Source organism: Pangasianodon hypophthalmus, chromosome 8 (genome assembly GCF_027358585.1).
Source record: "Pangasianodon hypophthalmus isolate fPanHyp1 chromosome 8, fPanHyp1.pri, whole genome shotgun sequence".
Taxonomy (NCBI): domain Eukaryota; kingdom Metazoa; phylum Chordata; class Actinopteri; order Siluriformes; family Pangasiidae; genus Pangasianodon; species Pangasianodon hypophthalmus.
In genome coordinates this window covers 16,476,098-16,582,419 of record NC_069717.1, presented here as the reverse complement: position 1 = coordinate 16,582,419, position 106,322 = coordinate 16,476,098, and the positions used below count along the sequence as shown (strand labels likewise).

The window sequence follows — 106,322 nt, the reverse complement described above, 5'->3', positions numbered from 1 at the left end:
TATGACGTGTGTGTCTGTGTGAAACAATTGACCAGATGTGTGTCGCAACATACTCACAGTTTCTGCAGGAACTGCGCTATTTAGTTAAATTTACCCTTTCTTCAACAATAACAATAACCCTTTCTTCAACTCATTAGCATTATTATCAATCACCTGGGCCCCCATAACAGCCACTTAGCAACACCTTATCAACCAGACATGTTTCCTTAGCAACCAACTAGATACAATCTTTCAACCAACTGGCATCATATTGAAACCTTCTAGTTACAAAACAGCAACCAGCTGGAACCCCATAACAGCATCTAGCAACATCCTAGCAACCAGCTGAGTTTCTTTAGCAACTGACTAGGAATAACCTTGCAACCAATTGGGATCATATTGAAATCTCCTAGTTACAAAACAGCAACCAGCTGGAACCCCATAACAGCACCTAGCAACATCCTAGCAACCAGCTGAGTTTCTTTAGCAACTGACTAGGAATAACCTTGCAACCAATTGGGATCATATTGAAATCTCCTAGTTACAACATAGCAACCACCTAGGACCCCACAACAGCCATCTATCAACACCCTATCAACCAGCTGAGTTTGTTTAGCAACTGACTAGCTACAAGCTTGCAACCAACTGGAATCAGCCACCTAGTAATGCCATAGCAACCAGCTGGGATAGCATAGCAACCACTTAGCCACACTCCAACCAAAATGCTTAGCATAGCAAGGACCTAGCAGCACCCTAGCCACCCACCGGGACAGCCTAGCAACAACCTAGCAATACCCAAGCAACCAACAGGTTTTGCATAGGAAACATCTAGCAACACTCTAGCAACTAACTGGGTTAGGTTATCGACCAACTATCAACATTAATATGTTAACATACCCTTTAGCTTTTTAAGCTTTACATGCTTAACTGTTCAGAGCAATTACTTAGCAACAACCTAGCATTCAAAATGGCTAATATAGGAGTGACCTAGCACCACCCTAGCAACCAACCACATGGAATATGATAGTAACCACCTAGCAACCAACTTGAATAGGCTAGCAACATTTATATTTTAGCACTTTAATAAAACTTTGAGCCTTTTAACCTTTACATGCTTAAGTGTTCATAAAAACCAAGTAGCAACATCCTAGTAAACAATAGCATAGCAGCATTTTAGCATATTAACACTATAACCTTTAAACATTTAAACACTTTTAACATTTTGAAATCATTATGTTGGCTTGAAAGAGCCAGCATTCTGTTCTTTTTAATATTCTCTTCATATCTTCACAAGTCATAATTTTTGATGTAGAGCCACAAAATTCACCAGGATCGTAGATCCTATAGGAGAATAGTGTGCTTGGGGAAGGATCAGAATTATGGTTGCTGCGTAGCAAGTCAAGTCAAGTGGCTTTATTGTCATTTCAACCATATACAGCTAGTTAGTACACAGTGAAACGAAACAACGTTCCTCCAGGACCATAGTGCTACATAAAACAACACAGAACTACAAAAGACTACGCATTACTACATAAAGTGAACGTGCAGACATGTGCAAACAGCACAAGGCAGTACATTAACTACTAAACCAGTACAATAACTAAGACAGTACAATAACTACCAAAACAGGATAATAGGCACAGTAAGAGACAGTGCAGCCCTGACTAGTACACAGTTCTAATGTGGATAAGTGTCAGATATAACAGCAGTGCAAAAGAATAACAATATAATAAATTGCTCTGAATGTAAACATGACATACTATGACATAGTATTCAGTACATTTTGCCAGATGGCAGGACGGTGTAGAATTTGTTTTGCAAACAGCATATTTTTTCCCTATATGGATACACTGAAAAATTTTTTAAACTGCTTCCTCAAATTCGTTCAAATCTCAAGCTACAGCCACCAAACCACATGGTCAAACCTGAGTACACCAGGACCAGTCATTACAGACGGATTGCACTCATCCAGACTGCACAAATTACAGACAGATTGCACTCATCCTTCTCTTTCTATCCATCCTTCTTTCTTCACCCATTCATTTTAATGGGGAAAAGCTAGAGTGGGTGATGTCATCACCACTGTAACTTTTTACTTTAAAAAAAATCCATTTAGCTTTAAATTGTTGACTTACTCCCGCTTTTAAAGACAGTATATTTAAAATATATTTTTCAGGTTATAAGCATTTGTTTGGCATTAGTAGGAAGTAGGAAGTAGGAATTTCAAGTTGAGAGGGTGTTTTTTGTCTTTTCCTGACAAAGAAGGTTGTGAATTAAAAGTTGGGACTTGAGTCACCAGCTTGCCTTCTTCCCATAGTGCATCCTGGTGCCATCTCTTCCCCAGGTAAGCGACATACACGCACCCAGATGTCCACATGAAGGAAACGTGATTCATCAGACCAGTCCACCTTCCATTGCTCCATGGTCCAGTTCTGATGCTCATGTGCCCATTGTAGGCACTTTCGGCGGTGGATAGGAGTCAGCATGGATACTCTGACCGGTCTGCGGTTACGTAGCCCCATGCGCAGCAAGCTCCGATGCACTGCGTGTTCAGACACCTTTCTATCATTGCCAGCATTAATTTTTTCCATTTCAATTTGTGCTACAGTAGCTCTTCTGTGGGATTGGACCAGACGGCCCAGCCTTCACTCCTCATGCGCATCAATGAGCCTTGTCGCAGGTTCACCGGTTGTTCTTCCTTGGACAACTTTTGGTAAGTACTAACCACTGCATACTGGGAACACGCCACAAGGCCTGCTGTTTTGGAGATGCTCTGATCCAGTTGTCTAGCCATCACAATTTGGCACTTGTCAAAGTTGTTCAGATCGTTATGCTTGCCCATTTTTCCGGCTTCCAACACATCAACTTCGAGAACTGACTGTTCATTTGCTGCCTAATATCCCATCCTTGACAAGTGCCATTATAAGGAGATAATCAATGTTATTCACTTCACCTGTCATTGGTTTTAATATTATGGCTGATCGGTGTATACATAAAAAGGTTTTTTACGTATTCAAAAAGTCGTGTATACTGAACTCCGAGCCGCTAGAGGGCTGTTCTTTTCTTCTGAGCCTTCCAGGTTTAAGACGAAGTAGAAGGAAGCAGATTTTGAGGCGTGAGTGCTACGCGAATAGGTTACAGTAACTCAACAAATAAGACATGGATTACTAATAGCAGTGATATCACTGATAAAGTAACAATACATTAGGTTGTGTAATTTAAAATCCTCAGCTGCTTTGTACCTGAAGTTTCGCGTTTTCAGCTTAGGTAAGCCTGCTCTGCTGTAAACGAGCTGTTCGTAAAGGAGCATTTATGGGGTATTTGCTGATAACCTTTTCACAGACGCGAGGCTGTAATTTGCTTGGTAAATATTTCGAGTTGCGGTTGCTTCCTTAAACACAAACGAACAATTACACCATTTTGTGATTTGGATAATGAGTTAGCTAGCTACATATACTTAAATCGCTGTCTATCCCGTGTCTAAAGCAGCCAGTTTTTTGGGTTTAGTTCTAGTTTTAAGGTTAGCTTCAGCTTTGATCATTATGCCCATCCAGTGTAGCAGTTGTGCAAAAAAACGAGCAGTTCTCAGGCGGCCGAAGACCGGCCATTCGTTATGTAAATCCTGCTTCTTCTGGGCTTTTGAAGAAGAGATTCACCAAACCATCGTGTCAGCCCAGCTATTTAATCGTGGAGAGACAGTTGGGATCGGAGCATCAGGAGGAAAGGACTCTACTGTACTGGCTCATGTTCTGAAAGTGCTGAATGAGCGTTATGATTACGGCCTCAAGCTGCTGCTGCTCTCCGTGGACGAGGGCATCACGGGATACCGCGACGACTCTCTGGAAACGGTGAAGAGAAACCAACAGCAGTACGATCTACCTCTCACCATCGTGTCCTATGAAGAACTCTATGGCTGGACCATGGACGCCATCGTCAAACAAGTGGGCCTGAAGAACAACTGTACCTTTTGCGGCGTGTTTCGGAGGCAGGCGCTTGATCGGGGAGCCATGATGTTGAACGTGGACAAGATATGTACAGGTAATTTTAATCAGATAGCATTTTTAGATGATTGTTCACAGAATACAGTTGAGAGCAAATGTTCGCATTCTCTATGGTTTTTGGTGTACCTATATTTTACTTACAAACAGAAAAAGCTTGAAAACAATCATAGAGTTTGAAGAAGGTAGAGGATGAGGTGGTTACAACAGGTGTGGCTGAAGGAAGGAGTGAGTATTATATCTGAGAGTATTCTCTTCAAAGGCTGTGCAGTAAGATTGAAGGAAATTATAAAGGTAATGGGTGGCCATACAAGTTATTAACTTATGTGTTAAAGGAAAGATTCACACTGAATCACACAGAAACACAATGAACATGATGACATGGAAATATTTGTGGTATGCCTAGTGATTCTGGTGCTAATTTGTTTCCTGGTGCTGTATTTTCGTAATTCCCATGGGACTTTTGTGGTTGTGAGTTGTGCGAACGTCACTGGGGATATTGCTAGTGCTTCTACAGTGGCCTTTAATGGGAAAGAAAATTTCACTGCACCATAATGATAATGTCAAATATGAGAAATCCAATCCAGCTTGTACAGTGCAACACAGCTATATATAAAATGCCACCAACTTGGCTTGGCTAGTGAGCAATATAGGAGATGTCAAGCACTTCACTGATGCACTATCAGCAAGGAGTCAAATGACATAGGAAATAAGTTTAAACCAAAGTCTGTGTATTTGTGTGTGTTATAGTGGTATGGATTCCACAAGATGTTGGAAACATTCCTTTGGATTCTGGTCCATGTTGACATGATTGCATCAAGCAGTTCCTATAGATTTTTCAGGTGCACTTTCATGCCATGAATCTCCTTCTCATGAAGGGATGCACATGGTCACCAACAATAATCAAATAGGCTGTGGCATTCAAGTGATGATTGATTGGTATTAAATCAACGTGTGCCAAAAAACATTCCCCACATCATTACATCACCTCCACTAGCCTGGACTGTTGACACAAGGCTGGGCGGGGTCCATGGATTTATGTCGTTGGTACCGAATTCTGACCCTACAATCTGTGTGCCTCAGCAGAAATTTTGTTAAAAGGTGTTAATTTCCCCTATGTATGGAGATTTGTGGGGCACCCTGTATACACGTACATAGACACTCACCGAACTCTTTATTAGGAACGCCTGTACACCTATGCATTCATGCAATTATCTAATTAGCCAATCGGGTGGCAGCAGTGCAGTGCAACCATCAGAATAGGGAAAAAACATCAACCATCAGAATGGTGAAAAATTGTGACGTCAGTGATTTTGACTGTGGCATTGTTGGTGCCAGACCTAGCTGGTTTGAGTATTTCTATAACTGTTGATCCCCTGGGATTTTCATGCAGAATAGTCTCAAGTTGATGTGTAATAGTCTCAAGAATTGTGTAATAAAGAAAAACCATCCAGTTTGCAGCAGTTGTGCAGACGGAAACGCCTTGTTGATGAGAGAGGTCAGCACAGAATGGCCAGACTGGTATGAGCTGATAGAAAGGCTACAGTAACTGAGATAACCACTCTGTACAATTGTTGTGAGCAGAAAAGCATCTCAGAATGCGCAACACGTCGAACCTTGAGGCCGATGGGCTACAACAGCAGAAGACCATTTTGGGTTGCACTTCTGTCAGCCAAGAACAGAAAGCTAAGGCTGTAGTGGGCACAGACTCACCAAAACTAGACAGTAGAACACTGGAAAACATAGCCTGAGCTGATGAATCTTGATTTCTGCTGAGGTACACAGATGGTAGGGTCAGAATTTGTTGCCAACAGCATGAATCCATGGACCCAACCTGCCCTTGAGTCAACAGTCCAGGCTGGTGGAGGTGGTGTAATGGTGAATGTTTTTTTGGCACACTTTGGGCCCATTAATACCAATCAATTATCGCTTGAATTATCACTATTTGAGTATTGTTGCTGACCATGTGCATCCCTTAATGGCCATCTTCTAATAGCTACTTCCAGCATGAAAATGCACCATGTCACAAAGCAAACGTCGTCTCAAACTGAACATGACAATGAGTTCAGTGTTCTTCAGTGGCCTTCCCAGTCACCAGATCTGAATCCAGTAAAACACCTTTGGGATGTGGTAGAATGGGAGATTTGCAGCTTGAAAGTGCCCCTGAAAAATCTGCAGGAATTGCTTGATGTAATCATGTCAAATTTGACCAGAATCTCATAGGAATATTTCCAACATCTTTTGGAATCCATGCCACGAAGAATTGAGGTTGTTTTGAGAGCAAAGGGAGGCCTACCCAGTATTAGTATAGTGTTCCTAATAAAGAATTTGGTGAGTGTGTAGTGTGTCGAGTGTAAAAGTTGACTGTTGTTTACTGGTATATTTTCAGTTGGTACATTACCTTATCTACTTACACATGCATTAGTTTGATTAACATTATGGATTAGCTAATGTCAGCTAGCTAGCAAATGGTAACTCAGTCAGTCATGGTTCAAAACTCTAAAATCTTTTCCTGGCAACAGTAAAACCAATATACTTGCATAAGTTATGTGACTGCAATTTAGCAACATGTTTTACTTATTAATTAATAATGCTGCACTTACCACTTCGAGCTAGTGTTGTCAGTGCGTCATCTTGAATTTTTGAGCACTGTGCGTGCTCGGCAGCATGAAGAAGGGGCATGTCCAGGAGCAACATGGGCACTGTCCCATCGGCTGTACCTACAACACATGCTCTGGATCCAAAGTCTGTACTGCGCAGTCTCTGGCTTCAGTTTTCACTTACTGTGTGCAAACTCAGTCAAGATGGTGACTTCAAATATGACCAAAAGAGCCTTCAAAACTTCAAATACAGTCATGGGTTTAACCCAAAAAACTCAACACAGAATTTCAAAATAAAATTTTGGATGCCATTGAATATAATTAAAAGGAAATGTCAATTCATGGTTGACATTTCCTTTTAATTATATTCAGAAATGGATATGCACATTTTTTTCTGCTGATATTTTAATTTTTCACTGTCAGTAGTCTATTATGATACACTGTTTAATAGGGGTGATGCACAAAATTCAAATTCGATATGATATAGTGATGTCTTGATATGATCCATTTGTAATACAGCAAGAATAAGCATTGTCTCAACTTGCAATTGCAATTAATTAAAACATTTAACTATATTTAATTATAAAAGTACAATAATTGAAAATTATTACACAGTTTGCATGATCCATTCAGACTCTTAGCAGCAATTAAACAAAAACTGTGCATTAGAATGTAACAATTAAATATGGTTAATTAAACATTAGTTAATTTGTGCTGTTGTGCAGGGTCGCCAGGAAATTTCCACCTCAAAACATCTTAAAAATGGCACAAAAAAACCTGAAACTAAAAGGGAGTTTTAGAAAAGAAGTTCACATTGGTGTACATTTCTGACTGTTGTTTCAAAAGTACACTAAGTTGGTGGAAATACAGCAATCCTGCTGCTGTGACTCTCAACGGGCCATGTCTGATAGACAGGGTGCTTTATTTCACATTCAGCTGTTGGCTTGTTGTGCTGTGGAAGTCATGCGGCTCTCTTTAGCTCACAAGTGTTTTTGAAGCTTGCGTTCTCCACTTTCCATACATTAACTGTCCAGTCGCTGTGGTGATATTTTTAACCCGGCTTGATTCAGCAGGAAAAAGCTGTCTTAAAGCAGAGAGAGAGAATTTTCTTTTTTATTTCTGTATCCTCTCCTGATTCAAGATGAGAAGAAGCTACTTTCTCAAAGGAGGGAGTGTGGTCTTGATTAAGTTTAAATATTTATTGTACCTCGTGTAACATAAGTGGTATTTTAAGACAAATACCCTAGTTTATGTATTGTTTGATACACAGATCGAATCAGGGCATTGTGTCAAAAGATAAAATATGCCGTATCTTTGTAGCCCTAATATTTAACTGTTTTCTACTTTTGATAATTAAGGGGGATCTGAGAAACCTAACACGCTAAACATCTTAGTAAGAGTTAAATATTTTTGTGATAAGGGTATGCAAACTTTTACACCGAATAGTATTTATTGCATTGCGGGTTACTGTATTGCAAATATCATTCATATTGCCTCTCTTGTGTTACATTTCAAGGTCACAACGCAGACGATGTGGCGGAGACGGTGCTGATGAATGTGCTGCGTGGTGATATTGCTCGTCTGCATCGCTGCACAGCAATCAGCACAGCCAGTGATGGGGAAGGAGCAATACCGCGCTGCAAACCACTCAAATATGCCTATGAAAAAGAAATTGTCCTCTACGCCTACTTCAAGAAGCTTGACTACTTCTCTACTGAGTGTGTGTACTCACCCAATGCTTACCGTGGCCATGCACGTACTTTCCTCAAAGACCTCGAGGCAGTCAGGCCTAGTGCCATCATGGACATCATCCACTCAGGTGAGAACCTGTCTGTAAAGGAAGGAGTGAAGATGCCTGTGCAAGGAACATGCTCACGCTGTGGTTACATCTCCAGCCAGGCACTGTGCAAGTCCTGTGTGCTGCTGGAGGGCCTGAACCGAGGCCTGCCCAAACTTGGGATAGGCAAACACCACCGACTCCATGACAAGATCTTGACCCAGCAGGCTTTAACACAACAGGAGGAGAAGAAGCTAAAGGCAATGGACTTTTAATGAGGTGTTTCTGCATGTGGCATATATATTACATAGGAGCAGGGAGTGTGACCAATTGTACTATTGTTTTTTAGCCTTTGGTTTTGCAATAATTTGTTGTTCTTTGGTATTCTAGAATAAACCAGACTACTGCATTTAATTACTTTGACTTGTGTGTTTATATGATAAACACGGATATTGCAAAACACTGTGATGTGATGTATGTGCTTGCATTTGCAAACCTGAGACTAATTTGTTCAGTAATGCCTGCATGAAGTTGTGCTACACTCATATGCATATATTTCATTACAAAGTATTACATAACAGTAAAGTAACACCCCATGCATCAGTGTGTCCTTTAAAACAGCCGTTCCCAAAATGTGGCCCATCAAGCACAGCCAGGAAGTCCACAATTTTATTTTGTTACAGTTGTGGAAATTACAACTCATCACTGTCATAGTAATTACACTGATCAGCCATAACTTTAAAACCACTGACAGGTGAAGTGAATAACATTGATTATCTCATTACAGTGGTACCTGCCAAGGGGTGGGATATTAGGCAGCAAGTGAACAGTCAGTTCTTGAAGTTGATGTGTTGGAAGCCGGAAAAATGGGCAAGTGAAAGGATCTGAACAACTTTGATAAAGGCCAGATTGCGATGGCTAGATGACTGGGTCAGAGCATCTCCAAAATGGCAGGTCTTGTGGGGTGTTCCCGGTATGCAGTGGTTAGTACCTACCAAAAGTTGTCCAAGAAAGGACACCCGGTGAACTGGCGACAGGGTTATGGGCACCCGAGGCTCACTGATGCGCGTGGGGACTGAAGGCTAGCCCGTGTGGTCCAATCCCACAGAAGAGCTACTGTAGCACAAATTGCTGAAAAGTTAATGTTGGCTATGATAGAAAGGTGTCAGAGCACACAGTGTGTCACAGCTTGCTGCATATGGGGCTATGTAGCCACAGACCGGTCAGAGTACCCATGCTGACCCGTGTCCACTGCCGAAAGTGCATACATTGGGCACGTGAACATTAGAACTGGAACATGGAGCAATGGAAGAAGGCGGCCTGGTCTGATGAATTACATTTTCTTTTACATCATTTGGACGCTTACCTGGGGAAGAGATGGCACCAGGATGCACTATGGGAAGAAAGCAAGCCAGCAGAGACAATGTGATGCTCTGGGCAATATTCTGCTGGGAAACCTTGGGTCCTGGCATTCATGTGGAGGTTATTTGATACGTACCATCTACCTAAACATTGTTGCAGACCAAGTACACCCCTTTGTGGCAGCGGCATTCCCTAATGGCAGTGGCCTCTTTCAGGCGGATAATGCGCCCTGACACACTGTAAAAAATTGTTCAGGAAAGGTTTGAGGAGCATGACAAAGAGTTCAGGGTGTTGACTTGGCCTCCAAATTCCCCAGATCTCAATCCGATCGCGCATCTGTGGGATGTGCTGGACAACCGAGTCTGATCCATAGAGGCCCCACCTCGCAACTTACAGGACTTAAAGGATCTGCTGCTTTTTGCCAGATACCACAGCACACCTTCAGAGGTCTTGTGGAGTCCATGTCTTGACGGGTTAGAACTGTTTTTGCGGCACAAGGGGGCACGATATTAGGCAGGTGGTTTTAATGTTATGGCTGATTGTTGTATATTTGGTATTGAATTCTTATAGTTTGTATAGTCAATTTGTCTGGTTACTTGAATTAAATGGGTTTAATCTCAACCTCAGTAACTCAGAAAATACAAGTAGACCTATAAATAATGTCAGTTTGGACAATATGTTGTGTTGGTGAAAGGTCCAGGAATAAAAAGCTATAATAATCCAGAGTATTAGTTTACACATTTGGATAAGGAATGAATAATACTCCTAATATTTTAATAGATGGATTATGCTAATTAAGTAATTCTGTACTAAGGGGGTTTTGTGTAATTTAATTTTCAAGTAGAGCAGTCCCTAGCTGCAAATATTTAGAGAACCTCTGGTTTAGAAAACCCATAATACTTGATAGCAAGTACATGAGCAAGAGGAACTGACTGTACAGGAATATCTTCAATTAGATTATTCCTACCTGATTCACCCTTCTCCATGATCAATTATGAGTGCTTTTAAACATGTTGGATATTAAGACCTGATTTAAAGATAGTGTGTTATAAATGAAATCACCTTGTACTTTTACAGTAGTCACTGCTCCACGGAGTACAGCATGATAATCTCCGTGAAGACGCATTGGCCTACACAAATGTAGCAGGCTTAGCAGAGGATATGCATTGTGTATTAATTTTTATGTGTTCCGTGTGTTTCAGGCTGGTCTTAGAAAGTGCGCGTGTGCACTAGAGGGCGCGCGTGCTGAGTGAGTTCCCCTCTTTGATGTCGCCGGACTCTGCTCACTCAGACCTGCGTGTTTGAGGAACCATACAACTTCGGGAGAACTTGTTTTAGAAAAGAGAGAGAGAAAAAAAGTCAAGGCTACGGGTCGCCGCATTCTTCTAGCGACGTGGACGCGAACAAGCGAAGAATTTAGCTCAGCATGGACGATTTAGGTAAGACAATTTTCCTTCTCCATACCTTTATCTTTCCTGTCGGGTGGGGGAAAAACAACATAGCGGAAAATGGGTATGGGTGGAATGGGAAGTGCTAACATGCTACTTCGTGTGTAGCTAACTAACAATGAATAGTTTTAAAATGAACTAGCTATTTTCGCCAGTGTGTGAATCTGTCTTCACTGTATGACCAAAGTGGTGAAATCTTCTCTTTGAGCTGTTCTGATAGCAGAAACTCGTATTTGATTACCACTCAGTTGGCTAGCTTAGCTAACAAGTTTGGGAATGCCAGAGCGTCCGACTCCTTGTCTAAGAAACGTTTAAAAATATAGTTATTCAGATACGAATACAATCGCTTCTTCGTCGGGTTAGAGGGATTTGGACTTTCACATGGACAAAAGAAACAATCTTTTGATTCCTATGTTAGTATCCTGTTTCTTGCTCCCAGAGTTTTCGAACGCAAGTCCCGGCGTTCTTCCTATTTGTTATCTTAATCTGAGTAATTAGCTTTGAATGACAAAAATCAGCAGTTCAACACCAGTAACAAGCTCATATTTAAGGAAAAATGTAGAACCTCAACGGAGTTTTGCTACATTTTAGGTATGTTTTAAATAAATACTTACGTTAAGTACATGTCTTTCATGTGTAGATATTCAGTTTCCTTTGGTGATAATCTCTAGCTTCTTATCTATGATACCTAAGTTTTGTATTTAAAAAATACATTACATGAAATATATTCAATCCACTAAAAATGTGTAAATTTTTTGTCACTTGTCAATTTTTCATGGTTATAGTTAGAATACTTTTTCTGAGCTCAGGTTTGGTCAAAATAAGGAACCTTAGAGATAACAGCACGGATTTTAATGCGAGAAATACTCTCCACCCAGACAGCCTCGAGTAGACACTGTCATTTGTTCACAATAACAATAATATGAATGTTAAATGTTGTATAACTGATACATGCCTTCGTGTATACATTAAACATTTTCACGTTAGCATTATAATATTACCAATGAGGAACCCTAAACAAGTTTTCTTTATTAACAAATTACATTTATATTAAAAATTACGTTTGGCTGGTTGAGGCATTACTGCTGGTTAGTGTGTTGTTCTTGTCTGTCTTTATGCCTCTTAATGTCTCTCTCTCTCTCTCTCTCTCACACACACACACACACACACACACACACACACACACACACACACACACACACACACACACTGTCACATGCACATTATTTTTTTCCATGACTGATCCTGGTTTGACAGTAGCTGTATTACCTGTGTTTCCCTCTAAGAAACCACCAGATAAATCAAGACACCATACAAAAATTTATATTTTAAACATTATGAAATATAAATTATGTAATCTGTAATTATAGTGTTCTTCATTGAAAAGAACTCTATTAGATATTTAACAATGTAGAGCATTTATTGTTAATGCCTATATCAAGACACTGCATTAGTAGTCAACACCTCTGACAAAACTGACAAACTTCCATATATACATGCATGCAAAATAAAAAAAAAAAATGATTTGTTGTTTAATGTTTTTGTTGTAATTCAAGCTAATAACCATAATTTCTAATAATTTCTAATAATGTGTCTTGTGTGTGAATCCCTGTCTATATAGTTGCCTTGTGGGTGTAGTTTTACAAATTTGCCAAGTTACAGTTGCTAATTCCTTACACGATTACCTTTTTCTTGTTCCTTCGATTGATCTTTTGATTGCTTCTAAAATTTGGGAAATTCCGGTCTAAAATATTCAGGGCTTAACTGTTGATTCATTTTAATGATGTCCTTGTATGATTATCTTTGAGAACATTTCTTTTGTTTTCAGAAACTTAACCAGATAAACAGACACTATGAATTGTGTATTTAGGTTAATTTATATGTCGTGTGTATACGTTACCAGTCCTAACAGGCCGAAGTCCAGTGTATTTTGTTGATTTTCCTGCTCAAAGACACTCAATTCAACAGTTAATCACTAGTTAATTACAAGCAGGAACATCACTAAAATATGCTAGACTCCAGCATCTTTTACTGAACCTCAGCGATTGTTGCTGTTGGCCAAATATTTTTGAGTGTTTATCTGCACATGCCTTCACACTTTGCCTTGGGCGAGTGCATGTTTAAGCTTGAGTGTTTTTGAACACCAAGTAATTCCAACCCCCCCATTCTCCCTCACACAAGGGAAACATGAAAACAGTAACTGAGGAGTAACTGCTAGTACTTCTCAACGACTTTATTGTCTATACTAAAAAGTTTAAACAGGCATTGAAATGTCCAATCAGTAACCAGTCACTTGTCTGTATGCTTTTTTTGACATGTTCTGCAGAGTGCTAATGGCATCATTGACTTTGTGGGTTATGGCCTTCTTCCTGCTCATGATTTTTTTCACATTTATTGAAATCTCTCACTGCAGTGTTGCCACAGCTTATCAGACAGTTCCAAAGGAAGGCAAAATATCATAAGTAGAGTATAATACCATAATAAGGAAATCTGAAATAGTTATGCTACCAACATTTTTTTCTTCTTCTTAATCATGTAGACTCCTGAGTGGCGCAACAGAAAAGTGTTTGCCCTATCGTCAGATAGCAAGCATGAACCCCAACAATGCAATGGCAAGAAAGCCAAACCTCTGGGTAAGAGGGATGCTATTTCTCTCTCTCCATTGTCAGTCACAGTGACAGTAGCTAATTTTAGGCATCTGTGAGCTCATGTATGTGGAAGAGAGCTGATAGTGCTTTGCACTGTGTTGTGCTGCCCTGTGACACAGGATGAGCAGCAGTTTGAACAAATGTGGTTGGCTGGCTTCACGTGTCTCAAAGAAAGCACATGTTGGCCTTCACCCTCATTGGTTGGTAGCTGTCATACAATGGGGCCTGGTGGCTGGGAATAAGCAGGAGACTAGACTGGGGAGAAAATGGGAAAAGTTATTTTTTGTTGTATATAGATTAATGAAACCCATACCTCTGTAGTAAAAATTATGATATAGAAAATTTATGTATTACATTGTGTCAGAAGAGTTTTTTTTTTATGTCAAAGCTGGCTTTTCCTCTGCAGGTAATTTTGTAAGTGGTGCTGTACTTCTTTTTTGTTTAATTTTTTTTTTAACAAGGACATTTACAGGATAAACCTTGATTATATGATTGTATATGGTATATAAAATCTGTATATAGGATAGCAGTTTTCTCATTTAACTCCTTGTGCTGTTTAAAAGACATCTATGAAGAATGAAAAAATATGTCTGTGTCCTATGATGTGTTTCATTTCCCCCATTGGGAAGAACAGGTGATTTTTTTTGGTTGTCAGTGTGAGGCAGGGTGTTATGTGATGGCAGATCCAGCATTCTACTGGTAAAAGCTATGCAATGGGTCTGTGTGAGCACGAATTTATTGGGATGCTCACAATATTGTGTGTTATGGTCGTTAGACTGGACTTTACTGTTACGGGTGTGAGGGAATGTAGTGGTGCAGTGAACAGATTACATTAGCTACACAGAATGACTTGTATAGCACTAAACATTAAGGCCCTGTCTGCTACAGAGTGTGCACAGTATGCTAGGCAGTATAAAGCACAGTGAGTGGCACTTTAATCCTGATACAGCCAGCACACCATCACATTCTATATTTAAACTTAAAAATAGAACATAACAATTTTGCTTTTGTCATTCTGTACCAGGCCCCTGAACCCAAGCAAAACTGTAAATCCTCTATTCTTTGCTGGAGGCAGTGTTTTTGCATAAGCAGTGGGAGAACAGTGCTCTCGCACAGCTGAGCACACACAGGTTGGCTGTGTTTCTGAAAATCCATTATAATAATTTCAAACAGGTGTACCATGGAAACATGTTCAAACCTTGTCTACTTTTCATGACAGTCTTAATGTTTTTATAGCAGCTATGAACAATGATAGTTCAGGGGTGAACAAATAATAAATTCATTAACTGTCCCATTGGGCAATTAAAAGCTCCAGTGTGCTCCCCAGTCCCATATTTTTATTGCCTGCAAACAGACTAGGCTATAGACCCCTGAGTGAGGCACGTAGCAGCCGTACGCCTCCTATTTGCAAAAACACAGCAGGAGCCTATGGTGATTTTTATAGCAAGTCAGATGTTGTTTTCTGAAATGTTATGCTGTTGGGCTATGAGATTTCAGAGGCTCATAATCTTAAATATTTGTTCTGCATACTATTTAATTAGACACCTTTCTAAGCCTATTGAAGATGGTTGTGGTTTCAGGCAATTAGGAGGGATAACGGGTTTGAGAGCTCCATCTTTGCAGTGCCCATTTCTTCTCAGCTACGTAGCTAACTATCATATCAGTATAGTTGTCATGCTAACTAAGAATTTAACAGGCTTAGCTTGCAAGTTAGCTAACTATATTGCTTTAACAAAACTATGTAAGTCACCTAAAATCTACATCAAGAAACTAGGTAGCCAATGCTAGATAGGTAGGTCATGTTCTTACTGATGAGTTGCCTGTAATGGACAGGTTTAGCTAGCTATTTTTGTTCAGGTAGCAAATGAGTTAATGGCATCTGGTTGGGTCGGCTTTCAGTGCCACAGCGTCCTCAGTGCTGCAATCATGAAAATCTTGAACATTTTAAGACAAGTTCTAAGCATCAAAAGACTTCTTTCTCTCTAGTGTAAACACTCAGTGTTTCTAAAAGATATGTATACATGTCTGGCCATTGCAGGCTAATCCACCGCTTAGGATCATTTAGCCACTGACAGGACGCTAAGGTAGAAGGATCTTCTAGGGTTACACCATTTCAAAGTTAGTTTAGCAAAATAGCACTCCCTATATTTTAGTGGTAATCCAAAATAAGTGGATAACATTGTAGCTAAAGTCAATCCAATTCATAAATAAAATTTTTGATAGTTTCCTCAGTCAGATTATAACCTTGTAGTGTCAAGTTGAGAGGCTACTCAGGTCTTTTTTTCCAACCAGGTTATGCGAGGATCCCTCTTGGTTTACAACCACCAAAGCAGTCAATGACATATGGCTAGTTAATGAAGTGTATTGATACAAACTAAAGGAAATGAATGAGTTTATGATCATTGTCCTTTTATAACAAAATTTCTAATGTAGCATGTCTTGTCTGCCCCACGACAGAAAGTCAGCAAATTTCAGATATGAGATGTGGTGTTCTATCCTCACATTGCCTCTAAAAGATATTGTTTGAGGTGACTCTGTATTGTAGTAGCCAGAGAGTTATATGAAAGCTTTATATCTGACTTTATTTAGCTTGATTTTGTCAGTGTTTCCACTTACCTAGGTGTTTCTTTCTTTAGAAAAGATCGTCTGTAAATAGGGCTTCGGGGTGTGTGTGTGTGTGTGTGTGTGTAAATCAGCAGGTGGTGGGATTCAAAAGCGTGTGCTCTAGTTACAGCATCGAGGTGTGTCGCACCACCACAAATGCGCATTAAGTTTGAACACACATACCAACTTTTGTTTTTTGAAACTCAATAATACAGTCTGGTCCATAAGAATTTGGACAGTGACACAATTTTTTATAATTTTGCCTTGTACACCACCACAATGGATTTGTGATTGAAGTGTAGAATTTCAGTTTTAATTCAAAGAGTTTAACAAATATATTGCATAAACTATTTAGGAATTACAGACATTTTTACATAGTCACTATGTAAAAGGCTTCCTATTTTTACAGGCTCAAAAGCAATTGGATAATTGACTGATAAGCAGTTTCATGGCCAGTTGTGGTCTGTTTCCTCATTATTTCATGACATATTAAGGTGATAAAAGATCTGGAGTTGATTCCATGTGTTGAATTAGCATTTGGTAGCTGTTCATGGGAACTCTCAATATGCGGTCCAAAGAGTGAAAGAGGAAATCATTAGGCTGGAAAAAAAAAACAAAAAACTGTTCTATCAGAGAGATAGCAGAAAGTTGGAAGTGCCAAATCAACAATTTGGTACATTCTTAAAAAGAAGAAATTCACTGGCGAGCTCAGCAACACCAAAAGGCCTGGAAGACCATGGAAGACAGCTAAAGTGGATAATCGCAGTATTCTTTCCTTGGTGAAAGAAAAACGCTTTCACAACATCTAGCCAAGTCAAGAACGCTCTGGAGGAGGTAGTTAAAGGTATCATTGTTAAGGTTTACAAACAAGTGTCACCTTCATGAGTGTAAATAGAGAGGGTTTACCAAAATTCTTTGGACAGATGAAACCTTGTACCAGATTTAGAATTGTTGATTTAGAATGATAGGAAGGAAAAGGAAGGGCTCATGATCCTAAGCATTCCACATCCTCTGTAGCAGGATGAATTCTGATGTGTATAAATTTATACTTTCTGCTAAGATTCAGTCAAATGCTGCAAAACTGATAAGACAGTGCTTCACAGTACAGATGTGTAATGACCCAAAACATACTGTGAAAGCAACCCTAGAGCTTCTTAAGGCGAAGAATTGGAATTTTCTTAAATGACCAAGTCAGTCACCTGACCTCAGCCCAATTGAGCATGCTTTTCACTTACTTAGGACAAAGCTGAAGGCAGAAAGACCCACAAACAAGCAGCAACTGAAGGTGGCTGCAGTAAAGGCCTGGGAAAGCATCTCAAGGAAGGAAACTCAACATTTGGTGATGCCCATGGGTTCCAGACTTCAGGAAGTCATTGACTGCTAAGGATTTGCATCCAAGTATTAAAAATAATCCTTATATTTATAATTATGCTAGCTTGTCCAATTATGTCTGAGCCTGTGAAAATGGAGGGACTATGTTTAAAAAAATAAAATAAATAAAAAATTTCCTTAATGGTTAATGCAGTATGTTTTGTTAAACCCCTTAATTAAAGCAGAAGGCAGTCACATCTTGACTGTTTTATTTCAAATCTATTGTAGCAGTGTACAGAGGCAAAATTACAAAAATTGTGTTACTGTACAAATACTTCTTGACTCTTGAACCTGCTAGCCCAGACAAAATCCAGGGTGCAGGGTGTCCGGGCTACTGATTAGTCCCCCCCCCAGTAGTTTAAGTGATGCTTAAGCATGTGTTTATCTGACTGAACTGTATACACTGCAACCACAGCTAAATGGCTTCTGGTTTACTGCCCCCTCACACCCTGTCCGGAGTGTAGCCCAGCTCTCACCGACACTTCCTCAGGAAACTGCAGAAAGAGGAAGTAGCCTTTTCTCACTACAATGACCACAAAGCTTTTCAGCAGGCAGACACTAATACTGACTCTAACAATCTACAATAGGGCATTTTAATATGCTAAGAAATGGAACTTTTCTGTGTTGCACATCATTTTTACTGCTTTCCCATACAACTGTTATGTTGCCAGGCTTTTAAAAACTGTCGTCATCCTTAGTGCTGGAGGATGGATATTCATCAAGTGTTTACATGGGTGCTATTAAGAAATATCTTGAATCACCTTCAGCTGATTTTTTTATTTTTTTATTTTTTATTTTTTTTTATTTAAAGGACTTGATGGCTAAGAAATTTTGGGAATTTGATGGCAGTGATCTATCCTCCTTTTTGCTCAGCCCAATTTAGCATCATCTAATTCTTGCAATACCAGCATAAAAGATATGTATGTTCAGTTTATCAAACTACTTTAAATTACAAATATGGAACATGGTTTATGTGCAGTGATCAAAGTAGGCAGTGATGTAGAATCTACATTGTAGTCTACTCTCTCTCTTCCCTTGCTGTCTTCTCCCAGGTCCTTTCTAAACACACTCTCCCTCTCTTCTTGGCCATGTGTCTTGGCTAGCACACAGTGCTGATTGTTTTCCTGATGGCTACGGATGTTCCAGCATTAGACTCAGAGTTTGAAATGAATTCTTGCCACATGACTGAAACAAGAAGACCCCCCACCCCAAAGCATTATGTGTGTCAAATGTTCCATTGGGTTCATGTAGTCATACTAAGAGCTGTGTGCAAGTTCAACTGAAAAGGCCAGATATAACAAAGTTTGTGGCGTCAGCTTGGATCACATCCAGATTTAACTCATTGAACTCTACCCATGTTTCAGCCAACACTTAGTTAAAGTAGATATTGGTTTGTTGTGTGTGTCTGGAATAGCCCTCCCTCCTCCTCTCTGTGTGCTTGTCCTAAACGTCCATGGGGAAGAGCTTTTATTTTAGGCTCTGTCCTCTTCAGGGAAGTGTTGACTTTCTGCTGGGCTTGTAGAAGACATGAGGCATGGATCATGTCAGTCTTTCTACTGGTCTCCTTCCAGCACAAATCTTTTGCCATTTTCCTAAACTCTCTATTTCCTCAGATACTCCATGTCTCCACCCCCATCTCTTTCCACCCCCATCTCTTTCATGCCTGACCCTCAGCCCCTGAGTTACTTCCTTCATGCCTTGCCTCCCCTTTCCCCATAGAGATGCATATCATTAACTGACTGTTCTGTTGATGGCTCTGTTGTGAGCTGTCAGTTGTGATCTCGAATTTTCTGTCATTCTCTTGTTCTCTTGCTCTCACTGGTATAAATAGAGGCGGTATAGTATTTCTCTTGCAGGGAGTTCTGGTCTTCACCAGTAAACAGGGCAGTCATCACTGACTTGTAGCTACATGTCCACTGCACATGATTGGAAGAACTCTACTGGTTCAAAGAAATATGCTTGTTCCATGCAGTTTCAAAGATATGCAGCAGTTAGCAAACAGGGTTTCGGCATCCAGGCACCCCCCCCAAAACATTTCTTTGCAAAAGTCATCAGTAAGGTTGCCTGCCCTGAGGTTTTTCTCTATAAATTTATATTAATTGCAGGGCTACAACACATAATCAAGTAATCAAACACTGATGGTAAAACTCTGTCAGTGACTCTTAGATTAGTTAACATGAACTGTCACTTCATTAATTGAGGGAAAGAGGGTAGAGGCTATCGAACCTGTAAAGAGAAGTTTTTTATGCTGCAACCTAATATATGTACATGCTGTAAATCGTATATACATTTAAAATGCATATTTTAAACTGAAGAACATTTTGTGCAAAGTGATAAACTACAGAGCAATACTCAGAATTTTCTTAAAACTCTTTTTACTCAGTGCAGTTAACATTTTAATAATAAGTTGAAATAGTGTAGTTGCAGTCCCAATAAAATACAAGATTCAAATATTCAGTGAGGCTTCATAATTACATATATGCAATGCATACAAAGCATTTCTGAATGAATTACATTACAAGCCACTTCTGAAACAAGCAGGCTTTGCTGTAGAAGGTTGCAGTCAATGTGTTGACTGTTTTTCTATAATTAGGTGGGCGGAAGTCATGGTTGCAAACTGACACAAATGAAGTGTCTGTTGTAAGACTGAATTTGTAATACAGCCTAGCCCACAGCTCTCTACCTTTCTCCACTGTAGCTCCTTTCTTTGGTGGTTCTGCAATGGAATGTATGGAATTCATTTTTATTAAAGTACTTGATTGTGATTTTGCAGTGTTTTTTTTAAATATGTGTCTCTTTTGCACAGCAGTATTCCTGCAAGTACTTTGATCAGCCAGATTGTAGCAGGTCCAACAGAGTTTTTGAGATGTAACATCCTTTTTTTAAGTGGAAAGTTCATTATGATCTTACACTGTATGGTAGATGTGAGCAAGCAAAGTGTGCCTATCCTTCTTTCCTTCTCATGATAACTCATTCCTTGATATTAGGAATTAACACTTGGTTCTGTTTGCATTCATAATCATACTAACAACCACACCATTTTGTTCTCCATAAAGTTCTCCGTTTTGCATTTCTCACCTCCTTTTACATTAATTTGAAACATACTACTGCCTCCTTCTGTTATATCCTAGGTACAACACAGTAAAGCCTTTAGTTGAGTTTTTTACTGTTCTTCTTAAGCAGCACTGTCTCAGAATACACACTGTTGTGGCTTATTAAATCTGTCTTTTACTTTCTTAAGTAATATACAAACTTCATTGATCTTCATGTTGTTAATGTCAATAGCACATTAATGTAATGTCAATATCACGTCACTAGCAGGAAAAGTATGAGCTAGACAGGATGTCCTGTGTACATTTATGGTGGTATTGTGTTTGATGTGGAGACTACAATATGGGAAATCAGCAGCATGCCTTATACTCTAGGCTTTACCTTTTTTTTGTCTTATCTCAACACAGTGTACTTCTAAAATCTGGCAGCCTAAAGGAAACACTGAACTCTACACTGTACTAAAAGTAACACTGCTCATATGGACTGTATAATTCAGACTTACTTTAGCTTGTTAGAAAAAGTTAATTATTATTCTTGCTGTTTGTCATTCTCATTTAACTTACAATGAAAGTATGGCCTTAATGCGATGTCCATATTTGAAAATTTCCTGCTCCGTCACTCATGATTGGGTGTGAGCTTTATCTGTATTCAGTCACTATGGAGACTTTGTTGAACCATATTATTATTAATCACCCCCTCAGGGCAGCAAAATAAAGGAAAGAAAGTATCTGAGAGAAGGAGTGAAACCAGTACCTCTCTAGGCTTTTTACCGCTGTTTAGTTTCAGCATGTTTATATTGACATCTATGTTAATAACCAAGGTATATGCCCCCATGTTGTTCTATGGCAAGGGTTAAACAAAGCTAGCCTTGGAGCATATGTATGTTATTATTCTTACATACCTACTGTCTAATATCTAAAAATATGTTTTTAAATGGTCTTTATTTTCCACAGAAGTAACTAGTTTGCCTGTAAAATTGCCTTTTTGCCTTTTTTCATTTTGAGTATATGAAAACCTGTTTAATATGTTGAAATTGTCTATTACCATGTTATATTAATTACTAAAAGGAAAAAAACATAAAAAGAAACAAGTATATAAGTTGACAGGTTTTGGTCAAGAATGGGTTAATGTCCCCTGGCTCACTGTCCCTCCCACTGCATTGCATTCTCTCTCATACACACACACACACACACACACACACACACACACACACACCATTCTCTTTTACACTCCTATTACTGGCTTTGACACACTTGCTAGAACACACAGGTGTGGATAAAAAGATTGGAATACTTTTGAGACATACTTGCACAAAGTAATGTGAGTACAATTATGGGCTCTTTTGAAGTTATAGTGGATGTTATTGTGATATAGCTCATATGTTTTCTCATTTGTGTGTATGACATGTCTCGCTTATTGGGCTGCTACTAGACAAGGTTACTAACAGTTCTCAGCTGTTGACTGCTTTTCAAGGAAAGAAAGACATAGCCCCTTCCTGATTACGATATTCCCCTTGAATAAACTTCTGTGTAGGAGATATTAACTATCACTAAGTCGTATATAACCTCTATTTTTAACTGCTATTTTGACCTCTCTAATAAAAGCTCAGCCTGTACTGCTGATCTAAACAGGCACTTTATCTGTGCTGTTTTATGAATAGCACAGTTTCAAAGTGCAACCCTGCCCTCAGCTTATTTGTACTTTCATGTGATGACTTGCTCTTACTCATCAGTAATATCTGCCACCACACCTCCAGATATGGCCTGGGATTTCATATCTGGTCCTTTGGTATTTGCACTCATAAACTTTGAGTAACAGTGGCGCAGGCTCAGATGTCTGAGGCCCAGGTTTAGCATATAGCTGTCAAATAAACCTTCACTGTTGCAGTCTTTACCCACCCGTGTTGTCAGTCTTTTGACAAGTGTGAATTTTTTTCTTCCCCCAGTATGGTATGTCAGAGCTAAAAGCTATTATTGACTACCAGTGGCAGGGTCGATGGTGGGACACATGGAAAAGGATGGAGTGAGACAAGCTTTGTTTCTCTCTTGCTCTCTCTCCCTTTCTCTCTCTCTCTCTTCCCCTCCCCTCTCCCTACCTTTCTCCTTCTGTCTGTCTTTCTCTCAGCATGACAGGCTGAAACATGCTATCAGTGTCACAGAATTCACAACTGTCCAGGTTTATGTCTCCCCTCCTATCGTCTGTTATATTCAGCACCTCTAACACAGTTGTTGCTTTGTTTTACACTATCTAGTCCAACCCTCTATACACACGTTATCAGCACTGCACATTTATTTACTGACTGATCAAATATTTCACAGGACAAACCAGGTTCTTTTTATGTGTTTTGCTGATGGGCACTTCTATTCTAAGGGTATTAGGCTATGTGACAATGACATTTAGCTCCATAGCACTAACATGCATACCAAAACTGGCATATTTACTTTCTCCCTGGTTTCCAGTATAATAAATTGCTATTTTGTTTAATGTAATAATGCAGTTACTCTTGATATTTTATTACATAACATAGAAAGGAAGTATGAGTTAACGTTGCATGTTATCCTATATGTAAGCTAGTTTGAATATATCATGATGTTTCACTTTCTAAACACCTTCTACTAAAATTGTTGAAGTTACATAATTATGCCATAAGCTGACGCAAATAAGATATTTCTGCTTAAAGGTAGAACATTTTTAGATGTCTGGCAGACTTGATTAGAAAGAGTTTATTCATAGGTAAAGTATTTTGAAGGATGCATCTCCTATATCTAGAGATTATATGGTGACTGCAGTATCTTGTATGCTGTCCCAAATCTATCCTTTGTGATGCGTGTTTTTATTTCTAAGTGGTCTGCCACATTGTAAAGTTGAAATGTAGTGCATTGTCACTTGCAGACAGGCTTGCTTTTTTTGTTGCAGACAACAAAAAAGCAGCATACAATAGTTCTCTTAGACAGGAGTTTATTACAGGTGGTTTGTGGTAATAACAGTGCTTTGCATAAGGATTCACTTTTCCCCATTTGTAGTTTTACAACCTGGACTTAATTGTGATAAGTATTCATCCCATTTTGTGAAACTCCTAAATTAGTTTGTCATCAGAAGTCACATAATTAGTTGACTGTGTGTAATTAATGTAAAAATGTTTTAGTTTGTTAAAGAATATACCCAAGCATACAGCATAATAAATAGCAAATAGCTATCAAAACGTGTCCAGAAAAGGTCTAGAAAAACTTTTAAGCTTTGGTTATAATAAAAGTCCCAAACACTTTAGGCCCTGCAGAGATCCATTAAATCATTATTAAAAATAGAAATAGTATGACACAACAACTTTAACTGTTTGATTAAAATTGAGCAGATTAGATCAGAAAGCCTCAAACTTAAAGCTTAATAATAGGAGAAGAATAAAAACTGCGTTTTGTTTGCTCCCAGGTACATTTTCCATGAGTACTGTACTTTTACTACGTCATTATACACTACTAGCTCACATGACAACTCATTTTAATTAAAAAAAAAAAATCATATAAAACACTTTTACATGCCAAATAATGGGTGTGGGATGTCATGTACAGTTGATGTGCTTTTACTTACAGTCGATTTAGCAGCATGAGTAAAGAGAGTTAGGCTGGTTGGAAAGAGGCATGCTGACACTGGAGCTATTGAGAGAGACATAAACTCGACAGGAGAGAGAGAAATAACACGTTGTTTCCATTTAATTGTTTTATGCTCTGTTCATCTGCTTGTGGTTATTTTAAGCACTGGTCATAAGGATTGATTTCATGTTTTTAAATAGGCTGTTTTCTAAAATGTTCTAAAATGTTATGTTTCTTATCTGGATTTGGCCACAACTACACCTCTCCATCCCAATATAGTTATGAAGACAGGAATGTCATTTAACTGTGATTAGTATGGATTTATGTGAGAGTGAGTCAGATGAAAAATTGTAATATTTTTTTTAAATTTTGCTTTGTTTATTGCAAACAGCTGTCACAGAACTGTACAAAATATAATTTTTCTACATAATCTCCACTTTGTTCAATGCAAGTGTTCTAGCGCTTATTGAGTGTCCGGATTCCTCTAGAAAATATTTGATTCAATTCTAAATGCACTTTTAAGGTTTTCATTTGTGTCATCCTAGTTTTTGGATTTTAATTTTAACGTCAAAGTTATTTATGCATAAGTCAAGAGGTGTGAAAATTGAGCTGATAAAGGAATACTGACTACTGAACAAAATATTTTATTATTTTTTAATTTTTTAATTATTTTTTAATTAAATAATAAGCTTAATTATCAATTAGAGCTGAAGAGTCAGTGGAACTATGTATAAGCTTATCAGTATGTAGTGTTTTCTCTTTTTCCCCCACCTGTATCAGACTCCTGTACTTTGATTGAAGTTGTTTACATCATGTTGGAAAAACATGAGAATTTTTCTAACACACTGCTTGTTATTTTTGTCCTGTTTTCATTCTGCTAAATACCTTGTTCTCAACAGTTGGTGAATTAAATTTCGCTCAACTGTTGTATTCTGTGTTTTATTCTGTTTTGCCTATTCTTGTAAATGTTTGTTCAATTTTTCTGAAAGAAATAATTTCTTCTCCTATATGAGAATATTTTTTTAAAAATGTGACAATACTGAGCTCAGGTGACTGTGTAGAGCTTTTCATGTTTCCTTGTGTCCATGTGCATTTTCTCTGGGCTCCCCAATTTCCTCACACTTCCCGAAAACATTGTTATGCTAAAATCTGCAAGGTGTGAATGAGTATGCAGGCTCTGGATTTACTGTGACCCATGATAAATGCAGTTACTGAAGATGAATGAATGAGTTTATAGGTTTTACCATATAAAACTACACAGTGTAAGATTTTGGAATTTTGTTCTTCTCTGGTAGAAAAATACTATTGTGAACCTTGTTCTGAACCAAGAACATTGTGTAATTAATGTGGTGTGTCCTCCTCCACTGTGGGGATTAATGTAAAGGCTGCAAGCGGCAAGTAACATAAAGAGAATTTAGTGTCTGCGTCCCAAACCACCTTCTGTGCTCCAAATAAGATGAGTAACGGCTTAGACACTGACAATGATATAATATCTATATGTGTTTGTTGAAAGATACTTCCATTCTAAGGGAATTAGGTTATGTGACAAGAACATTTGGCTTCACAGCACTAACGCACATATCACCACTGGCATACTGACTTTCTCTCTGGTTTATATGTCTGGTATAATAATTTGCTATTTTGTTTCAGGTAATAATGCAGTTTCTCTTGGTATTTCATTAGATAACATACAAAGCAAGTATGAGTTAAGTTAAATGAATCCTTGCAGTACCGTTGTCCCAGTTAATTGTTCTGCAATGCCTGTAAACACACAAAAGAATTCCTCACTGCAGGGATAATTCTGAAAGCTGAGAAGCATGTAATACATATTAAAAGAAAGAAAAGTGGCATGGCCTCAAGTGCGGTCCTAAAAAATCCTAATAGTATGCATTCTTATAGTGTTGTGCATCAACCAGCTAGGCAAGCACTGATTGGTTGAGATGGGGAGGTGTGTCCAGTTGCGTACCCAGAAACGTAATGACAGCGCATTGTGACCCTTCTTCACTGTGTTTTATTGAGGATTTCAGAGTAATATTGTCACAAATACATTCATGTTTAAACAATATAAAAAACTGTAAATAATATAATTTTTCCTTTATAACATCCAGTACTTTCTATCTTTCATAGGCTAGGATGTCATCCACTGCCTTTCCTTAATGGGCTCTATAGAAATGTATCTACTTGATTCATTATATAAGGTCGGCCATTCAAACAGTTCAATGTGGCAGCAGATAGCATTGCCAACTCGCAGCTCCCCCGGTTAGTTACCCTGAGCTCTGGTTACTGTCTGTGCAGAGTTTCTGTGCATGTTCTCCCCATTTCTGCGTATGTTTTCTTCAGGTTCTGTGGTTTCCTCCCACCTCCCAAAAACACGCCAGTGGATTGGCTAAGATAAATTGACCCTAGGAGTGGTTGTACATTTGTGTTTGTATGTGGTGCCCTGCGATGAACTGGCCCCATCCAGGGTGTAGTGCCACCTTACACTCAGTGTTGAACTATGTTTATGCATGAATTAGCATGCCCTTGGCTGTCCATTGCTGAAACCTGCATCTGTACACTGTGTGCTAATGTTCTGTGGTTTCAGTTACAGTGACTTTTCACAATTTGTGTTTTCATTTAAATTTAGCAAATGATCAGATTCAAAAATCTTTTTTCATGCAGACGCGTTGCTGGCGGACCTGGAGTCATCCACTGCTCATATCTCAAAGTGTCCAGTGTTTCTCCCAGACGAGACACCCTACTCTTTTCCCAGTAGTGGAAGCCTGCTCCAGGATGACACTTCCCCTCCTCCCGTGCCCCCTCCTCCATCTTCAGAGGCTTTGAACGGGTCACTTCAAAAACAGGCTGACTCCCAACACTCCTCACAACAGGTTAGGTGTATAGAAAGAAAACATGAATGTATTTGCTCACCACCTGTTTTATTAAACACCCAGAATGGGGGTACTGGTTGCAAAATACATAGCTGTATTTAGCTCTCCAGGGTAACCAACTTTCGTCCATCCCCCAAGAAAGTGCTTTACAAATTTGCCAGCACCCCTTACATTATAACATGAAAATGTTTTTGTTAGCGCTCTAGAGTAGCGCAATAGAAAAGCGTTCATCCTGTTATGAGATTGCAATGCCACACCCATCCATGGCCAGGCATCCAAGAGCGCATAATTGGAGTGTTGATTACAGTGGCACTGTACGATCATGAGTGCCAGTATGCTTATGTATACAGAATAAGGCAGTTACCACTTTCGTCAGTGTACTTGGCTGCCCTGTGTGATATATCATGATCAGTAGTTCGAAAAGATGCAGTGGCGGAATTGCACGTGTCTTGCAGGAAGCGTGTGTTAGCCCTCACCTTCAATTCAGGATGTAAAACGTCTGTCAGGATGTAAAACTTTCTGTTAAGAAATAAGGCTCAGGAATGCATAGTCTTGGCATGTCTTTCACCACTGAGGGCAGAGCTACCTTCCTCAGAGGTAGAACTAGTCTTTCAATTAATGAAAGTTTTGTGTAACTAGTCTCCACTGAACTGTTTTCTTTTATGAACAATTTAATTTCATAGTCTAAATCAGGGGTCTTCAATCTTATCCACAAAGCTTGTTTGGCTGGAATGGAAGCCTGCAGGCACACCAGCCCTTTGTGGATAAGATTGAAGATCCCTGGTCTAAACGGTCTAAATTAGATAAAAACCTGTCTTTCTTCTGTTTGTACACAAGTATCTTTTTTGCATTACTGCCCTCATACCTTTCACATATTTTGTGGAAATGAGAAAATGCTCCATCAGTCTTCAAGACCATACATGCAGAGGCATGAAGCATACCTCTTAATTCTTTATCTTAGCACTTTTTCAAAATCACTCAGTTAAATGAGTGCTTACATTTGTAGAATAACAGAAAGCACAACAAAAGTTTAAAACCCATTTATCACAGATTTCTGCAGCATAATATGCCTTCTGTTGACCATCTAGAGAATCATTCTACGAGACTCTAAATTTTGATCATCACCACCAATGATACTATTAAGTTTAGCATATTAATATTATGTTAGACTTTCACAGTGCTATTAAAGATCATTAATTACATGACTTCTGGTTTGGCATGTTCAAGATTAAGGTACAGTCTTTTGAGTATATAGGCTCAACATTTATTTTGATTCAGTTGAAGTGAATTTTTCCTTGTCCTCTTCTCAGTCTCTTGGCTCAGCACAAAAAAGTACATTGTCTCGAGACAGCAGTAGTCCCCCACTACCTCATACAGAAGAGGACCACGTCTACAGGTCAGTTACATGACCACAGAAACTGTATTATCAGTTTCTATACAGTGCTGAAGCTTCATCTTCTCCAACTGTTATTCTAGTTTCCCCAACAAGCAAAAGACACCATCAGACTCCTCAGCAGCAGCCATGAGCTCAGCACTGGGCAGCAATTTGTCTGAGCTGGACCGCCTGCTACTGGAACTCAATGCTGTTCAGCAGAACACACCATCTTATACCAGTACAGGTACCTACACCCATACATGTACCACACCACAGTACCCGGAATCACACAGATGCAAAGATAAATCTCACCAAAGCCTAAGATTAGCTTGCTTTTTTCTCTGGTATGTTGTTGTACATATTGTCTTAGAATAATGTTCTCACAAACACAAACATGCTAATGATGATGCATTGTAATTTGTTGATCTGTAGAAGATGCAGCTCCCCCACTTCCTCCCTCCAGTTCTGCACGCTATATCCAGGAAAATGGAGCCCACTCAGGCATTACTCCTGCTGCCAAGGAAAAACCCCAGAGAAATGGAACCAAAGGGCCAGAAGAAGGACGTCCCACTGTGGAGAGCCTACTGAATGAACTGGAGAGCTCTATACCGGCCCCAATGTAAGATCCTGCCAGTCTTATGCTTCTGTATTTTATGAATACTGAAATATGACTATAATTGCTGATTAATGTTAACATATAACTTGTGTAAACAGGCCTACCCCCTCTGGACTTCAAACAGAGGGGCACTTGGATGTACCCTCTGAGCAACAGGGTCGAATGTCAGCCACCTCAGCCACACGAGAGCTGGATGAACTCATGGCCTGCTTATCTGATTTCAAGGTGCAGAGCAATGTGAGTGCATATTTGTGTGCCCTAAAAATTACATGTGACACTACTGAACTGTATGCAGGTTCCTTTGTGTAAGGGCAGGGTATTAAATGTGTACGGAAGAAAATTCCTTGCAGTTCCTATTTTCAAGACAGCCACCCCTTTGACAAAGGTCAAATACTCCTAGCTCAGATGATTTACTTTTATTTGTCAGCTAGTCTGTTCAACCACGTTCCAGGCTGTTTTTAAATTTCTTTTACATTCTTTTTTAATTTGTCTTTTTTTCTTTCCTGCTTTCTTTCCTCCCTATTTTTATCCTCCAGCCAAGCTCTTTGGGCTCCCTGAACTCTGAGCCACTATTTGATCAGTCCAACAGCTTCTCTAACGTTGCAGAAATTCATTCTTCTTCTGCCATGATAGTCCCTACTGCAGTTTCCCCAGCACCAAATCTCCCTTCTAAATCAAACTGCTACACTCCACTGCCCTCCCCTCCAGTTCCCTTAGAGTTACACATAGTGGAAGATTCCAATGACACTGTTCTGCGGTCCAGTGCTCTAAAACCTGCCCCTTCTCCCCTCCACTCTACCACTTCCGTTTCAGCCCTTTCCAGTCCTCCATTCTCCCCTTCAAATCCACATCCAGACCCGGTTATCAATGATTCTGTCTCAATGCTGAGCACTGAGCTGGAGTCGCTTGTGGGTTTGTCCCAGACCATCACTACTACCACCACCACTAAAGTGTCTACCATCAGCCATGGCAATCAACAGCATCTCCCTGCCAATCCTCAGAGTCTACTTTCCAGCAGCACGACTAAATCAACTCTAGTGTTTTCTGTGCCTGTTGCTAAATTTCAAAGCCCAGTGAGTCAACCTGGAAATGCGAAGACCTCACATAAAGACAATTCTTTAATAATTCAAGCTTCTAATGATGTCTGTCTTGAGACCAGTCCAGAGCTTAAATCTGCTGCTACATCTCCCATCTCTACATCTGTACCTGTTAGTGAATCACCCATCGTACATTCCCCATCACCTCCTAAACCTGCTTCTCCTTACATCACCACAACTCCCATCTCTTCTGTAGCAGTGCCAAAGACCTCAAGTCTTTCAGCAGTGCTGCCTGAGCCAGTTGCTGTTACCACAAAACCACTTTCCCCTATGAGGCCTGAGGCTCCAGCTCTGGAGCCTTCTCTTGATGATGCTTTGGATAATCTCCTCACCATGAACTTCAGCAAGCCTGAGGCTGAGTCCCAAAATGTGGCTACATCAGTTTGTAAGATGAATTCAACAGAACACCCAGAAGTGTTTGAGGGGACGCTTGTTGCAGTGGACCGTATGGTGGTGCAGCCGGACATGCACACAGAGAGTGATGCAGGAGATGGGCTTCTTGAGGACCAGTCTGACTGCAGGAGTGAACTTCTGGACTGGGCTGACATGGAGCTGAAACTGTCATACGATGGAGCCGATGGCTCCATGACTCCCATGACAGAGGCTAGCTGGATGGATGACTCCCTTACACCTTCCTCCTGCCCTGGAACACCAGAAGCTCAGATGGACCTGCCCACATTACATCCTGTTAGCACCATGGATAGGATTTCAGCATCTGGACATGTATGGAAGAAATGTTTCAGTACAGCCATGGAAAATAGTTTCATAGATTGTTACTGTTAATTAAAGGCTGTGTGCCAGTGCACTGTGTTTCAAGGTCTGGAGTGCTGGCATGTGAATGAAGCATGACGAACATTAGCATGAGTATCACGGCTCTATCTAGCATTAGTACCCAATAGTTTCATGCTCTGCATTCAGCATTATGAAAATAATCCTAGTTTAACATAATTGTACCATACAATTATTGGCCTAACTACAGAATTATCAGCCTAAAGCTTTTGCTGTGTGTTTTTGTGGTGATAACAGTTGCCTGAAGTTGCCTGAAGGTCCTCTCTCATCCACAACAGCATCTAATCTCAAGTGGGTGAACCCAGTTCTGTTGACCACTGACTGTTGCATGTTTTGTCATTTGAGTATGAATCATCTGACAGGGTCTCTACCCCTGGCTCAGATCAAGTCCGTGATCAGACGTACCAAGGAGACACACAACGTCCATCCCATGTACCGGGATGGCATTATTCGCAGGAAGATGGGCCCAGTAATCTTCCACAAAAGCAACTCTCAGGATCGCCTGATAGAAGAGCTCCAAGGCAAGCTGGGAATTGCTCGCAAGGAACGCCCCAAGAAACAACCAGATGATTGGCTGACCGAGGGGGTCATTGTCATGTCGAATCCTAAACGCGTGCGAGATGACCACAGCAGGGAGGTGGATAAGGTAGATGTCCGAAACGACGGGCCATTCAGAGTACACACATTTTCATACTTTTTGAATACTCTACATTGACCTCTCTATTGACCTGTCACTGCTTTTTCATCAGTCTTTCTCTATTGACCTTCTGTCTTTTCCCTCCTGTATTCTTTCTTTGTCTGTCTCTATTTAGATTATTATTCCCCCTGAGTCTCCTATTCCTCAGAGAAAAGTGATACCAGCTCCCCAGTCCAGCACCCCAGCCCCTCGCCTTCCACCCCAAGCCATGCAACCAAAGCCCAGGCCTACAGTAAAAGCTGTACCAGTTCCACCTCCCCCTCCTCCCACCCACTCTCCACCTATTTCTGCCCCCACTCAACTTTGTAGGGAATCCACACCTCCTCCCCAACTCCCTGTACAATGTGATCCTCCTCCAGTCCCAGTAAAGGTCCCTACTTCTGAGCCAGTAGAGCCTCTTCCACTCCCGGCAAAGCCTGCACCAACTCCACCTCAGTCACCCCTACCTGTCCCTGATATCCCTCCCAAAGTGCTGGTGTCTGTGGGCTGTCAGACGGAGTACGATCCTTTCTTCCCTCCGATGCAGGTGCAGGCATGGAGCTCCCACTACAAGGACGTGGGAAGTGGGGGTGCTGAGGGTGCACCCCCAACTTTCAGTATTCCTTTAACTGAAAATAGAGCTGCAACTGTTAAAAAAATAATAGATAAACACAAAGAAACAGGCTAAACACAATATAAGATTTAGTATTTTGAGTAGTTTTTGAGTTCGTATGTCAGATATACTGCTTATTCCTCATATACTGCAGTGATTTGCCATCAGTGACGATTTTTCAATAATTTATGAACAATACATGTGGGTGGGTTTTTTTTTTTTTTTTTTAAATTGTTTATAGTTATATTTAATGTCAGGATTGTCTCTGACATTCAAATCTTCAGGACAGAGGAGTTTGCACTTTTCGGGTTTCTCTCTAACAATGACGGGGGGGGGGGGGGAGAGAGGCTATTGAGGGCACAGTTGTACATAGCTGCTATAATGTAAGTGATAACAAAATAATGCCAGTGTTGGGAATCTTACTAACCTTAACATACGAACGATAAACCTAACAGAAAGCAATTATAGTTCAATCATAAATATTCAGATCTGTGCTGTTATAGAAGATTAAACAGCACCTGATTTGAGAAGTCAACTGCACTGTGGTAAAATTATTGAAATGAACCCAGAATATCTGTTAAAAGAAAATTATTTGACTATCATTCGGGTGTGACATCATAGCTCACACCACATGTATGCTGCTTAAAACAGCACTCCATTGTACTTCCCTTGTCCCTGCTGTTCTCATGAAGGCAGAGGTCAGCTTCTCTGTTTTGTATAAGCTCTGACATGTACCAGTAGTTGCTAGACTTTCATTTTTCATTTTATTCTTGTACTATATAAATGCAGCCATTTTACCACCAAGGGCTGGGGAAAGATGTGCGAGGATGACCAGCTTAAAACAGACTTCAGTCTTCCAGTGTGTGGTGCTATAGATTGATTTGTGGAAATGTGCATCCTAGGGAGCAGTTAATTGAAAGCGTATTTAATATGTACCCAGCTGCAGGATGAGTTATAGATTATTTTGACTATTTCCTGTAAAAACTAATTTAAAAATGGCAAATTTATAATTAAAAAAAATGTCAAAAATGTGTATACACTGGTATATGGTTGTCCACATTTCAGATGCATATAAAAGATCAGCTACACGAGTTTTGAGTTTCTGGGCAATTTAAAAATGTGTGCTGGTCTGGGAAAACCCATCACATGTTGCTGTGGCTGAATTCTGGCAAACAGGCAAAAATAGTTAAAAAAAAAAAAAATCTCGTTTTGGCTAAAATTACTTTTTTCCCCTGCCAATAACTTGATAATTTGACACCTCTACTTATCTCACCACAGAGATGTGGAATTGTTTGTATTTACTTTAATAACCTTGTAGTGGTCTGCCATGAGATCATGTACGGTAAGAAGTCAGTTTAACAAACGCAGCAGTCAGATTTTGATCAAATTGTTGGATAGCTAGAGAAAAACACTTTTACCTGGATGAAAATGTTTTAAAATCTTTGGATGACCCAACAAAATAATTCAACAAAATTCACTGAATTAATGATGTAAATATAATGATTTCTCATAATCTATAAATATTTTCCCTTTTTATATGAAATAAGGGATATTATTATTACACATGTAATAAATGCTGAATGGCCAGACTTCTGAATAGCCAGAATAGTTTGTCAGCTCTGAATAAAGGCTGGTATAAAGAAAGATATCGTTTTCATGGTCATTATTATAAATTGTATATCTTATTTATTACATATTTAATAAATAGCAGTTGCTTTTACGCAGTCAGCGTGATGGTGTCTTTTACTAGAATTGGACTGGAATCATTAAATGCAATTTTATCGCTTTTCATTTTTGGGGGTAACCAGACTTTAAAATGCTATAACTTTGCATGTGGTTAAGATACATGCAAAAGAGATATTTCTATTCAAGAAAGCATGTAATTGTGAATGTCAGAATTTCACCTTGTGAATGGTTTTCCCAGGCTACCACACACACAGATTCATTACAGGTCTGTAATGGCTTACTGACATTGCTGAAGCAATAGGGAAGCATTAAAGAAGGTTCATATATAGAGATAAATCTCCCCATGGATGTGTTGGTTTTTTTTTTTCCTGCATCTGTGGCTGTTTAATTTTAATGTGCCAGCTCGTTTATGGACTGACCTGTTGTCTTTCCTTTCCCATCTTTTTAGATCATGGCTCAGGGAAAGGGTCCAAACACACAGGTCAATAAACTAGACAACATGCTGGGAAGCCTGCAGTCTGACTTACATAAGCTGGGTGTAAAGACCGTGGCCAAAGGAGTGTGTGGGGCTTGCTGCAAACCTATTGTTGGCCAGGTGAGAAATATACAGTGGTACTCCTTTTCTTTGACTGTAAGGGATGTCAAGAAAAATGCTATACATAAAAAGGGAAATTAGTACCCAGTTATGACTAATGTATTATACAAATATTATCACTTGATAGATCAGTGCTAGTTTATCACCAGTGTAAAAAGTATTAAGTATCACAAGTTATTACCAGAGTATGCTGCAGAAACATTAGCTGGAGAGTGAGTGTAGAATGTTGTGGGTGCCTCTACAGGTAGTAACCGCCATGGGCCGCACATGGCACCCAGAGCATTTTGTGTGCTCTCACTGCCAAGAGGAGATCGGTTCTAGAAACTTCTTTGAGCGTGATGGCCAGCCATACTGTGAGAGGGACTACCATCACCTCTTCTCTCCTCGCTGCTACTACTGCAATGGTCCCATTCTGGATGTGAGTACAATTGCATTAGGCTGCACTCTTGCCATCTAATGTGTTTAATTCTAATAATTACAGATGTATTTAGAAGCATTCTAGTACAACTGGAAGGAAATGCTTAATGTAGAATATGAGAAACAGATTATATGAATGCAGAAAAGAGATACAGAAAAAATGTTTGGCTTTCCTGTCTGCAGAAAGTAGTGACTGCTCTGGATAGGACATGGCATCCTGAACACTTTTTCTGCGCTCAGTGTGGGGCCTTCTTTGGCCCTGAGGGTAAGTAGTACTGTCCACTGCACTCAACTGTGTTTAGCTTGCAGTGCTGAGGTTTCTCACCATGTGTTTTTTTTAATTTTTTTTTTTTAAGGTTTTCATGAGAAAGATGGGAAGGCATACTGCCGTAAAGATTACTTCGATTTATTTGCTCCCAAGTGTGGTGGCTGTGCCCGTGCCATCCTGGAAAATTATATATCTGCCCTGAACAGCCTCTGGCACCCTGAGTGCTTTGTTTGTAGGGTATGTGTTTTTGCTCTGAAATGTGAAGTATATTTTATGCATGACTAATAAACTTTCCATTCCATAATCTGAATTGTTAATGTAGTATAGAGGTACTGAATTCTTGTAAGATTTTTATTTCCTGTGTTTGTACTGTAGGAGTGTTTTACCCCTTTTGTGAACGGCAGTTTTTTTGAGCATGATGGGCAGCCATACTGTGAGGTTCACTACCATGAACGACGTGGCTCTCTCTGCTCCGGCTGCCAGAAGCCCATAACAGGCCGGTGCATCACAGCCATGGGCAAGAAGTTCCACCCTGAGCATTTTGTCTGTGCCTTCTGCCTCAAGCAGCTCAACAAGGGCACCTTCAAGGAGCAGAACGACAAACCGTACTGCCACGCTTGCTTCGTCAAACTCTTCAGTTAGACTGACTCGACATGGAGTGTGCTTGCCTCTCTGTCTGAGTGTGTTGGATATGCAGCAAAATCTGAGTTGCAAAAGCCTTATGTAATAGGGGAGGAAAGCGTTTAGATAAGAAATGTAGAGGTTTGAATTTGTTTTTTGGAATTGTGTGCAACTATCTGCTCACTGGTTGAGTGTGAAAGAATCTGTTTTAGGAATGTGGCTTTGGATCAAGTTTGGATCAGTTGACCTGTGAAAGTCTATTCACTATGAAACAATGCTTTGTGGTGTGTAACAGAAAATGCCACAGTGGCAAAATATGATAACTATTTGTAATAATTGGATGTAGGGTCAACAGTTTGTCCAATATATTTAACATTTGCAAGAAACAATTTATATTACTGTGCTCAGTGCCTTGTTTTCTATAAAAAATTATAATACTTGAGTTATACCAAAAATAATAGTTTAGTACCGGATTTGTACATTTCTATGGAGACTGATGTTCTTGGTGTGCCAACAATTACCAGCCCATAACAAGCCAGCCAAGATCACCTACATATATTGAATAGGAGTAGTGTGGTGAGTGTTGTGAACTTCATAGTCACTTAAGTAAACTCCTGCAGATATGAAATTATCCTACTCCAAGGCTTTTGGTCTTTTTATTCAGGGGAGCATAAGCATTATTGAACTATTTACCCTTACAGTCATGTTGTTGAAATGACTAAATGCAACATCTCAAAAATACTTTACTGTATTTAGGTAACTTGGCTTCATTTTTCTTACTCTTACCATTTTAATAACCACTTATTCTCTTTGATTTCTTCAAGCAAATCATGGGTTGTTTAACTAAATAGCTGTGACAGTGTTGTGCAATTTCTATCCCTTTAACACAGTATATGATTGGTTTAAATATAAATATGTCTTTCTCACCCAGACAACTCTGGGTAGTGTTAACTGCTGTATTGTTTTTATGACATTCTAATGTATTTTTCTCCTTTTCTCTCTTTTTTGCCTGAAAGTCTTAAGTGTAACACAGACATTTTAAAGAATGGGTTAGGATAGATGAAAGATGAAGTGTTAGTAATGTAACACCAGCTTTAATATCCCCCCAAACATAAAAGTGGGTATTTCCTTTTTCAGAAGTATAGCCTTGACTGCTTGCCAAAAAATCCAGAGATCTTGTGTATTATAAAAGTAAGGATGCATGTACAAAATTACCAGCAGCTAATAATCTTTTTTCTGTATGCATTATTCTCTGGAAAAATATATTTTCATCACTGGTGTGAGGATGCATTTCAAACATATGGCCTTCTTTTTCTTACATAATATATATAAAAATTACTTTTAATGGAGTTGCTGTGATAATTCAGAGGTCTTTCCTATCTCATTCTTCTTGTCGTTCTGAGAGCTAGGTGCCTGGAGGACTCAATAGTCCATTATGCCTCAGAACCTATTTATGACACTGGTTTTAAAGGTTTTCCCCTTTTTGCTTTAGCATGCGATTTTTCTGTCAAGAAGAGGGCTTAAATTTTTCTCTTTGTTTCTACTGTTACAGTCTATTTTAGTGGGCCTTCATTTACTGTGTTTATTTACCCAATGTGAAACTGCAGACATGCATTATTTTCCATAACTGTCATTTTGTTTTGAGTCATAGTAACTGGCTTAATTCATAGCATTATCAATAAAATTCTTTAATGTTTTCATGCAGTTTGTTTAATCTGAGCCTTGGTGTTCACACCATATATCAGGAATTTCAGAAGAAATTCGGCAGTAGTTCATATAATGTTCTGATTTGAAATGATATATGTTACAGATTAAATGATCCAATTTAGTTTTCAGCAAAATTAAATAATAGATCAAATCCCATGACTAGTGTTAATCTGGTGATTTAAAAGCACCCTTTGCAAGCAGCAACCCCAGTGGGCATTTCTTGTGAAGTTGCATAGAAAGTTAACGAGACCACAGATGGGCATACAGCGATGATGGCTCATTCCAACCCTGTCAAATGCTTTCTGAAAGCTGATTGTCTGAGGTACCCATGTTTTTGAAGTAATTATCATTAGAAATTCATTTACACACTAGGATGAAAGTACACCAAATATCAGCTCAGTCAAACTTATGGTTCATGTGAAACACTTACTGAATTTAACCCCTCCCACATGGATGATCACAAAAGTTTGCTACACATAACAATAAAGACATCATTGATGGATGTACTGTTCAAGTTTCATTACAACAGCACAATGCTTACAATGCATAGTGCTGATTGGCTGATGGTGGCCATGTTTTTTAAGTATTCATATTTATCAAATTTATTATCAGATTTGTGTAAACATGCAGTATACCAGATTTCAGCTGATCAGAATTATGACTCTCGAGAGTTGTTATTTGAACTTAACTCTGCCCACTGTAGATGATAATACGCTAAACTTTGAACACCACCTCAGAATCTTGTCCTGAACATGCCTTTCAAGTTTTGTGGGAATCCATACAACCAAATTATAAGTTACAGCTGTTTGACGAAACTAAGCTCCACCTTGCTAGAACGGATTGTAATGTGGTGGCCATATTGTTTACAAATATCAACATGTTTTTGATAATTATTGAGAATTAGACTGTACTGAGTATTATGACATCCAATTTTGTGAAGATATGGCAAAAATCCTAGGATTTGGTCGGAAAAGTATGTTTTAATGTGAGTAGGCAGGGCTAACTGTTTATGGCTTCAGCCAAGGAATTAGGTTTAAAAAATTTTTTTTTTTTTATTGTAATCAAGGATTCAAAGGTTTTATTTGTCATATAAACAGTTATAGAGGAGCATTTATGTGAAACACTTAGTGGTTGACACACTGTGCAAGTAAGCATAAAAGAATATAAATAATAATAATAATAATAATAATAATAATAAAATAAAAATAAAGGTAAACAAGAGGAAAAAAGAATGAAATAAGTAATGAAAAGTGGGGGTGGAATACACTGCCATGTGCAGCTACACTAACCAGCCACTTTATTAGGAACACCTGTAGACCTGCACATTCATACAGTTATTTAATCAGCGAATGACGTGGCAGCAGCACAAGGCAAAAAAAAATCATGCAGATACAGGGCAAGAGCTTTGGGTAGTGTTCATGTCAAACACAGGCTCGCCCAAACTGGACAGATGAAGATTAGAAAAAATCACCTGGTCTTTTTCCAGTCTTCAACTGTCCAGCTTCATGTGTCCAAATTGTCTGAGCTTACCTTGCTTGCCTGTGTTTGTTACGGATGTCAAGTGACCAGGAGACATCTTCAGTGATGTGCACTGCCAGGAATTTGAAGTTTGCCACCCTTTCCACAGGAGCCTCATAGATCTTAGGAGGGATGTAGATTCCTACCTGATATCTCCTAAAGTCCACGACCATTTCCTTGGTCCTTCTGATGTTTAGTGCAAGGTTACTGACCAGGCACTACAGAGCTAGATCAGGCACCTGCTTCAAGTAGGCCTGTTGATCACTGTTTTCTGATCAGACCACCACTGTGTCATCAACAAATTTAATGATAGAGATGAAGCTATGGGTGGCCACACAGTCGTGGATATAGATGAAGATCAGCAGTGTACTCAGGAGACAGCCTTGGGTGGGTGCCATTGTTGAGGGTGAGTGAGGTATAACTATCTACCTTAACCATCTATGGTTATTTGGTGAGGAAGTTGTGAACGCATTTGCAGGGTGAGTTGTTCAACCCTAGGAATCTCATCTTTGTGATCAGGATGGTAGGGGGACAATGGCACAAGCTAAACTGTAGTCAATGAACAGCAGTTTCAGATAAGTCCCTCTCCCCTTTTCTAGGTGGGAAAATTTGGAGTGCAGCACCTGGGAGTTGGTGTCATCAGTACTTCTGTTAGTTCTGTAGGCAAACCGGAGAAGGTCAGATGAGCAGATATAATCCTTCACTAGCTTTTCAAAGCATTCATCACCTTGCACATCAGGACTACAGCAGTTTTTCAGGCACAGGGCAGTGGTGGACCGCATGTAGGGTGCACACACTGGGCTAAAGATGCATTAAAGATGGAGGTGAACACTGTGGGTAGCTGGTCAGCACATGATTTCAGGATGCAGCCAGATGTATTTGTACAATAGTTAACGTGCATGTGATGTGCGCATGAATTCTCCTCACGGAGCCGAGCATTTTGATATGTCACATGTCACTGTTGCAATAGTTTTGTGATTCCACTTATTTTGGGAGTTGATGTCACATGAAAAACAAGTATGGGCAATTTTAATATTGATGCTTGCATTGCATAGCAAGCACTAATAATAATAATAATAATAATAATAATAATGATAATAATAACTAGATAGGTAAAGTTCATCAAGACGAACATTGATGTTGGCTTCACAAAGCCAGTCTGAAAGTTTAAAATACTTATCAGTTTGAAATCTTAAGGTAGTGTGCAGTTTTACGAAAGAAAGAGAGAGACAGACAGACAGATAGATAGATAGATAGATAGATAGATAGATAGATAGATAGATAAGGTGCCAATAGATAGATAGATAGATAGATAGATAAAGTTAGTGATAGATAAAGTGATACAAGATAGATGGAGAGTGATTGTTATTAGTAGAAACACAGAAGATGTGAGAAAGTGATACAGGTGATTGATAGAAAGAAATATGTAGTGAGAGAGTGTGTGTTTGCTACTGGTAAACTGATATGGATGGAGAAAGTGTGTGGCACTCTGTTACAGGTACATTGACAGAGTGAGAGGGAGAGAAGAGGGGCTTCAGGCTGTGTGCACACAGGTGTGTGTGAGTTTTGACAGTTGGATTTTGAAATCTTGAACATTCTGAGCCAGGCTCTGAACATTCCATCAATGTAAGTGAATGGGATTTTTTGGTATATTTGATTGTCCGCTATGGGAAAACCGTAAGTGCGATTGGTTAGAAAAATACTTTGTAACTTTTGACCAGTAGGTGGCGCTGGCATGAAATTTGTTGCATAGCCTGAAGATGCCTACCAAGTTTTGTGTCAGTGTGCAAATTTGTTGCTGAGATACAGCCTCACTTCCTATTTGGGGGTGTTGCCGTCAGATTCATTGTCCAAATGGTTTGGAGTAATCAAAATTCTTTTGATAACTTTTGTGAAGTGAAGTGAAGTGACTTGTGGCCAAGTATGGTGACCCATACTCGGAATTTGTGCTCTGCATTTAACCCATCCAAGTGCACACACACAGTAGTGAACACACACACACACACACACACACACCGTGAACACACACCCGGAGCAGTGGGCAGCCTTTTTTTTTGCTGCGGCACCTGGGGAGCAATTGGGGGTTCGGTGCCTTGCTCAAGGGTCTCACATCAGTCGTGGTATTGAGGGTGGAAGAGAGCGCTGGTCATTCACTCCCCCCACCTACAATCCCTGCCGGACCCGAGACTCGAACCCACAACCTTCAGGTTCACCTGCGGGTTGCAAGTCTGACTCTCTATCCATTAGGCCACGACTTGTGAGTCTTAGTCTGAAAATGACGAATGCCGAATTTGGTGATGATTGGTCAAAATTTGTAGGAGGAGTAGAGAAAAAAAACAGTTTTTGACAAAATCCAAGATGGAATCTAATTAGGTGGAATTGGCATCATAGGGTGTGTTGAACTCGCCTCAACCCAGGGAATCCAGGTATGTCTGGCTTTTAAATTTTGGACACATGGTTCAAAAGTTATAACCATAAATGTAGTTCCAAATTAGACCAAAATTTGACCCGATGGTGGTGCTAGAATATTGGCCCAAATTTGGTCAGAATGTTCCTTAGACCCTCCCCAATCAGTGTGCCAGATTTCACATCTTTTTACCAGACGGTTCTATAGGCTGCCATAGACACCCTAGCAAGGAGGAGAAGAAGAAGAAGAAAAGGTAGAATAACAATAGGGTGCCTACGCACCTGTGGTGCTTGGCCCCTAATAATAAGAAGAAGAAGAAGAACACCAACGAAAACAATAGGTGCCGGAAGAACAGTCCAAAAAGCAAAAATATGCTTTTTTCATATCTTGTGAGAACTAGATGGCGCTGTTCCAAAACTGTGCAGGTACCCGCAAGTCATAATGGCTATGATATATAAATTTGCCCTACTGCGGAAAATGTATCACTGGTTTCAGACCGACAATTTGGTTTGGTCTAGCAACACGGAATCCATAACATATTGCTGGCATGGACTGAAGATGATCTGAGTCGAATTTGATGAAAATCAGATGAAAGGTGTCTCGTGAGCACTAGGCAGCGCTGTTCCGAAACTGTGCAGGAACCCGCAAGTCATAATAGCTTTGACATATACAAAGTTTGGTCAGAATATGCTAAAGCATTATGTAGATATAGCCTCACATCAATTTCGGCATGCTCATCGTCAAATTCATTTGCGTGTTATCTGAGAATGGTTTGACTAATCAACTGGAATTTGAGAACATTTTGTCAGCATGGTCTGAAGATGATCTGATTCGAATTCCGTGAAAATCAGATGAATGGTCTTGGAGGAGTTTGAAAAAGTAGATTTTTCAGAAAATTCAAAATGGCGGACAGCAAGTTTGGCCGACCATGGCATAATTGGTATCATTATTCTCGGCATGACCCAAGAAATCTAGCAAGATTGTAGCAAGTGTCATGACAATAGGCAAAAGGAGTCAAAATCTATTAGCATTCTTTGAAATTGCATTATAATTTGACCACTAGGTGTCATTGTTCTGAAACTGTGCAGTTACCCTCAGCTCACAACGGCTATGACATATACATATACAAGTTTGGTTTAAATAGGCTAAAGCATTACAGAGATATAGCCCCACGCTCATTTCGGAGTGTTCACTGTTCGAATTCATGTGCGAAAGGTTTCACTGATCAACTTAAATTCCTTAATTTTTTGTCAGCATTGGTCTGCAGATGATCACTTTTCATTTTTGTGAAAATGGGACAAACAGTCTAGGAGGAGTATCATTGTTCTTGGTATAAGCCAAGGTATCTAGCAAAACCAGTCACATGACAATTGGCAAAGTATTCAAAAGCTATTAGCATTTTTTCAAATCGCATTAGAATTTTTGACTACAAGGTGGTGTTGTCCGAAACTTTTTATGTTCCTTCAGGGCATGGTCATGATGACAAATGCCAATTTTTGTAACGACACCCCAAGGCGTTTTTAAAATACAGCATTTTAAGTCTAATTTCAAAATGGCCAACATAGGAAAATTTTATATCATTCGTTATGCCTTACAGAATCTAAAGAGACCAGTTACATGATTTTATGACAAACTGTTCAGAAGTTCTAAGCAAAACTATGCTTTTTCTCGTGAGCACTAAATGGCGCTGTTTCAAAACTGTGCAGGTATGCTCAAGTCATGATGGCTATAACATATATTAGGTTTGGTCTGAATAGGCTAAAGCTATTAGCATTTTTTGAAATTGCATTATAATTTTTGACTACAAGGCACTGTCCTGAAATTTTTTGGCTACCTTCAAGGTATGGTGCCAATGACACATATGGATTTTTGTAATGACATGCCAAGGTGTTTGTAAAATACAGCATTTTGGGTCTAATTCATAATGGCTGACACAAAATGGCTTATGTGATATTATTCAACTTGGTGTGCCACAGAATCTAAAGAGACCAGTGTCATGATTTTATGACAAACTGTTCAGAAAGTCTAAACAAAAATATGCTTTTTTTCATATCTCGTGAACACTAGATGGCACTGTTCTAACAATAAGACCATGTCGGCATGGTCTGACGATGATCTGATTCGATTTTCGTGAAAATTGGACAAACGGTCTAGGAGGAGTTCGAAAAAGTAAGTTTACAAAGCAGTTCAAAATGCAGACAGGAAGTTCAGCCGACTATGCCATAACTGGTATCATTGTTCTTGGCATGACCCAACAAATCTAACAAGACTATTCTCATGTATTATCATTTTTGTCCACTATCCTGAAACTTTTTGTGTACCTTCAGGGGTAATTAGAGGAAAAAAGAATTTTGTTTCCAGCCTTTACGGTTGGTGGCGCTAGAGGGCTTGAAATAGCAACAGAGGCAAAGTAAGGAGCTAAGCGAGTAGTGTTGCCAAGATATTGCATAAAACACTATGTGGTGCTTATGTCAAATTTGACAACGCGTTATATGGAAATGGTTTGAACTAAACATTTTTTTGCCAGCATGCTCTGATGATGATCTATGTAAAATTTGGTGAAGATTGGATAAATGGTCTAGGAGAACTCTGAAAAAGTTTTTGACATGACTCAAAATGGCGGACAGACAAAATGGCCTCCTGTGGAAAAATGTATATCACTGGTTTCTGTGGGACCTAGAGAATCGAAAATGTGAGATTCATGGCTTTGGATGAAATTCAGAAAAAACTATGTTGTATGTAAGCATGTATGTTTACAATGGCACATATAAACTTTCATCACAATACATCAAAAAGTTGCACAGATTCAGCCTCAGATTCTTGTGTTTCTCTGAAAAACTACTTCACAAAACAATTAACATGCTTGTAAAATGTGCCAATTTTCTTTCTTTTTTTTTTTTTCAAATTTTGCACAAACCTCTCAGCCCAAAAGGCAAATATGTCCACAGTGTTTTGTTTTGATAAGTCTTTGGTAACCTTGTCTAAAAACTGCTTAAATGTGATTGGGAGATCGCTGCCGTGTTTTTAAGATACACAGTTGTCCTCATGGACAATGATGGACACAGACACTGCATGCCAATTTTTAAGTCAGTCAGACTGACAGTGTGGTTTGGTCTATCAACACGAAATCCATAACTTATTGCTGGCATGGACTGAAGATGATCTGAGTCGAATTTGGTGAAAAGCGGATGTACGGTCTGAAATGCAAACATGTGCTTTTTTCATATCTTGTGAGCACTAGGCAGCACTGTTCCGAAACTGTGCAGGTACCCTCAAGTCATGATGGCTATGACATATACTAAGTTTGGTCTGAATATGCTAAAGAATTCCGGAGATATAGCCTCACATCAATTTCGGCGTGCTCATTGTCAAATTCATTTACACATTATTTGAGAACGGTTTTATTGATCAACTTGAATTCCGTAACATTTTGTTGGCATGGTCTGAAGATGATCTAATTCGATTTTTGTGAAAATCGGACAAAGAGTCTATTATATTATATTCTGTTCTATTATATAATGTTCAACCTTGAACCTTGAACCTAGGAGGAGTTTGAAAAAGTATGTTTTTTCAGAAAATTCAAAATGTTGGAAAAATGAGTGCAAATTTGAGCTGTTGGTGGCGCTGGAAGGTTTGAGATAGCAACTCCAAATTTGCTATGGTAACATTTCAGACTGTCCTCTAACTGTGTGCTAAATTTCATAACTTTACTACAACCCCTGGCAAAAATTATGGAATCACCACACTTAGAGGATGTTCATCCAGCTTTTTTTACTTTAAAGCAAACAAACAAATTACAGATATGACACAAAAAGGTTTTGTTCAATAGCTTAACATTCTGGCTTTGTGAAACATATATAAAAAATTCACTGACATTTTTTTTTAATTAATGGTGTGTCTTTTTCCAAATCAAGTAGAGGAAAAAGGTATGGAATCACACAATGTTGAGGAAAATATTATGAAATCATCTTTTAATTTCCACTTCTAAAACAAATACCGGGACAAGTCTAAAAATGCTAATAAGTCAGCAGTTAAAAGGGAGTGCTTACACACTTTAATGGGCTGTTGGACTTGGCTAATTGAAAGGAAACATGGCTCCAATGAGAGAGTTGTCAGTTGAAACAATGGAAAGGATTATAAAACCCCTTCAACAAGGAATTTCAACACGGAGTGTGGCCAAAGAAGTTGGTTGCTCTCAGTCAGCTGTGTCTAAAATTTGGTGCAAATATAAACTTAATGGGAAGGTTATAAAAGGAAAACATACAGGCATACAGATACAGATATCAAAGAAAACATACAGATGTCAAAGTGTCAGGATAGAAAACTCAAAGCAATATGCCTTGAAAATAGAAAATGCACAACAAAAGGAAAAACAAATGGGCAGAAACAGGAGTCAACGTTTGTGACAGAACTGTAAGAAACCGGCTGAATGAGATGGGATTTACATATAGAAAAGCCAAACGAAAACCAGCACTAACACCAAAACAGAAGAAAACAAGGTTACAGTGGGCTAAGGAGAAGCAATCATGGAGTGTGGATGATTGGATGAAAGTGATATTCAGTGATGAATCATGAATCTGCATTGGCCAAGGAGATGATGCTGGAACTTTTGTCTGGTGCTGTTCTAACGAAACAATATGAAGATGACTGCCTGAAGAAAACAATCAAATTTCCCAACTCATTTATGATATTGGGTTGCATGTCAGGTAAAGGACCAAGGGAGATGGCATTACCTCATTACCTCAGCAGTCAATGCACAGGTGTACATTGAAATTTTGGACACTTTTCTCATTCCATCCATAGAAAATAGGTTTGGTGATGAAGTAATTTTTCAGGATGACAATGCATCTTGCCACAGAGCAAAGAGTGTTAAAGCTTTTTTTCAGGAAAGGCATATCAACTCAGTGACATGGCCAGCAAACAGTCCGGATCTCAATCCAATTGAAAATTTATGGTGGATATTAAAAACACTGGTCTATGATAAGGCTCCATCCTGAAAAGCTGATCTGTTAACTGCTATTCGAGAAAGTTGGAACCAGATTGATGGGGAATATTGTTTTTCATTAGTGAAGTCTATGCGTCAAAGAATTCAGGCTGTCATAAAAGCCAGAGGAGGAGCAACAAAGTACTAATTGTGGTTTTTTTTTTGATGATTTCATAATTTTTTCCTTAACATTGTGTGATTCCATACCTTCTTCCTCTACTTGATTTGGAAAATGACATGCCATTAATAAAAAATGAATTTTTTGATGTATGTTTCACAAAGCCAGAATGTTAAGCTATTGAACAAAACCTTTTTTGTGTCATATCTGTAATTTGTTTGTTTGCTTTAAAGTAAAAAAAGCTGGATGAACATCCTCTAAGTGTGGTGATTCTATAATTTTTGCCAAGGGTTGTATGTACGGTTCTATGGGCTGCCATGTACTTCATGAGAAGAAGAAGAAGAAGAACTACAATAGATGCCTACGCACCTGCGGTTCTTGGCCCCTAATAAGTATGGACAATTATAATAGTGATACTTGCATTGCATAGAAAGAACCACTAATAATTAACCTTTGCTTGACAGTTTTGTTGAACAGGTATTTTAGATATAATCCCCAAATAAAGGATGACAGTGTGAAATACACTGATTAATATGGGCTTTTGTGCGAGACAATTTCGCAATATTGTACGAGCAAGAGTGCTGTTATCCTGAATATCAGCAAGGCTGTGTGTTGTGGTTTTTAAGTAAGGAATAACACAGACCATGTATGCCTTGTTATTTTTAATCGGTTTTATTCTTATATTATGTATTATATTACGTATAAGTTCCCGTGTATGACCTGTTACTATAGAAATAGTAACATTACACTCGAACGAGCGCATTAATATTAACCTGTCGTTCATGTCACAGTCGGAACCACTGTTATACGAAAATAATCGCTCCTACTGACCAACCAGATTTGAGCATTCAGCCGTACTGTAGTATAAAGTCAATTTTATTTTGTTCATTTATTTATTTATTTTTTTATCACGGGTGTAATGGATGCTGCTGTTTCAGTACATAACACAAGCTTCTCACCATAAAGGCTCGAACACTCAGAACACTCAGTTTGTATGAAAATTCGTTTACATAACTAGGCTGGCTATCTGACTAGCTGACTGACTAACCCCGCCAAAATGGAGATAACGCTGCTACATGATATCATATTCAGGATACTGTTTTGGCCATACCAACTGTGTCCTATAGGGGTCAGCCTATAGAATCAGCAAAGAGAGAATCTCGGCAAAGAGAGCGAGGCAGTGACACGGAAATGAGGACTTTTTTTTCTTTTTCTTTTTTTAGCTCGAGACCGGCAAGATGGCAGCGGACACGCAGGTTTGTGTGCGATTCGTGGTATGAATAGTACTTTGCTGTTGAATGTTTTCGATAATCGTTATATTTTATGTATAGCACTCTTAAACAGACATATTTTAAATAGGACAGTGATGTGGATGCTGTTTTTCTGACTACTGCAGCAAATTCTTATAGATGCATCACGACAAAGTTAAGTTACTAGTGCAGAATGATTGCAGGCGACTAGAGCTCAGGAGAGCCTAGCCAGTGGCTAAGCTAATTTAGCTTACTTACCTTCAATTTTCCAGTCATATCGCTATCAGGCTCACAAATACCTTTAGAGGGAACACATCGAGAACATATAGAATTAGCTATCTAAGCTGTTGAAACTGCAGATTTCAATTCGATGAAATTCATTTTACACGAACACTGAAAATATGTGCTGAAGTGTTGCGAATCGGCTGGCATAACTCAATTAGTCGTCTTGTAGTTAAGTGTTTTTTCTCTAAATTAACAACACTAAGCAAAGTTAGTATTCTTTTGTGGTTTGGGCTTGGCAATGATAGCAGCAACACACGAGCAATTGCACAGAAACAAAAAAGTGCATGATGTTACCGTTGAGGCCAAAATTTTTTACATGCTTGGCTAAGAATATTCAATCTAATTTTTCACACATTTCATGTTACCATACATTTCTGTTGGTAAGTTAGTTAGGTCATCTACTTTGTTCACATAATAGGTAAATGTAAAACAATTAGAAACAAATTTATTCCAGCTTTAATTCACTTTATCCAAATTCCAGTGGGTCAAAGGTTACATACACCAGGTTGACAGTCTCTTTAAACAGTCTGGAAGATTCTAGAAATTGATGTAATGACTTTTTGAGGCTTTTGATTGGCCAATTGCCATAATTAAGTGTTAATTGGGCGTTAAAGGGTCTACCTTTAGAGCCAATGCCTTTTTGCCCATGATACCAGGGGAAAATCCAAGGTGAACCTCCACAAATCTGGCTCTGATTTCCAAACAAACTGAAGGAACCATGAGCATGTATGCAAACACAAAAGTCTTGGGACTATACAGACACTACATCATCTAAGAAAGAATCACAAAATAACTCACAGGGATGAGCGAACTTTGGTCTGAGAGGTTCAGCTGAAACCCAAGACAGCAACAAAGGGACTGGTGAAGGAATTGGAGGCAGCTGGGACTGAAGTATGTACATACACCATTAAGAGAGTCCTACATAGCCTGATAGGCAGTCGCACAAAGTTGCCCCTACTCCAAGACCAGCATAAAAAAGCCAGACTGAAGTTTCCAGGTGACCAACAGTCTTTTGGAGGCATCTTCTCTGGTTAGATGAAACAAAATTGAACTGTTTGGCCAGAATGATCACCTCTATGTATGGAGGAAAAAGAGTGAGGCTTTTAATTCAAAGAACACCATCTCAACTCTGTAGTATGGGGTTGGCAGCATCATGTCATTGGAGGGTTTTGCTGGAAAAGGGATTGGTGCCAAAGTGTATGTAAACCTTTGACCCACTGAAAATCTAATTTAGTAAATAAAAGCTTAAATAAATCTCTCTTGTCTATTATTTTGAAATTACCTCTTAGGAAAATAAAGCAAATACCCTAATTGACTGCGAAAAACTAAATGTCTTTAGCCTAGGTATATGTGAAGTTTTTGCCTCAACGGTATACAATTACTCACTGTTGCTATACACAAGTTCTCAGCACCCCTCTGTCCCGTTTGACAATGGAAGGGGGCCACTGGAGGACCAGTACTGTCCAGATATTATTTCGCTGATTGACCATTCTCAGCGGAAATGGACCACTACCTCAATAATAGCTGTTCAGTGGTTGTCCATTCCAGTGATTGACAGGGTAGAGGGGGGCTGATAAATCCTGTTAAGAGCAGACCAGCCACTGTCACTAATTGTATTATCTTCAGAATGCACAGATATGACACACAAAGTGGGTGCTCAGTGCATGTATGATGTCCTTGATAAAGTCTTTAGCATTCATAGTATTTGTTGAAAAAGTGTAGACTCCCATAACAGTGTCAGATCCTTAATGCTGATAAACTCATATACACAGTACCCTCTGAAAGTATTGGAATGGCAAGGCCAATTCTTTTGTTTTTTTGCTATACACTGAAGACATTTGGGTTTGAGATCGCAAGATGAATATGAGACGATAGATCAGAATTTCAGCTTTCATTTTCTGATATTTGCATCTAGGTGTGTTAAACAACTTAGAACATGGCACCTCTGGTGGCAGAGGACCCAATTTTTTGGTGAACAAAAGTATTGGAACATGTGACTGACAGGTATTTGTTGTTGCCCAGGTGTGTTCTGTTAGATTGATTGTTTAAACAATTAATATCTCTGAATATTGATTCTTGGTTTGAGCCTTGGGTTTCACCTGGGAAGATATAAAAAAACAAAAAACAAAAACATGACCAGAGAGCCATCTGTGGAAGAAATGCAAGCCATTTTGATGCTGAGAAAAGAGTGGAAATTTATCAGAGCCATTGCACAAACATTGGGCATAGCCAATTGGAATGTCCTGAAAAAGGAAGAAACCACTGGTGTACTAACAACCAGACATCAAACAGGTTGGCCAAGAAAAACAGCAGCAGTTGATGACAGAAACCTTGTGAGAACTGTGAAGAAAAACTCAAAAAAAAAAAAAACAGTCAGTGACTTCACCAGCAACCTCCAGATGGCAGGGGTGAAGGTTTCACAATCTAACTTTTGAAGAAGACTTTAAGAGCAGAAATAGAGACCATATCACAAGATGCAAACCACTTATCATCAGTAAGAATTGGAACGCCAGATAGAATTCACAAATAAATACAGAGATGACCCACAAAAGTTCTGGAACCAAGATTAACCTCCACCAATGTGTGAAGAAATAAAGGATCTGCTCATGATCTAAAACATCTGTCAAGCTCATCGGTCAAGGTGGAGGTAGTGTCATGGCTTGGGCTTGCATGGCTGATTCTGGAATTGGCTCACTAATCTTTATTGATGATATAACTCATGAAGGTAGCATCAGAATGAATTCAGAAATCTATAGAAACATTCTGTCTACCAATTATTATTGCAAGCAAAGGATATGCAACCGAATACTAAGTCTTATTTAATTTGACTATCTGTTTGGGTGGGTGGTCTGCCACAAATGGTACCATGTTCGAAGTTGTTTAACACATCTAGATGTATATGTCAGGAAATTAGTGCTGAAATTTTGATCTATCATCTCATATTCATCTTTTGATCTCAAACTCAAATGTCTTCAGTGTATAGCGAAAACAATAGAATTGGCTTTGTCATTCCAATACTTTCGGAGGGGACTGTATCTATAGCAGGTAGATTGTTATATCTTTTAATTTTGGTCTGTTATTTCCCTGAAAGGTCACATGACAAATTATGCATACAGCCTAACTGATGCTAAACTTGCATAGGCAGTGACATCTATTTATAAAAATCTATTTATGGTAACATGCAACAACTATTCTATATTGCCAAAAATCACTACACTGGAATTGCCTATAGACAGCCAGAGTATAATGCCCATTGCTTGTTGTCAGTGTGGTTTCTTCTCTAGTTGTGTCTTGTTAATACAGCATGTTGCTAAATACTCATTGTCACTGAGTGTTGATCACTAACTGTCTATAAAGCATACAATATAGACCTTCAGTCTATAAAACTGTTGTCTAAAAGCAACAGCAATGGTCATATGATGACAAATCTCTAGGCCTTTTCTGTGTTCGTTTTAACTACATTATGGCCTGTTTGTGTATCTTTCTGTCATGGCAGGTTTCAGACACACTGAAGAAGTTTGCTGTGAAAGTGACTACATCGAGTGTTAAAGAGCGCAAAGAAATTTTAGGAGAACTGAAGGAATGCATAAATGGAAAGAGTAAGTTGTGAATTAAAAGTGCATGTCTTCCAGCAATTATTCTTTACACCCTCATGTCTCGATTTAACAGTTCTGTGTTCCAATGTTCCTTCAGATCTGCCTGAACCAGCTATCAAAGGTCTATGCAAGCTCTTTTGTCTTACCCTTCATCGATACAGGTGAGGGAATAAAATGTCAACTTTTCATAAAAGTAAAGATGAAATGATGCCCAACTGGCACAACAGAAAAAAAGTGTTCACCCTGACATTGGGAGATCACAAGTTTGAAACTCAATCTCGACGATGAAGCATGACCATGGTAAATATCTTATCAAAGCTGAATTCAATTTTTGGTTTTGCCTCAGGGATGCAGCCTCTCGCCGTGCTGTGCTCTCTGTTATTGACCTACTGGCCCAATCACAGCCTGATGCCATTGCTGCCCACCTGTCTTCTGGCCTTCTCACCTGTGGAGTTGTCAGTAAGGGCATAATGCCAGGGTACGATTATAAAATTCCTATGCTTGCTTTGTCTTTTTTCTTATTGGGAAAAATCACCATATCAAGCATCCACCCTGTAATAATTGCAGCATACTGTGTTTGTTAATCTTTTTGTGTCTGTGTAAGCTGTGTACAATTTATATTGAACACATTTGGTTACTTGCTGTCTTACCTATTGTCAACATTTGCTGTATCTGATTTCCACTTCCACTGGCATCAACCTCACTGCCATGTCGTGTTTGATGAGCCTGACTTTTTTATTGATGGATTCATTCTTGTCTATTGACACAGGAAGAGCACAGCATCGGCTTCTTGTTGTGCCCTGCCATGGACTTGCCTAATAGTGCGTGTAGTCTTCCCCATGCCAGAGAACAGAGAGGCACCCCAATGGAAAAAACTGGTTAGTTTATTTCCTCTTTCTTCTGAAAATGTCATACAGTTCTAAAATAAAATTAGATTCAAGTTCACTAAAGAGAGTAAGAGCAAGTAGTCAGATGTGGAGACAGGAAAATGCTAAAATGGCAATGCAGGATATGTATGTGAACCATATTGCAACAAACATAAAGCACACATCTATCTTCGCCTTCTCTCAGAGTCCGCCACTGGCATTAACAATAAAATAAATAAATAATTTAGCATCTTGTTAATTATAGTGCATTAAATCATGGATTTACATTTTTATTTGGATAATTGCTACTTACATAACACTGTGTAGTTAATGTTTTTAATTATATTGTTGTTGACTATTTTTGTTGTTTACTATTTTATTATTATATTATTTGTAATATTATTATTGTTCTGTATTTTTTTGTGTGAAAAGGATAACTGAAAAAGCATACTCTTTATCATGGTTATTTGCTTATTGTGCATATTTTGTTACGACTACAGCACTATTGGAGGTGTATTTGATCACCAGAAGTGTACAACACTGATGTGAAATTCTAGAGTGATATTAGTAGATGTAAAGGGCCTAATGAAGCTTTGTTGGAATGTTGGACACAATCTGTGTGTATGTGTCTGTGTGAGAACAGGTGGAGGTGCAGAGTCTGCTCTTCGCTGAGGTCATGGGTGGAGCCTCCAAAAATGCTATCAAGTCTGTCACTAAGCGGCTTAACAAGTTGTGGAAAGATGTGAGACCATCAGCAGTGGGGTTACATATTGGTCTTTTTTTTTTTTTAATCCTGGGGGTCTCATTTATAAAACCCTAGTCACCGGAAAACTCAGTGCTTGTGATTTGTCGTGCAGTCAAAACCTATGAAACATGAAGGAGCTTGTGATTTAGTGCCCCAAAATCAATACAAATATTTAACATTTGCTGAGTAGCTTACATTTAACTATTTATATTTGAGTGAAGAAGCCAAAATTTGTGATCATGATTAAAATATGTTTAATTAGGTAGCCATATGGCTTTGTATTCGCATACTCCACAATTGTAATTTTAATTGTTTCTCCATTCTACTGAACAGCAGTAACAAATGCAAAACCAGAACTGACCATATTCTGTCTAACTGCATAAATCAGTTTCCCATCACATAAAGCTACTCATGAAACTAGATTCTCTGGAAGTTATAGTGTGACTAGGGAGAAGCTAGAAAAAATAGGAGTATCGCAATTGACTTCAGAATGTCTTTTATGCTGCTATGTGTCTCGCTCACAGGGCAAACCACTGCAGACAAAAAGACATTGGGACACAGCAGGTTCATTTTAATGGCAGCCTGCATACCTGGACACAAGTGGGCCAGGACTTTATTCATTAGTAAAAAATACAGAAAACCAAGATTTTTATGCTGTTAGAGAGGTGATTTCATTAAGACATTAATCTCAGGGTAAATTTGCAATGACTACGTTTGACCAGTCAAAGAACACTAATTTTTAGCTCCATCTGTATGTCTGAACTTGGCTCTCAGTGGTACCCTGGCATGAATATTTAAAAAAAAAAAAAACAGTGCAATAATCTGGTGTAAAAGAGCTATTATATGCTTACAAGATTATTTATAAATGGGGCTCCTGGGTGCCAGTGCCAAATTATGTTCTGTGGCTGAGAACCTCAGTTGAAAGCTTTACAGCTTCAGTTTATTTATTTTTATTTTATTTCTTTTACTTATCTCCAGATCCCAGGGTTGGTTGATCAGTACATGAGCACCGTGTTGAGCTTGGACCAGAGTCTCTTCTCTCTGCCACTGCTGGCTGCGTGTGTGGACTTCTGCACCTCTCAAAAAGACATGGCTACAATCAGCAAGCACAAGGTGGGCTTTTCCAATAACACACAGCTTCACTGCAGTTGCTCACACATCCATCATTTTTCAGGCTTGTTTTCAAACACATCTGTTACACGTGTTCTTTCAGGCAGCTATCTTAGATCTGTACTTGAAGACTGTGCTGATGAGCAAAACCAGACCACTCCAGCACATTCTGGTGAGTTGGACCGGAACTTTTTGGACAAAGGCGCATTCTTTTGTGAGCATTTTACATCATCTTGAAAAAAAGAAAACTGTTTGTTTTCAGGCTAAAAGTGGTTCTCTGCTTCGCCATGTTTCTCACTCTGAGTTCAAGGAGCAGCTCTTGCCCACTCTACAGAAAGCCCTGCTGCGTAGCCCTGAGAACTCCATGCAGAGTAAGATACACACTAATAGACGTTCTACACTACAAATAATATTGCTGAAGTTTGGCTCATGTTAAATTGGTTTCTGCTCCTCGTTTTTTTGCATTCTATGTCTCTCTCTGTCATGTCTAGCCATCTCCTCCATGCTGGCTTCACTTACTCTTGATCTCAGCCAGTATGCTTTGGACATTGGGAAGGGCCTTGCCAGTAAGTTTAATACTACCATTGTAAATAAATGGAAATGTTTGCCTTTATATTTTGACGGTGTGTGTGTGTACGGTGTGTGTGTGTGTTTCAGGCCAGCTGAAGGCGAGTAACGTGGAATTAATGGAGCATGCAGTTCAGGCCATGCAGAATTTGGCCCAACAGTGTAGTGACCCAGCTGCCATCCAGGAGCTCATAACGCACCTCTTCGGCATTCTTGGAGGTGAGAAAAATTTTATACACATACCTTAGTATCTGTGGTGGGCAGTATAAGAGACACTGCAGGCGTTGACAAATCACCAGCCTGTGTCCAAGCTGTTATGTTTGGATTCATAGTTGCCATGGCAGCAGTCATCAGCATTCCTTTGCCCTTCTCTCAAGGACTGAAAATATCTCTCCTTATTATTGTCTTTTGCAAAACAAAAGGTTTTTTTTGTTATTATTTATGTATAGTTAAACAAAATGCTTTTTGGCAAAGGAAGAAATGGGCACTTTGGTCTATGTGATCAAAAAGTAGCTACAAAAGTTTTCATGCCAGTGATGCAGTGCAATGACTGAAAGTCGTGCAGGGTCAAAGCTCTACAACAGCTATGGTTATGCTGTTATGACTGTGCCCCCCTCACACCATTGTGGATCTGTCAAGCATGAATTATGTGTTCTGTTCGAATACCGAGCTGCCTCAAATTTACACAAGATTTAAGGTGAAGAGCTGCTTAAGAAATACACTATATGGCCAAAAGTTTGTGGACACCTGACCATCACACCCAAAATTGAGTCTTCCCCAAACTGTTGCCACATAGTTTGAAGCACAGAATTGCCTAGAATGTCTTGGTTGGCTGTAGAGTTATGATTTGTCTTCACTGGGACTGCAGGGCCTAGCCCACATGGTTTGCCTTGTTGGTATGGAAGAATTGTGGAAGGTGGGAAGAAATGTTGGTGTGGAAGAGCCCTGACTTCAACCCCACTAATCACTTTTGGGATGAATTGGAATGCTGACTGCACCCCAGGCCTCCTTGCCTGACATCAGTGCCTGACCTCACTAATGCTCTTGTGACTGAATGGGCAAATCCCCACAGCTACATTCCAAAAGTGGAAAGGCTTCCTAGAAGAGTGGAGGTCAACAAGCACATACAAGTGTGATTGTCAGGTGTCCACATACGTTTGGCAATATAGTGTAATTGCAGTGATTTATGCAGACCTTTTACTAGAATATTAAGAATATTTGCTATTTTTGCATTGCCATCAAACCTCCTGATTGTGGACTAAAATATCTTTATTCATTTTTTGTCTTGTTTTTAATTAAAAAGTTTTGAGATTATGTGTGAGATGAGTATGTGTGTATGTATATGTATGTATATGTATGTATATGTGTGTGTATATATGTGTATATATATATATATATATATAATATATGTGTGTGTGTGTGTGTGTGTACACTATACACAGAGTCAGGTCGGGAAGTATTTGGACAGTGGCAGAGTTTTTGTGATTTTGCCTTTATACACCAACCACAATGGATTTGAAATAAAACAATCAAGATGTAATCGAAGTATAGACTTTCAGTTTTATTTTTAGAGGTTCCGCAAAAATATGGCATTTACCATTTAGGAATTACAGCAAAGTATTTTAAGCAAAGTACTTCCATTTTCAGGGGCTCAAAGGTATTTGGACAATTGACTGACAAGAAGTTAATTGACCAGGTGCGGTCCATTCCCTCGTTACTTCAAGACAAATGAAGCAGATAAAATGTCTGGAGTTGATATCAGGTATTGAGTTGGCATTTGGCAGCTGTTTGACTGGAGCTACCAATATGAAGTCCAAAGAGATCGCAATGCAAATGAAAGAGGCCATCATTAGGATGAAAAAACAAAAGAGACCTATCAGAGAGACAGAAGAAACTTTAAGAATGGCCAAATCAACAATTTGGTACATTCTTAAGAAGAAGGAATGCTCTGGCGAGCTCAGCAACACCAAAAGGCCTGGAAGACCACAGAAGACAACTAAAGTGGTGGATCGCAGAATCCTTTCCTTGGTGAAGAAAAACCCCTTCACAACATCAACAGAAGTCAAGAATACTCTGGAGAAGGTAGGCATATCATTGTCAAAATCTACAATCAAGAGACGCCTTCATGAATACAGAGGGTTTACAACAAGGTGCAAACCATTGGTAACATTCAAGAGCAGGACGCCAGATTAGACTTTGCCAGAAAACATCTAAAAAAGCCTCCCATGTTCTAGAATAAGATTCTTTGGACTGACGAAACCAAGATTAACTTGTACCAGAATGATGGGAAAAGAAAAGTATGGCGAAAGAAAGGAACAGCTCATGATCCAACGTATACCACATCATGTGTCAAACATGGTGGAGGAAGCGTTATGTCATGGGCATGTATGGCTGCCAATTGAACAGGCCCACTGGTGTTTATTGATGATGTGGCTGCTGACAGAAGTAGCAAGATGAATTCTGAGGTGTATAGGGCTATACTCTCTGCTCACATTCAGCCAAATGCTACAAAACTGATAGGACGCCGCTTCACAGTGCAGGTGGATAATGACCCTAAACATACTGCGAAAGTAACTCAAGACTTTTTGAAAGCAAAGAAATGGAATATTCTTCAATGGCCAAGTCAGTTGCCTGATCTCATCCCAGTAGAGCATGCTTTTCACTTACTGAAGACAAGACTGAAGGCAGAAAGACCCACAAACAAGCAGCAACTGAAGGTGGCTACAGTGAAGGCATATATATATATATATATATATATATATATATATATATATATATATATATATATATATATATATATATATCTCACACATATATACATACACAGTCAGGTCCATAAGTATTTGGACAGTCACACAATTTTCATAATCTTGCCTCTGTACACCACCACAATGGATTTGAAATAAAACAACCAAGATGTGATCGAAGTGTAGAATTTCAGCTTTATTTTAAGAGGTTCCACAAAAATATGGCATTTACCATTTAGGAATTACAGCCATTTTCAACAAAGTACCTCCATTTTAGGGGCTCAAAGGTATTTAATTGTGACATAATTGTATATATAACCATAATTTTAATATTTCAATGAAAATCCTTTGCAGTCAATGACTGCCTGAAGTCTGGAGCCCATGGACATCACCAAGTTTCCACTGAGTTTCCTTTCTGGAGATGCTTTACCAGGCCTTCACTGCAGCCACCTTCGGTTGCTGCTTGTTTGTGGGTCTTTCTGCCTTCAGTCTTGTCTTCAAGAATTCACCTCAGAATTCATCTTGCTACTTCTGTCAGCAGCCACATCATCAATAAACACCAGTGAGCCTGTTCAATTGGCAGCCATACATGCCCATGACATAACGCTTCCTCCACCATGTTTGACACATGATGTGGTATACTTTGGATCATGAGCAGTTCCTTTCTTTTGCCATACTTTTCTCTTCCCATCACTCTGGTACAAATTAATCTTGGTTTCGTCAGTCCAAAGAATCTGGTGCCAGAACATGACTTGAATGTTACCAGTGGTTTGCACCTTGTTGTAAACCCTCTGTATTCATGAAGGCGTCTCTTGATTGTAGATTTTGACAATGATATGCCTACCTTCTCCAGAGTATTCTTGACTTCTGTTGATGTTGTGAAGGGGTTTTTCTTCACCAAGGAAAGGATACCGAGATCCACCACTTTAATTGTTTTCCGTGGTCTTCCAGGCCTTTTGGTGTTGCTGAGCTCGCCAGAGCATTCCTTCTTCTTAAGAATGTACCAAATTGTTGATTTGGCCATTCTTAAAGTTTCTTCTATCTCTCTTATAGATTTATGTTGTTTTTTTCGTCCTAATGATGGCCTCCTTCACTTGCATTGAGATCTCCTTGGACTTCATATTGGTAGCTCCAGTCAAACAGCTACCAAATGCCAACTCAATACCTGATATCAACTCCAGACATTTTATCTGCTTTATTTGTCTTGAAGTAACGAGGGAATGGACCGCACCTGGTCAATTAACTTCTTGTCAGTCAATTGTCCAAATACCTTTGAGCCCCTGAAAATGGAAGTACTTTGCTTAAAATACTTTCGAACCTAACTGTATGTATGTATATGTATGTATATATATATATATGTGTATATATATATATATATATATATATATATATATATATATATATATATATGTGTATATATATATATATATATATCTCACACACACACACACATACAGAGTCAGGTCCATAAGTATTTGGAGAGTCACACAATTTTCATAATCTTGCCTCTGTACACCACCACAGTGGATTTGAAATGAAGCAATCACGATGTGATTGAAGTGTAGACTTTAATACACGAGGTTTAACAAAAATATTGCATTAACCGTTTATGAATTACTGCCTTTTTTGCTGAGTCTCTCCATTTTAAGAGGCTCAAAATTGAACAAACTAATCTAATATTAATGATTATGATTATTTTTAATGCTTGGATGCAAATGCTTTGCAGTCAATGACTGCCCAAAATCTGGAACCCATGTACATCACCAAATGCTGAGTTTCCTCCCTTGAGATGCTTTGTCGGGCCTTTACTGCAGCTGCCTTCATTTGCTGCTCGTTTGTGGGTCTTTCTCCCTTCGGTTTGGCTTCAGTAAGTGAAAAGCATGTTCAACTGGGTTGAGGTCATCGAACATTTAATAACATTTAATTTCTTTGCCTTAAGAAGCTCCTGGGTTGCTTTCACAGTGTGTTTTGGGTCATTATCCATCTGTACTGTGAAGCGCCGTCCTATCAGTTTTGCAGCATTTGACTGAATCTTAGCAGAAAGTATAGCTCTGTACACTTCAGAATTCATCCTACTACTTCTGTCAGCAGTCACATCATCAATAAACACCAGTGGCCCAGTTCCATTGGCAGCCATACATGCCCATGCCATAAAACTTCTCCATACTATTCTCTTCCCATCATTCTGGTACAAGTTAATCATGAATCAGAACTGGCAGTCTTTTTTTTTTTAAAGAGGTTTTTAGCAAGGTCTGATCTGACTTTTCTGTTCTTGAGTGTTACCAGTGGTTTGCATCTTGAGGATTCATGAAGGCGTCTCTTGATTGTAGAGTTTGACAATGATAAGCCTTGTCTTCCGTGATCTTCCAGGCCTTTTGGTGTTGCTGAGCTCGCCAGTGCATTCTTTTTAAAGAATGTACCAAGTTATTGATTTCGCCACTTCTAAAGTTTCTGCTATCTCTCTGATAGGACTGTTTTGTTTTTTCACTTGCATCGACACCTCTTTGGAACGCATATTGAGCGTTCCCATGAACAGCTGCCAAATGCAAGTTCAACACTTGGAATCAACTCCAGAGCTTTTATCTCCTTAATTTGTCATGGAATAACGAGAAAACAGACCCAGACATGAAACTTCTTATTAGTCAATTGTCCGATTACTTTTGAGCCTGTGAAAATGGAGGGACTATGTAATAAAATAAAAAAAAAAGGCTGTAATTCCTAAACGGTAAATGCAATATTTTTGTTAAACCTCTTGCATTAAAGCTGAAAGTCTACACTTCAATCACATCTTGATTGCATCATTTAAAATCCATTGTGGTGGTGTACAGAGGCAAAATTACAAAAATTGTGTCACTATTCAAATACTTATCGACCTGATTTTTTGTGTGTGTGTGTATGTATGTGTGTATATATATACAGTGTGTTTTGTGTAATATTTTCATTTCTGTGTGGAATATAAAATAATGTAAGCATCCAAAATAAAACTAGGATGTCTAAAAAAGCTGTGTTAATTTTTACTCTGGTTAAAAGCACTTTTGAAATACTTTTAAAACAATGACTATATATATATATATATATATATATATATATATATATATATATATATATTATATACATACATACATATATACATATATATACAGTGAGAGTAAAAAGTATTTGATCCCTTGCTGATTTTGTTGGTTTGCCCACTAATAAAGACATGATCATTCTATACTTTTAACGGTAGATGTATTCTAACATGGAGAGACAGAATATCAAAAAGAAAATCCAGAAAATAACTTTAAAGAATATATATTAATTGATTTGTATTTCATTGAGGGAAATAAGTATTTGATCCCCTAGTATGCATTAGGAGTTCTGGCTTTTACAGACCAGTTAGACACTCCCAATCAACTTGTTACCTGAATTGAAGACACCTGTTCTAACTAATCACCTGTATGAAAGACACCTGTTCACAGAATCAGACAATCAGACAGATTCCAAACTCTCCAACATGGGTAAGACCAAAGAACTCTCTCAGGACCTCAGAGACAGGATTGTTGACCTGCACAAATCTGGAATGGGCTACAAAAACATTAGCAAGATGCTGGGTATTAAAGTAACAACCATTGGTGCAATTGTGAGAAAATTTAAGAAGTATAACATGACCATCAATAGACCTCGGTCTGGTGCTCCACAGAAGATTTCATCTCGTGGGGTGGCAATGTTCATGAGAACTGTGAGAAATCGGCCTGCAACCACACAGCGGGAGTTAGTGAATGACCTCAAGGCAGCTGGGACCACAGTCACCAGGAAAACAATTGGCAACACTTTGTGCCGCAATGGATTAAAATCCTGCAGTGCCCGAAAGGTACCCCTGCTTAAGAAGGCACATGTGGAGGCCCGCCTAAAGTATGCCAATGATCACCTCAAAGATGTACAAAGTGATTGGGAGAAGGTTCTGTGGTCAGACGAGACCAAAATTGAACTATTTGGCCTAAACTCTACTCGTCATGTGTGGAGGAAGAAAAATGCTGCCTGAGGGACAACCTCCTCCCCTCTGCCAGGAAGTTGAAAATGGGCCGTGGTTGGGTCTTCCAACATGACAACGACCCGAAGCATACAGCAAAAGCAACAAAGGAGTGGCTCAAGAAGAACCACATTAAGGTCATGGAGTGGCCCAGCCAGTCTCCGGACCTCAATCCAATCGAAAATCTATGGAGGGAGCTGAAGGTCCGAGTTGCCAAGCGACAGCCCACCAAGCTTAATGATTTAGAGAGGATCTGCAAAGAAGAGTGGGCCAAAATTCCCCCTGATATGTGTGCTAACCTTGTGGTTAACTACAACAAACGTCTGTCCGCTGTGCTTGCAAACAAAGGCTGTGCCACCAAGTATTAAGTGCTTTTGGCTAGAGGGATCAAATACTTATTTCCCTCAATGAAATAGAAATCAATTAAAATATATTCTTTAAAGTTATTTTCAGGATTTTCGTTTTGATATTCTGTCTCTCCATGTTAGAATACATCTACCATTAAAAGTATAGAATGATCATCTCTTTATTAGTGGGCAAACCAACAAAATCAGCAAGGGATCAAATACTTTTTACTCTCACTGTATATATATGTATATATGTATGTATGTATATAATATATATATATATGTATGTATGTATATAATATATATATATATATATATATATATATATATATATATATATATATATATATATATATATATATATAGTCATTGTTTTAAAAGTATTTCAAAAGTGCTTTTAACCAGAGTAAAAATTAACACAGCTTTTTTAGACATCCTAGTTTTATTTTGGATGCTTACATTATTTTATATTCCACACAGAAATGAAAATATTACACAAAACACAAAAACTACCAGGGTCAAAATTATTAGCCCCCCACATTCTAATAGTCAATTGTGTATCCTTTTTGCTGTATCCTTTTTGCAGTTGTTTGTTGTAATCATCAACAAGTCTCTGACACGTCATTTGAGGAATCCTGGCCCATTCTTCTTTGGCGAATCTCTCAAGTTCCTCCAGATTCGATGGTTTTCTGGCATGGACATTTTTCTTTAGGTCACCCCACATATTTTCTATTGGATTTAAGTCAGGGCTTTGTGCAGGCCATTCACCTTGTTCGTCTGGAGATAGTTCTTCACCAAGAGAGACGTATGTTTAGGATCGTTGTCATGTTGGAAGATGAAGCGATGAGTCAGACCTAGTTTCACTGCTGACTGCTTAAGGTTTTCTTTCAAAATATCCACATATTTTTCTTTATTCATGATCCCTTCCACCTTGACAAGATTTCCAGTTCCAGATGCACTGAAGGTACTCCCACCACCGTGTTTCACTGTGGGGACGGTGTTCTTTGGGTTGAATGCCTCTCCCTTTTTTCTCCAAACGTAAGCAGTGTCTCTGTGGCCAGAGAGCTCTAGTTTAGTCTCATCAGACCATAAGACACACTTCCAGTATGAATAATCTTTCTCCAGGTTGTCCTGAGCATACTTAAGTCTGGCTTGAAGGTGTCTTTTCTTCAAAAGTGGAGTTTTTCTTGCTCTGCAACCTCGCAGTTCATTCCTGTGCAGAGCTCTAGTGATGGTCTTCTTAGAGACTATGATTCCTTATGTGGCCAAGTCATTCGCTAGTGTCTTGGCAGTTGTTCTGGGGTCTTTAGACACATCTCTCACTAGTTTTCTTTCCAGTGTCTTTGAAATCTTTCGCTTCCTACCTCTGCCAGGCTTGTTCTGCACTGTGTGGCTTTCTTTGAATTTCCGGATTATACCTCTCACTCCGGTTCTTGAGACTTGGAAACGCTTGGATAGCTTTGTATATCCTTCTCCTGTTTTATGTGCATCAATAATTCTTTGTCTCAAGTCCAAACTGATTTCCTTTGTTTTTGGCATGTTGCTTTCTCAAATGACAGCTCAATGACCCATACTGAGGCTTTTATACCTTAATTTAACTTAATTATTGAGTGAGACCACCTGTTTCACCTGATCACCTTTACGCACATCACCTGTGAAGGTAAAGGACTTAATAAATGATCATTTCTTATGGGGGGCTAATAATAATGTCCCTGGTCATTTTAGCTTTTTCTTACATAACAATGTTTTGGTGTGTAAATATAAATATTTTGGTCCTTCTAGCGAAAAATAGTATGTTCAGAAATGCTGTGTTAAAAATTCCTTGCTCTGTTAAATAGGTACTTGGGAATATCTTGAGGAAACTTAAAATTTCATAGGGGGGCTAATAATTTTGTCCTCAACTGTACATAAACACACACACAGTCAGGTCCATAAGTATTTGGACAGTCACACAATTTTCATAATCTTGTCTCTGTACACCACCACGGGTTAATTGATTTATTTATATATATATATATATATATATATATATATATATATATATATATATATATATATATATATATATATATATATATATATAATTAATTATGTTTTTTCTTGTTTTATATATGATTTCTTTTGTTGCTTGCAGGTTCAGAGGGAAAACTCACTGTAGTGGCCCAAAAAATGAATGTGCTTTCAGGTATGATTGTATGGAGTTAATTTTGTGCCAAAAGTTTCAAATAAAATCAGTTTTTGTTTATCAAAAAATAATTGGAAAAAATATTTTGCAAATCTGTAATGAGAATCGAATAAAAATAAATCTTTCAGAAGGATTACTTCTGATTCATACTCTCATTTTGCTTTCATTTTGTTCTATTTGTGGATTTTTCTCGTGCTGTTTTTTTGCTTCTGGAAACTTTCTTTTTCTTCTGCAATCTTTTTTTTTGCTTCGAATGCTCAGCAGCAGGGAAACTGTGTTGCTTTTAAAAGCTGACAAAAATAATAAGGGTTCCTACTGAATTGTAAGTAGTTGCATTCACACATATTTCTTTATGTGCCTTCATTCCATCCAGGTAAGTAGCAGTTAAAAAGATAACTAGGTGACGAGGCTGAAGATAGCTTCTTATTCACCAGCCTAATTCTAATTTTTTTGTTTCCACTTTCTGCCTAATTCTGATACCATTATCTCGTCCTTATGAAAGTGTCTCAAAAATCTGGCAAATCTGCCTGAAGCTAAGTATAATATACTTCCAAATTCTCAGTGTGAAGAAATTTACTGTAGATTTGTTTAAAAAATAATAGCCCTGTGAATTTGGCGTTTGAGACAATTTCATATGAAAATAAGTGTAATATATTATTGAAATAATGAGATAACGGCATCTAATCGGAATTAGGCAGAAAGTGAAATTTGCCTGCTTCCGATAGTCTTAAATGCAATATTCGCAGGCCCATTATTAAAAAATTCTGCAGCCTTTCATCATACTGAGTATTTCTACAATACATTACACTTATTTTCATATAAAATTGTCAGATTTTTGGGATGTTTTGTGAATGAAGAGAGAGTGGTGTGGGAAATTGTATGTGAAATTAGTGCTTTTCATGGCGCCATCTACAGGCACGAGATCGGATGACCTGGACCTTTTAAGGTGGAAATGGAAAATCTGGATAAGGAACCAGCTTCAGCCTCGTCACCTAGCTAATTTATCTGTTTAAACTGCTACTTAACTGGATGGAATGAAGACATTTGTATGATAAAGAAATCATGAATGCATCTACAAGCAATTCAGTAGCTATTCATAGTATTTTTGACAGCTTTTTAATGCAACTACAGTACAGTTTCCCTCCTGCTGAACACTCGACTCCATTCGTTCCGTTATGTCAGAGAACATTCCACCTTTAATGGGGTGGCCGTGGCTAAATTACAACGCACCTTCCACTCCAAAATCAGTTGACCAATCTAAGATCCACTCCCAAAAAATGTGCCGAAAGTCAGAAGCAAAAAAATATTGCAAAAGAGTGATTCCAGAAGCAAAAAACTGCAAGAGAAAATCTGCAAATTGAAAGAAAATTAAAGTGAAATGAGAGTATGAATCAGAAGTAATATTTTGAAAAATTTATTTTGATTTACATTACTTGCATTTACGATATACTGTATGTTTTATATTTTGTTAATTAATATTTTTATATATGAGTCTTACATTGCCCTTGGTTTTTTTTTTTACCAGCTTCACTGATTTCAATGTATGATTTCAGTGTTTCTGTATTCTATGTGCAGGGATTAAAAGCTGTAGCCGCCACTCAGTCTCTGGCTCCTCCAGCCAGTCACTCAGCTCCAGTGTGGCTCTGCAATTTATCCCGTTTTTGCAGCATGAAGGTGAGCAACGTCTCCTCTACTGAGCCTCAGGAGTAGCTAAGCATGAGTAATTACCTCGTTGTGAATATCTTGCTGATTTTGTGTGATAGTACATGAGGGGACACTGGTGCATGCTGTGTCTGTGATGTCTCAATGGATGGCACATCTGAATGTGGAGGTTCCAGCTGCTCTGAGAGACTGGCTTAAGAAAGCCTTCACACTGAAGTCCTCCACCTCCCCTGTGCGCCACGCCTACCTGCAGGCCATGCTCAGAGCCTTCAAAGGTCAGCATTTATGTTTACTCTGTATTTTATTTAATTAATTAATATTTATGTATTTATTTAAAATAATTATTTCTCTGTCAGTTTGTTCATTGTTCCTCAATTTTTGTTTGATGCTCTGGGCACAATTGTTTGTGTGATTGAATAGTGTGAATCTCTGTATTCCTCTGTTGTTTATAGGAGACACCTTGAGCCAGGCTGTGGATCTCGTTCCTCTCCTCATCCAGACGGTAGAGAAAGCGGCTGCTCAGAGCTCCCAGCATGCTCTTCTCTCTGAGGCCGTGGCAGCTTCAGTGCTGCTATGTCACCTCTCCATGCTGGACTCAATTCCTGGTGAGGCATTCCATGTTTGGGAATTCAAATCATGACAGTTTTGTTTAATGGTCTTTTTGGTGAAAGTGTAGCTGTAATCTCTCTTACCTTATGGAACATTATAATTCTGAAATAAATTATTTGAGCAGTATAATTTGAAGTTGCTTTTTTGTTGCCTGTTGATTTGATTCTTTCTGGCTTGGTATATTTATATGGTTTGATGTTTCTGTAGAATCTAAACTGATCACCTTTTGGAACCTGATTTTGGATGAGAAAAAACCACTCTTTACCACAGAGAAATTTCTTGGGCAGACCAGTGAGGAAGGTTAGTGTCTCTCACAGTCACCTACTGATAATTTGGACCGGCACTTCAGTATGTTCCAACTAATTTGTGTGTATTTTTTTTTCCTCAGCACTGTGCACTGTACTGCAGCTGTGTGAGAGACTGTTCCTGGACCAGCCGCAGAGGCTCAATAACAGCAAGGCTCAGTCAGTTCTAACCCATTACATCTAAAATCATGCTGCATGTCTTGATGGAAAGGCACCAGTATTCTCAGCATTACCTTGAGTTGCTTCTCTCTGTCTCTAGTGGGCTTTCCATCCATCTGGTTTTATGTGAATTTTGAATTAGTACATGAATGGTAATGATAGAAAATCAGAGAAAATGGCTAAATTTTTTTTAAAAAGTTTTTTTTTCATTGTGACTAAGGAGAAATATGTTTGTAGCTACAAAAAGGAGATGCAAAAAGAATGCTAAAGGCAAATTTGTGCAAATGAACGGTCTGTTAACAATCATGTTTCAGTAGTTAATGCCACTTTCGTTGTTGAAATGGGTACATTTAAAAAATGCATGCTTCTATACTATCCAATCAGCCAATTATGTGGAAGCCCCGTAATGCGTAAAATCATGCAGATAGAGGTAAACAGCTTCAGTTTGTTTTCACATCGGACATCAGCAGAGAGGAAAAAATGTGATCTCAATGATTTTGGCCATAGCATTGTTCTTGGTGCCAGTAGTGCTGGGTGATGAATGTTTTATCGCGGTTTTATATGTGTGTGTGTGTGTGTGTGTGTGTGTGTGTGTGTGTGTGTGTGTATATATATATATATATATATATATATATATATATATATATATATATATATATATGTATATATATATATATATATATGTGTGTGTGTGTGTGTGTGTGTGTGTGTGTGTGTGTGTGTATGCGCATATTTAATCTTTTGATTAAAACATCCATAAATGCTATTTAAAATTTTAAACCAAAGTGAAGGAAAAACAGCCTTCTTAACCTGATAAATGCCGCCTACAGCCTGCGCTACTCCCAAACACTGCACGCTTAGATTAAAAAAATTAATTAATTAAGATAAACAGGCAGCATTTTGCCAAGGACTGAGCTTGAAACAAAGGTCCAAGTAGCACTTCAGAGATATGGAATTGATACAGATTTGAAAAGTCAGATGAACAAGTTTATGTAAAATATAATTATATCCGGTAATTCGCCAGTTCGGAATTACGTCATTTGGGAAAATGGACGCCCCCATATTCGTATTTTGTTAATAACAAGCTAGGGAGCTAAAGTATATTTTATTTCTCACACAGAGAAGAGTTTGGTCAGTGTTTTAGATTTAACAAACAAAATATGTCTGTATGTTGATCCAAATCTAATACTTGTATGTAGTATAACTCATTTAAAGGTAAGAAGTTTTGCTTTGTTTTTTCTAATGCCGTGCGCAGCCATTTTAATTTGACGTCACTCAGTAAATTGGGAAGGAACTCGGATCTGAGAAGAGTACTCCATGTTAACTTCCCCATTTACTTTGTAAGGAAAGAAGGGTTTGCTATGTTGTGCAAAAGTAGTAACAGCTGTCTATAGAATGTGGTTCAAACATTTGGATGTAAACGTATGTTCTGTCACACTCTCTCTCTCTCTCTCTCTCTCTCTCTCTCTCTCTCTCTCTCTCCCTCCCTCTCTCCCCCTCTCCCCCTCTCTCTAGGATGTACCACCGGGCCATGGTGGCTGTGCTCCTGTGCCGAGTGTATCAGGTACGGAAGCGTGCCCATCAGAGCATAAAGAAACTTCTTTCCTCACTGGGTGGCTCTAGCCTTGCCCACGGCCTTCTGGGAGAACTGTGTGTCGTCATCAACAAACATAAGGTCAGAGTTTTTTCTTTATCAGAAGGGAAAGTAGTTTTTGTCAGTGAGCTTACTACCTTATTTTTTTTGGTTTTTGTTATTGTTAAACTGTCTGTCTTAGGTTTTGCCTCCAGAGGCTCTTCAGACTGAGACAGGAGAATGGACTGAGTTGGGTCGCTTATATATCCCTCCATGGATCCTCTTAGAGGCTCTGAGGGTGCTGTGCTCAGCAGCAGGCCAGTGGAATGACTCCAGCGAGGCTGAAAAACTGGCCCTAGATATGATTATCGTGGCCCACCATCCCTCCATTGGTTAGTTACATATCTCTCTCTCTCTTTACATATATATATATGTATGTGTGTGTGTGTGTATATATATATGTATGTGTATATATATATATTGTATATATGTATAAAGTTTTTATTTGTCAGTGCTTAAATAACAGTTTTGTGGTCCCCACTAGTTTTTATAAACAAACAAATAATCTCAGGTGACCAAAAAAACACACAACAAATTTCAATATGTAGTCATTTTTTCTCAAAAAGTAAACTAACATTCAGTAAACAAGTGGAAAAAATAAGTAGAGCCGATAATTGTGTACTTTCGTTTTCCCATGACTGTGTGAGAGACTTTGATCTCAATGGTTGTTGGTGTCAGATGGACTGTTCATTTATTCATTGATTCATAGGGTTGCTATGGCAGCAAGCTGAAAAGGTCACCCCAGACTTCTCTATTCCTGGCCGCAGATTACAGCTCCTGCTGGGGGGGGGCTCCCCAGACGTAAATTATTAACGATAATAAGCGATAAGATTGCCATGCTGTGACAAATTACCTGATAAATGTCAGTAATCTTGTATTTTAGTTTAGTGGCTTGTTATTTACTTAAGCCATGCGCTTAAGAAGTCCACTTTAGAAGGTGCCAAGAGAACATCCGCACATACCAGGGATTTTACCTCTAGACCCATACTGAACACCTCTCCAATCTTTACTGCATCTTGATATCCTGTTCATGAAAATCGCAGAAACTGGAGAATGGAGACAAGACAAACCCTTGACAGAGTCCAACACCCACCTTAAATGGTTTCAACCTAATGCCAGTAATGTGGACGCAATTCTCCTTGTGCGTATACACAGACCGGGTTTCACAGTGGAACCCACATTGTTACTCCTGAATCCTAATTTTAACTATCACATGTAGTCTCACACTTTTGTTACTTTCTTAAAAATAGAGACTACTATCCCAGTTTGGAATTGGAACACACACTTTTGTTACTTTTTTAAAGATAAAGACTACTATCCCAGTTTGCCAGTCCAAATACTCTGGCCCATATCGCCATGCCACATTGAAAAGGCGCGTTAACCACACAACCACACCCTTGTTCAGTGACTTCAACGTCTCTGGCTGAACCTCATCCACCCTGCAGTCTTGCCACCATGCAGGTTTCTAACCATTATAATAACCTCAACAACATAAATAGAACAGAGATTTCTCCTTCTTGGAAAACTTGGGGAGACTGAGCTTGACTAGAGAATAACAGTTTAAAAAAAAAATCTGGTTCAAAAAAACAACTTGGTCCAAGTGTTTTCAGTGCCACTAAAAGAATGTGGGTAGTACGATGGACTATCTTTCTGTAAAAACAGATCATGGAGACATCTTAATCATTCATATTCTAAAACTGTCATATCACCGACCCCTAACCAGGACCTTTCTAGAGCTGCCTGTCTGGCCAAACTCAATAACCAGGCTAGAGCAGCCTTGGTCAGGGAATTGACGAAGAACCCAATGGCGACTCTAACAGAGTTTCAGAAATCCTCTGCAGAGATGGGATAACCTACTGGAAGGACAACCATCACAGAAATAATCCATCAGTCCTATATGTTAGAGTGGTTAGATGGAAGCCCCTCCTGAGTAAAAGGCATATGGAAAGGACTTCAGGGACTCTAAGAGCATGAAGAAAAGAATTTTTTGGTGTAATACGACAAAAATTGAACCCATGGTGATGGCAGCCTCATTCTATGGGGGTGCTTCTCAGTGGCAGGGTTAGGGAGACAGGTCAGAATTAAGGAAAAGATGAATGCGGCCAAATACAAATTCAAAGACGAAACCCATAGAACATCTGTGGAGTGACCTGAAGATGGCCGGTTCTATCCAATCTGATTGAGCTTGAGAGCATCTGCTAGGGAGAATAGGAGAAACTGTCCAAATCCAGGTGCGCAAAGCTTTAACTTGCCCAAGAAGATTTGAAAATAAAGGGTCTGAATACTGATATAAATGAGAGATTTCGATGATTTGACTTTTAGTAAATGTGCAAAATTGTCAAAAAACTTGTTTTTGCATGTTATTGTGTGTACTGGTGACAAAAAAGTAAATTTAATCCATTTAAATTAAACATACAACACAATAATGTGTACGAAAAGTGAAGGGGTCTGAATATTTTCTGAATCCACTGTATATGCTCTTTTTTCATTGTTTTCATTGATTTCATTGTTAACTTCTGCTTTGTTAATTTATTGGTCTATGAATTCTTTCAACATTGTTATACTAAGGTCACCTTGTGATAGTACAATATGTTTTTTCTTTTACACAGTGGCTGTCAAATCAGAATTGTGGCCTTTGCTGTTGTCTAGCATGAAGATGGATGCTGCTGTGTTTATTGACCAACATATGCAGACAATCCTCCCTCTACTGCTGGAGGGAAATGCTGACAACCAGGTGTGACTCCTATTTTATTTATATGATCACACAAACAACAACAGATGTTTTGTTGTGTATTGCTTTTACTTGTCAGTGATGTAATGATGCGTCTTTGAAAGTGCCTAATTAAGGTCCCCACCCCGGTTCTAGGCTGTAAAAAATGCCATTGGGGAGTTGTCAGTCCTTTCTCCTGGGAAACTGCTCCCTTGTGTAATGAACCATGTGATCCAGAGGCTGTCCAATCCATCGCTGAAGCAGGTGACACGTCAGGAATATGCCATCATGAAGACACCGGAGGGGGAGCTGTATGACAAGAGCATCATCATGAGGTAAGAGAGGAAACTCTTAAGTGTGGAGCAGAGATCATTTCAGTTACTCTTTTTCTGTATGTTCATTGATTTAATTATTTACTGTTTGTCTTTGCTACTTATAAAGTCTGCGCAGAATTTGTCCCTTGTACACTGTTTGGCGCAATATTGATTTCTTCTTATATTAACCCTACACTTCCCATCATGCTCATTCAGCGCCCAGCAAGAGAGCATTAAAAAGGGCAACATGAAGAGAGAAAATAAGGCATACTCCTTCAAAGAACAGATAATCGAACTTGAGCTACAGGAAGTAAGAAGTTTTGGTTTTAATATGATTAATTTCCTATTTTTTTTTTCTTTTTCCCATTTTCTTTTTTAACTTTTACTTATTTTTACTTTGCCTCTTCTTCAGGAAATCAGAAAGAAGAAAGGAATTAAAGACGAGGTGCAGCTTACTAGCAAACAAAGGGACATGATGCAGAACCAGCTGGAGAAAGAGTCCTCTATCCGGAAGAAACTGCAACGGGTGATAACAATTAGGACTGACCAATATTGCATTTCATCATGGGAATTTTTAACACTTTCATTACTAATAGTGAAGTATATTTTTGTATTAATTGGAGGTTTTTATAAATCCTTCACTGCAGTTTTGCTAGCTGCAGTAAATCAAAATCAAAATATCATATAGTGTTGCACAGAAATGTCTGTGATATCATGGTATGATATTTTTCTATATTGCCCAACTCTTAATCCCACAGTCAGAATGCTATTAATGCTTTTAGATCATTTGGTTTTTTTTGACCCCTAAGGGATGCCAGTTAAGTTGTATTGGATAACTGACTTGGTAAAACACACTTACACAAGCATTCCAAAGCACATCTCAAAATGCGTGGGTTTTAGGGACTGTCACAGTCAATACTACATGGCATGGCTGCAACCATCTTAAATGACACATTTTGGTAAAATATTAACACTAAAGGCAGCTGTAAATGACCATCTCCAATTAATCACTTAATCACAGGTTTCCAGTGATGTGAATGAATCAAATCCAAGATTGCAATCTCTTTCAGTGCTAGCTAGCCAGCTGTTTTTCAGGACAAATATTTACGGCTAATTTACAGTTAGGTCCTTTAATCATGGGAAATTCTTCTACAAGTTTTTCTACATATACAGAATATCAATGCATGTTTTAAAATATATCCAGGTGTTACTTTAGGCACTTAGTACACTCACTGTCCACTTTATTAGGAACACTTGGACACCTGCTCATTTATGCAGTTATTCAATCAGCCAATCTTGTGGCAGCAGCACAATGCATAAAATCATGCAGATACAGGTCAGCAGCTTTAGTCATCAAAATATGATCTCTGACTTTAACCATGGCAGGTTGGTGCCAGATGAGCTAGATTGAGTATTTCAGAAACTGCTGGTCAGGTTCCACTCCTGTCAGCTAAGAACAGGGATCTGAGGCTATCATGGGCACAGACTCACCGAAATAGTTGAAGACTGGAAAAAGACCAAGTGATTTATTTATTTTTTTTTTTGTTTCTAATTTTCATCTGTCAAGTTTGGGTGTGCCCACTGTAGCTTCAGATTCCTGTTCTTGGCTAACAGGAGTGGAACCTGATTTGGTCTTCAGCTGTTGTGTCCACCTCAATTTTTGATGTTTTGTGCATGCTGAGATGCTTTTCTGCTCACTACAGTTACAGAGAGTGATCATATGAGTTACTATAGCCTTCCTGGCAACTCAAACCAATCTTTCTCAAATCAATCAATTTTCCTCTGACTTCTCTTAATTAACAAGGAGTTTCCACCCACAGAACTCTGACTCACTCAATGTTTTTTGTTTTTTGCACTATTCTGTGTAAGCTCTAGAGACAGTTGTGTGTGAAAATCCCAGATGAGCACTTAATGAAATACTTCAAATCAGCCCTTCTGGTACCAACCTCCATGCCAAGATCAAAGTCACAGAGATCACACTTTTTCTTCATTCTGATGTTTGACGTGAACGTTAACTGAAGCTCTTGACCTGTATCTGCATGATTTTTTGCATTGCGCTGCTGTTACATGATTGGCTGATTAGATAACTGCATGAATGTGCAGGTGTACAGGTGTTCCTAGTACCATGGATGGTGAGTGTAAATTATGCTTTCTCTAAGCTACTGTCTGAGCTCATTTCTTTCTTTTTCAGTTGGAGATGGAGTTGCAGTGTACAGTGGGGCTTTTGGAGGCCATTATGGCTCGTCACCCTCCTCAGATTTCTCACCACATTCCTGGAGTCCTTCATGTGCTCTTGCCCCTCCTGCACTCACCATTAGCTGCTCCCCATGTGCACCAAACCTTCCTCCATATTGGCACATGCGTCCTGCAAAAGCAGCTGCACTTCCTAGGTAAGAGCTCCCATTCTAGTTTTGTTGTTGTTTATTAGCATAGTACAGCCTTTTTTGTTTGTTTAATGTAAGTTTTAAAGTTCTACATTCAATCTTCTAAATGGCCTTTCGCACCGCAGGAACCTTTTCATAGTACCTGAACTAATTGTGGAACTACCCACTTTTTGGCATTTTCGGACCTCCGGAACTGGGTGCGATTTTAGTATCGGACTGCCTTTTTCAAATTAGCTCCGGAGCAGGGTCTAACCAGCACAACTGGTACTATCCGTGATGTAAGTAGACGTTGATTGGCCAAACACGTACGAAAACGCCCTCACCCGCCATGATTTAAAACGCTGTGTAAACATACTGTAGTGTCAACTTATTTCGCAAGTATGGAGAACAGCAATAGATGGACGGACGCTGAAGTGCGACACAGCTCCTCCATCCTCCGGTTGTTTACGTTGTTCTTTGTTTCCGTTGTTGAACACCGCACACAAATGACTTCGCTGTCGACCGGCTTACATCACTTCCTTGTGCCCACTGTCGGTGCGAATGCAACCTTTTAAATGGTACTGGGAAATAGTTCGCACAAAATCGTCCAGTACTGTAAATTTTGTTCTGGAACTAAAGCGGTGCGAAAGGCCCTTAAGTTACCATGCTTGTGAAGTTGTGTGTTCCTGTTGGTAGTCTTGCTGTTTTTGTGACTGTCTAGCTCTTCTTGTGGGTCATGTGACCTTGCGTCTGTTGAAGCCGGAATGTGAGCTGGACCCAGCATGGTCTCAGGAGGAACTGAACACAGCTTCACACCGGACCATCCAACTGCTGCATACACACACAGTGCCACATAGAGAGGGCAAGACTGGTGAGACCACACATTCTAACTAGAAAAGAAGATTCTTTCCATTGAAGTGTCTTATACTTATAGTATTGCATCATACCAACATACGAACTTTTTGGACCTCTAGAGAACTTGACTGATTGTTTCATTTCAGTCATGAAATAATCTACAACAATATTATACAGGTTATTTATATTGTATGCTGAATGTTTTTCTGGTAGTGTGCATGTATCACAAAGAATTACAAAGAAAATACATTAATGGGAATACAGCCCAATTTGCACAAGTTTTAGTGTATGATGTGCACTATATGGCAAATATGACCAATTTCTTAAAAAAAAAAAAAAAGGTGCCAAAAGTTATTTTTTCTTGCAGGTGCGCGCCCTCTGTCTGCACCGGCTTTCTCTTTCTGTTTCCCACTGCTGCAGGCCATCCTCAGCGTAAATAGCGGCACATCTGAGGAGGCAGAGCTCATGCTGACACATGCCCTACAGATCATTCACACACACTCTCAGTTGCGCTCCAGCAATGATCCCACTGATGTACTTATCGATGAGGTAGACAAGAATAGACATAATAGTTGATGTTGCTGCAGCAGACTTTAAAAAAGGGATCGCATTACAGTACTTTTTAAATAATGAAAAAATAATGAATAACATATTTCTACATTATGATAAACTTTTTGAGTCATCTTCTTTGAGTCATCTTCTTTGAGGCTTCTCTAACCGAATAATATAACAATTGTCCATTATTGCAGTGCCACATAATTTACTGTCATTCTATTTGGAAATTTGACATTATACAGCTATCATGTTGTAAATTTTTCTGTTCTGCCTCTACTGTTGCTGTTGAATATGGAGCTAATTATGAATGTTTGGCTGATTTGTCAGAATGGTCCGGAGCTTCTCCCCCGTGTGAACATGCTATTGCTGCTCAGCGAAGTGATTGGTACCTCCACACCACGACTGCAGGTATAAAGTGTTGGTGACACATGGATATATTTGGTATTAAATCTTCGGCAGTGGACTCCGTAGTTGTAGTGTGTTAATGTGTTTTTATGTGAATGTGTTTTATAGGTGCTAGCTTCAGAATGTCTAACAGCTCTTTGTGCAAGTGCTGGAGGGCAGGAGGGCTGTGCATTGGCTGAGCAAGCTGAGATTGATGTGCTTCTAGAAGCCCTGCTCTCTCCCTGTTTTTCTGTTAGAGATGCGGCCCTCAGGGTTTGTTTTCTCTATTATTTTCTCAATCATCATTTCTCTGCTCTGGAAGTAAAAATGACCTAAATAATAAATAATGAATGAATAATATATTTATAATTTTTAAATAATAAATATTATTACAGAAATACAGTATGTTAAAGTTGTTTGAGAGAAATTGAGCTAAGTATATAGTTTGTTCTAAGTGTTTTTAATTTTTGTAAAACTTAAAAACACCAGAGATTAACTTATATATAACTTGGATATAAATTATATCTAAAGCTTGGTTGTTTTATTATTTTGTTTGAATTATTTTAGTAGTTTTGTGTGTGTGTGTGTGTGTGTGTGTTTTATCTGCAGGGTCTTTTGGAGCTGGAGCTGGCTTTGCCCACAGATAGTGTCGAGCCCAATGGGCTCAATGTGCTCAGGAGACTGTGGGTGGCCAAATTTGATGTGGAGGAGGAAGCCAGAGCGCTAGCTGACAAGTGAGTCAAGACTTGCTTCACAATGCGTTGTTTTAAAGCATATCTCTATTTATAAGTAAAGGATATTTTCTTCTCCTGCTCTGTTGCAAGAAATTAATGAATCCCTGTATAGATTCAGCAGCTGCATCGGCAGGGCTAGTGATGCATTCCATTCAGAAATGATTTGCATCAGGGGAACTGATACTGTTGTCCCAGTTGTCACATGGCTCATTAAGTGATCAGATCTCTTTTTTTTTCTTTCTTTTTTTTTTATGTGGTGTTATAGTTAGTAATGACTGAATTATGTCTGGTGCCCACTATTATTTAATAAAATTATCCCGTCTTTTTTTTTTTATATTAAAGTTCTTTCACTTTTCTGTTGCTGCTCTTGCCTCAGTGAGACATTCTGAATCATATGAACATATACTGTAGAAATTTCCTTTCACACTAAAATGTATCACAGATGTATAGCACCATTGGACACTTCTCAGAAATCTAAACTATTTACAGTGCCCTCCAGAATTATTGCACAAATGAAAATAAGAAAAAATGAATATTTAATTAAAATAACACATTTAGTATTCAGGGACATTGTATAATTTTATAAATATTATGCAGACTGCCCCCCCCAACCCCAAACACAAAATATTTTTTAAAGTAGTGCATATTTTTCTTCACAGAGTGCTAGTTTCTGAAATAACTGCATTACTATTTTGTGACTCCTACCCTGGAGAGAATAGCTGAGTCTGTTTTTGTAATTTCTAACAAGGTTGGAGACACTTGCTCCACTCCTCCAAGCGGAACATTTTAAGCTCCTTTATATTCTTAGGTTTTTGCATGTGGACTTCTCTCATTTCAGGCTGCAGGTTTTCGGTAGGGTTCAAATCCAGAGACTGAGATGGTCATAGCAAAACACTGATTTTATGGTTCTTCAACCAAGAAGAATCATTGACTGATCGTCTTATTGAATGCTCTACCTAAGTCTGAACCTTTGGCAGAAGCAACCAGGTTTTGGGCGAACATATCCTGGTTTTGAGCAGGATCGCTAATGCATCAATCGTCACAAGGACGCTGAACCACGAGCCACAAAACTGCCTTTCAGCATCACTGCTATATTTTACTGTGGGTGTCAGGTGCTTTTTCTTGTATACAGTCACCTTTTGTCATCAAACATGCTAATGGTATGACTGACCAAAAAAAGTATCATTTTGGTCTCTTCTGACCACCACAGTAGTTCTAATGATGCTTGGTGAAGTATAGATGCTGCGTTTTGTGAGGTGCTGTCTGGAAGGGCTTCTTTCTTGCAGTGATTTCAAACAGATTGTTATAAATGTGGCATTTAAAACTGGGTTAGAAACCTCATGGGTCCAAGTTTCAACCAGGGAGGGCGAAGGCTATCATGTTCTGAAGCCAGACTTTTTGAGCTGCTGCTCGAAAAGGCATCTTTTTGAATTGCTGCTCATGCAACGTCAGCATAACACACTCGGAGGAAAGCGCTATCCACCCAAGTCCGCATGCATGAGCTCACAGATACCCATTATTGGTTAGCACCACTGTGATTGATAGGGGAGAGAGAGTATGCCGCCCCTCCCTCCCTGAGAGCATGGCCAATTTTGCTGTCTTGGACTCTTGACCACAGATGGCTTTGGCATCATCGGCGATTGCTTTTCTATTGCGCCACTGGGGAGCCTGCTCTAAATGTGTTTAATGTTATTTTTAAATGCTTATGTATTTGTGTTTTTACACCTAGTTGCAAAGGTATTATGTTTTCAGTTGTAAATGCATCCATGTATCCTTCTGTCTGTCTGTCTGTCTGTCTGTCTCTCTGTGATTCCTGTTAGCCTGGTTTCTCATAAACAAGTAGTTGAATGTTTGTAAAATTTATCGGAAATTATTTTTGTAACCAGCAGGTGAACTGATTAGATTTTGGAATTGATCCAAACAGGGTCAATGTCGAAGTAAGGTCAAATGTCTGAAATAGTTTTTCTTCAATAGCTTTTTCTGTTTGAAGTATCTTTTTAAGCGTGGTTGAGGCATTCAAATTAGCATGAAGAAGGACTAGATTTTTGGCAGTGGAGGCATTGTCTTCTACTTATTGTATAGGGGATTTATGTAGGTCAGCAACCGTTAGTCTCTTTTGTGTTGGACATTCTTTGGTAATTCCCATTGTAATGAATGGAAAATAGATTTTTATGTCTGTTCAGCCTCATATTTATACCCCAGTGAAACAGGGCATGGTTAAAAGCAGCAACAGAGCCCCTAGGGACTGAGAGTAGTTCTTATGAGATAAATTTATCTTGTTGTTTAAGTTGAAAAATTTAATTATTGTGGGTAATAATCATTTTATACCATCATATTTTTTTCTTTTCTTTTTTTTTCATGAAGGGAGCACAGATAATTCTGGAGGGAGAATTATCTGGAGGGATAATTCTGGAGGACAGAAACTCTGTATCAGAGTTTCTGGGGAATGTCAGACAGCGTTCTTGGGGACTGAGCAAAAGAAAAATAATACACGTTTTTCATTTTATTTCAATTATTACTTAGAACACTATTACATAAAAAGTAGTTCTTATTAGTTAGAGCAAAGAGTTCCTTCTATTGTTTGATTCACCCAATAATATTGTTATAATAATTGTGTGTTAATTTTATACAATTATTTTTGCTTATGAGGGTACCAAAAATAATTCTGGAAGGTACTGTATAATCTAAAGTAGAATTCAGGGACCTGCAGTGTGCCTTAGTAATAAATGTAGATCTTGTAATATAGCTACTAATTTTGAAGATCTACTGGTTTCACCACCTACAGCTTCATAAGCACTTGTTTGAAACGTCCTGTCATTTCGGAAACTTATGTGTTTTAGTGTGTGTGTGTGTGTATGTGTTTTAGTGTGTGTGTGTGTGTGTGTGTGTGTGTGTGTGTATATATATATATATATATATATATATATATATATATATATATATATATATATATATAAATGAATGACTTTTTGAGTGTCTTCAGTACTTGTCAGTAATACAAATTCTTTGTAGTTGTCATGCAACATAGCAAACACCCTACAAGTGACATAATTTTACAGTTTAACAGTTTATATGGGGGAAACTGTTTTCTTAAGTCATATCATCTTCTGAGGTTTTCGTCAGTCAGACAGTAACCCTTCAGTCATTCTTTCTCTTCTTTTAATGGCTTTTGGTGATGGTTCTCACTCTCTGGTATTCCAATTATATATTCTTACTTCCCTAGAATGTGGCAGACTCTGTGTCTGGAGTTGGTTCCTGAGCTGTGTCCACTGCTGATCAAAGATGTGACACACCATGAGGAAACAGTGAGGGCGGCGGCAGCCGAGGCTTTAGCCAGTGCTGTGAGTCAATACCAGGAAGAATCATCTACGGTTCTGTCCCAGCTTACCGAGCTCTACCAGCAGAAACTTTATGTGAGTCTCTGTCTTTCTCATTCCTGCCTGAACATTATCCAGTTTGGGGGCTCATTCCAAGACAATAACAATACATTTTATGCCTCTGCCACTAGGCGGCAGAGGCGTTATGTTTTCGGGTTGTCCATGCGACCATGCATGCAGCCATACGTCCATATGCGAGTCCATCCATGTGTCTGAGATTCTCATTAGTGCGATATCTCAGTGAGTGGTTGAATGCTTTTAGTATTTATAGAGAATTATCATTGTAACCAGCAGACAAACTGATTAGGTTTTGCAGTTGATCCAAACAGGGTCCACAGTCCACAGCAAGGTCAAATATCTGCCACTGCATGGCCAAAAGTTTGTGGACACCTGACCATCACACCCATATGTTTTTGTATGCTGTAGCATTACAATTTTCCTTTACTGTAACTAAGAGGCCCAAACCCATTCCAGATTGACAATGCCCCTGTGCACAAAGTGAGGTCCATGAAGACATGGCTTGCCAAATTTGGAGTGGAAGAACTCGAGTGGCCTGCACAGAGTCACCTCAACCCCACTGAAAACCTTTGGAATGAATTGGAATGCCAACTGCATCCCAGGCCTCCTCACCCGACATCAGTGCCTCACTAATGTTCTTTTGGCCGAATGGGCAAATCCCCACAGCCACACTCCAACATCTAATGGAAAGAGTGTAGGTTATTATAGCAGCAAAGGGGAAGACTAAATCTGGAATGGGATGTTCAAAAGCACATTCAGTGTTGTGGTCAGGTTTCCACAAACTTTTATCCATATAGTGTAGTCTTTCTTTAATAGTTGTTTAAAGTAATTTTATGTAAAAGTATATGTTTAAAGTAAATTTAAGGGTATTTGAGGTATACAAATTAGTAACAAGAAGGAATAGTCTTGTTTGCGAAGGAGGCATCTTTGTACTTGCTTGGACTTTGTCTAATCTAGTGTTTAATCAATACCAGTATGCGGGGCTTTTTTGAGTATTGGAACAGCCAGTAAAGACAAAGACAATAATTGGGTGATGCCCATGTTGATATCAGTTTGTAAACCCAGAGCTATGTGATAAAACCAAAGCATTAATTATGATTAATTATGCCATTTAAGCTAAATAGTCCTGTTGTTTTTATCTTTTAGAAGCTATTTAATTACAATCATGTATCAGATTTTTATTGATTATCAGCCTCTAAATATCAGTATAACCCCTTAAAAATATTGCCCCTTTAAAAAAAAAAAAAAAAAAACTTTTTTCAATATAATTTAATTTTTTTCAATTTAATTTAACATTGCATATTCTCATGACTGTACGTAGTGCAATGTTGCCAAAGGTTGTGGAATACATTGAAAACATTATAAAATAATAATAATTATGATACTAATAATAGAATTTTTTTTCAATTATTTAAATAATTAAATAAAATTTATTTTAAATTATTGATTGAATTTCAAACTGAGTGATGCCATGCAAGTATGTCTTAATTACTCTAGTGTAGATCATGTTGGTCCATTCTTAACATATCATTCACCTTATAAATTGCAGAGACCACCACCAGTCCTGGACGCTTTGGGACGGGTAATCTCAGAAGCACCTCCTGACCAGTGGGCAGCAAGGTAAAACCCCTGCTTATTGAGTAATACTACTCCTGTCTGCAAAGCTGGGTACTGGAGTGATGTGTTTCCTGTCTACAGGTGCGGGATAGCACTGGCTCTTAATAAGCTCTCTCAGTGGCTAAGGGAGGATCAGGTGACTCCCATCTTTCTGTTTTTTGTACCTGACGCTCTGAACGACAGGCACAGTGAGGTGCGACGCTGCATGCTGGATGCTGCAGTGTCTGTCCTCAACACCCACGGCAAGGTATCTCACCACTCAAAATTGCCTGCTTCATTTCCTCCAGTTTTTTTTTTATCTGAAATTGACATTAGTGCCTGCAACAAACTAGATATATTAAAGAGTGATAGATTTCTCAAATAAATTATACATGCTGCCTTTATGTAACTTTTGAAAACTTACCTAACATTGTATACATGTAAAGCTGTGTTATTTAAATTCTCAGTGTAAAGGGCTGTGTGAATGTACATGCTATATTTACTTTGAATGTACATGATTTATTTAGTAGCAGACAATTTAAAAGTTGTAAAAATGTGTTTGAATTTGTAGGACAATGTGAACTCTCTGCTGCCCGTGTTTGAGGAGTTCCTGAAGAACGCTCCTCAAGATGCCAGCTATGACTCAGTACGTCAGAGTGTGGTCATTCTCATGGGCTCACTGGCCAAACACCTGGACAAGAGTGACCCTAAAGTCAAGCCCATAGTCGCCAAGCTCATCACTACTCTCTCCACTCCCTCTCAGCAGGTAAACGCAGTCCCTTTTGTCCAATAACAGCTCTAAATCGCAAGTAAATCATATGATTGTAGCAGCGGTAGGCCAGCTCAGCTAAGATTCTGGCTAGTGCCTGGAAGGTGAATGGAGAATGCAGATTAGAGTAGAACAAAATATGTATGCATATGCAGATATTGAATTTTCATATTGTGATAATCACGTTCCTTTAGCGTTTTATCACAATTCACATTATATAATAAATGTGTGATATAATCATATGATCTGTATTTGCTGATTTACTTAAAATCCTCATTCAGTATTATTACTAATTTACTGGCAGGTCACTACATTTTAATTTGTCAGATTAGGACCTCTGGTTGAGTGGACCATGAGTATTGTGTGGAACTAATGTGTTATGTTAAATAATTTATTAAATAATAAAATAATAATTGGGAAGAGTTGGAGGGAATTACTAGAGATCAGAATGTCACAGCAGCATACACCCCACTCCTATAGGTCCAGGAGTCCGTGGCCAGTTGCTTGCCTCCTCTGGTGCCCGCTATAAAGGAGGATGCAGGTGACATGGTGCGCAAGCTGCTGCAGCTGCTGCTGGAGAGTGACAAGTATGCAGAGAGGAAAGGTGCTGCCTACGGCTTAGCTGGCTTAGTAAAGGGCCTGGGCATCCTCTCACTCAAACAGCAAGACATCATGACCACGCTCACTGATGCCATTCAGGACAAAAAGAATGCCAGACGCAGAGAGGGTGAGTGCTTGTTGGGTAGCTTTATCATGATAGTTATTTTATATAGCATTAAAGCCTATGGTCATTATGCAAAATAAAGTGCAAAAATGAAGTACAAATAATCTTAAATGTTGACCTTTATAAAGAGGTCAGTAAGAACTGTTCTGACTCCAGTATTTATTGTCATTACTGGCAAATAGGTGCGCTGTTTGCTTTCGAAATGCTGTGCAACATGCTGGGGAAACTGTTTGAGCCATATGTGGTGCATGTGCTGCCCCACCTTCTCCTCTGCTTTGGAGACGGGAACCAGTATGTCAGAGAGGTATACTCAAACTTTATCTATTTCTAATGGTCTTGCTCTCTGTGTCTTTTCTCCAGTTTATACCTGTTCTTGTCCTTTCCTTACTTCTCTCTCTCCTAGGCAGCAGATGACTGTGCCAAAGCTGTAATGCGCAATCTGAGTGCTCATGGGGTGAAGTTGGTTCTGCCCTCTCTCCTTGTAGCCCTAGAGGAAGAGTCCTGGAGGACCAAAGCAGGTCAGCATTCACCCAACACTTGCACTTTTTTATGCTCCTGAAGCAACTTACAGTCTCCTCTGAAAGTATTGCAACGGCAAGGCCAATTCTATTGTTTTTATTATGCACTTAAGACATTTAGGTTTGAGATCAACAGATGAATATGAGACAATGGATCTGAGTTTCAGCTTTCATTTCCTGATATTTACATCTACAGTCAATCTATATCTGCAGGCCAGTTCTTTTGTTTTTGCTATCCACTGAAGACATAAAAAAAAGAATGAAACGATAGATCAGCATTGCAGCTTTCATTTCCTGATATTTACAGCTAGGTATGTTAAACAGCTTAGAACATAACACCTTTTGTTTGAACCCACCAATTTTTCAAGTGATCAGAAATGTTGGAACCTGTGACTGACAGGTGTTTCTTGCTGCCCAGGTGTACCCTGTTAGACTGATTTTTGAAACAATTAATAGCTCTGAATGTCTTTTCTTGCTTTGAGACCTGGGCATCTGTTGTTAAAAAGCGTAAACCGACATGAAGACCAGCGAGCTATCTGTGAGAAAAAAGCAAGCCATTTCGCACTGAGAAAAGAGGAAATATTGATCAGAGCCATTGCACAAGCCATTGCATACCCAGTTCAAAGATTTGGAATGTCCTGAAAAAGAAAGAAACCACTGGTGTACTAACAACCAGATATCTAACAGGTCGGCCAAGGAAAACAACAGCAGTTGATGACAGAAACATTGTGAAAGCTGTGAAGAAAAATCCAAAAACAGTAGTGAATGATATCACCAACAACCTCCACGGGCAGGGGTGAAGGTTTCACAATCCACCGTTCAAAGAAGACTGAGCCACAAAAGTTCTGGAACTAAGATTAATCTCTACCAAAGTGATGGATAGGCCAAATTGTGGAGAAAGAAAGGATCTGCTCATGATCCAAAACATACAAGCCGATCGGTCAAACATGGTGGAGGTGGTGTCATGTCTTGGACTTGCATGGGTGCTTCTGGAATGGGCTCACTAATCTTTACTGATGATATAACTCATGATGGTAGCAGCAGAATGAATTCAGAAGTATACCGAAACAATGACCCAGACACAACAAAGCACTTTATCAGGGGAAAAAGTGGAAGGTTTTAGACTGGCCAAGTGAATCACTAGATCTTAAGCCAACTGACCATGCATTTGCGTCTGAAGAGGAGATTAAAGGGAGAAACCCCCCAAAATAAACAAGTGAAGTGACGTGTAGCCAAGTATGGTGACCCATACTCGGAATTTGTGCTCTGCATTTAACCCATCCAAGTGCGCGCACACACACACACCGTGAACACACACCCGGAGCAGTGGGCAGCCTTTTTTGCTGCGGCGCCCGGGGAACAGTTGGGGGTTCGGTGCCTTGCTCCAGGGTCTCACCTCAGTCGTGGTATTAAGGGTGGGAGAGAGCGCTGGTCATTCACTCCCCCCACCAACAATCCCTGCCGGACCTGAGACTCGAACCCACAACCCTCAGGTTCTCCTTCGGGTTACAAGTCCGAGACTCTAATCATTAGGCCACGACTGCCCCCAGAAAGAAGCTGCAGTACAAGAAAGGAAAAGCACAAATTAAGAATCAGTTAAGCATAAATTAAGCATCCGTTTGGTGACACCAGTGGCTTGATGCAGGCTTGATGCAGTTATTGCAAGCAAAGGATATGCAACCAAATATTAAGTCTTACTTACGTTGATTTACAATAAGACTATCTGTGCCTATCATTTTGCTCACCAAAAAATTGAGTGGCCAAAGTTGCCATGTTCTAAGTTGTTATGTTCTAAGTTGTTTAACACATCTAGATGTAAATATCAGGAAATTAATGCTGAAATTCTGATCTATTGTCTTATATTTACCTTTGTTCTCAAACCCAAATGTCTTCAGTGTACAGCAAAAACAAAAGACCTATTTCAGAAATGTACGGCGGGCCCCTGAAGTTAACACAATAGCATATAAAGAGTTGTAGTGATCTGCAAATGGGATTGAATGGCTTTCAGAAATATAGAGCAAAGAAAGCATTCAAGCACAACTCAAAATCTACTTTTATTTTTGTATATGATTTTACGTATGTAATGAAATCCTTCGTCCACACATCTGACCAAGCTTCAACAAAGTAAAGACATTTATAAATAATAACTCTGTGATTATGCCCTCCTCCAAATAAGCCCAGATTTAATCCTCAATTGTATGTAGTAAGAAGAAAAATGTGAAGAATCACGATGCACAAACAACTGCTGCTCCCATATCAGAGTTTGTTTCTTTGCTCTGCAGGCTCAGTGGAGTTGCTCGGTGCCATGGCATTTTGTGCCCCTAAACAGCTGTCATCATGTCTGCCCAGCATTGTGCCCAAGCTGACCGAGGTTCTCACTGACTCACACGTCAAAGTGCAGAAAGCTGGGCAGCAGGCACTGCGTCAGATTGGCTCAGTCATCCGCAACCCTGAGATCCAGGGTAAGAGTGAGATAAACATATTGACACTTAACTAAACCATAGGCTATAGCTTGTGGAAGGATTTCCTGTCCATGATGGTTTCTGCTCTTCATTTCTGGCCTGCATCACCATATCGGTATATTTCCTTTGACATTTTGGTTTAGCTGGTGATGCCTATCCCCCACTTCTTTTTTTTTTTTTTTTCTTCACCCTTTTTTCCCCACTCCTCTTTTCTAAACATGCATCACTCCTCATCCATATTTTATATTGTTACAGAAAAACACTACATAATGTATCTGTATAAATACATAAAGGGGAAAACCAGGCAATATTAAATGAATTACCTGAACTGCAAGATGTTTCATGATTTGAACTAAGTGGTGAATGCACTTTCTGTTAATTTATTTCCTTGGGCTCTTAGCCATCACTCCCATTCTGCTGGATGCTCTTACGGACCCGTCACACAAGACGCAGCACTGTCTGCACACTCTGCTTGAGACCAAATTTGTGCACTTTATTGATGCTCCCTCACTGGCTCTCATCATGCCCATAGTCCAGAGGGCCTTTCAGGACCGGTCCACGGACACACGCAAAATGGCTGCACAGATCATCGGCAACATGTACTCCCTCACTGACCAGAAGGTGTGCTCATGACCTCTGATAATGCTACATGTGCTGTTCAAAATGTTCAAACTGTAGTGATTCTTTCTCCTCTTGTTGATTTGTTAAGCATATATAAAGCAAAAAATGGTTGTCTCCTTTTTATTGCGTTGTTGTCACAACACATGTCTAACTACATAAGGTGTCTTGTGTTTGGTGCAGGATCTCTCTCCGTACCTGCCTAGTGTGATTCCGGGACTGAAAACATCCCTACTGGATCCTGTACCAGAGGTTGTCCATACTTTTCCGATTAATCTGGACTCCATGTGATTGTATAATAAAAACAATCCCATACCTTTATATTAGTTTGGAAATCACTAGACAACACCTTTTTATTTTTCATTTGAGTATCTGACTTCCCAGCCCAAGTTAAGAGTGTACATTCTCTGCCCTGGCAGGTGCGTACAGTGTCGGCGAAGGCTCTTGGTGCTATGGTCAAGGGCATGGGCGAGTCCTGCTTTGATGATCTGCTCCCCTGGCTGATGGAGACTCTAGCCTCTGAGCAGAGCTCTGTGGATCGCTCTGGAGCTGCACAGGGTAAGAACAACAAACCTTTGATCACTGCAACAACAATGACTTTTTCTGAGCAAAATATGGTCACTGGGTTGAAAGAAATTTTGTATTGTTCTCTTTTGTATTACTGATTTCCTCATCGTTGGCGAGTCATTTTAAACCATGTTGCTCCAGGTTGCTGCATCTTTTTTCATCTTGCTGACACAAAGTTAATGATCTGTGGTTTTTGATTGCAGTTGCGAAAACACTTTGTGAAAACAGTCTATAAAATAATAGATACTAATCCTTCGTACAGAATTATGTTTTTTTTTCAGTGCAGTTGATTGTAATCTCCATATTTCAGTATTTATGTTAAGCTGTCTATGAGACTGTATGTTTTTTTTAATGACATTGTAACGCAACCTTGAGTGTAATAAAGGAGCTTATAAATTAAACTAATTGTTTTTTCTTTTGTAGGTCTGGCAGAGGTGATGGCTGGCTTAGGTGTCGAGAAGCTGGACAAACTGATGCCCGATGTTGTCCAGACGGCCAGCAAAGTGGACATTGCTTCTCATGTGCGCGATGGCTATATCATGATGTTCATCTACCTCCCACTCACCTTTGGTGAAAGGTTCACTCCCTATGTAGGCCCGATTATTCCCTGTATCCTCAAGGTATTGAGCTTTATTCCATCAACTATCCAATCTAGTTCACCCTGACCTAAAGATCTCCATAGAAAACTGTCTGTATTTTTATGGAAAAAAAAAACATCTGCACTCTTAGATTCCTCTTCTAAATTTTGCTCCAATTTGCAGTACATTTCTAAACAGTTTCTTTCTGAAAATACATTATTATACTTATGAGTGTGTATAATGAGAACTGCTCAGGAAGTGTCCTGACTCCACTGTATCATGAATATATTGTCTTGTGTTATGACTTATAGCAAGCATATTATGTCACCTGAAAAGGTTTTTAAGGGCCCTGAACAAGGTATAAGACAGATTTTTTTTCTGTAGTTTAATAGCAGTACAGATATTCAGAGATAAAGAGACCTATTTCCGGTTTCTTTTATTTATGAATACACTAAAGCAGTTGTCCACAGGGGCCACTAAAATGGAAGCGTGTGTCATTTTTGGTAAAAGAAGAGTACTGATGTCTCCTAGAACTGTTGCAGCGATATTCCATTATCTCTCTGCTTTCTCTCTCTCTCTCTCTCTCTCTCTCTCTCTCTGCTTCTCTGTATTCAGGCTCTAGCCGATGAGAATGAGTATGTAAGAGACACAGCACTGAGAGCAGGCCAGCGCATCATCAGTATGTATGCAGAGACGGCCATTGCCCTGCTGCTGCCTGAGCTGGAACAAGGCTTGTTTGATGACCTCTGGAGGATCAGGTGGGGGACACAACTGTCTCATTATTGTAACACTGTGCAAGCAGCAGTTATCGGGGTTCAAGCACTTTAGAGCCTTTAAGGACATGCATAAAAAGATATTACTTAATATTGTGCAAGTCTATAAGCACCTAAATGTGAGAAAGTAAGATAATACTTAAAGAAATAGCATTTTTAAACATTTAAACTGTTGTAGTGCCATCGATTGTCCAATCTCCATTAAATTTTATGTGCTTCTTAAGAATTATATATGTTGCATGTGCTTACTTAATTTCGTGCAGTGTTGAGGTTTCCTTCAGAGGTTATTGACTTTTGGGTACGCTAAGCCACACTCATTTTTGTAAATAACCCTGTTATGACTATCTAAATAAAAAAGTTCAGCATATTTTTTTTTTATTTATTATTGACCTAGAGAGTCCAGAGAATTGTACTACACTGGTTTTGTTGTGATGGAGTAAAAAATCCTAGGACTAGTTCACAAAAGTGGGTTTTTTAAATAATCTCAAGTATTTAATGAACAATTTAATTTACACCAGTGGTTCATGAGGCAAAGTTGTTCAGAATGAGGAGATCTAACATGATATGAATACCTTGTGTGCATAATATACAATAATTTGCACATGTACAAAGTGATGGCATCTCCTGGTGGCCAGTGTTTTTTTTCCCCCAATTTTGCACAGATCTCTGGGGCAGGGAGTCAAACAGGCTCACCAACTTTTGTTCTGATCGGCCTTCATTAACCTTATCTAATAGCTGCTGAACATTGATTGGCCGATGGCCAAGCTTCACAGCTGTCCTTGTAGACACTGATGGGACCTTGGACAAAAACACTTCATGCAAGATTTCAAGTCGATTGGACCAGTGGTTCAATATTCAGAGCCAATTTCATGTTTTGTCCTGTGATAGCACCACCACATGGCCAAGCTCTGCCATTGTGTGTATGTGGCTTCAGATTGAGCCCATACATAAGTTTGCCAAGTTTGTTGAAAATGTCTCATTCCATTCAAGAGTTACAGCCATTTCAGTAAAAGTGGCCACGCCCTCTTCAAGCGTTTTTGCCCGCCATTACGGCAATGAATTGAAAGTTCAACTTTTTTTTTTTTTGATAATTATTGATCTAAGGAGTCCAAACAATTGTCCTGCACTGGTTTTATTTTGGTTGAGTGAAAAACCTAGGACTAGTTCACAAAAGTATGTTTTTTAAGTAACCACAAATACTTAAAGAACATTTTGACTAACTCCAATGGTTCTTGAGGCATAAGTGTGTTCTATACATAAGTGTGTCAATTTTGGTGAAAATATCTCATTCCGTTCCAGAGTTATAGCCATTTAAGTAAAAGTGGCCACGCCCACTTCAAACGTTTTGCTGTGCTGTTGTGAAGTTAAATCAAGAGTTCAACAGTTTTTTTTGATAATTACTGATAATGGGACTCCAGCGAATCTTTCTTCACTGGTTTGGTTCCAACTGTACGAACGGCCTAGGACTAGTTCGCTAAAGTAGGTTTTGCAAAAAACCCAATATGGCGCAAACTTTTTCATGGCGGAAATGGAGACAAATGTTTTTGTTCGTCTTGACCCAAGGATTCCAATGATATAAGGCACTTGAGTCTGTGACAAATAATTCAAATGTTATGCCCCCTTGTGAGTTACCCCAGTGACCATATTTAATTTTGTAACATTCTAAGCTTTTGTTTTATTATATGCTGCTTCAAGGTTCAGTTATTGTACTTCTATAATGTTGCCCGTCTTTATCAGTTGAAAATGGAAACCTAAGACATATTCAGGCAATGTTTTTTTTTTTTGCTGTATCAAACATGTATTGTATTGAGGCAATATCCTATTATATCAAATTTGAATTTTTGAATATTGTTATACTACTAATTCCCGGCTATAGCTACCAGATATATTGCAAATATCAATAACATCACCAGTAATAATGACAGCAGCTTAAAACTATTGTGGCAGAGAGGCCTTGGCTGTAAATTCAAAGATAAAATAGTGCCAAATATGCAGATACGCTAAATATGCTAAATATCTCTGCCCTCAGGTTCAGCTCAGTGCAGTTGCTAGGAGACCTGCTCTTCCACATCTCAGGGGTTTCAGGGAAGATGACAACAGAGACCGCTTCCGAGGATGACAACTTCGGCACAGCACAGTCCAACAAGGTACATGCACCTTGTCTGATTAAATAAAAAAATTTTTTTTTTTTTTTTTTTGACTCACCAACACTTTCTGTAGAATAAAGGAAGGCAAAAAATTGTCTGGAATATAAGGATTTAGCTTCACTTTATACACTGTTTAAAAAATTACATATATTTACTTATTAATCTTGCTCATACTTCCCGGGTTCATATCCCGGGCGAGCCCCCATTTGTTACGCCCCCATGGCTCAAGAAGTACGTAACAAAAAACACAAGAAAGTGCAAATAATGTACAAAATTTATTAACAGAATAAAACTATACAAAAAAGAAACAATGTAACATGAACTAGTCAGGAATCAGTGGTGTAAAGTTAAGTGTACGCATGAAAGTGTAATGGACCGTAGCAGTGTTGGATGTATAAAGTAAACAAAATTAAACAAAACCCAAACAAAACCAAGTCCAAAGTGCAGCTCGTTCCTGGCCATTTGCTTTTTGCTTGCTTGCTCTGATATCTGGAATGTTCCTTTCAATGTGCGTGTAGTTGGTGAACTTGTTCTACATTAAGATACAGTAAATTTAAGAGAAATTTAGTACAATCAGCCAGTCATTATGTAAGGAATAATATACTTTGGTATGTGCTGCTAACATGAAGCGGAGTTACTGTTACCACCATATAATAGCACACCCCATACAGTTAAGGTTGTCATGAAACAAGTTAGTTCCTGTTGTCACTTATGTTATAGCACCTACAAGTCGTTCTCTCTTCAGCCTCTCTTTTTGCTCTCTCTTGACAAAATGTTACAAAAATGACACAGCTTGTTGTTTTACAGAGAAACCGCAACACCTACCTTTCCAAAGACTTTCCCATATCTGAAAGCTTAAAGAAACAGTTTAGCTCGTTGACTATTACAAAGCAGTGATCCTGGAGACTCTTATCAAAAAATGCTAAATAAGTATTTCCTGTCTTAGATTCACACGTCGTTAAGATAACTATCTTTATCAGATAACTAATGTCAGCACTGGTAGCCTGTAGCAACAGCAGCCTTTAGTGTTACATACTTGTGGTCTGTTATTCAGAAATAGTGCCTTGATTTGGCCAATCACAGCTGAGTATTTTAGTAGTAGTAACTATTTACTAAAATGTTTATTGTGCTCCTCAGGCCATTATTGGCGCACTGGGAGTGGAGCGAAGGAACCGTGTGCTCTCTGGCCTCTATATGGGTCGCTCAGACACACAGCTTGTGGTGAGACAGGCCTCCCTGCATGTCTGGAAGATTGTGGTGGCCAACACTCCGCGTACACTTCGAGAAATTCTGCCTACACTCTTCTCCCTGCTGCTGGGCTTCCTGGCCTCTACCTGCCCCGACAAGAGAACGGTACACATATACACATGGGATTGTGTTTATGCACTTTTAACGTCTTAAATAATGATAGTAATTGATATTTTTGGCTCAAAAATGTCAGAAATTATATTTTGTTAATTTTACAAATATCAGTATTTTAATAAAAGTGCTATAGTTCATAGTCATCAGTATTTTCTCTAGAGTACGTAAATACGTACACAAATATAACAATAAATTGCTTGCTTGTTCTGATTGAAGTACTTCAAAGATGCACTTTGTCATTGGCCAGATCGCAGCTCGTACTTTGGGGGATTTGGTGAGGAAGCTGGGGGAGAAGATCCTTCCGGAAATCATCCCCATTCTGGAGGAGGGTCTGCGATCTGAGAAGAGCGATGAGAGGCAGGGTGTGTGCATCGGTCTCAGCGAAATTATGAAATCCACCAGCAAAGATGCTGTATGTTGCTCATCATTGCCTTTCTGATTTTTAAGATTTTATTGTGTTTATTTTGAACTACAGTGCTTAGCTGTATTTCGTCTGTGTGTTTGTGTGTCCAAAAGGTGCTGGTGTTCTCTGAGTCCTTAGTGCCTACAGTGCGTAAAGCTTTGTGTGACCCACTAGAGGATGTGCGTGAGGCTGCAGCTAAAACCTTTGAACAGCTACACGCCACCATTGGCCACCAAGCACTGGACGACATCCTCCCTGCTCTGCTTAAACAACTGGTGAGACTGAGACTCAGCTTCTACTTATTTATTCCAAGCACTTCTTCATCTTCCTCTTCATCTTTCTATTGTCACTTAGTTGTCAGTGTGCAGAACATGCCATGAACGAAAACAATTTTGAGATGCTGTTTGAGTAACACTCCACAATTTACTAAATCTGAACGACACTAGCCAATCATTTGCCGTTTATGTGAGTATGTTCAGCTGTCCTGTGAAGTAGCATGAGCAGCATTTCGAAAAATATGATGTGGCTGGCAAGATCAAGTATCTTGGAGGAACCACATGCTAGCCTTGACCCTCCCTGGTTAGTAGCCGTCATGTGATAAGGGAGAGCTAGTTAATGGTGGGAATTTGCGAATGATGAAATTGTTAGAAAATGGGGTAAAAATCCAAAAAAGGGAATGCAATGTTGTAACTAGACACTGGGAACAAGAGAGTTTCTCTTTTTAGAATTTCCTCGCATAAGACAATCACTTTACCTCCATAAGAGTTATTAAATGCTGCTGTTTGGTTTGCAGGAGGATGAGGAAACTGCTGAGTTTGCTCTGGACGGATTGAAGCAAGTTATGGCTGTGAAGAGTCGTTCAGTGCTGCCTTACTTGGTGCCCAAGGTTGTCTCTCTCTCCCAAAATATTCCTTCAAATATCTTGTCCCTTGATTAATCATTCCTTAGCACCATCTTTCATAAAATCAGATTTCAGTCACAACAACAGCAGTCACAAAAAATAATAATGTGGTTTATCATGCCTGCTTAGCGTTCTCTCCTTAATTCAGTTTTTGTTTTCTTGGCACACTCTTTCTTTGTAGCTCACTGCTCCCCCAGTGAATACACGTGTGCTGGCCTTCCTGTCTGCTGTGACGGGTGATGCTCTGACACGTCACCTGGGTGTGATTCTGCCTGCTTTGCTCTCATCCCTCAAAGAAAAGCTGGGCACTGAGGAGGGGCCTCAGGTACCCTCACTACCAAAGCACTAAAAGCAACTGAAGTGCAGAAAAGCTTGACTGTTATGCCAGCAGATCAGTTATTGTTGCTTTATTGTAGTATTATCAAACTGTATTAACAGTTTTTAAAAAGTATAAATATTCCTGTAGCTTGATTGTGGTAGTATTTATTACGACATCAAGGTATTAAAAAAAAAAAAAAAAAAAAAAAACTAACCTGCTAAATGACATTTTCCAGTCTAAAAAAGAAATGTTCAGGGGAATTGAAAACCATCACCCAGTGTTCTTACTGATATTTTGTTCTTAATGATAATGATTTCATAAAGCTAAATAACGTACATAACTTTGTAATAAGGCAGAATTGTTGATGCGTTCAATCCTGTGCAGGAGTTAAGCAGCTGCCAGACTGTGATTTTGTCTGTTGAAGATGAAGTGGGTCAGCGGATCATCATTGAGGACCTGCTGGAGGCAACTCGCGGTGCAGATGCTGGACGCAGGGAGGCATCTGTTACCATCTTAAATGCCTACTTCTCCCGAACACGGCTTGACTACAGCACTCACACACGGACGCTGCTATCCGGCCTTGTGCGTCTGCTCAACGACCCCAGCCCTGAGGTGCTCCATCAGAGCTGGGACACTATCAACTCCATCACCAAGGTGCTAAAACATTACAACCAAGGGTTCCTTTGTCATGTCTTTTAATAATAAACAGTTGCTATGTCCTTGTTTAGAAGTTTTCCGAAGACAGGAAAATGTAAGATTAGAACATTTTGTTAGTCATAATATTTCAAAGGCTTTAGCCTGAAATTTGTTTCCAAGATGAACATAATTAGTCCATAAAGTGCCCACCACACGAGCTTTTTAAAGATGGTTGGAAAGAATCCGAGATGTCTACCTGATGTACATGCGTGCGCACACGCACACCCACTTTCTCTCTGTTGGGGATTGCCCCACTGAGAGCTGGTGATTTAAGATATTGACCACTACAGAACTCATCTATGGAGTCATCAGGTAGGTTTTGAAATTCAGGATTCAAATGTACGTTGTCGCTAACTTTATCCTGCACATACGAACGCTGCATGTGAATGAAAACACTGAAGCTCTGACCGCTCCATTTATGTAACATAGAGAATATGCAACTTGCGCTAAAACTGTACATGCTCTGATACAGAGTAGTCTGTTTGTTACATAACAAGAGATAGCATGTAAAACAGACATTATAATGAACTTGAAGTTTAAAATGTAAAGAATTCACAACATACACGCATTTATGTTGTATGCAGAAGTTGGATGCTGGAAGTCAGCTGGCTCTGATTGATGACTTGCACAGAGATATCCGTTCAGCAGCAGCTGAAGTTAGGGGTGAACATCTGCCTGGCTTCTGTCTGCCCAAAAAGGTACAGAGAATATTATTATGTATACGGATGAGCGGCCATGTTTTAAGTTTCAACTTTTGGAGTCTCACTATTTTTCTTTCCTGCCTCAGGGAGTGACATGTATTTTGCCTGTTTTGAGAGAGGGAGTGCTGACAGGAAGCCCAGAGCAGAAGGAGGAAGCAGCACGTGCATTAGGTGCTGTCATCAAGCTGACTTCTTCTGAGGCTCTGCGGCCCTCTGTGGTCAATATCACTGGGCCGCTCATCCGTATACTCGGAGACCGTTTTGCCTGGACTGTGAAGACAGCTCTGCTTGAGACCTTGACCCTTCTGCTTCGCAAGGTTTTTGCTTTGTTTTTAAGTTGCAGTTTCAAGGATCTGCATTCCATTGAGAAATTTCTAACATGTCTAGTGTCTGTATAGTGTGAGCACTACATATACATATTAGAAGCAAGTTGTGAGAGTCTGTTAAAGTCTGTCTGTGACTTTGCTATCATCAGCATGGTTTGGTTGCTGGGTAACCATACTCACGTGCGCTGTAGGCTGCATTGGGTGTGATCAGCTTATTTCATGAGTTTGAATCCAATGGCAAACTGTGCTGTCACTTAGAGGAAAAAAAAATCATAAGGTGTTTGAAGTGGCAACAGTCTTTATATATCTATCATTTTCTTTTTAAGTTTTAGCATATAAAGCTGCACAAAACGAATGAAGTGATTTGTGACAATGTCCATTGTTCAAATCACTATATAAATAAAATTTTTTGAAATGAATAGTGGCCTCACTGGCATTTAACCATCGATAGTGGCACCCTGTGAGCACCTGCATGGTGAGGTATTGTACAGTTTTACCAAATATGTGATGCAGTTTTCACTATCCCATTGACAGATTGCGTTGTGCAGTGTGAGCAGTAGTCAGATTACAAGATTTCACTAAGGCCAGCTTCACATGTCTTTGCTATGAAGGATACATAAGGTGTTGCCTCTCCACTTCCTTTATGTACATCTTTTGCATCCTGCCCTACTGTATGCAGACGTGTAGCTTATCTTTTGTATAGCATTGTCATTTGTGGAAGCTTTACATGGCAAAACTTGTCATGGAAAAATGATTGATTGGTTATGAAACCCCCATAAAATGGAGACAAAGCCAGGATTTGAGATTTTTTTAAATTTACTCTGCATTTAAAAAAAATTCCACTTTCCTCCATTGTGTTTTTCATGTTATAACTTCATGAGATTTTATCTTGTACAACACAAGAAATCTTATACTAACACAAGAAAAATGTTTACAGAGACTGTAGAATTTTGGCTTAAATATGCACTTGCAAATAGAACATAAGGATGTCAAAAATGGTTTAGTTAGACAAAATTCAGCTCGTAAGTCTTATTCAGAAAAACAAAGTATAGTGTACCTAACTGCTGGGATAACAGCATTTTCCTCATGTGTTGCTCACTGTAGGTGGGCATAGTGCTGAAGCCGTTCCTTCCACAGCTCCAGACCACATTCCTGAAGGCCCTGCAGGACACGAGCAGACCTGTGAGGCTCAGAGCCGCCGAGGCTCTGGGACAACTTGTTTCAATACACTCAAAAGTGGACCCATTGTTTACAGAGCAGCTCTCAGCCATTCGCAACGCTGAGGACTCAGGCGTCAGGTGCACTGCAATCTACTAATAACTCTGCTTAGCATGGAGTTTCACCAATATAGAGGCAGCAGTTTAGCAAAATACTCAAATTCCACTATTAAAACAAATTCCACTATTAAGATGAGAAGGTTTAGCTTAGTAATTAAAAATGATTTAAAATAGCTGCATGTTTGGATTAGTAATTTAAAAATGTTGGCAGGCAGTCCTAGTTTTATGGAGAAAGTAGAAAGTATGTTAGAAACTATTCCCTTCCTAACGTTCTGGCATGTGATGCAGGGAGACCATGCTGCAAGCCCTGAGGTTTGTCATTCAAGGTGCTGGAGCTAAAGTCGACCCTGCCATCAAGAAGAATATCACCACCACGTTGCTAGGCATGCTGGGACATGATGAGGTATGACAACATGCTGTAGTCTTTAGTCTGGGTATAATCACTGATTTTACTCCTTTTAGATTACTTTGATAACAAGAAACATATTCAAGGGAATAAGCAGCCTAATTTTGTTACAATGGCCACGTTTGCACGCTTAAGAACTTTATGATGTATAAATAAATTGTCAGGCAGCACACAAATACTTCATTCTAAAAATTGTCATCTGGCAATGTTGTCCCCTAGTTATGAGTAACCAGACTAATAGTTTGCCTATACTGGAAATATGGTGAAAATTCTAAACTTAAAACTAATTTTCAGCACAGTAAGTTCACAATCCTGTGTGACCATCCTTGCCTGTACATTTCAATCGGAAGCCAGCAGATTATTTGGTGTGGTAGCTGCATTAATTATTTTGTTTAGAAAAAAGGTCCATTTGCTGTTGCCTCATTCAGCGAACTGCTACTTGGTGTGGTGATAAATTTTCCTCAGGAAATAGTATAGATAAATCAAAATCCTACTCAATTAAAAGTGGAAGTATCTAGCCATAAATGTAGTTAAGTGAAAGTCAAACAGGTGCTACTTTATGTACTGAAGTATTAAAAATTTAAAAAATAAATGTTATTAAGTGAAGAACTTAAGTATGTCAAAGCAGATTATGTATTAGCATGATTCATGATTATTTTAATTGATTAGCTTCAAGTAAATTTTTTAATATGTTGTTTAAAGACAAATATCAACGCAAAACCAATGAAAAGCATATATACCTGTATATGGATGACCAATTAAAGGGAAAACCTGAATAAATGAGTGGAGAAACATAAGTGCTGAGGTGTAGTACATGATACATTTAAGCAATTAAAACATACAGTGGCATGTTAAAAATGTGCAGGCCCAGTGAACTTTGGACTTTAAAAGATGGTCTTTATTGGAGCAAGAAAATGTCAGTGTAAGATGTGATCATGATGTCAGTAAGAACAGTCTGTCACCAACTACATAGAGATGGATATTATAGTAGTGTTGCAGTGAAAAAATCTCTCGTCACAAAGACAAATGTACATTGGACAATTCAGTGAAAGACCCATAAGGACTGGTTAGAAAGATGCGTGGGAAAAAAGTGATATGATCAGATGAGTCATTCTTCACCATATTCTTATCCCAGTGCATGTGTAGTGTACACTAAGAGAACAGTACAGGCCTGAATGCTCGACTGCTACAATGAGTGGGTCCAGGGACTCTGTTGTGCTTTGGGGGACATTTTGCTAACACGGTTTGGGGCCACTAGTCCACTTAAAGGAGTCACTGCAAATCAATACAAAATTAATTCTGACTGATATCCTTTATCCTATGATGAAACATATCTATCCTCTTCTGTGATGGCAGTATTCCCATCCACAAGGATTCACTGAATGGTTTGATGAACATGAAAATAATACAAATAATATGCTATGGTCTTCACAGTTTCCAGATCTCAACTCAAACACCTATGGTGATTTTGGACTGACATGTTAGACAGCTCTCTCTACCACCACCATCAAAACACCAAAACATCAAACTTTTTGAACATCTTTTAGAGGAATGGTGTTCATCTTGCTAATACAGTTCCAGAGACTTCTGGAATCTGTGTCAAGGTGCACTGAAGCTGTTCTGGTGGACTAACACCTTACTTTGGCACTGTGGTTTTGTCTGTAGGTCTCTGCAGGACAAAAGTTGGTGCCTCTCAATAGTGGATGTTTCTTGTTTGACAGATGACATTGGTTAGTTTTACTGCTAATTTCTGGCATGGTAATCAAATAAGAATGTAATAGGAACTATTCTGAAGCCTTTTGTGTCTGATTGCATTCTAGGAGAAATTAGAACCAGACGAAATAGAGATGTTTCACCAGCATTCTTAATCAGTAAATAAAATGAGATTCACAGCAACATCATGTTTTCGGGTTAGTCAGGCTTGCCAAGCAGATATGTTCTGTGAAACAGCTTAGCCAACTAATGTCAAGGCTCACTCAGTAGAGTCAGCTAACTATCTAGACTCCTATTAACCTAGCACAATGATAAGCCTCCAAAACATGCCCCTCCCCATAAAAATGCTGTAGAACCAAAGAGATATTTCACTTGGGACAGCTTTAGCTAACTATCATTAGTTGAAGTTACTCAGATAAAAACTACTCTTCATTTCACAAGGCTAACACTAATTTGCCCATTATAACTTCTTTAAAGCTGATTTCAGCTGATGAAATGTCACATCAAAAAGCTAATTTTAATATAAATCCAAAATGTTTGATAACTATATTGTCTAATAAATTAAAAAAAAAAAAAAAAAAAAAAAACACTTGCCTAGCAAAGCACTGTATATTAAGGAACATTTATTTGCAGAGACATCTTACTTGCACGATGGTGTCCTGTGCCTAATGATCAAGTCATGTCACTTGGGTTTTTATTGTCATTCCTCTACATAGCTTGTATACATTGGAACGAAATGTAGTTTCTCCAGGACCATGGTGCAACACATAACAGCACGCAAGACTACATAAAGTGCAAATTAACAACAGTGTGAGGTGAATGCAGGATAATAAATACACGTTTGTGGATCCAAAGTAGCCGCTGTGTGCTACCGTGCTGCGATCTTGGAAAGACTCATGATGATGGCTATTGATGATGCTAAAGGAACTTGTCTTCTTATATATATATATATATAGTTGTATAGTATATACTGTGTGTGTATATGTATATATATATATATATATATATATATACAGTGTGTATATATATATATATATATATATATATATATATATATATATATATATATATATATATATATATATATATATACTGTGTATGTGTATATATATATATATATATATATATATACTGTATATATAATCAAGTATATGAGGAGAGGAAAATTGTGTTTAATATTAATTGCATTCTTTTTGTGATGGCAAACCACTAAGGATGTGGTTGTGCGTTACTTTAGTTTCAAAGTTGTATGCTTTTGTGTGTGTGTGTGAATGCGTGCGTGTGTGTAGGATGCCACACGTATGGCCTCTGCTGGATGTGTTGGTGTGTTGTGTGCCTTCCTGTCTGAAGAAGAGCTGAGGACTGTTCTACAGCAGCATGTCCTTGGTAAGCTCAAATACAAATACAGAAAATGTTCCTGTATAATGCAACCTGAGTAGATGAAGAATAATTACTTCCTGTTTGCACATGAGTAATTTCAGTGTGTTCAGAAAGTACTGAGACCCCTTCATGTTTTTTCACATTTTGTTATGTCGCAGCCTTATGCCAAAATAAATATTTTTTTCCACATCAATCTACACTCCATACCCCATAATGACAAACCAAAAAACAGATTTGTGATAACTTTGCAAATTTATTAAAAAGAAAAGAACTGGAATATCACATATGACATAAGTATTCAGACCCTTTGCTACGACACTTGAAATTTAGCTCAGGTGCATTCCATTTTTCTCTCCTCAGTGCAAGACACAAACGCATGCAAACATGAAATTTGAAATTTTATTGCAAATTCTGAGCGGGCTTTCATGTGTTTACCAAGGCCCTTCTCACTTAATTCTTTAGTTTGGCTGGGCGGCCAGCTCTAGGAAGAGTCTTGTTTGTTCCAGACTTCTTCCATTTAAGAATTATGGAGGCCACTGTGCTCTTGGGAACCTTCAGTGCAGCAGAAATTTTTTGTAGCCTTCCCCAGATCTGTGCCTCAACACAATCCCGTCTTTGAGCTCTGCAGGCAGTTCCTTTGACCTCATGGCTTGGTTTTTGCTCTGATATGCATTTTCAGCTGTTAGACATTATATCAACTGAATTTGCCACAGGTGGACTCTAAAGTGTAGAAACATCTCAGAGCTGATCCAGAGAAATGGAATGCCATAGCAAAGGGTCTGATACTTATATCAGTGTGATATTTCATTTTTTTTTTTTTAATAAATTTGCAGAGTGATCATAAATCTGGTTTTTGCTTTGTCATTGTAGGGTATGAAGTATAGATTGATGTGGGGAAAAAAATAATTTAAAGCATTTTATTATAAGACTGCAACACACCAAAATGTGAAAAAAAAAAGAAGGGGTCTGAGTACTTTCTGAATGCACTGTAAATCCTGTTTGCATCTGTGTACTTGTGAAGTGTTTATTTTGTGTTAAAGATGTGAGATATGTTCAGAAATAATGATTAAAAAAAAACACTGCAGCCAGTTTCATTCCTATATCACAGATGTATACAAAGTTTTTCTCCATGAACCCCACTTCCCCAGTTTTTTGAAAACTCACTGCAACCCCCTAAAAACCCAACTCTTGTTTTTTTTGGCATATTATTCCATTCTGGTTTTAATATAGGAAATTCCTATGCAAAAAGTATAAAGGCTGGCAATTCTGAAATGGTCATATAAATATTTTATTTAGTACTTTCTATTTTACCCATGTCCCCTTGGAATTCCTTTGAGCCCCACCAGGTGCACTCAGAAAAGCACTTTATTATGTTATATGTCACATGGCCTTGATTTACCTTTGCTGACAATGAGTCAGCAGGATCAAATATACAGGGTGGATTTGCAGAAAGGACATTTATTCAATGAGTATGTCAGAATGAATTTTTCAGTTAATGCAAAATTAAGCTAAAATTGAGCATCACTTTACTGCTGTCTATATGTTAGACATTTGTACTGATTGATGTGAAATCTCCCATAGCGGATGTGTCAGGAGTGGACTGGATGGTGCGCCATGGCCGCAGCATGGCTCTCGCTATAGCTGTGAAGTCTGCACCGGAACAGCTGTGTGCTCCAGAGTATAGTTCCACCGTACTGGATGTCATTTTATCCAGCACCACTGCAGACAGAGTACTGTACTCCTGCTAAAAATTCCCTTCTGCATAGTGTATTTTGCTAAAATATAGAATTGAATATGCAAACGTATGATGCTGAAAAGAATATCTAGCCTGACGATAATACAATAGGTATAATGAACATCCACTAGTGATTTTACTGACATTGTTTATTGAAAACTGCTACCAAAGTTTATTCAGCTGATGATTATTAATCAATAATACATTATTTAGGTATTTGAAATTTCTTTGAAATATCCTGTAAAATATCAGAATATAATTTTCACACACCACTTGCTTTGTTTAAAATAATGGTGGAATACATTTATTTTAAAAACTAACAGATTAATTTTTCTAGCCTTATGTTATACAGTATGTTATATATGTTAAATGTTATATGTTAATTGTTCTGTTTTAATGACTCAGTTTGTTATTCATTATCATTGCTACTGCTTCAAGTAAATCATTTTACTCGAATGCTGCAGTTTTGTTTGAGAAATATATTTGACAATTGTATAGGTTTCTCATAACTAATGAAATACTGTAAGCATGGAAATAATGGAGTCTTACTTCTAGACTCTACTGTATCTGACAGTGCAATGTTCACTGACACATGTGGCACATTTTATGACTGTTCTTTCCTTTGTGTTCTCTGCCCCTTTTCCTACCTCTGTGTGGTGGTGGTGGTATTGTAGATACCCATAGCTTGCAGTGGGATCAGGGCAATGGGTTACCTCCTGAGACACCAGCTCAGATCAGCTGGAGAAGATGCTGTCTCACCTCGTATTATCACTCAATTGGTCAAGGTTAGTGCTAAAGTCTGTGTTGGTAATAAAACAACGGTGATCTGAAAATTATCAGCAGTTCATTATAATTTACTTTATATTCGTTATGGATCATCCTCTTTCTCAAGAACTTTGCTATTATTCTGGTATAATACACAGTTTATTGATTAATGTGATGTGATGCTGAGTAGTGTGAAGTGTGTCATAATCCAAGTGCTTATTTAAAAGGAAAAAAAATCTAAATCATGGTGCTTTGCATAGTTTATCAGCACAGGAAAGTTTTCGGGACTTTATCGTGGCTACAAAGTAAGTGAAAACAGGAACTAACTTGTCTCTCAGACGTTCCACAACATTAAATCTAACTATAAACCGTTAAAATGCATGACATGTCGTACATTAATAAATTAAACATTGTAATCTTTGGAAAATCGCTGTGGATTAAGTGGAATAACACACTCCTGTCCATGCTGTTATACGAAAATAATACACTCCACACCTGTGTTGTGCTGCATCAAGGCTGGTTTAAGGCACATAATACTGTTTGCGCGTCAGGACGTCGTGTGCGGACGCTCGCACATGTTGAATGTATTCATATTTGCACGTAATGTGTGTGTGTCCTGTAGGGAGGCGCTGTAGCATAAACCAAACCGGAATTTACTAATTTTCACAATGAAAAGCTGAAGAACAGTGCGAGTTCCATGTTTCACTATAGGAAAAATAAATAGAAGATAATATGGACATAATTTTGTTTTGTAATGTAATGGGGGAAAAAGAAACCTCACATGATTAATTATAAACCAGGCGAATTCTCACTGAAAGCATTTCTGAAGTGTATTCTGTACTGTATTCTCTAGTATGAGTGGCTCTTGTATCGAAGCACTTCAGTTTAACTAGTGTTTAAATCCACAATTCTGTCAATCACGGAATGATTTTTACTCCACTGTGTGTTTATTGGGAGTCTGTTAGAAGAAAGAGAAAGAAAAGTGTGCGACCCTGCAGGATTAAACTGGCCATTGTAATGAACTACAGCCATTATAGAGCCTCACAGTTTAATATAATATATTTTAACACAGTAACAGGATACTTTGGCATGCATACACACACACATTTTATATATATATATATATAAATATATAAATACACAAATACACACACAGGGTGTCCCAGACACAGGGGACTATGCATGGCAGCACCACGTTGGTTGTGCCTTCAGCTGTGGATGTTTGTGGACATCCACTTCTCGGTTGGTCCACAACACTTCCAGTCTTTTTGAATTTGTGTGGCAACAGTGTCGTGTGTGATGTGCTTGCCAGGCTTCCTGTTAAAGTCCATTGCAACCTTGCGACAGCCTCCCGATCCATCCATGACAATGATTTCAATGCGTTCTTTTGTCAAAGGCATTCTTAAAGGCTATCTGGAAAAATACATACATACATATAACTGATATACATACAGTATGTATATAATATAAACATTTTGCTAAAAAAGTGTTAATTTCCCCTGTGATGTATGGAGACTTTCGGGACACCCTGTGTGGGTGTATATTTTATATTTAATATAAAAATATAATATAAAAATATAAAAATATATAATATTTCACCCATTGTGTGGAAATCATAGCTTCAAATATGAATGATGCCCTAGCCATTTGAGAGTCAAGAGAGCAAATTTAGCCATGTTTGGGTAGGAGGGATGGCAATACTCCCACCTGGGGAGAAAATAAAAGTACTTAAAATCAGATATTTTCAGATTGTTGTGCAAGGTTTATGAAGACATTATAAACACAGAAAGCTATAAATATGAGCTCTCTGCTATACTTTGTCCTCTAGAGTCTGCAAAATCATTCGAGTGATATCCGTCTGGTGACAGAGCGAGTGCTGTGGTGGGTGTGGAAGGAAGCGGACACCCCAGTCCTGGAGCCTAGTCTGATTAAACCAATCATCAAAGCCCTGCTGGACAACACCAAAGACAAGAACACCAGTGTACGTGCTCAGAGCGAACATACCATTGTCAACCTGCTACGACTCCGCCAAGGAGATACTGTCATGCAGGTACGTTCCATAAACACAGACTATAGTGGGGTTTTAATCCACTCGTTTTAATGCATATTTTGAACTTAAGGATGCTTTGGATGCAAATTTCACAAATGCAAAAAAAAAAAAAAAAAAAAAAAGCTTTAAATGGTAAGAGATTTTCAAATGACAATGTATCAAATAACTATTTCAGTCTCTTCAAGGCTCCAAAACATTCTGAATTTCTAAATAGTATCACAGAATAACACACGTCTTACAGTAACATGAAAATGTAAGTTTTGCTGTGGCTGGTAAACCCAGCTATTTGATACCCCTTTCACCTGTTGAAATCAGGGTTTAAAATTTTAACTAGCTAGCTACTGTAGTATGCTCCCCTGATGGTGTACTATTTTTTTCATACCATTTAGTACATTAGTATGAAGTTGAAGCTGTAGTTCATGACCATGATTTCTAACGGCCATTTCATTAATAGTTTTTATTAACACAAAATATTGTTTATGCTTTGCATCAATAAAATTGTATCCTTGTCCATATCTGTGCATGCTTTCAGAATATCAGTGGCATCTTAGACTCGGCCAGTAATGAGCTGTTGTCTGAGTGTTACCGTCGATCACTGAAGAAGATCTCAGGTCTGCCTGACTCCAATGAAGAAATTGATGATACTATCCTCACGTGATCTGCCCAAATCAGCTCTCCAAGATAGTCCATCAGTCCATTCTGATTTAATAGAGGATATGATGGCTTCACATGGCTGTCAGTTATGAAATGAGAAAACACCACAGAAAATGTATTTCTGACTTTTCCAAATATTTTTCTCCTATTGCATTTACAAAGCAACAAAATTGTTTCTCATTTATGCCAGTTCTAATCAAATGTTAACATACTTCTGATACCCAGTTTTGATTTTTATTGGTTGAGCACCAGTATTCATTTTAGCCTGTATTTTCAGTATTGTAATGTTATTCACTGAGTGTGTATGTTGAGAGTGGGGCAACCTAAAGGATGAGACACTGATTTTTTAAATCAGCGCTGTATCCTTTGATAGTGGTTATATAAATAAAAGAAGAGAAAACCTTTAATGATTTAATACATTTTTGACTCACAGTCACCAAAAATAAAACATTCTTGTTCCAGGCTGCCAGAAAAACATCTGTCTTGTCATTGGGAGATTCCAATCCTGACAGTGCCACAGCCTTCCATGGCTGAGAGCCAAGGGTGCAAAATTGGCAATGCTGTCTGGCTAGGAGGGATGACATCTATTCCCTGTCAGTCACAGCAATACTAACTAATCATGGGTGTCTCTGCACTCACGTATGCAGAAGAGGGTAGATAGCACTTTTCTCTGAGCCTGTTATGCTGTTCTGTGATGCAGCATGAGCAGCAG

At 38.8% G+C, this 106,322-nt stretch overlaps 3 protein-coding genes across 12 annotated transcripts; all 3 read left to right on the top strand.

Moving 5' to 3' along the window:
• Positions 1-3,038: 3,038 nt before the first annotated feature.
• Positions 3,039-37,752, top strand: pxnb (paxillin b). 10 transcript variants are annotated; one of them, XM_026910740.3, is made up of 15 exons: positions 3,043-3,246; positions 10,919-11,155; positions 27,087-27,295; positions 28,606-28,691; positions 28,772-28,914; positions 29,103-29,289; positions 29,385-29,511; positions 29,823-31,106; positions 31,555-31,818; positions 31,985-32,395; positions 34,596-34,742; positions 34,987-35,160; positions 35,343-35,424; positions 35,516-35,664; positions 35,803-37,752. In XM_026910740.3, exons 2-15 carry the CDS (start codon positions 11,143-11,145, stop codon positions 36,067-36,069), a joined length of 3,543 nt encoding a protein of 1,180 aa, XP_026766541.1. In that variant the 5' UTR covers positions 3,043-3,246; positions 10,919-11,142; the 3' UTR covers positions 36,070-37,752. The 10 variants fall into 10 exon arrangements, with proteins under 10 accessions (XP_026766544.1, XP_053092068.1, XP_026766541.1 ...); XM_026910739.3 differs by having other exon boundaries at positions 29,385-29,523; XM_053236092.1 differs by lacking the exon at positions 31,985-32,395 and having other exon boundaries at positions 3,045-3,246; positions 29,385-29,523.
• ctu1 (cytosolic thiouridylase subunit 1 homolog (S. pombe)) lies at positions 3,246-8,768 on the top strand. Its single transcript, XM_026910749.2, has 2 exons — positions 3,246-4,017; positions 8,094-8,768. Exons 1-2 carry the CDS (start codon positions 3,522-3,524, stop codon positions 8,627-8,629), a joined length of 1,032 nt encoding a protein of 343 aa, XP_026766550.1. The 5' UTR covers positions 3,246-3,521; the 3' UTR covers positions 8,630-8,768.
• Positions 37,753-47,919: 10,167 nt separating the features above from the next.
• gcn1 (GCN1 activator of EIF2AK4) lies at positions 47,920-106,025 on the top strand. The gene is made up of 58 exons (XM_026910721.3): positions 47,920-48,038; positions 51,814-51,916; positions 52,011-52,074; positions 52,260-52,391; positions 52,683-52,791; positions 53,423-53,521; positions 54,503-54,637; positions 54,738-54,806; positions 54,897-55,005; positions 55,126-55,200; positions 55,292-55,420; positions 64,442-64,492; positions 66,068-66,166; positions 66,256-66,429; positions 66,607-66,759; positions 66,971-67,063; positions 67,152-67,227; positions 68,743-68,902; positions 69,003-69,192; positions 71,470-71,594; positions 71,727-71,905; positions 72,101-72,194; positions 72,297-72,410; positions 74,076-74,274; positions 74,969-75,118; positions 75,470-75,651; positions 75,985-76,065; positions 76,171-76,314; positions 76,651-76,775; positions 79,999-80,188; positions 81,720-81,790; positions 81,869-82,034; positions 82,338-82,532; positions 83,016-83,262; positions 83,442-83,563; positions 83,663-83,777; positions 86,060-86,239; positions 86,640-86,860; positions 87,041-87,109; positions 87,277-87,415; positions 87,848-88,044; positions 88,618-88,760; positions 90,805-90,922; positions 92,060-92,275; positions 92,532-92,696; positions 92,801-92,962; positions 93,481-93,573; positions 93,770-93,913; positions 94,292-94,561; positions 95,188-95,301; positions 95,391-95,621; positions 96,735-96,928; positions 97,196-97,310; positions 100,316-100,412; positions 101,988-102,136; positions 102,816-102,926; positions 104,735-104,956; positions 105,489-106,025. Exons 1-58 carry the CDS (start codon positions 48,021-48,023, stop codon positions 105,612-105,614), a joined length of 8,013 nt encoding a protein of 2,670 aa, XP_026766522.1. The 5' UTR covers positions 47,920-48,020; the 3' UTR covers positions 105,615-106,025.
• Positions 106,026-106,322: the final 297 nt, after the last annotated feature.

Bases quoted from the DNA above. Each gene is read 5' to 3' on its own strand.
- pxnb (XM_026910739.3), top strand. The intron at 27,296-28,605 runs GTTAGGTGTATA...TCCTCTTCTCAG, and splicing joins CCCAACACTCCTCACAACAG to TCTCTTGGCTCAGCACAAAA. The intron at 29,290-29,384 runs GTAAGATCCTGC...TTGTGTAAACAG, and splicing joins AGCTCTATACCGGCCCCAAT to GCCTACCCCCTCTGGACTTC.
- gcn1 (XM_026910721.3), top strand. The intron at 53,522-54,502 runs GTGAGACCATCA...ACTTATCTCCAG, and splicing joins TTAACAAGTTGTGGAAAGAT to ATCCCAGGGTTGGTTGATCA. The intron at 83,263-83,441 runs GTGAGTGCTTGT...ACTGGCAAATAG, and splicing joins GAATGCCAGACGCAGAGAGG to GTGCGCTGTTTGCTTTCGAA.
- ctu1 (XM_026910749.2), top strand. From the start codon at position 3,522: ATGCCCATCCAGTGTAGCAGTTGTGCAAAAAAACGAGCAGTTCTCAGG. The intron at 4,018-8,093 runs GTAATTTTAATC...TTACATTTCAAG, and splicing joins CGTGGACAAGATATGTACAG to GTCACAACGCAGACGATGTG.